Here is a 144,179-nt window from a genome sequence, read left to right as displayed (position 1 = left end):
TTGCGGGAAAGTTGCGGTGATGTGTTAAAATTGCAACGTCGCACTGAATTCGCGGGGAATCGTTGAATTTGCGTGAATTGGTGCGATCGCAACATCGCAACTTCCTGGAGGGTCTGTATAGCTACCAGTCCTCTGTTCAACACCACAGAGAATGAAGTGGTGGCTCTATAAAATAATGAGTCCAATGGACTTCTTTTGCAACATATTCTTCTAATCGATTAAGAACATCATTTATTAGTTAGAGGCTCAGCGGCAAAAGAAATCATGCAATCATAGGATCATAGAAAAAGATGGAAGAACGTAATCAATCCTTTATAGGCTACTGAGCCTAACAACACATACGGCTTAAGGTTCTACAGGCTTCTGTGGTGCTTTAAAGCTGTTGGTTACTCTATGGTTGGAGTTGTTCACGGTCACAGGTCTACAGAATAGCAATTATAAATGTAAGACTCAGTGATGCCCACTTCATTTCATGGGCATAAACCTGGTTGACTGTCAAAAAGCATAGAATATATTATGTGAGGATACCGACTATAAAAATCTCCATTCAAATTAAAATAGATCACACAGCATTTTAATCCTTCTTTTAAAAAAATTAATCTCAAACCACACAGAAACCAGAAACAGTTTCATTTCTGCAATGTGAACTTGAATGTACCCACTGTGGTGTTGTGATTTCACATTAGAACGCACGCTGGTTTGGCAAATGAAGGCCATGTGTCTGTACATAAGGAATATTTCTTCGACTGCACGCTGCGCTTTAGATTAAATACTTTATCTGGATCTAGAAATAGGCCGAGACAGTGACTAGAAGTCCTCCGAGGCTTGGGCCATTTTACACTGGCGCATCAATAATGCATGAGCTATCTGCACATCGACAGTAAGTGGAGCCTTTGCCCACATGTGCACTATGTGTGCTTTTAACACATCACACCACGCAAGGGGCTGCCCTCACTCCGACTTTAACCATTTCCAATATGGGAAACCAAACCACACACCTACACACACACCTACACACACGCACACGCACATACCCACACACACAACCACACACACACACCCACACACACACCCACACAACCACACACACACACACACACACACACACACACACACACACCTACACACACACCACAGATATTATTGGTTCTCATTGGGTTTTTGGTCTTGTTCTATTTCGGTGCGTTTTTTGGGACGGTTTGACCGAGTCACTGGTGGTTAATGGCTTTTGATGAGACGTGGTTGTGCTTTCCAGAAAGGCACTTGATGAATATTCATCGCGATAATCACTATGGCCGCCGGTGCTTATGGGAACGATCACAAGTGAGAGCCAATATAGCCGTTCATTTACAGGCACTCAGAACATGAGGGAGCAGATGCGGTCTGAAAGAGAGGGAGGGAGGGAGAGAGAGAGAGGTAGAGGGAGAGAAAAGGAGAGAAAGAGATTGAGAGAGATAAAGGGGGTCAGGGGGAGAGAGAGGGCAGTGAGCAAGAGAGAGAGAGGGAGAGAGAGAGAGAGAGGGAAAGACAGAGAGAGAGAGAGAGAGAGAGAGATAATGTGTTTGTGTGTGAGAGAGATATCATGAGTCTAAGCACAGCCTGTGAGAGAAGCCATTCTCTACCTTAATGGACAACAACAACAACCACGAAAGAACAATAAATATCAATACGGAGGTATGGCAGACACTGAGGTTTTTTTCTATATTGACGGCAGACACTCAACCATATTTACATCGATCCATTTGTTTGCACTGGGGCTGTTTGTGGTGCTATTTTATATACTATGTGGGCTCTAGTCGCATGGAGAGAAGGCTGTGCCAGACACCAAGTCCAAAAAAAACTATGAGCCAATCCATTCTCATCTGGGCACCCCAAAGGATCAATCGAGCCTCAGTCTCCCCATTAGGGAGGCCGCAGGGAGAGGGGGGGGGGGGGGGTGCAAACCAGAAGCTCTGCCTGAAAACCATCCATTCTCATGTTTCAATGCATGCCACTGCAGTACCTGAACGTGAGCAGTATCAATAACAACGTGAGTTTTTGTCAAACTAAACTCCATTATAGCCTTCAGTCTGTGATCCTCCTTCACCCCATGGACACTTGGATGTCTTTGCGGTAATTCAAGGTTTTTCTGTGCGTTAGGCACAATCATTTCTTCTCGGATGTCTTTTTTTAATCGAGTACTTGCAAAACACCAGTTGCTGGGTTAAGTGCATTCCATCGAGTGTGCTGAGAGCGGTGTGCAAGTCAAACAGAAATGAATCGAGGAAAGTGATGCTGTATCCGTTTCTCCCAAGTCTTAATGTGGTGCAGTCATGGGAGGGGGGGAAACACCCAAGTTCAGAGGGGCCTGACTAACTTGATGGGCCGTGAGGCGCTGAGTTTGATTTAGTGTAAGTAGTCTTTAATTGCACGGCGAGGGAGGATGAGGGGCAGTACTCAGCCATGCTGAGGCAGGGGAAAGTTAACGATGGAGAGAGAGAGAGAGAGAGAGAGAGAGAGAGAGAGAGGGAAAGAGAGAGAGAGGGAGAGAGAGAGAGAGAGAGGGAGAGAGGGAGAGAGAGAGAGAGGGAGAGAGAGAGAGAGAGCGAGGGAGAGAGGAAGAGAGAGAGAGAGAGAGAGAGAGAGAGGGAGGGAGTAAGACATGGTGTCCGGCGGGACTGACTAACGACTGTGATGAATCGTGGGGATGTCGGATAGCTTCTCCGTCACTGTCCCAATCCCATGTAATGCGTAAGCAAGATGGAGGGTCACCTTCAGCTTACTTGCACTTTCTTCGAAAGATAAAGTGAGACAAGACCATCATTAGCTCCAATGCACACAGGTCAGTGCGATAAAGGATTTGGCATCCTTCGGGAGAATCTCACCCAAGGACGAGAGATTAAAACCAGGGACGGTCCCGCTTAAGCATTTGAGTTGTGAGGAGAGTACAAATCCCACATAACATATTTCATTGTTTAAGCACCACCATTATTAGACAAACGTTCACATAGCTCTTTGTAATAAACAATAATTGAATGTACTATGTGCACAACATTGGATTTACTAAATATTTGATAAAGGTATAGCTGTAATAATGTAACCTTATTCCTTATTCATAATGGTTATACTTCAGAAGGAAAAAAACGAGCTCATGGACCAAACCATCCCCTTGAGTTCTCATTAAAGGTGTAATTAATTGACTGGTTTGCAAACAAAGCCTTGAACAAATAGAGTACAGCGTGCAGACGTTAAATGAACCATGTGGTCTCTTACCATCGCTGTTAACACACTGGACTTGGGGGAGCTGCATGCCTGGCCCACACTCCAAGTTGTCGGCCGGGATGCACTCCTCCAGCTTGAGTAGCTTCCAGTTGTAGCAGCTGGGGTCTTCGCAGGGAATGGCCTCCACCAGGTGTGGACAGCTGCCCATGCCGCCGGTGGGGTAGTTGGTGATCGCACGTTTCCTAAGCTTGAAACCTGCGAAAAAAATAGGATCGTTGTGTGAACGGACAACATCAGCGAGTAAACGCTGAAGGCTTTTTGGATGCATTCATTAAAGAGGTATAGCGGAATTTTTGTGTTAATCTAACAAGCTTACTGGGGAACAGCCAACAGACTTGCTCTGCAAACACCAACAAACATCACATCTGGCACTGATAAGAGGCAGCTAGCTTCTGCATTGAGCTATTTTGAATTTAAGTATTTTTGATACATTTGGCGAAGTCATTCTGTAAAAGTCATTCTGTTTCATAGATTTCGACATGACCCATCTCATCAAAATTAATTTGAGGATGAATACAAACTGTCTGCCCTAAAAATGCTCAAACCCTCCCTACTGTTGCTTTAAATATTTTAACAAACTGTTGCTCAACGCTCAGCGCGACACACTTCAGCCTTCTTCTGGAAGCACTTAAGTGTCCGTGTTACCTGAAGGAGATTCTTCAGGAGAAAAAAGAGTGCAGCGTTGAGTGTTAATTTTAAATAGATTGTGTAATAACAACGTTCCTTATCTGTTCAGTGACACTAATGATACACAACGTCTTTCCAGGGACCCGCCATCCCACACCTTCCTGTCACTGATTATTACCGAAGACAGAAATGTGAAATGTCCCCAGCAGCTTTCAGGTACACGACATGCAAATGTTTGAGACAAATTAAAGGGAAAAAAGGAGGGAATTACAAGACAGAATGAAAAAGCTGTCAAAGGCACGACTGTAATGACATGGCTATGCCTATATAAGTTCCAGTGACTCAAATGGCTACCTATTCAGCCACCTTTGTCTGAACATGCAATTACTAGCACAATATGTGAAAGAAAAATCAGCCTCAGCCAGTTAGCAGCGCACACAAAATTGAGTGCTCTCCCCGACCTGGCATTAACACAATCTACAGTCCAGCATGAACACGTCCTCCTCCTCCTGGCATTAACACAATCTACAGTCCAGCACGAACACCTCCTCCTCCTGCCATTAACACAATCTACAGTCCAGCATGAACACGTCCTCCTCCTCCTGGCATTAACACAATCTACAGTCCAGCATGAACACCTCCTCCTCCTCCTCCTCCTCCTGGCATTAACACAATCTACAGTCCAGCATGAACACCTCCTCCTCCTCCTCCTCCTCCTCCTGCCATTAACACAATCTACAGTCCAGCATGAACACCTCCTCCTCCTCCTGGCATTAACACAATCTACAGTCCAGCATGAACACCTCCTCCTCCTCCTCCTCCTCCTGCCATTAGCACAATTTACAGTCCAGCACGAACACCTCCTCCTCCTCCTCCTCCTCCTCCTGCCATTAGCACAGTCTACAGTCCAGCATGAACACCTCCTCCTCCAGCATGAAAACAGAAAGAGCCTCGGCGGGGGCCGTTTCTCACCTTTCTTTCCCTGTTGGTCGTTACAGTTCTCGAAGGTGCAGGGGCCCCAGGCTCCCCACGGCGACACTTCACACTCGATGGGGCAGGGGATGTGGCATTGCTGGGTGGTGTTTGGCACTGGGGCGGTGCAAAGCTGAGGGTCCACCGGCTGAGAGGCTGGGGGGAGGGGAGGGGGGGAGAAACGGACATGTTGGATGTTATCACAGTTTCCCTCATTCTAGCTGCTGTAGTGTGATGAGATAGCGGAGGTCTTTACGGCAGCGTCAGTGTCAGTGAAAAGCAAACATACATGAAGACGCATAAGCAGAATGAAGGAGAACTTGGTCCTAGACTGGTGCATATGGTATGAACTAACAAAAAAAAACAGGGCAAGATGTTAATTGTTTATTATTTATAGTGAATTGTTAGACACGCCAAAGCACGATCTTTCCACACAGATGTCAATAAGTACTGCAAGTCAGAGAGAAAATAGTCTTGTATTTGCTTCCTACATCTGATTTTTTGTCTTGTTTTTGTTTTTGAGAGATGCGATTCGCTCCAAACAAAGGCGTCAACAGAAACAAGGAGCTCTGTCTTGCAAGGGCGCTGTACATTTTTCATAGCTTTCCCGAGACTCTGAGCTCGGTAATGAACTACATTTAGAACTGAGGAGCACAGATATTTGCCTCTGAAAGGTGTCTCTCTTCCTCGGTGTCACTGCCAAGGTGTTCCAGCGATGAGTCTGCTGACGTGACGCTCGGATTCACATCAAACCAAATCACACCCTGCCACTTAAAAGACATCAGTGCCTATCGCAATGTGTGAGATCCCTGATGACTGCTCTCATGAGGTTTTTTTCTCGGAATATCTCTGCATATCTCTTTTTCTCTTTACCCCCCCCACCCCAACATGCACACACGTACAAATTTAGAAACATAAAAATGGCTGGTCCCTGTTGCCTGGTTTCTGTTGCCGTTCTTGTGTAAGCACGACAAAACAGCGTGAAGGAGATCTCTGGCTCCAAAGGGAGCGGAAGCAAGGCGCCTGATAGCGGAATAATTACAAGATTATCCGCAGTGTTCCTGACTGAATAGGGCCTAAACTCGTAGGTGAAACATTCAAGCTTCACTCGTGTCTGATCGGCAGTCAGATTTACTCACCAGTTTGCCGGTTTATATTGTTTATCTGCCAGATGGTACAGACCTCCTACTAAGAGAGTTTCTCCATCTAATTAAAACTTGTGAATGCCACACGCACACACACACACACTCTCTCTCTCTCTCTTTCTTTCTGTCTTACTCTCTCTCACACACACTCTCTCTCTCACACACACACACAGACACACACACACACACACACACACACACTCTCATTCTTTCTGTCTTGCTCTCTCTCACATACACTCTTTCTCTTTCTCTCTCATACACACACACACACCCTCTCATTATTTCTGTCTTTCTCTCTCTCACACACACTCTCTCTCTCTCACACAGACACACACTCGCACACACAAACACACACACACACACTCACACACTGAGATGGGAATATCCTATCTGCTTGACATTGTGAGTTACTTTCCCTCTGTTGTATATGAAAGGCCTGCAGCAGCCTCTTGTCCCCTTGTCAAAACAGAACGATGATGAAGACGGCTGACTGCGATAACACAATCACACTTTGGTATCGGCAAAATCAGTCGGGCTGATGTCTCTTTCACCGTCTATGGTGCATGGGGTGAGGCTCTCCGACACCCTGCTGTGACTTTAATACCCATTTCTTATATCTTCATTCAAGTAAACACACACACACACACTCACACATACACACACACTCTCATTCTGAGCTTTAATACCCAGCTCTTATATCTTCATTCAGCATTCAACACAACCGCTGCTGAACTGAACCAGCAGTTGCAGTACGCATATGAGGTCATGACGCGGGCTGCAGTTAATTGACCAATCAGAGAGGGGCAAGACACCAGACAGTGAACTAGCACAGCAAACAGATCACATGGCAGAGCAACGGAAGGTGCCGACACTGAACGGGATGCAATTAGTCCAAATTGCCGTAGGTAATCACCGGATTGCCAAAATGTACTCTGATGGCTGGGAAAAACATGTTGTGTTTACGGCATAATGATAATCACACACTTTGGTGGAAGCATACAAATAACAGACTAAAATGGCAAGTAGACATATTTTGTCCTGCAGGGGTGAATTTAGTGATTTTAATAATACCTCAAAATGCATTGGAAAGTGTTTTGGTTTCTCTCTGAGGGAAAAGTACTTTGCATTTAAAAGTCATTGGAGTGTCTTTGGGAATTAGTGAGACAAAAAAAAAAACACACCATCACCCTGCTGTCTTACTGCAACAACGCCTCAAAGAGCCGACACACATGTAATGAGCTCTCCATGGACAAACAATGGCAAACAAACACAAGCACCGCCCCAGTGCTGTATGTAAATCACTGGTATCCTTGGCATTTGAACAGATACTGCAGAAGAAGGTCATCCAGAAGAAGAGGCCACGGGAGCATTGAGCATTCATGACAATGACGCAAAAGAGGAGAAGAGATGAGAAGAGTCAAAAAGAGATGAAGGAGATGAGAACAGAAAAGAGACAAAGAGGCTAAGAGAGAAGAGAAGAGAAGAGAAGAAAAGAGAGAAGACGAGAGAAGGGAAGAGAAACATCTAGAAACGGTCTAGTATGTCACATTTATACTATTATTATTATTTATTCTGCTTACCTGTAATCTCATAGCTGATGGAGAGAAGAGGAGGAGCACTGGGCTTCTGGTTCCCTTGTGGCTGACCCTCTGCAAAAACAACACAATAAAGTGGATGCATGAATAAAGGGAAAGATCAGACAAACCACCAAGGAAAAGATAAAACCATCTCCAAAACTTTAAAGAACTTTAAAGAACTGCTGCAATAAGGGTCTTGGGGTTAAGCCAGCTGTCGGGCGAGAGAGGCAGCCTCTGGTCCCCTGTCGAAGGGGGGCTCTGACACACAAGGCTAGACATCCAGCCAACCACACACACATCCAGCCAACCACACACACAACTACACACATACACACACAACTACACACAGCTCTGGGGGAAAAAAGAAACAGTCTGCTACAATGTTAGCGGATGGCTATAGATCCCAAACAAACACACGCATCCACTCTCGCACACACACACACGCACGCAGACACACACACTTCTCACACTTGAGCAGGTATCTCTCCTGGGCAGCAGCCGCCCTTTGCAGTGACAGCAGCAGCAGTGGGCATGTTTATGCATCAGAGCGGCGGAGTTAGTGGATAGTCCCTCTGCTCTGCCACACACACACACACACACACACACACACACACACATACAACGCCCCTGTGTAAGTTAGTGGATAGTCCCTCTGCTCTGCCACAGTGGAGATTACCCCCTGATGAAATGAGAAGAATCCTGCATTCCACTGATAAGCGCAGACACACACACACACACACACAACGCCCCTGTGTAAGCGGAGGCCTTTAAACCGTGATTCTACACGGCTTGTTTTAAATTACTCATCCATCTTTACCTCCTATCGGCATTAATGTGTGTTTGACATGCGTGTTGAGAAAATCTCCTCAAAAGCAGGTCACTATGCCATGGGAAGCCAGCTGGCCTCTAGCAGGATCAATGGGTCAGGTGCATCCAGAGCAAAAGGCTGAGGTCAAAGACATAAAGACGTGTGTGTGCACAGGCATGTGTATGTGGGTGCATACATGTGTGTATTTACATGTGTGTGTGTATTTGCATGTGTGTGTGTATTTGCGTGTGTGTGTGTGTGTGTGTGTGTATTTGCATGTGTGTCCCAAGCTGTCTGTCCAGTAACTCTCTGCATGCATTTAATCCTGCCCGTGGATTAAGTCTCTCTGTTCTCTGCTCACAGTGATGTCTCAATAGAGAGTAGGCTGCACTTCATTTACATTTAAACAGCTTTGCCGTACATTCTAGGGCCTCCCCCAAACCCATGTATTTACGAGGCCGTCAGCATGGGAAATCTTCCTCCCCGCTCCTCCTCTTCCTCCCCGTTCCTCCTCTTCCTCCCTGTTCCTCCTCTACAGCTCTATTATCAGCTCCTACATCCACCTCGCCCCGCACTGACACAGACCCGCTGTGACAGGCCATTATTCCAAAGGGCGGAAAACACAGATTTCCTCCTTTTTCCCCCCGTCAAACCTGTCAGGTCAGAGCCCGCCAGGTGAAGTTTGGCTGATTGATGACCTACAAGCTGATCGGAAGTGAGTCACGGTGCTGATGGTTACCGGGTATGGTTACATCATTGGCATTGCTGTGTTGTGTGTGTCGTGTGTGTTGTGTTGCGTCGTGTGTGTTGTGTGTGTTGTGTTGTGTCGTGTGTGTCGTGTGTCTTGTGTGTGTTGTGTGTGTTGGGTGTGTTGTGTGTGTCGTGTGTTGTGTGTGTTGTGTGTGATGTATGCGTTGTGTGTGTTGGGTGTGTTGTGTGTCTTGTGTGCGTTGTGTGTGTCGTGCGTTGTGTGTGTTGGGTGTATGGTGTGTGTCGTGTGTTGTATGTGTTGCTCTACACAGGTGCGATCTACCCACCCCAGAGGGCTCTTCCTGTTTCCTGCATCAGATAAACTGGCTTTTACAGGTGGATGTAGAACCTAGCTGTGACATGCTTGTGTCACTTCACAAGTGCCTTTCTGTAGAACCTCTGGGCATCAACATCTAGCAACACCCTCTCAGAAGAAAACTAATTTGTGGAATTTAAATTAAAAAAAAAATCAATCTTCATGAATCTTTACCTTTGTCTTTATGAATCATTCATAATTTATAAAATTTGTAATTGTTCTGTGAGTGAGTACTGTATATTAAAAACACAGAGTAAACAGATCGGACGCATATAAACCATTAATAATGTGATGTATATGGGTACAGAAGAAAACTGGGCTTATTCCTTTCATTTACATGTAATTTTCTGATTTATTTGCTGATAAAAGTCTCTGATCTGAAGTGTAACTTCAGTTCAACTGTTCAGGTGAATAAGTGTACCTGGAGTAGAAAAAAAGGTTAAAATTAAATAAAAAATAAATAAAAAAGGTTTTCTAAAAATTGCTTGGAGTGGCAGAACCCAGCTGGTTTAGACAATAAAGGCTTAACTTGAATTAAAATGCCCAGATTTTTCTTTGTCTACTTCACCTTCAAAAGTAAATTACAAAAGCATCAAGGGTAAGTTGGAGCTAAAAGGAAACAATGATTTATGGAGTAATTCCTTGCAGAGAACCCAAGAAGAAACAGTGTGAGTGTATATCACTGTGAATCACAAGTACTGGAAATAGGGAAAGAGGACACATACTCACACACACACCCTCTCTCTCTCTCTCTCTCTCTCTCTCACACACACACACACACCCTCTCTCTCTCTCTCTCTCTCTCACACACACACACACACACACACCCTCTCTCTCTCTCACACACACACACACACACACACACACATACACACACCCTCTCTCTCTCTCACCGTCCGTTCTACAGACTGCCCTTTTACCTTTCACACTCCCCATCAGTTCTAAAGACTGCCCTTTAACATGGAAGTCACCTAATAAACACAGTTAACACAAGGTGCTGTAGAGCATGTAGAGGCTGGCAGGTCCCATTTTAACATCTGTATATGAATAATGCATGATACATGGAATACATTTGTCTTTTCATCGTCCGTGTTCTATCAGCAAAGGTCTCCTGTATTGAACTTAACATACAATACATTTGTGTCAACCGCAGTAGAAGACCTGCTTGAGATCCCATCACTATATGAGCAGCACAACCTCTGGAGGACATAAAGCTGATCCAGCCGCTGCGCTGTGTGGTGTGAGTATTTGAACATAGCACACAATACATTTGCTGTGTGGTGTGAGTATTTGAACATAGCAAACGATACATTTGCTGTGTGGTGTGAGTATTTACATCCTGCTGTGACCTTGCATTTCTCCCTGGCCAAATACCACATCCTGGTACAGACGACACTCGGATACTAGATGTAAGCTGAGTCTTCATAAAATTCTGACACTGGAAGTTCCTTTGCGGTTCCCTTTGAGGGAGGCCAGGCAAAAGCACAGTATCGTGACTCGGAGTGTAAACAGGCTACTGCGGAGGCGAGGGGGGATCTACCGCACCGAAGGGCATGAGACTCATTAGTCACTGGACCGTGCAGGGAGACGGCTGAAGAGGAAGAGGACGAGCAGTTCACTCCACAGGAGGGCTGGGGCACCTGATGACTGAACAGGCAGGTAGAGCACACAGACATACACACACACACACACAGATTCATACCCTCTCACTCTCTCTCTGTCTCTCTCTCTGACACACACACACTCAGGTAAAGCACACAGACACACAAGCACACATTCATACCCTCTCTCTCTGTCTCTGTCTCTCTCTGACACACACACACACATCCATACTCTATCACTCTCTGTCTCTCTCTGACACACACACACTCAGGTAAAGCACACAGACACACAAGCACACATTCATACCCTCTCTCTCTGTCTCTGTCTCTCTCTAACACACACACTCATAGTCTCACACACACACACAGACACATACCCTCTCACTCTCTCTGTCTCTCTCTGACACACACACACTCACAGTCACACACACACACCTTCCTACACTCACCTTCACACGCACACACACCCTTTCTCTCCCTCACACACACACAATCCTATGCTCACCTTCACACGCACACATACACACACTCAAACACATACTCACACACACATACACACACCCTCTTTCTCTCACACACACACACACACAGTGCTTTCGGGAAAAGAAGGTTGTCTGGTTCCTTGTTAAAAAGTGTCTTGAGATCTTAAGGATCAAATCTTTGTTTCCGGTACCTTCTTTGTTTTTGAGGTTGTTGAGGTAAGAGAGCAGCTCGGCGTTGGCCTGCACACAGAACGCTTCTCTGATCTGCAGGCCCCCCCCACACAGCCCCGTCTGGTTACCACGCCGACGGTCCTGTTGGCTGAGCAGCGCATCCACCCGGCAATCGCTCCACTCCGTGGTCCTCCAGCTGTACCTGTAAACAAGAGAGAAAGAGCGTAAAATCATGAGCAAGAGTGAAAAAGGTGGAGAGAGGAAACGCAGGTGACCCAGACAGAGAGAAAAAACGAGTGGGAGCCGTGACGTTCTGTTCTTCCAGCCTGCGACAAAAACAAAAGTACAAAGCACTGCACTCTGCACCAAATGAAATCTAGCAGTCAATTTGGCCTAATGCTGAGCCACATTAACCTAATTCAGCTTAGTTTCCCCAGTAAAAAGTTTCACCCAGAAAAAAAAAAAAATACTTTTGACAATGTAAAAAGGCTTTTCATCAAGCCTCTGAACTCTCACACTTCCTCCGCATTTCTGTGCTGCATTATTGATTAAAAGCCTCGAGCTTTTGAGTTTTTCTTTTTTTTTTATCTCTGAGAGGTAATGAAGAGAGCGGTACAGAGCAGTACAGGTTACCACGGCGAAGCAGCATCTGTTCACCCACTCTATAAATACTCGCAGAAGACAGCCCTCCATGTTCATTCAATTTACCTTCGAAGCAAAGAGGCTGTAATAGAAATGCCCCAGCCTCTAGAATGGATCACAAAGCAGGTGCTGGTTGGCTAATTGTAATGGCAATGTGCTTAAAGAAACCTGTCGCACTTGCCTTGTCAAAAGTTGTCCATCCTCACTTTACAAGAAGGGAGTCATTTCATTTCAGTTAAACACATCCACACCCAAAAAAAAACCTGCTGGAAATGCATGGAACATACGTGCCCAGCAATTGGAGAGTATCAAAAATGGTATACATTTTCATACGATCTGTACATCACTAAACTTCTCATTAGATTATTTAAAAAATGAAAGCATTTCATATGTGTTTTATGTTCCCGCATGCTTACAGGCAAACTGCACCCTTAGAGAAGCGGGAAGATGTGTCAAATGTGTGATATATGTATTCTTTCTTGATATTTTCCTAATCAATGCATTTCTTTCCAGATCAAATGGCAAGGTGGGATACATTACAAGCAGCTCACAGATGACAGGAAAACCATGGTGCTGGGGGAAAAAGAAACATGAAGATGAAATACACAGAGGTGAAAGAAAGAGGAGCAAGAAAAGGAGAAACAAGGGAAGAGCACGAAGGGAGATCAAAAGAGAACCTGGCAGGAGTGTGAGAAAAAGGAGATAAACAGAAGGAGAGGGAGAGAGAGCAGGAAAGATAGAGAGGAGAGCGAGAGGGAGAGAGAGAGAAGGAGAGGGAGAGAGAGCAGGAAAGAGAGAGAAGGAGATAAACAGAAGGAGGGGGAGAGAGAGCAGGACAGAGAGAGAGAGAGAGAAGGTGAGGGAGAGAGAGCAGGAGAGAGAGAGAAGGAGAGAGAGGGAGAGGGAGACAAGAGGAGATGCAAAACAGAGAAAAGCATGAGATTAGAAAGCAGACATGGTAAATACTGTACATAGCGTAGCATTAATGTATAGACGAAGTTATGAGACACACAAGTATGTATAATGTATATTAGCGCATTAATGTATAGACACACAGTTATGAGACGCACACAGGTCTTGGTAAGTTGGTAGGTTCTGCAAAGTGGAAGGCTGGTACACAACCGCCAGATTAATAAAGAGCCATCTGCGGGAGGGGTCTGTTTAGGACACGGCCGGGCCAAAGAACCCCACTCAGATCGGCTCCATGTGCCAGCGCTAGCATGCTGGCGCCGGTCCAACACATGCCCAGCCGACGCCTGGAGTCGGTACCCATATGCTGCCCAGCTTCATCCCCAGGCGGGCACCAGACACTCTCGACGAGGGTTAACGGCCTCTCAGGGCTACTGGGAAGCCCACAGGCAAAGTGAGCCACAGGGGCTATGATCACACACAGCACCAGAGAGAGAGAGGGAGGGAGGGAGAGGGGGGGAGAGAGAGAGACAGACAGAGAGAGAGAGAGAGAGGGAGAGCCTGCCATAACCTGAGAGACAGCCAGTAAGGCCACAGAATGCTAAACTAACTGTATGTTTATTGTTATTTTTGGAATGGTCTTTTGTTGATTATTTATTTATTTTTAATCAACTCAGTTCATTATATTTGTCCTTCTGTATGTGTATGTAATATGTATCTGTTGAATCAGCTTTGGCAATAGTGTTGAAAACATTCATGCTAATAAAGCTTCTTTGAATTGAATTGAATTTAATTGAGAGGGAGAGAGGGAGAGAGGGAGACAGCAGTAGAGAGAGGGGGGAGAGAGGGAGACAGCAGTACAGAGAGAGAGAGAGGGAGACAGCATTAGAGAGAGGGAGACAGCAGTACAGAGAGAGAGAGAGAGAGCGCAGTAGAAAGAAGGAGACAGCAGTACAGAGAGAGAGAGAGGGAGAGAGAGAGAGAGCGCAGTAGAGAGAGGGAGACAGCTGTACAGAGAGAGAGAGAGGGAGACAGCAGAAAAGAGAGAGAGACAGCAGTAGAGAGGGGGGAGAGAGGGAGACAGCAGTACAGAGAGAGAGAGAGGGAGACAGCATTAGAGAGAGGGAGACAGCAGTACAGAGAGAGAGAGAGAGAGAGAGAGAGAGAGAGAGAGAGCGCAGTAGAGAGAAGGAGACAGCAGTACAGAGAGAGAGAGGGAGACAGCAGAAAAGAGAGAGAGAGACAGCAGTAGAGAGGGGGGGAGAGAGGGAGACAGCAGTACAGAGAGAGAGAGAGGGAGACAGCAGAAAAGAGAGAGAGAGAGACAGCAGTAGAGAGAGAGAGGGAGAGGGAGAGAGGGAGACAGCAGTACAGAGAGAGAGGGAGAGACAGCAGTAGAGGGGGGGGGAAGGGAGAGAGCAGTAGAGAGAAGGAGAGAGAGAGAGAGAGTCCCCATCTACACGCTGAAATGCAGCTTGGCTTTGGAGTTTATAATTTATGTTAGTGAAGCCTGAGTGCCTTGCTATCAGGAGCAATCTGGTCCAGGCAAAGGCCAAAAGCAGAGAAAAGCACTACTATGGGTCTGATAGAGGTACACACACTACTAACAAACAATTAAGTATGTAGACTCAATTTTTCACTAAGGTCAGAGTTACACATGTAAAGTGTAGTAGAAAGTAGTAGAAAGACCTACCTCAAAAAATTACTGAAGTTTTTGCCTCACCAGGTACATTTGGAAGTATGGGAGGCTTTTTACTAATAATGACTACAATAATAAGTACATTACTAACAATGATAACCGGTAATCTTAGGAATTGTATGTATTCAGTGTGTGCAACACGTTCTTATCAAGCAACTTCACATGGCATTCAAATGCACTTGCAGTACTACTAGGCCTACAATTTCAGTTTCATAGTGTCACTGGCTCCTATTCTGATTATATTCACACGTCAGGTAACCTGATTGCATCATGCAGAAGGTATGCTCCGTAACAGACACACGGACAACCACTCTCTGACAATTACAGTAGCCTACAATTACATGCAATTTCAAAGACGGCAATGGCGGTAATTATTGTATCTAACAAACACAATAATTGTAGTAAGAAATATGTATTCATATTTGTGATATCTAAGTCTACTATGTGAAAACTTTTGGTAACGTTGAAAAAAATTACCAAAACAACTACAAAACGTTTACATTTCCTGAGGTATAAAGAAAGAATGGTCCAAGGCACGGTAATTACATGTTAAACTGGAGTCAACTGCCAAATTACAGTATAGCCCTATAAAGATGTAGAGTTTGGCAGAGAGTCAATAGTTTCCGGCGAGCTATGATACACTGCTAGCAACGGTGTTACAATTTAGTGTTGCTGATGTGTTAGCTAGTGATGTAGAGTACTGTTACATACAGTTCAATACTAAAGCCTATGCCCATGATTGCATTCTCAGTCGAATGTCTGCCAAATCTTGGCTTGTTTGTCATATTCTCTAGAGTGCTGTTTAATCAATGGACTGATATTTAGGCCTTTATTTGCTATCTAAATCCAATTTGCATCACAGGCTGATAATCAGCTGCAGCTAACTCAGCTACAGCGCAAACTGATTGGTGTAGTTGTTCTGTACCAATTCCTCTGATAATAATGTCATAGATGAATATTATGATATTAAAAATTGATGACGGCACACAGATTGTGATGTGGATTATACTGATGTCTCACTTTCTGCCCAAAATAGCCCTCTAGCCCCCTGACAACCTGGCTCTTGTCGTTTGTCTTATTTGTGCTGACTGGTGCTTACGTTGCGCAGGGGGGTAGGTCATCTCCCTGGGGTTCGCAGGGCTCCGTCTCCTCCAGCGAGGGGCATTCTGTTCCCCCGGTTACCGGGAACTGCTGCACCTGCCTGGAGCGTGAGCGGCTACCCTTGGGCATCCCCGGGTCTGCGCACGCCTTGGAGCAGGCTCCCCACTCCGCCCACTCGCTCACCGCGCAGTCCTTCTGCATCAGGCAGGTCTGGAAGGTGGGAGGCAGGGACCAGTGAGGACATGAGCTGCAAAAGAAATAAGTGCACAACAATAAGAAATGATTACCGTGAATATGGTGTCACATCGAGGACGTTTTAGTATAATTACATACAGTAGAGGTCACGCTGCTAAGTGATCACAGTCATCAACACTTAGGAGCAACAACACAGTACCTTCTTTGTTACCTTTAGAACCACAACAACCACTTTAGATACAGGAACATTAAATCTGCTGTCAACATTAATAAGCAGTCGTACAGTCACTATGGTAACTAGTGACATATATAACATCACAAGCTTGATTTGCCATGTCCCCTTTGATCCGTGGGCTGGGAGTCTGTCATTCCAACCTGGCAGCTCGAGAGTCTTTCTTTTACAATTGAGTGGTGATATGTGTTTTTTCTATTTTGCAGCTCTTACTACTGCGGTATTGTTGTAACAAGCAGAGAACTATTGTGGTGATGATGATCACTCCGTTTATAAATAGCAATTATCAGTTTTTGCTATGCACGTGAATTGCTGCTGTAACACTGACATTTGCATTTGGGTATAGTAATAATAATAATAATAAAGTACTTTATCTCTATATCTATCTTGGTAACATCGAGAACCACTGCCTCACACTGTGAAAGATAGAGACCACAGGGGGACCTACACTGTCATCCAAAAACGTGTGATAATATCCTGCTAATGATATTTCCTCTTCCAACATCACTTCCTGTGAAGCATACTACAGTTTATTACAGGAAGCAATCTAACAATTTGAGCTGATAATAGCCAGGGTCCCTTTTAAGTGCTTTAAATGGCCAGTAATTCTGTACTGGCAAAGGTGTGAAAATCGTTGCTTTTTTTTGCTCTTCTATCTTAAGTCGCTTTGTCTGAGTTGCAGTTTATCCCGAGGTGAGGCAGCTGACATGCTATTAGACTTAATTACACCCTGCCTGCCTCTCTCCTCTGCTTCATTTAGAAAGCTCTCATTTAAGCGCTACTACTGCACCTACCCCAGGCACAGGCAACTCTTCTTCCTAAGCAGCCAACTTCAAAGTAGTTATGACTTTTATCTCACTCTTCCCTCTGCAGATTTACCCCCCCTCCCCCTCCACACACACACACACACACAAATCAAAAAAGACATAAATAAGGCAAAAAAGAGAATACTTTGGTGCTACAGTGCGCTATTGTTGTGCTGGTGAACTTGTTTTGCATGAAACTAATTCCCATTGCACGACTTGACAGGCATGAAGGATTGCTGGAGTGGAGTGCAGGTTTAAGAGGATTCTCTTCTCTCACTGGGGGTAAGACATGTAAATAGAAACCTTAATGTTGCTATTTACCAAACGCTCCCAGAGAGTTATCTTCAATGTGCTGGATGTTTGTTATGGCTTGTGTTTTTTTTCCACTATTTGTCAAGTCATTTTTGTTTGGCTTATTTTGCTTGTATTGTTTCTCACAGTCCCTTAAGAAGCCAGTCAAGTTCTCCATGTATATATATATATATTTTTATTTATATATTTTATTTTCATTTTTGTGACAGAATGAGGACAAATCCTATCATTTGTGTTGAAATAAAAATTACATGTTTCTGGTACTCTGTAGAAAATCAGGTACCCCGTAAAAATGGGTATGATATATAAGCCATAAACAACATGAGACAAATAAAATAGTGTGGGGCAGTGGTGAACCATGAAATATTTTTTTGTCAGTATGTCCTTTTGAAAGTAGGCATAGTAGTAAGCATAATTACAGCAAATACATCTAGAAGATCTGAAATCTGAATTTTACTGTTTGAATGAATTCTTTATTTTTTCCTTTAGGCTTGCTATGTTCTAGTCTCCTTCCTCAGACAGTGGATGAGATAAAGCCAATGATTCACTCAAGATTGCTGTGTAAGATATTGCTTCAAAATGAATAGCGATCACACACTGAGATTAAACCGGAGAGCCTTGAGAAAATGGAGTGTGGCAAAGGGCATCAAACAAAATGGATTATGAACAGAGCGTGATGTTCTGAAGACTATTAGCAAAAGTCACCACGTTATCGCTTCAGAGAAAAGTTTGTTCCCCCCCTTTTTTTTTAATTGAAAAAAAGAACCCCAGCTATGAATATTTCAGAGGCAAAAGTAAACAAGTCAGAGATTAATATTTATGCTCCTGGGGGCATGGGAGCTGTTTTCACACTTCTTTTGTATCCCAGCCACTGCTGTGAAGCTGGCACCAGCTAAGAATGAATGAATAGTTTTAGTACATAATTGATAACATCTGAACCTACTGCTATGCAACACAAATGAACCTAATTTTACATCATGAGATTTGACCCCTGACTGGCATCCACCACACAGGCAAGTGTGGTATTGATTTGCACAGTGTTTATCAGCTGTTGCTGATTAATGAAGGGGAGCAGGAGTATCGAGTTTTTAAATTATGCTTTAACAATAAATACACCTACAGTGCAACCAAAAGGAATGAAAAAAGTGTGTTGATTTTTGTGGGGAAAATCACTTGTGTGGAAGAGAAAGGGTAACTATTAATTTCTCCTGTTGTCAGGAGACGTTGGAGTGGATATGACATTTTAGCAATTTGAACACTTTATTTGAAGGGTTATTATGAGCCCAGTTATAGATTCTTCTTTTGTATGTTGGAAGATTTAGTCTAGCGTGTATAATATGTGTTAAAGTGTGTCTCCGTGTTCCAGGTCAAGTCAAGCCAGCCATCACATCAGACGATTTTTATTCCTGAATGGTCTAAATATAATTTATTTACTTTTCATTACAATCATTTACTTTTGCCCAAAGCTAATTGCACTACTGGAAGGACAGTATTTTTGGCAGTATGTGTGCTCCTTGCTAAATCAAAAGTATGACCTTGTTGTTAGCACCTTGCCTCAGCTAAGCTACAGAAACCCAATTCACCTCTTCCTTTGAAATCCTCAACTTCAGATCATCACTTTAGATTTGTCACCAACGTTTGTTTTTTTCTTGATTGTATATCCTAGTGTCATGTGTTTTGTGTAGACTGCTAAATATCTTATGATATGATATGCCTTTTCAGGTAAAGCAATCAGTCAAATGCCAAGCATCATCACATAATAGTTTAGCCATAACTATTGCTTTGAAATGTCAATTCAGTGCCATTTACTTCACACATCATCTTTATATTGCTTGGCCTAAACTGCCACAAATCCTCGGGTGCTTTTTGAAATACCCTCCGTTGTTATGTACTTGTGTATGTGCTCTTGAAATTGCAATTACTTCACAACGTTTTTTTTTCTTCTTTTCCATAATGGCAGCCGCCGCAGCTAGAGTTCCATCCTTAATCACAGCGATGGTGTGCTGAACACAGCCCAATGTGACCAACAAGGGCAAGGTGACCCATGACCTTTGGCTGTCTTTGCAAGCATTCCACAGTGACACACAGGGGAATGGGAGCGGCGGATTAAGGGAGAGCGGTAGGAAGAAAGGAGAAAAACAGATGGGTGTCGTGGAGGAAGATTTTTTTCAGCTACATAATAAGACCTAACCACTAACGGTGAGTGTAACAACAAGAATAACAAAGAGACTCCTGCAAACCTGCATATTTACATATGTAAAATGGTAAGGCAGCATGTGTATGTGTGGGCACAGAGACAACTCAACATATGGTATGAGCAGTATGGCTATATCCTTAGGGGTTAGGAGTGGGTGCATCACTCAGCATAACCCAGCCCTGCCCTGCCAAATATACCTGCAATCTCAGTGGAACTTCATCCTCTACCCAACAAGCTGATCCATCATTGTGAATTTAGTCTATACTCTCAAACCATCCCCACTGATCCAATCTGAGGATCTGTGGAATGGCAGCACCCAGCTCTTAAGGTTTTTGTGTATGCCACCTAACGATAGCAAGATTGTCAACACCCATGTACATCTTACAGTCTGCTACATATGATGAGGAGACCTGCTTGGTAAATGGGAATCCATGCACACACACACACACACACACACACACACACACACACACATACACACACACACACACACTGCGAGAGGGTTTTAGTGCACTCCCCCTCACAGCTTAAGGTTGGAGATAGCCCTCAATTTGGGTGAACAACCCACACAAGCACACGAGTCACGCGTGAACAAGGCAAGAGCATGGGCTAGAATGAGATTGTTATACGCGTATACGAGTTATATATAACCCTCTGATCAATTAGAATGAGATAGATATATACGAGTTATATATAACCCTCTGATCAATTAGAATGAGATCGTTATATTTGCGTATACGAGTTATATATAACCCTATGATCAATTAGAATGAGATCGTTATATTTGCGTATACGAGACAATTAGTATGAACCCTTGAGATAGTTTGGAGAATGTTATTTTAAGGATACAGTGAAATCTGATTAAATAAAAGACATGCAACTCTACTACAGAAATGTGTCCTTCTATCCTACTACACAGCACAGTAAACAACAGCACTGCTTCTCATGTGGTCTGTCCTCCGTCTTCATACTTTGTCAATACAGACATCTCTTGTTTATTTTCTTCTGTGCAATTACTGTTTGTGCAATTCTACGTCTCGGGCTTTTGAAACACTAGCATAAACATTCCTTTTGTTTACTTTGTGGATTTTAGAGCAGACGAGAGACTCCGCAGCAGCAGCAGCACACTGTAAACCCTCTGTGGCTGGGCTTCGCACACTTTTCACTGGTTAAGATCAAGCCTGTGCTGTGCTGGGAAATCTGGCGCAGGTTAATATAGACTTGTCATCTCTACAGCGAAAGGTAGACATCAAAAGCAGGGGAGTGCTTCATCGCCGTGACAGCTCAGCAAAGAAACAGACACACAAAATAACCATCTTTTTCGGTCCTATCAGCTTGTGACAAGGAGAATGGATTGTGAGTGCCTTTGAAGAATGACTTTAAAAACATGATTAGCTGCGGTAACTGCACGTATTTTTAGGAGGCTGTTGAAAGCACAATAAGTGAAGGTACAATAAAGCTATAAAGGATCACAACTATCGCATTGATCAACCTCTGCAGAGCCCATTCCTCTTCCTGGAGATCTTCCTCCTTCCTGCAGCATGTTGTTACAGTCTGATCATAACACTCCTCGCTCAAGTAATGTGCTTATTTTCATGCTGCATAGGAGACATTGAGGGGTATCTGGATATTAGAGCCAAGTGGATTCATTTGCAACTGCTGTTTGATGCCCAAGACTGAACAATGTTGTACAATGTATAGCTATATATTATCATTTACCCTTGTCTTTAGTATGGCAATATCATGGCACTGTGATACCGAAGACATTTAATCAGATCCCCAGCAAGTGCTACTCACCTGAGGCCAACAGCGCTTCCATTCCTGTGTACGCAGATCACCTGGCGTGCCTGGTAGCCCACCTGGATGTCCCACAGGTCACTCTCCTGCCGGTTCATGCGGTTGCGGTTCCGTTTGCTCTTGATGAGTTCGCGGGTCTCTGGGTCCTTGACGGCGCCCGCCCCACCTCCCTTCCTCTCCTTCCTGTCTCCCTTCCTGCGTCGGGCCTGTCTGGTGGGCCGTGAGACGGGCAGGGAGCAATTGCTCCATCCGCCCATCCTGAGGCTAAAGACACTGTCCCGGCCCTCGCACGGGCCCGGCTTGCACGTCTGGAAGTCGGTGAGGTTGGGGCAGCCCGTGCCGCCGAACATCGGGGGCACCAGGACCCTGCGGACGCGGTTCTGGAGCCCCGTGCCGCAGGTCTTGGAGCACGAGGTCCACGGCATGAACTCCGAGACCACGCAGTCGCGCGGACAGGGGATAATGCACGCCTGCTCGAGCCGCGGCTTGGGCTCGAAGTATTCGCATATGGCGTTGTCGGCGGAAACCGACCCGGCCTTGAGGACGCAGCTCACCTCCCGCGTCTGGATGCCCTCCTCGCCCTCCAGGCACACGGCCGGCCGGGCGGCGCCAGTCCGGAGCGACACGGGCACGCACTGGTTCCACACGCCCAGCTTCCAGTCGTACAGGTCCTTGTGCCAGTCGCACACACGGAAGCAGTTCTGCTGGTTGGGGGGCCGCTCCAACTGGAGGCAGTTGGTGTGAAGCGTGGTCCAGCCGTCCACGTGGGCACACCACACCGCCCGGCTCTGGCTCCCTCCCGGGCCACACTCGCTGCCCATGCATCTGCCCCAGGGCCCTGCAGACACGCGCACAGAGGACCAGTCAGTCAAACATGTGAAGGAATGCATGAATAAAACATTACAATACTATACAATGCCATTCTATTGACGTAATTTCTTCATTTAATGTAGACTTCAGAAGTCAAATAGATAGACAGACAGATAGATAGATAGATAGAATACTTTACTGATACCCAAAGATAAATGGTTGAATGAAGACATACTGTATCATTTTGTCACATCTAAAAATGATAATGTTCCAGATGAACTGAATACTGAGGGAAGGGAGAGTGTTATCTTGTAATAAACCTTGCCAGTGCAGAGCAACTTCCAAGAGAATTTTAGATGGAATATTGATGTGGAATTATTATGCAAGTTTATGAGCTATATTGCTAGTAAATTCTGCATAAGTCAGAACTGCATCCAGAGTAAAACTCTGGTTTCCAACTAAATGTCATGTATGTATACATTCTCATACAGATCAGCAGACATTAATCAGAGATAACTGATAACCGATTGTTGAATGCTTCTTGTAATGTATTAATGTGTGTTAAATATTTCTGCAGGACTTAGCCACCATAGGAGGCTTCCCCCTCCCTTCCGTGTGAAATGCACCCACAAAGTAAGAGCCGGTACTAGCCGGTATGCCAATCTCTTTGGAGGTTCCATGATTTGGTAATACAGAGGTACCATGTTGCATCATCCACATTGCAGCTAAATATCAGCGTAGTCCCACAGACATTTTTCAAGTGAAATGTACAGCCAGATAGCTTTTACTCGAAAGACCACTTAGAGCAGATTGAATACATTAAAAGGAAGGAAATACTCAGTTAAAAGAAATATTAGGCCTTGTAAGAAATATTTGGCAGTGTATTTATGATCTTCCAAAATCAGGAGTGAATTTTACTTGAGGACGAGTAAATATTTTACTCTAGTCAGCAGTATACAGTTCATTAATCAACACAAAACAGCTGAGATTAAACTGAACCAGCAAATCACGATGCCTTCAAAAGAAGAAACATCGAGGCAATTTCCTGAAGAATATTACTCACAGTTGTACCCACAATACCTTAGGGAGTGGGGGGGTGGTGGTGCGGTCTAGGACTCCATTAAAATGACACAGAAGTGTATCACAGGCTGATTATGGGCAGCGGTTTACAGATCATTATGAAAAAAGCCAACCAAAGCGATAAAAACGTCAAGTGATGAACCGGCCAGCACAGCTATCTCGCATCTGCAGACGGGCAGAGATGGATCAATACAGATCCATGATGTCACAGTACTCAGCCTGGTGGTCTGGCCCTGGACACATCACATCGCATTCTCCCCGCCGAAGCTTTACGGCTGTAAAATTATGACGGCACTCCATCACATTTGTCACCGAAGCCCTGCTGTCCTGCTTCCTTCTCCTGCAGTCAGCATTTCGGGGCCGTGATGAATGTTGCCATCTTTTAACGGCGCCCCATAATATTGCCGGTGCTGTTAAGGGCCTTAAACAGCCTATCAGAACACGTCACGTTAAATAAGCTTGGGAGAAGATGGACATCTCTGGGCTCAAAGGCCCTGGCTCTGTTTCCCAAGGCTCGCCGGTTTCCGCTCTGTCACGGTTATTCACAGGCCAGTGCTAATCAGTGACAGCGGGACAGAGATACAGCAGAGAGAAAGTCATGAATGATAATTGGATGACATTGCCCCCACCCCTCCCCAACATCCCCCCCCCCCCCCCCCCCACATATCTCACTCCCCATCCCTTTGCCGGATGACCCCCTCCTTGCACTCCTGATCGATTTCATTGGAGCGTAGCCGCAGGCTGTGTGGCAGCAGGCTAACACAATACGGGTGTGGGCAGCGAGGCTTCCCTTTGGGTTACAGAACTTCATTATGTGAAAGGAAGACTCTCCGCTTCCCTTCAGCTCCGTGACGCAGCACCGCAAGGCCCCCACACAGGCTCCTGATTAGCCCGAGAGGTCGCCTTGTGTGTGTCACAACCCCCCAAACCCCCCTTCACCCCCGTTAGCAAATGAGTATCCGCACCCGTGGCCATCCGCGGCACGCACCAATGTCTGCCGAGTCTTCCTGCGTGTCTAACAGCTCGGCGCCCATGGCTGACGTGCTTCCTCAGGCACCCACACAACACAGAGAACATCAAAGGAGAGCTGAGACCAAGAGCTTTCACTATACACCACCCCCCCCCCTTCCATTTGTGCCTCTCAGATCCAAAGGCTGTCAGACCATCTGTTTTTCTGTTTTCTGTGTTCCTGTCTTTCCCAAACCAATAAATAAGACTGTGGATGTAATGGGTCTCAGAGAAAAAAGGCCCACGCTTTCCCTGAGAGAGAGAAAGAGAGAGAGAGAGAGAAGGAAAGGCATGGAGGGAAATAACCATGGGTTTCCTGGGGCTAATCTTCTCTGCAGCGAGTTGCATACACCGTCCTCACAAAATCGTTTCAGCGACAAACAATAGGATTTCTCTTTAAAGTCTCTCGCATCCCCTCTCTGTGTGTGAATCTCTGGATACTTGCCAGTGATTATTGTGCAAATGGAAACCGGTGGTGAGGGGGAAAATGAGGGTGGGGGGTGGGGGGTGAAAAGATGCTATGGCTTGATGCAAATGCAAGAGCCCCTGTCATAATATGCAATGGAACAGAAAAATGAAACTCCACAAAACAGTCCAGCCATAAGCCATTACCCCGGCTTGGATCTGAGCAGCATAATTTGTTTACTTTGGCACATCATCAATTTGCCATTAGCCAAGCCAACTAGCTCCAATAAAAAAAGGAACATTAAAAGAAAAACCTCAGCGCTCGGGAATGAAGGCCTCTGGAGTATAAAACACAGGTGGCATGTTTGGAGATGGAGAGCATTTCTCCCAGCATGTTTCCTACAGGGCTGTACTATACACACAAAAACTACAGCCAACCCACCTATCTGCAATAACAAGTCCACCAGATGCTGGTAATGGTCCTAGTTAGCGCCATCTCTCAGGGTCCCACTGGCTCGACTGATGTCGCTGTGGGCGGGCAGTGGTCATGAGCAGCTGTGGCGATGCTGGGCAGCAGATCCCTGTGCAGTCAGATGTGTGACAAGCGACAAGCCTGCTGTCTGATCTCTTGCCTCCCTCAGGCCTCATTTAATGAACAAGTGTCCGTCCGTTCGTGCCCCCGTCCCCCCCGTCCCCTGCACACTGCACCCCCTGGGCTCCTTACGCACCCGCAGACATGAGGGGTCACATATCGTGCGGGTCATACCAGGAGTGTCCGCTTCGCCGTTAGCCGCGTATTGATCAAGGTTCGAAACATGAGTGCTATTCCCTCTACCCCCACCCCACCTCCCGTGCACTCAGGAGCTGCAGGAGCTGGCAGCTGCCAAGGTTAAAGGTAATCCCGACTGACAAAGCACCGTGTTTTCTCGCCGTCTGACAGGTGCTTGAGGTGGGAGTAGATGGAGGAACGGTAGGCAGACAGAAAGAGGGGGAGAGAGAGAGAGAGAGGAAGAGAGAGGGAGAGAAGAGGGAGGGAGAGAAGAGGGAGCTGTCAGCTTCAGGGCTTGTAGAAAGGAAATAGGTGCTCTTTTTTTGATGCTGTTCCTACCGTCTGTGTCGGTACTCTCTCTCACTCGCGCTCTACTTCACAGAGGATAACCGCCTGGCCTGCCCGCCAGCCAGGGGGATTAGTCACGGAAATTAAAAAATGTGCAGGATGGAATATTCACTCAGTCACTGATAAAGAGACATTTATGTCGAGGCCTATGAGGGGAGTCCAACCTTGGAGACTTGGCTGTGTTTGCATGGCATTTCGCACACCTGTGCTTTTACAAACTGCCCAAAATGTCCCCCATGTCAGGAACTTTTACCTTGTGGGCACAAGATCTGTATGTTTGGTACAAATTGTCATAACATTTGCCCACAAGATATAGATGTGCACATATCAAACCATATTCCTACAAGCTAAAGATTTCAGGAGACTTCTGTGATGTTCATGGTCCTTTGGGACAAACAACATACAACATGATATTGTATGACATGTTTGACCAACTTAAGGTCATTTAGACATCAAGGTGGTAACTGTGGTCTCTAATAGGTATATCCTGGAAACAGAATAACAAAAAATAAAAAAGGAGATCATCTCTCACGCTTCCACGGCCTTTCCCTCGGAATCTTCAAAAACCAAACCCCCGTCCCTTTATGGTGACTTCTCTTTACTTCCAAATGATGTTCTCTATCTTCCCCATAAAAAAATTAGCTTCAGCCATTCTTTTAGTTTAGGGTTTAAGAATTCAGGGGGATGTATAAAGAGTGGAAGGGAGCCAGAGGCAAAACATGAAATTTATGGGGTGAGGTTTGAACTACTTAGGATTTCCTAATAAATAACTCACCATTCCAGGTCATCGTTGCCGTTAGCCATGTCTTTATGATCCAGAGTCGTTTAGCAAACTGTCTGTCTTGCACATCAGATTTGACCTAAATTTAACACTTTTCCCTCTTTTATGTCTTTTTAGGCCCTTGGGTTCAAAGAGTTTCATTTCATGATCTGCTCCAACCCAAAAAAAAACCTCTCCATTTGAGTTTAAGAGCCCCTTTAAACTACACATACATTTTTTTTAACCCTCAGAACTCATGATACAGACACCCCAAACTGGAAATTTGATTAAACATGTTAAATTTGATAAAACATTTTTAATTAAATCTACGACTTCATAAAAGCAAGTCGTACGTTCATGGGCGCATGACTAGTCTGCGTGTCAATCTTGTCAGCTAGTCATCATCCTGTCGTCCGTTCGTCTTTCTTTCTCTTCCAAGATCAGAAACTCTCGTTGTGAACACACTCAGTTGCCTTTTAAAAGATCACCAGCAACTCATCCCATTTCCACTCGCAGCTCTTGTTGTGTGAAAAGCCTTTGAAACGCTCGGTAGGTTTAGTGGGGCGGCATCAAATAGACAATCCGAGCTACAAAGATTTCATAACCATCCCCTGAAGGCGGTTACTTTAAGTGCTGCCGGCCTCAATACCCAACAACGCATAGCAATCAGACCAGCAGGACTACAATAGCCGTGCCAAGTGAACCAGCAGAATGAGGGGGAAACCACGCCTCAGTGGCTTACCAACACTTCAATAAGACCTGCCTTTCACGAGCAGCGCCGACAAACAAAACACACTGTTTGGCAATGTTGTCCAGATTGTCTTCCCTGCCATAAAACATTCATGCAACAACCAGATGTACCCAAATGTGTGTGTCTGGCGCACCGAAGACTAGGCTAGGCCAGGGGGCAACAGCAGGGCAGCCAATAGTCTATGAGTATAGACTGGGTGGGATTGAGTCTGGCCCACCGCTAAGAGTCTGTCCTGCACAGATCCCAGGCCATCTGTATTATTCATATAGGTGTGCAGACAGTAAAGTGACGAGGGAATTGGGCACATAGACCTCGAGGATTGCAGAGTGAGGGGAAACGATCAGCTCAGAGGGGGCTTCCTTCACACGCGACCCGGGAACGGAAGGCGAAGCAGCTCAACGAGAGCATACCACCACCGGCGAGATGCGGTCGACTCGACCCGTGTGTGAGCGTTAAATTATGAAACATCCATGTGTGCGAGATGTTTGCCTGTAACTCTTTCATTAGATTTAATAGCTGTTTACATGTCTAATGTTTAGGCAAAAAGGCGATGCATGCGACAACTTAATCTTTAATCGTTCTCCTAACGGTGTTGTCTGGAAGACAAGATGGTTGATAACCGTGCATGCTGGGAGATTGGTTAATTTATAAAATCCCTGTTGGTATAATGCTTCATAATATCACTTTCACAGAGGGTTTTTTAATCACAGTGGATGTTAAATATGCACCGTTGGTGTACCGTCATTTCTGCCACCGAGTTTAAAAAAAGAAATGTCAAGGAGGTGTAGGAAAAAATAAGACACTAAAAAAGAAATCCCAGCAGATCCACATCGCCTTCAAGGCATGGCAGTAAATATTAATGGCAGTGCCAGGGCGCAGCATATTGTTGACGGTGCCAATCGTACAAGGCACTTCAATGAAAGTTGCCCCTGAGGGGCTGGCTGGGGAGGTGTGGGGAGAAAAAAGAGGGCTTTCATCAGAGTGGCAGTTAGAGTGTGCCCAGCCTGCCCTTTAGATACAAATGCATTAGTCTGTGAGCTGAGGGGCAGGAGCTTTACTGGAGAGTGACCTGGGCTGGTAAACACACAGAAGCACTGCTGTAGGGTTTGGGTTTGTTTTTGTTTTGGGGGGGGGGGGGCAATGTGGGCCACCTGACTAATCACAGAGGCGCCCGCTCGCTCTGCCTGACGACACCGCAGGCGTAGATGGAGTGTACAGGTTGGGAATGACACTTGCCTGAATTCCATGTTTTTTCACAATCATGTTTTAATACCACATGTGCCTAGACATGGAGTAATTTGTCTCCGCTGCATGCAAACGATCCAGAGCTGAAATAGTAATCCCAGTGTCTTTCAGACTCATCCATCAGGATTTAATGCTTTTACAACAGTGAAAATATCACTTGCCCCTTTTTAATATTTTAAGATTTCATACACCATACATCAACACTGATTCCAGAAAGGTGAAACCCCCAAAAATGTCAAGATTCAAATATTCCATTGTAGGTCTTGCACTGAATGCTGATGAGTCGTTTCCAGATAAAGACCAATCCATCCACTTCTAATGCTGTCGGCACAGACCCCCAGCACGGTCACAGGTTGAAAACATGTAAGTCTTGAGCCACAAAGAGGTGGGGGGATGGGGTTGTGGAGGGTGGCCTTAGATCCAATAGAACGCTTTATTGAGATAAAGTGTACAATCACACAGCGAGATCTCCCACCCTCTCAAGCACCTGTGTCTAAGATTAGATTGCAGGCTGTGACAGGCCCTTCCCACGATGCATCAGTCTATAATTTAATAGAAGATTAATGCTGGCGTGAAGAACACGTTATAAAGGGAAGGTTTAATACCTTCCAGTGAAAGGGTTTATGTAGGTATCACAGAAACATCTAAGTAACAATGACCTCGCAATGGCAAAAAGTGCTTGACAAACCCACCTGACTTCCTATTCCACATATTATGCGATTTCACCTGATGATAATATGTCACCGTGGCTTTCACTGATCCAGTGAAATACTACATCTCTGATACTACTGATGCTACCCTCTATCTGACTGACCCTGATCCAGGGAAATACTACATCTCTGATGCTACTGATACAACCCTCTGTCTCAAGATGCTAGGGCTGCTTACCTGGTCAAAGGTTGCAGTAACATATGACTTTGGTATTCAGGTCTGAGACACAACTTTCATGTTAATATTGATAACACAAGCTAATGGCAAATCTCACTTTCTAGGACCGCCCCCCCCCCCCCCCCCCTGCCTACAATATGACATTGACAGGATTACAAAATAGGTTGACTCATACTTTTAAGATGGGGATTTTGTTTATGATCATGAATGATAATATATACGTTTTAAAACCAGACTCATTTATGCTGTGTGGAGCGACTTCTTTGAGACATTCGGGTCAAAGTTCAAGACTCTTGATCCCAGGAGAGAACTGCTACTTTGCCTCTGAGCACTTTACAGTGATCCTCTTAGGGAGAGAGCAGCTACACACGTCCAGTCTGACCGACAAACAGTTAGAGGCTTCAGATCGCTTGGCCTCGTAGGTTTTGTTCTACTTAATGTGTTATCATTTGTTGAATTTACATTTCAGATGACAAATCAATCAGCCTCTGAGATGTGTACCATGTCAATGGATTTGTTTTTATTTTTAAAAAAAATTAAAAGGAGGGAATACGTACATTTCATAATTATTTTGGTATGTGTAATGATCCTGTAATAGGTCTTCCTCTTGAGAACAGTGTGACTTTTGCTAGGTTGGTTTTGAAATGTACTTGAAACTCTCTGAGAATAATCCGTGTTGGATGCATCAAGGACTGATTAACTCAACAAAGTCACTGCGGCAGTCAGATAGCCACAGCCTAGGGGTGTGTGAGTGGTGTGCTGAGTGTGTACGAGTGTGTGTTGTGACGAGCAAACAAAGCTACAAGGACTCGGGTCATAGACGGCAGCGTTCTCCGTGGCCTGGTTAGTCAAAGGGCAGAAATGGACCCGGAGCAAGTCACTGTGACTAACCTTCTGTGCACAGAGAACATTCTAGGAAGACGCTCTGAGACACTGACATTTCAATTTCCTTTCATGTATAACGATGAAAAAAGTAAATGGAACAATTCCACCGCGCTCAAATTTGACTGTGACTATGGGGAGTGGAAGTCTTTTTTTTTTTTGTTCATGTCATCTGTCAGAGGAAATTCAATCATACCTGATTGTTCAAAAATGCTGAGAAGTGAAAATAATCTGTAAAGGGGGGATTTTTTTTATGAGCTCGTATTTCCCCAATCGCTCAAAAGGAGAGAGGGAGAGAGAGGGAGAGAGAGAGAGAGACAAAAAAAAGTGAAAAGCACTGTAGAGAGGATGGAGGATGGAAGTCTGCTTTTGGCATCAGCGCCTCTTGGAGACGGATGTAGGACAGGGGTGGGTAGGAGCTCCCTGCAGCCCTCTGTGGGCCTGTGAGGGATACTTAGGCAGCCGTCCAGAGAGAGACCCACAGGAAGAAAGTGGGAGATGTGGCAAACTAAGCCTCAGGCACAAATCACTGGACCACATACTTCCATATCAACACGTTCGCACAGCGCAGGCACAGGCACCATAACACACATGTACATGCGTTCTGTGCAGACAAACACTGATGCAACGAGATTTGGGTAAACTGCAATACAACATCCTAGCATCATATGGCCACATGATATGAGACTGGTGCTGATGATAGGATGGACTGGTGTGTTTTGGATGTGTTCTTGGTGAGATGAAGGTGGGGTGAGCGTGCAGTGCTTGTGTGTCGCAGGGTTCTGCACACAGATCTATCTCCCAGATACTGTGCCTCCGAAGGATATCCGCTGCTGACCAGTAGAGCTTGTCATTGATAATTGAACAGACTGGAGATATTGGCAACTAGTGAACCGTGCTGACATACTTCGGTAAGAAATTCAACAGAATTCTCAGCAATGGAAAGTAAAAATAAACCCACTTATTGAGCTGCTAATGTCTTTAATAACAAACATGTCTTTAATGACAAACATTTCATCTTTAACAACCATTTGTAAGTGCCCGCTGTGAATGCTGCTGAAATCTGTGTAGTGTCTCACAAAAACGTTTGCGGCTTAATAGGTGTACCAGCCAAATTCTTTTGGCCATTTCCAGGCTGCCTCTCAACGCCATGACACATCAAACGTCAAGTACAATATAATGCTGCTCAGAGAGGAACCCCATTAGCCTCAGCAGCTGTCATGTTCATCTTGTCTTGCCTAGTGGCCCATAACAGCAGTCAAAGCGACGTTCGAGATCACAACTGCACAGGCCTCACAAACACACAAGGCCTCACAAACACACAACATCAGGCTTTTGGTGATGGCATCAGCAGATGGTTGTCCAGAAGGTTTACTATTTGCCTGTCTAACCTTCCGAGGTTGTCCATAAAATATGTTTTTTTTTTTTATATTCATGCGTTATCACTCTCTTTGTAGTGTCACCCTCACACAAACGCACATAAATCTGATGTGATGCTTTGGCAGTGTCCTTTCCAAATCTGTGGTGACTAAATTGCTGAGGCAAACATGTACACAAGCTGAGAACAATGAGGCAATCAGCTCAATGTCAACTCTGAATAATTCGCCAGCAGAGTTCTTGCTCTCTGGGAGGGTAGGAAGCGGGGGGAAAAAAACACAGACATATAATTCCTTGACAGTTTAATCTCTGTGCATAAATGTAAAAGACAGTGCTTATAAAGTACCTTAACAACTCACTCTCCCGCGGATGGATAGGCAGTTGGAGATTATTTACATTAGCAGATGGAAAATACCAGCAGAGAGGAGAAATCTTTGAATAAGCAGCCGGCAAGCAATATTTTTTCCCCCTACCCGACTTCAGTCACCTCACCCATCACACCGACGCCAGGCCCGCTCCCCAGCAGTGGGGCTCAATTACAGAGTCTATCACCTAGACATGTAAAGCAAACAAAGTGAGCTCTCCGAGAACCGGGTGGGGAGCTAACGGAAATTAATCTGAAGCTCGGTAGCCTACTTGACGGAGAAAGGGGAAGGAAAGAAAGCACTTGAAAAAGGAAAATCATAACTCAGCCGACCCGAAATAACCCCGCAGGCAGAGAAGGAAGCGATAAGACTAGAGTGGGCTTTCGGTCTGCTTACTGACTGGCTGCCTGGCGGGGTTGGTTGGATGGGCGGTTGGCTGGGTTTGTGCACCCCTCCGGGGTCCTAAGCGCCTCTCTGCTAACGAGCAGATGGACTGATTAAAGTGCTCATGCATCGTCAGGTGGTTGGGGGACGGGTGAACAGAGATCTCGTGGCTTACCTACTGCGCTCACATGCTTTCCTACAGACCTCCACCCTAGTCTGCCCCGCCCTCCCACAGACCTCCACCCTAGTCCCCCCCCCCTTCTTTCTGTACATATTCATGGACATTCAGTCAAGTTTGTGCTTACTTAAGGATACATCTAGTCATTTTAGTATATGCACACACACAAATTCAGTTCTTTTAGTATACTCTCTTGCACACATCCAGTCATTTTAGTGCACAGTCATATAGACATCCAATGAGGTCATTAGGCCTACATATTTATGCAAACATCCAGTCAAGTTAGTACAAACCAATGCACATACTTAGACATGTATGTGTTTTATATGGTATATACCCTTAAGTGTATGATGTGTCTGCCTATGATTATGCTCTTTGATTCAGGCAATAACATTTCCGTTCATTAAATTGCCATTACATCAATTATTAAGGCAAGTATGAAAGACTTTCTTAATGTGCTGTAAAGTGTTCCGATCTACAGGTTGTGTTTTTTTTTTCTTATATTTAAAGTATTCATTAACATGATTAATTGATGCTTAATACACTATTTACGTATTTTGCCCCGAGAAAAGCCATAAATTGTTTATTTATTAAATTATACACAACAACCATGTTTTAAAGATCTAACCAATTAGTATAGTGTCAAAACATAATTTTGCTGTACGAAAGGCGTGCCTGAAAACAGGATTCCTTAAAAATGGTGGAAAGACATTGGTGTTCAACAACAATAACAAGGAAAGACAGAGTACACTCAAGCTTACTACGTCTGTGCCCGGTACCTACAGGATCACTCTGTCTGTGCCTGGCATCTACAGGATCATTTACTCTGTCTGTGCCTGGCATCTACAAGATCATTTACGTCTGTGCCCGGCATCTACAGGATCATTTACGTCTGTGCCCGGCATCTACAGGATCATTTACTCTGTCTGTGCCTGGCATCTACAAGATCATTTACGTCTGTGCCCGGTACCTACAAGATCATTTACGTCTGTGCCCGGCATCTACAGGATCATTTACGTCTGTGCCCGGCATCTACAGGACCATTTCCCTGGCCATATTCAGCCAGTCTGGGACGGTTGTAGTATCATCATATCCTAACTGGAGAGGGATGTCAAAACTAAAGACCTCCTCTGCAGCTCCACTGACCTGCGGTATCTGCAGTATAAATAATGAATGGTGCTGTAGGACACAGTGTCAGTAACTTAACCTGGGCCAGAACCAGTAGGAGTAGACAAAACATGGACTCTCCAGCTCTCCAGAAATAGCTTCAAAGTAAAACGGAGGAGGTGCATATTTAATGCGAACCCCAGTACATTTAGCGTAGATGCGATGGAGAAACGCTATCTTGTTGTCCCTCTTGGGGTTTCCCCCACAACCAATCGTCATATGCAATTTGACGCCTCTGTAATCTAACGCTGGCCTGCAACATTAAAGCTCTTACACTGATCTTACACGGTTTAATGAGCTTATTACATCGGTGAAAACCCCATTAAACAGTTGGTGATTACCTATGTGTCCACATATGTCCAGAGTGCTGGCGTGCCGGTGCACAGGCAGCCCCATGGTTTCATCAGATAGAGAGTGTGGGTGAACTAATGTGTCCTACAGTATGAGATAGAGATCAGATAGAGAGGGTGGATGAACTCATGTGTCCTACAGTATGATTCATTATTTATACTGCGCATACCGCAGGTCAGTGGAGCTGCAGAGGAGACCTTTAGGGTTTTTTTGACATCCCTCTCCAGTTAGGACACAGGAAGCTTGTGTACTTTGTCTTAGCTTATTTTTGTTGGATACCAATGTCTTTGCACCATTTTGAGGGATCCTGTTGTCTGGTATGCTTTTAATAATGATAATTGTCAGATTTTATTCGCACAAACGACACACACGTGCATATATAGTGGCGACACAGGACACACACACAGACGCAGGCCTGAGGTCGCTGTGAATTTACTCTCTGCATTTCTCCCATCCTGGACTGTCCTTCCTCCAGGACCCCCAGGAGCAGTGGGCAGCCTTTAGGCGCCCGGGGACCAAGTCAAGTGATCCGTCTTGGTCAGGGACGGACAGTTCAGTCTTCTGCATGTTTTTCTGTTGGGCATCTTAGTGGAGGAAACCCCTAGTGAACACAGGGAGAACATGCAAACTCCACACAGAAATGCCCGGGAAATAGCCCACATGAGCACTGGAGGCCTGGGGAGAACCTACCCTACTCGGGAATCGAACCCAGGACCTTCTTGCTGTGAGGCGGCAGTGCAAGCACCTGAGCCACCGTGCCACTATTTTTGCATTTTGCATTATGCACGCATTTTTGTGCAACAAAATTATGTTTTGACACTATGCTAACTAATAAGATCATGGTTGTTGTGTATAATTTAATAAATAAACCATTTAAGGGTTCTATCCAGGCAAAATATATAAATCATGTTTTAAGGGTAAATGAGTCATGAATGCTTTAAATGTAAGAAAAAAAACAATCTGTAGCTCAAAACACTTTACAGCTCATTAAGAAAATCTTTCATACATGCCTTAAGCCTCGCAGTGAAGGATTTATTGTCCCCCCCTTGTTCCTTCATTTTTCTAGAAACGGCACAGAAATTCTACCAGCCTTTACAAAAACCTCCACACCTGCCACATTATTTATTTATCCCAGGACTGCCGAGCCTCTCCAGCGTCGCTCTCCTGCGAGATGACAACGCTACAGCCCTGTGATCACAGCATGAGCGGGCGCAATAAAGGCTGCCATCTCCCATTTACATGGGGGCGAGATGAACGCACACACCTCTCTCTCCATCGGCCCCGCCTTTGATTTCAACACTCTACCAGAGAGAGAGAGCGAGAGAAAGAGGGAGGGAGGGAGAGAGAGAGAGCGAGAGAGAGGGGTAGGCGCTCTCTCTGCATTCCGGATCTTAGTGCGTATAATGGGCTTGTTTGTCTCACACAAAGCCCTTTTGGGCTGATTCCCTTATTTATGGATCAGAGCGGGCAGAAAACGGACTCCCCTGAATGCAGCTGGCCAGCAGCTGTCAGCACTGTTCATTTCATTCGCCGTGGCACCACCATGGCAACCACCACACCACCATGGCAACTTTTAAAATCAATTTCATCACTCCTTCACTGGTTTCAGTCATGAGGCCCCCCGCACAGCTGCAAAAACAACAGCCAGGTTTTTTTTTTTTTTTCATTATTGGACATCCGCAAGTGGATGAAAAGATGTCTGTTGATGTGTATGTCTCTGGTTTTTAGTTAGACGTTATGAAATGTGCTCTATGAATGCCATAAAACTAAACTGAACAAGGGATGAAACAAATGGAACTGAATCTGGTTCTCAGTGCAAGTTCTTGCCTTCTGTCAGTCAGAGGTGATGCAGTGCGGATAATCTGACATGACATACCGGCTGGGGGGGTTGTTGTGGGTGGGGAGGGACGGGGGGGTAAAAGTAGATCAATAATCCACAGCATCAGAAAATCGCTCTTATCTGGAGCAGCAGTAGTACACCTAACCCACTCAACAACCACCACAACATCTGGACCTTTCTGCCATTTTATATTTAATCACATCAAACCAGGACTGGAAGAGGAGAGGGGGAGGAAAGGGAGGGGTGGGGGAAAGAGAGAGAGAGAGACAGATACACAGAAAAAGCAAGAGAAATAGAAGGAGTGTCGAATCCATTTAATCTGGATTAGAGCACCAATCAGCAGAAGATGGCACCAGCGAATGACAGAGAGAGCAGAAGAGAGAGAGAGAGTGGAGACATGTCAGGTAAACAAGACGGTGATGACAGAGAGAGCAAGAGATCCAGTGGACTCAGACCACCTCCACCTGCATCAGTGGTGTGATGACCAGCCCCGGAGCTAACATTAGAGCGTACTGCATCTGAAATCTCTTGTGGACTGAGGGATCTGTTCAGTCCCCGTGGTCTGTTGTTCTCATAACTGCAAAATACCCAGCAGGTGTACATTGAAACCCATTCACTTGACTTTGCTTGAGTGAAGATTGCATGCTGCCCGAAACATTGATTTATTAAAAACCTGACAGAATAATAAAGAATGCGAGACTTCTCTTCTCTTCATTTAGAAAAACAAAACATGGATCGATAGGTAGGCAATGGGGATCATGTAAACATCATAATCTGAACATTCTCACTGCACTGTTGAGATACAATATGTCAGGTTTTTTTTTTGTGACAGAATCATATCATGGATACGAGTAACAAGGTGGTATGGTAACCAGGGACCATTAGAAAAGGTCATGCTGTGCTTCCAGACATGAATGTGCTTCCAGTGCTTTCAAGGCTCTAAAACATATTGCTTTGTTAGAAATAGTCTGTGAGAATCATTTCAGTCATCATTTTAACACTGACTTAATTGAAAACATTACATCTGCCTTACCAAGTAGCGCAATTATTGTAAAAAAAAAAACTCCATGACAGTGGACACAGGGTGCTTTTGTTGTGACATGTGACTGCTGGAGTAAGCCGAGGGAGGCAAACGACCTTGCAAGAGTGAGGATTAACATACTGTTAATAAGCTTGGGCCTAAATCCTGTTGAATGAGCACGCTGGCGAAATGGAGTCCCTAACGTTTGCCTTAACAGTGGGGACATTTGCACTCTGGGTTGCAATAAGAACTCAAGAGCTCAACTCATACAAGAAGCCAAGCAGGGTCAGTGTCGAGGTATGACAGCGTGATGAGGGGACATGCAAGAGGAGACACTGTGATGGAAACATGTGGAGTGCTTCCCTTTGTTTTTCATGTTGTTTTTTTATGACAAGTAACCATGGTGGTAACTTAGTATTCTTAGCTTGAGTGTGTGAGTGAGTGAGAGAGCGAGAGAGAGAGAGAGAGAGACCAGGACACACAACTTTAAGATGATTTTTTTATTTATTTCATATTTCATTCCAGATTGAATCAATTGAATTCAACAATAATACTCTCACACATTTTGGCCAATTGTATTTGACAGGGAGTTTAGCAGAGAAATGGGGCTAAGAGATGTTTTGAGGGGTACGCTGATGCTAAGAGCTGATGCAGGGGTACGCTTTTTTGCCCTAATCAATGCCACTTAATCTTTAATTAACTAAACAGTCAATATTTTGGTGGCAAGTCTCCTGAGTCGTCAAGCCTTTTTAAGAAATGGCCAAAGTCTGCCAAATCTTCATTTGGATGCCACCACTTATTGGCTCGGAATGAAATAATCCAGGAAAGTTTCCTTTTGAAAACAATGTTTTTCTCTGTTGTAAGTATATGCTCTGAAGGTAGAGCCTATTTAATCTGGGTCTTTACAGACGGAGGTACAGAGAGTCAGACAGGGTTATCTCCAAGGAAAGTTTGTTTGTGGCCAGGGCGCTCAGTCTGGGTCAGTTGAGTTAAATCCACAGAACATTGTTCAAAGACCACCCCAGCAGGTGGAGGATCAAAAAGACTCGCTGCTGAGCAGCACCATGTTCCCATAACAGATTTTCCCCAGGATCAGACGGTGGTCCGCACCCCGAGCTTCTGTCAAAATGGGGGGAGTACAGAAAAATTGGAGTAAAATCATAATGTAAGGAAGCTTAAGGCCATCTCTGGACTATGTCTGATGTGTGAATCAGGGATTTTTCCAAGGATTTGAATTCACACTGTGGATAAAGGTTAGGACTGGTCATTTCCTTGAATCACACACGTCTTGGATTCAAACCAGCTCATCACACAGAAATATCACACTTAATGGAAGAGGTGTAAACGGCAGACTCCTCTCTCTCTTCCTCCCATCCTCTCCTCCACATGCCTTCTACTATCCAATCTGTGATCATGTAAATACCAGCTGCCTGGTGTCTCTAGGCCACTGAAACACACATGCATACACCTACACACACACACACACACACACACATACACAGACACACACACATACACAGACACACACGCACGCAGGCAAAGCAGTCAGGCGTGACCATATAGTGGCAAGAAAACGGCTTTAATAATATTAATCCTCTGAAAATTGCCGTGGGCCAAGCAAAGATTTCATCAGGAGGCAGTCATCCCTAATGGAGAAGAGCCATCCGGACCGGGCAGCGGGGCCCGGCTCCCCTGCTGGGGGTTTTTGGACAGATTTAGATGTATTACCAGTGGGTGTTTTTGTACTACTGTGTTTTTCAAAGAGGAGCCTGTGCTGATGAGTGGCCAATGGCAGAGGGGGGGATGGGGGGGAGGATGGGTCCCAAACGCCAGGCTCTGCAGGGCCACACACATAGGGTTCACCAACACCAGGATCTTTAACTGACCTATATTCGACACAGAAGCTAATACCCTCTTTCTCTCTCTATCACTTGCACACATACAAACACACACACACACACACACACACACACACACAAATAAACAGACAGACACAGAGAGAGGGAGAGAGAGAGAAAGAGGAAAGTAGTCACTGACACACACACACACACACACACACACACACACACACACACACACACACACACGTGAGAGTGTGCACCTCCAGATGCACTCCAAACCTCCAGTGTTGTCATGGGAAAAGTGCATTGGCATGAACTCGCTCTCAATGGCTCTGTTTTCTTCTCAGCACTTCTCCCACATAATTAAACTGCTAACTGATTCAACAGGAATCAAAGCTGGTTTTGTGTGAAACGTACAACCTGAAGAGTGTATAGAGAGAGACTCCTCAAGCGCAAGACAGAAAAAGAGAAAAAGAGAGAGTAAGAGAGAAACGGAGGGAAAGGAAAGCTGACGAGCGAGGCTAACGCTTAACATAATACAGTCGTCACACCGCCGTTGCCATGGTGGCGGCTGTCACCATCGCAAAAGGGGTTTGTGCCATAACGGACAGCTGTGACAACGATGTAATCCAATCCCTTCTCCGCGAAAAAAAAGAGAGAGAGAGAACCCTCACAATCTTCATTACAGCTAGTGCCGTACCCAGAAACTGGAGTGCCACCGCTGCTGGGTTGAACTGTGTGGGATGCAATGGTGAGAGCAGTCAACCCACCCGTGTCAGATTAGGATGCGCTTATACCAATACAAAGAGAGGAGAGGGCTTTGCGTGCCTTATACTTGGCAACCTCTCCTCGTGAGAAAGAATAAGGAGGCAAAAGGTAGGACAGCCCACAAGCAGGCTGGAACTGAGGAGCTTGGCATGATGGAGCCCAGCTGCTTATGTAACTTTGGTGCAATATGCAGTATTCCCAGTTCTTCTTTTTCTTCCTTCTTCTTCTTGATACCAGTTGCTCCGCTGTAGCACGTTTGCATTGCTTTTTTTTTTGCTTTTTTTGCTCTGGCACACTTTCAATTACTGCATCTTGGTCAGTGGGTTGAAAGTTCCTCTGTACGCCACAACACTGACTGACCCAGTTCCTAACAGGTAAGCCTTAACTAGGCCATAATACAGCCTCTGCTAAAGAAGCCACATCTAAGAGGGAAATACCCCAGTGGGGATGGCAATGTAATCCAAAGAGCTTTGGAGGGGCGGGGGGATGGGGCACAATTACAGTGGGGGGCATGGGGGTTCTTCTCCAGGAAAAAATGAAAATAATGACACACACACATTTGCCAATTTGACATATACATATTCAAATACTTTAGGAGGACTATTTTAAAACTCGAAATCAGTTTTGTAGCCCAGTAATCTCCCACTTTCTATACAGGTAAACACTGTTTATTTGTTTAGAGATTTTTACAATTATTTGTGCTGTTTTGGGTATTGAAAATTACTCTCACTTATTCACTCAAGTCTAAACTAGCTTCTACACTGCGGCCACTTTAATTGAAAAAGAGCTCAATCTGGGCTGCTTCACCCAACAACTGCATGGGATAGAAACACAAAGGCTATGTGCACAATGCAAATGAATTTAGAGAACACAGATTATAAAGACACAGATGAAAGGAACCAACATGGCAATAGCTGTATTTCCAAACACAATGCATAGGAAGCAGATGAGACTGAGCCGACAACACCTTGCAGTGTCCCTTTGCCAAATAAAGCTCAGTCTGAGCAGTGGTAACTAAGTGGATATTTCCTAACTCATCAGCCTCCTTGCAAGACCCATCGTCACTACTAGCCTAAGGACATGTAACCTGTAACCACACTGACTAGAGAGGGGGCGGGGGGGCATTAGTAGCCAAGTGTCGGATTTTGTATCTCTTGCACCATCAACCTCCTGACTAAGGACAGGGCTTGGGCGCTCTGTTATTTATTTTTTTTAAATAATGACGAAATAAAAACTCAGCTCACTGCCTTTAGATTCTCGCAGCTCTCCTTTACCAACATTAAATAGGATGCTACAATCACAACTAGCTAGCATCTATATCAAAACTCATCAGAAATACGATCACAACTAGCTAGCATCTACATCAAAACTCATCAGAAATACAATCACAACTAGCTAGCATCTATATCAAAACTCATCAAAAAAAGAAAGAAAGGTCTTTGGGTAGTGCAGTTGATGTTACCAGTTTAGTGCAGTTGATGTTACCAGTTTAGTACAGTGGTTGTTACCAGTTTAGTACCAGCTGGTGTTACCAGTTTAGTGCCAGTTGATGTTACCATGGGAACCTAGGGAGATTGGCTGAGCATGTTTATTAGCTTGTTCTTTCTGATTTCTTCTCTCTGTTCTGTGAAAATGTTCTCCTGGGTTTAGCAATCAAGTAATTTCACAACATTGTGATGTAGTATTATATTGTTCTGGGATGAGATGAGATGGCTATAGGAAATGTGTTCTGTAAACTTGCAATTTAGGTAAACAAATATTATGATAATGGGTTCTGGGTATAAAAGATGGTTGATGATTCTGTTTTTATTTTCCATTGCCTGATGACATTGATCCAGCACCTGCAGGGCTGTTAATAAACCAAATGATTGTATACCGTTTGTTGAGATGTGGTTCAACTTTTCCACAACATTAGGCAATAACCAACAAGCATTATTATCATTGATCCAAAACGGATGATAGATTTAGAAGGGGGATGTTTTTTGTCCAATCTTTTTTATTTGTTTTGGGGGGGTGGTGGCATCCCCACATCCCACCTCAACTCAACTCAAGCCCTGGAAATATTTCTATCTGTTCAAACTGACAGAACACAAATGAACAGACATGATTGGCCCAAGCCCTCTACGGTGTGTCTTTATGCCTGTCATACTATTTCAGGAGTCATCAATCATGTCAGCAGCCAGTGTGAGTGTAGCTGCTCTTTTCAAACTATTCATACATTATTGAAGGCGGCTTAATATGAGTTCTACTTGCACTATCTACAAGCGAGGTAAACTATGACATCAAAGACCTCTGGGAGCGATGATGGGGGGGTGGTGGCTGAATTAATAAAGGCGAACGGCGAATGAAGTGTCATTTCTGTTGACAATCTGTCTGAGGCGTATGGTGAACTATAATTAGAAGTGCGAGCAGAAGGGGTTTTTTCCCACCTTGGAGAGAGGGAGGGATGGAGAGAAAGAGAGAGAGAGAGAGGGTGGGATGGAGAGAAGGAGAGAGAGAGAGAGGGAGCCCCTGAGGCTACTGCTTGGGGGATGGAGGTGTGAAGAGCAGGCTGTGAACCCCACTGTGGAGCTGGCGAGGGGGGGAGGCGAGGGGAGGGGAGGGGAGGTGGCGCTGCGGAGAGAAGCACTGGCTCAGCAGCCACTGCTAGACGCCTCAGTGAGAGAGGGGTCTGAATGGCACCGGTAAGACCGCCTGAAAACACGGGCTGGAAGGATAGAACTGCTGGGTGGATGGATGGATGGATGAATGATTGGATGGAATGATGGATGAAATTCAATAATGTTTGAAAAACAAGACATATCACCAGTGAGGGGGAAAGAGAGCAATATACAGAGAACAGTGAGACGAAGTCAGTGACGGAAGGAATAAGACAGATTGTGAGGCCTAAGTGTGAGGCCTACACAAGGAGAAGGACAGGGAATGTGGAGAGGGATGAGGGAGAGAGAAGGAGAGAAATAATCAGACAGGAAGAGGGAGAGAGAGGAAGAAGGTAATGGGAAAGACAGAAAGAAAGAGACAGAAACATGAAAAGGACGAAAATGCAGAGGCGGATACAGAGACAAAATGAGAGAGGGAAAATACAGGAAGAAAAAAAGAAATAGAAAAGAGGGGGGGGGTACAGGGTGTAGAGGGTAAAGACAAGGAGAGGGAGAGGGAAAGACAAGGAGAGGGAGAGCAGGGAGAGCAAGGAGAGGGAGAGACAAGGAGAGGGAGAGACAAGGAGAGGGAGAGACAATGAGAGGGAGAGCAGGGAGAGGGAAAGCAGGGATAGGGAGAGCAGGGAGAGCAAGGACAGCAGGGAGAGGGAGAGCAGGGAGAGCAAGGAGAGCAGGGAGAGGGAGAGCAGGGAGAGGGAGAGCAGGGAGAGCAAGAAGAGGGAGAGCAAGGAGAGCAAGAAGAGGGAGAGCAAGGAGAGGGAGAGCTGGGAGAGCAAGGAGAGCAGGGAAGGAAGAGCATGGACATAGAGACAAAGCAAGGATAACACAGGAAGAGAAAACAAAACATAAAAGGGAGGGGTTAGGAGAATAAAGAAAACTGAGAGAGAAAAGGATAGAGAAGAGCAAAGGAAAAAAACATGAGGCAGAGGCCTGAGAGGGACAGAGAGGAGAAAAGGGGAGAGAAAGGGAGAGAGAGATAAAGAAAGGGACAGAGAGATAAAGAAAGGAAGAGTGTGAGAAAGGGAGAGAGAGATAAAGAAAGGGAGAGTGTGAGAAAGGGAGAGTACAGAGAGGCTGGTCAGCCTTGCAAAGGTCTGCTCAACCCGTAGCCATCTGCCGAGGAACCCGTAATCCAGGGGACTGTCAGAAGTGATTAGCCGGCCGGTGAGAAACTGACAGTAAAGATTGTGCCACTACTGGGGAGGGGGTGGGGATGGAGGCAACCACACAAGCCACACGGCTGCCTGAGGAACAGTCGACAACATCAGCAACACCGTCCCCACCACATCCACACAGAAAGGCCACAGAGCAAAATTACCTTCCTTGGCTCCAATTAGGCTCATTAAAATGCTTCATCCCCGTGCTAACATCATGCAAGCTTTAAGCCATTAATACCCTACACATCATAGCCTCTATCAAACAGCCCTAGCTGGTGTGACAGACTAATTTGTTTCATAACAAGACCTGTGCAACGACACTCATAAAATAATAGTACCGTGCTGCAACGCACTTAACATGACGGTCATCCATAAACCATACAAATCACAGGCAGATCATGGGATCTCGTTTCACAACCCACTGCCCTCTTGGGTAAGCACAAGCAAACACACAGGCAGGCTTCTAATTATGGTGGCATCACAACATCTCTGAATGATCCTCAGGATAACAGGATGGTCTGTGCTGACACACACACCGTCTCTCTCTCTTCCTCTCTCTCTCTCTCTCTTCCTCTCTCTCTCTCTCTTCCTCTCTCTCTCTGTGTGTCGTACTGCAACTAACAGTGCTGCTGACACACACACACCGTCTCTCGCTCTTTCGCTCTCTCTCTCTCTGTGTGGTACTGCAACTAACAGTGCTGCTGACTAAATGTCACTGCTCTCACAAATGGAATCCATTTCTGCCTTGCCACTGAGAGAGAGAGAAACAGAGGGAGAGAGAGAGAGAAACAGAGAGAGAGAGAGAGAAACAGAGAGATAAAAAAAGAGAGAGAGAGAGAGAGAGAGAGAGAGAGAGAGAGAGAGAGAGAAAACGTGGGCCTACGCCAGAGATACCTTATTCTCCAGGGAAGCAATATGCCATTTAGAATGCCACAGAAAAGTCTGCCTGAAGTACAGCCTTTTTTCCCTCCTGCATTGGGGTACAGCCTGAATGAAAACAGCCACATACAGGTCCTTGAATAACATAGCATTTGCCACACAGATGACAGCCTCAGCATTGAGGCAAGCCTCCGCCTTTGAAAGTGACAACCGCTTTGCTTGGTATCATCAACCCATCGCTGAATGGGTGCTTAGAATAGGATGTAACACACAGATTAAGACTATTCAAACATGGATAACACGCTTTTGAAGAAGCAGGTGCTTTGGAGATTGTCTATTATACAAGCTACGTGAAAGGTAGTGTAGAAACTGCACCTTATCTGACCCCTGGTCTGAAAGACGCAGCCTTTTCAACCATAACCGCTTTCTTGTTTGACACACAGTGTCCCAACAGACAAGTAACTGATCCGCATATTCAAAGCACTCAAAGCTTATTGGAACCGAATGTACCTCAAATACCTCGCAATGTTAACGAAGGTGAAAAATAATTTGCGACTAATGATTCGGCGCCACTCCGAAATGGAGCGTGTTCTCCTTCGGCCCATGACCCCTCAACCAAGTTTCAAGAAAATCATCTCGGTAAGTTTTGTGTAAACAAACGGCGCCGAAAAGATAACCTCTGTGCCTGAAGTAATAACATGCACAAAGCAGCACACCCAGCGCCATGGATTCATTCATAATGATCATATGGTCTCCTCCTTGGGAATATGCTACAATATCATATAATGGGCAAATCCTCTTACGCTCTCTCTAAATAAAGTTTATAGATGAAGAATAATCTATAATCCGCACGGCTCCGCCACATGTGTAATAACTTGGTTTTAGTGTAAGCCCTGACCATTTAGATTAAACAAACCTCACAAGGCCACGACGACTGCTCTATTGACTTGGGGAAAGGGCATCTCGATAATGGGTTGTCCGTTTAAGCGTGCAGGCTCTCTGTAGGACCGATGCTTTGTGTAATGCACAGTCCCCCCGCTACTACCAAGGGAGGACCTTGTAAGACAGCATCATGCAAATTACACCCTACTGCCGTTCCTCAATATGAGAGCTCATAATGTTGGAATCATTGCCGTTTATGAGCCATTTGTCAAAAGGCGAATTTAGGGGGGAGCTCGTAATTCACTTTCATCCACGAGCCTGACAACATAATTTAGCACCGTGTTTTTTTTTTACATAAAGTCTGTTGGTATCTCCAGTAATGCACATCCGCAGAGGGCACGATGGAAACAGCGCTCTCATTTCCACACTCATCTCTCCCTCCTTGGAGCATGTCTCACAGTTACAGCCCGCTCCGGGGACCTAATGACTGAAGGTTTTTTTTTGTCTGTCTTTATGAGAGATGTAATGATCTGAAGTGTTGAAATGCATTAGCATTCCCACACAGACACTGGACTGTATCCAAGTCTTAGGTAAACAGCACTTCCGTTTCTCTCTACACTGACAGCTCCCATATGGAGAGCGCTCTCCATCCCTAGCAGAATACTATCTGCTAATGCTGGTTTCAAGGTAGAATAAGTTTAAGAACACAGACGGTCCATCCCTAGCAGAATACTATCTGCTAATGCTGGTTTCAAGGTAGAATAAGTTTGAGAACACAGACGGTGTACAGTTTTGCCAGTCTTTGCAAAGATGTAAATCATGCTAGAGTAACGATGATGTTATCGGGTAGTATTTCCCCACTTTTTTGGGAAAATCAGCACATATTTCATATTTACAGCAAGATTTCCCTCTAAATCCTGCTGTCACAGCATACAGGAGTCCATGCCTGCAAACGATGTCCAATAAAAAAAGCATCCCTCAGCTTGTTTTTTTGGAAAACACAGCCGGATGAAATCATGAGGACAAGTGAACTTGAAGAAATTTCGCTCATCATTATGCATGTCCTAAATATCAGGGTTTTTTTTACCGGTGGGGGTGGGGGGGATTGGAGCCGTCGACCAATAGCATTTCTGGGGCTCATTCGCCCCCAAGGTGCTATGAAAATGAGGGCTTTAAAGGGTCACAGAAAAATGAATCCTCAAACTCAATGTTGAAGACAACTTACTTAAGAGCCATGCCAGACCAGACCAATCGCACACAGCTCAATTTCAGCCTATGCATCTCAGGCATTAGGAACTTCCAGGATGTGGTTTTAAAATTCTGAAGCATGGTACACTGTTGTGTGTGTATGTTTTGTACTCGTGAGTTCCCACAATGCTTCTGCTTACTGGCCGTCAGACACATGGAGGTGCATCCGCCGGGCTTACGGCATGAACAACACAGGAGGTGTACAGTGGCTGACACCGCCTCTTCCTCAGAGAGCCGTTAAGAGTGATTAAGGGAACGTTCTGGAAGTCCTAATGAGGCTTATAAGGGGGAGGGTAAACATGAGGACTCTCTCAAGCCAGCGGAGCTAGAGATCATGCCACGTGGAGGGAAGAGTCAAGAGTCTCTCACAATTCCGATTGGAAAGGCTTGTGTGTGTGGGGGGCAGTACAAAAGGCCACAACCACTCAAACGTGAGCTGGTCAGGGGAGCCTCATACTCCTCCGCTCTGGTGTGCGCTGAGCAGAGAGAGCTATAAATGCCAATTAGCCAGAGACGCAGAGACGTTGAGAGTCCAATAACCAGATTTCTTCTCCAAAGTGCACGGGAACACAATGAGAACAAACTCTTATCTGATTGGGTCAATGGGGAGATTATGAGAAAAACTAACGGTGCCAAGTTCTATCGTTAGCCAGTGGTCAGAGTGCCAATACTGTTGCTGTTTCACTGTAATGTTTCTTCTCTGATTTTGTAACTGTGCACTTCTACGCCCAAGGAGTGCCCATGGTGCTGGTGGGCTGACGGAGGTCTCTCCTGCCTCTCCTGCCTCTCATGTTCTGATCTGCATGCAGAGGGAGGCTTGAGAGGGAGACAGGGGCACTAAGAGGAGAACGCTGGCCATGAGCAGTCATATTGACTTTACTTCCCGGTAATTACTCTGGTTTCTAAGGAGCAGACTCGCTGGCAGGATGCTGACGGTTCCCTTTCCCTGGCTCAGAGTGTCACCCGACTACAGGAAACTAATGAGGCGTGCAGAGAATGAAGCCGGAAAAGAATACAGTCCAGGTTGAGGGAGGAAGTGATTGTGTGTGCCTGTGTGTGTCTTTCAATGTGTGTGTTTGTGTTTGTGTGCCTATGTGTGTGTGTGTGTGTGTTTGTGTGCCCGTGTGTTCCTGCGTGTGTGTTTGCATTGCATTTGTAGTAGGAAATGCATGTTTGTTTGCGCAGGTGCATGTTTTTACATGCATGTGCGTTCTTCAAATGTGCAGTGCGGGTGACCCTCTTGTCCATAAAATATCGTTAACTGGTGCTATCCAGAGGCCCAAATGTAATAAGACCACTGGTCCCCTGAGCAGCCATGCCCCAGTATCAGCATGCCGAGAGGGCCTCAGCACCTAGTTTTGTCAATCAGAAAGTAATTATAAATACACACACAGCAAGTCAGCTCAATTTTCAGCCCCCGTGCCTTATCTGATGTCTGTTAAGAATTCAGTTTCAATCCAATTTAAAACAGAGCTCATTTAAAGTGATGGGAGCCGTCAACATTTGGTGTGACAGGGCCAATAAGTCTGCTTGTGTTTGTGATGACTATTGTGAGTCTCTGAGGAGAGAGAATTGCATAGGGTTCATCAGGGTCACTTGAGTGCCAGTAATTTATAATTACTATCGTGCACGTGTGGTTAGTACGTCATTTCCTGTTTATTTATCTCTGGAAAAATCTGTGTGTCTTTACAAGTTTTACAACTTTGTAACCCCCCCCATTTTTTCCTTCTGTGAGGTGCATTGTGTTACCTCCTAGTATGAAATGCGCCGTACAAATAAAGTTTCATTGATTGATTGATTGAGTGAAAGAGGTGGTTTATTTGCCTCTTCCATGTCACATTGATCTCGCGTCTTCTTCTTCAGAATCAAATATTTGGCTTCGCTTGCTTGAGTCAAGCGGAAACACTGAAAGGGACGTGCTGAGAGATCTACATGGAAGAGGGAAAGGGGCTCCACATGGAAGAGGGTCAGGGGCTCCAGCACGGGCTAGTGGTCAGACAGGGTCCGTGTGGTTCCTGATTGGAGCGCGAGAGCGGGGACATGACGAGTAGATAGAATTACGCCCGTCTTCTCCACGGACGATTCTAAAGGGGCAATTTAACATGCCACAAGATCTCACCCAGAGATCAGAGGCAGCCGAGATGCACTATGACACTTGAAACCCAGGGAGGACCCCACAAGGCAAAGCATGGGAGGCAGATCAACTTGCCTGCTCAGAACAGCATTCAGCCTCAATCACTTTGCTTAAACGCTCCCATCTGCGTGGGCTATTCTGCGCAGTGAGAACAGTGAGTACAACCCACACCTGCCAATCCCTGTCCTCCTTTGATGCACAGAGATGGCCTGATTAAATTGATTGCAACCTTTTCCAACATTTGTTCCATCCCTGAGGGTTAGTGTGCACCGCGACGGGGATGAAAAAAGCAATCGGAAACCCCCAGGTGATAAAGCACTTTCTTCTAGTTGCCTGATGACGATCAGAGATGTGTGGTGCCAGCATTTAACAGCTTCTACTCATCACCACCACTGTGTCCCTTATCACCGCCTTAAATAATCACACACACACACACACACACACACACACACACACACACACACACACACACACACATACACACACACACACACACACACACGCCCTTATCGTCTGCATTACATCCAGGAGCATGCCCTCTAGCTCTCTCTCTCTCTCTCTCTCTCTCTCTCTGTCCGCATGTAAATATCCTCTTCAAGGGGGAAATCACGAGCAAGGTGCATGTCATCACCCCTCAGACAGCAGTCCCGGCTGCATCTCCTTAGAGGCCAATAAAATGCGGTGCCAGTCTACATCCCCACAGGTTAGAGCACAGAGCCCCTGCCTCTGGTCTGATTCATTATGCATACGTCACATGTCATAACTGCCTCCTCCCTTCACCTCTGAGCTCTCCCCCCCCCCCCCCCCCTCTCTGTTTTCTCTCCTTCAGTTGTGCGTCAACAGTTACTGCATTTTATGAGTCCCTGAACTAACGGGGAGATATGGCTCCTATATGGAGTCTCGTGATGGATGTATCAATAGGCAAATCCTTTGGCTGTAGTGCCAGTGCTGAAGCACTGCAGCTGGTGGTGCTTTTGTCAAAGCACTTGACACACAAAATGTCCTCCATAAGAGTGAAACCCCACTTGGAAGAGAGAAAAAAAAAGCCTGCTCTTGATTAGACATATTTGAAATAACGCCCCCCAAAAAAGAAAGATAGCTTTGCTTGAGTCTCGTTAATAAATTAAAAAAAATGCAGAGTGCTTCGCTGCGAGGGGTTTTTCTTTCTTTTTTGATTTGTCTGCGTCGGAGGAGAAAAAGCATAATTACTGTGACCTACGGGGGGAAATATGTAGGTTAAGTTTGCCCAGCGATCCGTGTCTCTCTATCCCGCTCTACGGGATGTTTTCACAGTATAAATCCCAGCTCCTTTAATCTCCTTACTCAGCTACATCCTCTTTAAAAATTCACGAGCACAGAGGCAACGTTGCGACGCTTCAAGATCTGGACTGTCCGGTCGAGGGACCACACCAAACAGCGGGCGAGTCTCAATCTGCAGGGGTTGGACCATCCTGAACATGCCCAAAGTGCATGTAGTCCTAACAGTATCATCTGAGCCCATCATCTGAGCCCCATATACCTTTATGCACTGCCAGATAAAGCCTCTCTTTGTGCAGTCATACATAGTAAATGATGTGATTCAGCCATAAACCTTATTACACTGCTGTGATTTAGCCAACGTATCATTTCAGGGCCTCTCAGTGGCATTGATCTGCAACAATCAATAGGGAGACGTCAAAAAAATGACACCGCCGGCGGGGAAAATCAATATTAAACCACATTTTTCTCATAAAGTGCTCTCTCTTTCCCTGCTAACAAAAATGAAGTGTGTGTTCAATTAATACTTTCCAGGACTCCCATTTTCACGCAACTCCTTGACTTGACGCGCACATCGAGAAGAGGATGCCGGAACATCTGTTTATCTCCTCCCGTCGTCTGACTGAATTTGTCTCTGAATCGTTTATCTCTCTAGTGCCACCGACACACTTGAGATACTGATGTGAGAAGCTCTCCAGACATCAATTTTCAAAGCTTTTCAGTGGCAAAACTGACAGATAATACCCATGTAATATGCACTTATGCCTGCATCTCTGGCTAAAATTGCAAAAAACATCTTGTATGTTCACAGGGAAACGGGAATATGATTGACGTGGGTGTAGAACAAACCAATAAAGAAAAAAAGCAGTTCACTCAGGAAATGAAAAAAATATTCATCCACCCACACAATACACACAGAGAGAGGATATACAACACAATCAGAGAAGCTCAACAACTTAAACAGTAGACATGCCTGTTTATATTACAGAGGTGCATTACTGTATGGTAGCCTTCAGGTAAAATAAGTAACCTTGCGAGTGTCACGCATATTAGCCTACCTGTTTCCCAGAAGTACTGTGACTTGGGTTCCTCTGACGTCTGAGCGTGCACAGTCCAGATCTCCGAGAGCAGCAGGAGTATCCTCCACAGGCGGAGGCCAGGGCAGGGCCAGGTGCTGGCTGTCCTTCTACTTTTTCCCTCCAGCCCCATGGCTCCCATCAAAAAGCACGTAATTCCACAGACGACTGACAGAAAAATGGACCAAAAAACCAAAACAACAACAAGCCACAGCCACCGCAAAAAAAAAAAAAAGGGGGAGCCAAAGGGGAGGGGAAGCCAAAAAACTAAATAACAAAAACAAATCAGCACTTAGGTTCCACAGGAAAGAGGAAAGCAAAAAGAGTGTTGCTGGGGAGATGGGTCCTGACAGTTCCCTGTTTTGAAGGGCAGGGATGGGGTGACAGATTCCTCCTCTTCTCCCTCTTCTGTTTCTTCCTCTTCCTCCTCCTCCTCCTCCTCCGCGTGCTCTTCTGTACGCTGGCGGGAAGGGAAGGGAACGAGGGGGGAACGAGCTCCGGCTGTCACGGGGGAACAATGGAGAGAGAAAGAGCCTGGAGCAGCGTGCACCGCTACTGCTACTGCTGCTACTGCTGCCTTCTGACTGCGGCTAACGCAGCACCTCCCCTCCCTCCCTCCCTCCCTCTCTCTCTCTCTCTCTCTCTCTCTTACCTCCCTCTAAGTCTCTCCCTCTCTCTTTCTCTCTCTCTATCTCACTCTCCTCACTACTCTCTCCTGTGCTCTACCTCTATCTCTCCTGCCCTCACTTACTCCTTTGCTTTTTACTCTTTCTTTCTCCCCATCTTTCAGCACCTCCCCGTTACTTGCTCTCACTCTTTCGTCCGCTCTTACTCACTCACTCTCCCTCTCTCTCTACCTCAATGCATTCCCACTCGTCGTCTTTTTTGCTCCCTCCCTCCCTTCCACTCTCTCTCTCTTCTCTCCCTTCCTGTCTCTGTCTGTCTGTCTCTCTCTCTCTCTCTTTTCTCTCCCTCCCTCCCTGTCTCTCTCTCTCTCTTTTCTCTCCCTCCCTCCCTGTCTCTGTCTGTCTGTCTGTCTCTCCCTCCTTCCCTCCCTCTCTCTCTCTCCTCGTTACCCTCTGATGTGTAAGGATGGGGGCTCAAAGGACCGGCGGCAAGAGAGAGCCATCCGAAGACGGTGGCATGCAAAGATCCTCTGAGGGAGGGAGCGTCGGTGAGAGGGGGAGGGAGAGGGGGAGGGAGAGAGAGGGGGGGAGAGAGAGAGGGAGAGGGAGAGAGGGAGAGTGGGGAGAGGGAGCTTAGGGAGAAAAACAGCTAAGTGAGACAAGCAATATAGATGACAAATAGCAACTTCACTTGTGACTTATTGTGCAGGGCTGGTTTGGAGAGACTGAAGCCTCTGTGATTTACTCAGAGCTACTGTACAGAATCGTAAAAACAAATTGTCCAAGCTAAAGTAAACTTCAGTCTGTTGGAATGCGTCACTGTATCAAAGACTACATTTTAAAGAGATTTTTTTGAAGTCGGAAAGACTCAAAGGATTTGGAATAACTGATCACAAATGCAACCACAAAAGGAAAAACGATAAATCAACCGGAGGTTTTTCATAAATCAGCTGTGGACCACAGTATTTCACGAGCTTGTAAAAAGCCCACTGTCCTCTGGAGACTCGGCAGCATTCTGATTGGCTCACAAACATGCTTGAAAGAACAGGAAATGCATTGGCTGAAGGTCCAGCCAACTCAGCTTTGTTAACATTTCAGCTCTGCTGCTTAAACCTACTTAAACATGCTTGATCAATTCAATTCAACATTATTTATATAGTGCCAAAACAATAAACTTGTCTCAAGGCGCTTTACAGAGCTCAGGGCCTGCCTGCCCCCCACCCCTGATCATAACAATCGCATTCATTTCAAGCAATAGAAGATCATGAATAAAACAATACTGCACTAATAACTAGTGTTTTTTTAAAGAAATGATGACCCTCTGCCCTTTATTTTTGCAGCTTTTTTTTTATAAGGAATACTGTATACACAGTTAGCGTACCACAAGTAGGGTAAATTATTTACCGACGCCCTCGCTCAATTAAAGCCATGCAAAATTCATGCGGCTGTGTGCTTTTTATGAATGGTGTTTTGGTGGATTGTCTGTCAGCACGATGTGCACTGACTGGGGCCTGGGGGGGTTGGGGTGGGTGTGTGTGTGTGTGAGGGGTGTATGTGTGTGTGTGTGTGTGTGTGTGTGTGTGTGTGTGTGTGTGTGTGTGTGTGTGTGTGTGTCCCTCGGTCGGCTGCACCGCTGCAGCCACTGGCAGTGAGTGAACCCTTGACGAGCCGCTCCGCCCAAACAACCTGCCCCACTTAATGTTACAGGACATTTATCACCCGGGGGTCTATATCCCTTCCCCCGGTGGCGGGAAACACCCTTTGGAAAGGAGAAAAACAATAAAAAAAATAAACCTTCGTTTGACAATCCAGTGGAGCAAAGAGCTTTGATCCTTGAAATGCAGAGAGCAGAGTTTGTTGTTTTGTTTCGCAGGGTTTGTGTTCACAGGGCAGAGGATTTTTAGGAGGTTTTTGGTTGGTTGGTTGGTTGGTTGGTTGTTTTTTTAAAGGTTTTTTTCTCCCAAAACAGTTGCCTAGGAACCTGCAGAGGTTTCCTGGGAAGAAGACATCATTTGATTAAAGAAATAAAGACATCGGGCACCAACACTGTGCAGGTTAAGAGAACTAATGGAGGGAGGACGAACGTATAAAAATAGAGGAGAAGTTGAAGGAGGTGCAGCAGCAGTGGCGGCGGTAGGAGGAGGGGCCGGTTTAAATCCATATTCCCATCATGATACGCAGCACTGCATGGCGTAATCTCATGGGATTCTTGCTCGCACAAGTCCTTAACTGGGCCAGATAAACAGCTTGTTTGTTTGTCCCAGAGCAACCACATCCCAGTGGAGATGCCAAACAGCCGCCAACCAGCGCGGATATATTCAACTTCACCTCAATTCAGCCTCAAACCACAGGGGACCAAAACCAATGGAGATGATTCACTAGGATATTGATTCAAATTAGCCCCGCGCTTAAAAATGCACGGCTTCAAAGAAAAAGCTATCCTGGACACTCAGCAGGAAAATGAATACGCGAGTAATGGGTAGCATTGTGTTCAACCTCCTCTACACACGTTACATCACTGTGTTTGTCCGTGAAGGGGTGTCGTCCTGAATATTTCATGAAGTACAGTAAACTGATGGGTCAATAAAAAAAAAATTATATATAGTATATATATACTGTATATATTAAGCTATGAACCCCTCCTTTTTTTTGCCAAATCCCAAAAGTCGTGCCAAACCTTTAAGAATCTTTCACGCTATGTTGTTCTGTGGAAGGGGTTCATTCATGGGAGCTGTGTCTGCCACTTTTACTCTTTGACCCAGAGCTGCTGATATGTTCTGCTCCATTGATTAAAAAAAGTCTATAAGGGGACTGTAACCAAAGCCACCGCAATAATCTCATCCGCTCCACCACAACGCAAAAGCAACAGTCAAGTCACAATATCAAGACCTGTGATACTGATTTAGTCACTAGCCTAATATATCTTGGTCTCGTAGTTTCTTTGAATAAACGAGGTATAATAATTTAAAATCTGTAGTCTCATATAATTCATGTCATGGTATCTTTATGTTCTCTGAGACATGAGTATGTATGTCTCATGAGTATGTCTCATGAGTATGACTCATGACAGAGAGACAGAAATGCCTCATGGGACAGGAACACAGATACCAACGTTCAGTGTGCACTGAAATGTTTTCGCTCTTGCATCACAATTTATATTTTGCACGATTTTCTGTAGTGTCTGTCCATATTTTTCTAAGTTGTCTGAGCATAGAAAGATTTCTAGTCTCGAAACGATGTCATGCAGAGACGAGGGAGGGGCTGCAGCCTCGTCGTCTCTGCTGCTTCTTCTCCTCCCGTCTCTTAAAGGAATGTGGATGCCTGTCAGGCTCTGCTGGGGAAGATTAGTGTACCGTACACGAGTTAAGACGCTAAGGACAGTGACAGCAGTGCCAAAGTCAAACCAGGCTGGCAGTAGAGGACTCACCGCGGGCATGTCTCTCGTCTGTGACTCACCCAAAGAAGACGAGCAGGAAAAACCATGAACCCGCATGAACAATAATCATGATTCAATTGTCTGTCAAAGAAAAAAAAAACGCAAAATCCTCAACAGCATGGGTATTTACTTCAGTTGGTGCCTCGAAGTGATTCATGACGGCATTACGCAATACATGTTCAAACAAAAATGGGTCCGAGCAATTTGAAAGAAAAGAAAAATCACATTGCTTTCGCTCATTGTCATAGATGGCGTTAACTCAGGGTCATACTTTGAAATGGCAACAAAAGATTTTGTGTTGTTAATTTGGAGTCGACATATAAACTACCCACATTCTCCTAGTCCCATTCAGATGTGATGAAAGGGCACTTCTAAGAGTTCAGGCAGTAAGATCCTGTGTAACACATTAATATGAGAAATATATTAAGTATATATTAAGAAATATATTATTATGTATGGTAAGTACACCAATAAATCAAGTGTTTTGTCCATGTTGAGAAGGCCGTATTGCTCCCAGACCCTTCTAAAGCCACCCAGGCAAACTAATTACTTAAACAGATGATCCACAGGACAGTATGGTCAATAGTATCCCCTGCCACCATCAGTACTGAGCCTACAAACTCATCGCATACAATAAACCTCACAACCTGAAGTATGTCAAGAAATTCTGTCTAAACAAGGTACGTATGTACTAAGCAACGTAAGACCAACACAGTGTTTGTGATCCCAAGATGGCTTTCACAGACAGACAGTCTTTTCCAGTTCACTTCCACTCCAGCGAGTCTCAATGATCATGTGAGAGAAAGGTCATTGTGTCAGGGGCAAAGGGCAAAGGTCGGGGCTGGTGTGCGTGCCTGCTGCCTGATGGCTCAGGAGTGCAAGTGTTTTCCACGTGGTAGGCTAGTTGTAATGCCTCCGGCCGCACAGGGAGTGTGGGAGAGGCAGGAGAGGAACCGCAAGCTCGGAGGGATTAGCAGCTTACGCTATTCGGCCCAGACCAACCACTCTCCTCTGTGTCCTCGTGTGAAGTGACCGTGAGCAAAACCAATTAGGCTGATGAGAGGCGGGCGAGTGCAGCCTCGGACGAAGGAGTCGAGCCAGAGCCTCTGGTAGTCACCTCCCCCCTTCGTGAGAAGCTTCCTTTAATGAGCGACTGTGCTGGGCCTTCTCGGTGTCACCACAGTGGGGACCATAGAGGATTGGATTGGGTCTTGGGAAGCATCTGACTGCAGTCTGGACTGCTAAAGCGTTCAATTTACTGCAATCAAAACAGCTTAGTTTAAATTGGTTAAACTGCTCAGTACTTCCTCAAAGTTCATTTTTACGGGTGCTTACTTTGTTGGATGTGTTTGTAAACCCACAACTTACAGTATATATACGGTACATACATCACGGATGAATATCCACACTAATCTGCCATCTAGCTGCTGAAATGTCCCTTTTTGGCACAATGCCTTTTTCTTGTATGTTTAAAGCGCTTGGTGCCTATTTAATATTGACTAATCTAGACTACTTACTTATTTATTTGCATAACTGAAGACATGGTGTCAGAGTTAGGAGTTGAATCCATGCCAATCCATATGTCTGACAAAGCTGATAAATGTCTTTCTGGCCTGCTGCCTAGCCCCTGTTACCCTGTTGGTTAGCACACTCCATAAACACGTCCTCGGTCAACCATTCATTTCCCCCGAGAACACACGTGAAGCATACAGAAAGCAAGAGACCACATCTAAACTGAACTCTAGGTCGGTCTGTGCAGAAGCGTCTGTTACATGCATGTCCGAGGGCATGGCTGCCACTTTCTGCAGACCCACGGACCAATGAACCCGTGCCTTCATTAATCTGTAAGTCACTTTGGATATTACAGGTCTGCCAAATGAACGAATGCATATAATCTCATAGGAGTAAGGTCAGGTGTGCTCAATCAGTGCGGTGACTAATGGGGGTGAAGGGGAATCAGCGAAGGCTAATGGGGTGTCCTCTGCCGACTACTGAGGATAGAACCAATTAAATCCCTTTCTCTCATGCCACATTGCAGATGGGCCCTAAACGATGACTGGCATCTCAGTGGGTGGCCGATGCATTTGTTCCAGTACACAAAACTTTTTGAGTGCGTTTCGCTAAGTGATGTTGTGCTTTTATTTGTAATAAAGCACTCAACATCCATCTTCTAACCCAGAACAAAGATGCAGTAGCAAAACTAAGAGCAATGTTGTGTTTCATTTCACGATGCACCGTAATGTGATGCGAATGAACGGCATGTTCATTAGCAGAGGGAATCCCAAGATTTTTCCCCCTCCAAAGCGTTAATTGGGGGAGAATAACTAAGGTCCACACTTAATGTAGAGGTGTGAGGTTAAGATGGGGTGGGGGCGGGTGGGTCTGCATTTACACCGAGTGTCATGTTTTATATGGGTCAGCCGTTAAGACAAGCCCATCACCAAGGCCAAGATAGAACGAGGTCAAACTCCACTCTGTTTCTGGTGGCTCCTCTAGGATTAAGCCATTTTAAGTAGTTACACATGCCAATCCACTACTTGAGCAGAAGAAAACACACAAACATGCAAATAAGGCATCTGATGGAGCCCTGGCGCTAGTGCGCTGTGCCGCTGCCACAGGGGGATGGCGGCGGGATGCCATCATGGCAGATGAAAGCAACGACACTCCTTTTCACATTAACAGCAATCATGGAAGTGTCACCCGGATGATTGTCATCACAATCAATTATTGTCCCACTCACTGCACGCACAAACATAGAGATTGTCACACTGCCATGTCCATCATAATCCTCCTCATATATATAAAAATAGATCAGATGAGAGACTTTTTTTTAAATACTCTCAGGAACGACCAGCACTAGTGCATCTGTGAGCAGAATTACCTTTGACCTTTGCCGCAACACCTTTATTTTAGCGGGACGGATCCTTCAGCTATTGCACCTGTCAATCTGTGTCACCATGGGGACGGGCCCTGACCGCCCGTGACAGGCTGGCGTGTGAGCTGTTCATTAGTCTCTTGCTGCCGCTTGTCATGCGTGACAGAAGGAGGCTGGCAGACACGGCGGTGTCAAACTGTCTATATTCTCTGTGGCAGTGGCCTTTTGTTTTACACTAGTTATGTGACTGAGTATAATGCACTCTATCACACTATATAATAACACCATATAGTCTACACACTATATCTGAACTATATTGATAATGTACAGTGAAATAGTGATTAGAGAGAGAGATTATAACCACAGAAAACAGGAGGCTTTTTGCCGAATCTACTGTCTACAAGACCTTCATACATGAGTGCTAGCAAATAGCAACAGTCCAATAATTCAATTCAATTTTCACAGCAACATGAAAAAAAAAAAACACATCTGAGGTCTTGCTGGCTGGCTTACTGTATGAATCTTGCCCCCCAGCACTGCATGGTCAAAGGGAGCCTGTTTGGTTTGGTTAAGGCTTCAGAGAGTGTGGCCCTCCCAGGGGCACTCAGAGGAACAGGCACCTCGTCCTGACCCACCCACCCACCCACACCCACTCCCCAATCAGCTACTGGAGCCTAGGGGAGGGGGTAGAAGGATGGTGGTGGCTGCACTTCACACAGCCTGACCTACAACCAGCAGGCATGGGCTTTATTGCCCCCCCACCGCACCCCACCCCCCACACATATGTCCCTCTGCTGCGTTGCTCTCTGTCCGTTCGCAAATCACAGAGCAATTTGATAAATTGAAAAGGTTATTTAGGGGAGATTAGCATCGAGTGGCTGCAATTAAATCTGTCTGCCCTTCGCATCCTCTCCCGAGTGCCACACAGCTACATGGTACATGCCTGTGTGGGAGTGTTTGTGTATGACAATGAATGCCGAATTAAAAACAAATTCAAAAAGGTAAACATGGTTTGTAAATAACCCCTTAAACATACCCTAATGTCTACAGCAGATTCTCTGACATGAACTATTCTCAGCAAAAAGAGAGGAAGCGGGGGGGAAAAAAACAGAATTGAGAATGGAGCACTAATCCCACTGCAGCCTGACGGTCCAAAAACAAGATTAGTGGACCGCACTCCCAATGAGAAACGAGTAATTGACCTTGGATGAGTTCAGGCATCCAACGCCACCATTCAAAGCACTCAGAAACACTTCTCCAGGTTAGAACGTGAATGGACGTACTGCAAGGAACTTGAAGTACAATCAGGGAGCTGGTAACCTGGCATCCGACAGTGTTTACTGTGGTTACAGCCATATCCGGCCTTCCGTGCCCACCTTGTGTGCCTGTGCTCTCTCCCTGCAGTAGGTGAATTGGTGCACATGTGTGATGGAGTTGGTCCTCACAGGCAGGGGGATAAGAGTTCTGTTCTCCACTCTGGCTGGGGGCTCTCAGTTCCTCTCTGACGGAAATTTGGCTTTTGGTTTCTGTTTTGCTGATACCCCTGCTGCTCCACTTTAGCTCTCTTCCATTACACTAACGTTCTCTACAGTCTTTATTAATTCTTTAATAAATGTACGTATGAATTGCAACCTGCGTGTGGCCTGCCCTTCATGTTGCCAAGCTGCGAGCCAAGCGTGCTTAACACTGTCTACAGCCTTGATGGCCGTGTTACATCAACAGGGCACTGTATTGCAGAAAGTTTCCTCATGGCGTTATATAATCGTTTCCATTTCGTGTGGCACCATCACAAAATTCATATTAGGAGTTTAATCAGTCATTCAAAAAAAATCTCTTAAAAGCTTAGCACCACATTCAGCATCTCCTGGCTTTTGACAGTGATAGAAGGACACAGTTTCACACACATAGCTCGTGGCTGCGCTAATCAATATCACAGTCATACAGTCTTCTGCAAACATCACGCTAATGGCGAGTAAATCCACCTGAGGCTTCTCGCACCAACTTCACGTAGCTTATCCAGAGATAAAGACACCGCACAAACTCAAACTGATGTTACCTTTGACACGCAGGAAGCAGTCAAGGCAGCTGACCGTCATTGCAGGAACTTGTGACTTCTCATTGTGACTTCTCATTATCCCATGTTTTCTTCCGTCCCATCTGTAGGAAGGTGCATATTAACATGAACTATGAAGGGATATCAGTACAAGATATTGTTTGTTTAGATGCTAAAGTAGAGTATTGCATTAATGGGACATTTTTTGGTGTGTGGAAATAAACATTAAAAAAGAACAGTCAGTTGATGTGTGATGTCTCATCCCCACAGGAAATAAGTCATCGCCTGGAAGCGTGGCATGCTTTGGCACCTTATTTGGATGTCATATACTGCCATCAAGTGGATCCAAATGAGAAGTACTGGCATGAAAGCACACGTCAATCACCCTGCATGCCAGCAATTTTTTTTATGTTCATTTTTTACATTAATTTACTTGTATTTTAAGGGGGTTTTTTTCCTTCATTTTTTTAATGGGAATATACAGACTGACATCCTGGACTGTGTAATCCCCATGGGAAATACCCATTTTGAGTGTGACCATGTTTTCATTGACAACAAAGAGGTGTGGTTACCCAGAAAAACCAGACCTGCTTAAAACTGAGCCCATATGCTTGCCTAATCAGAGCATATATCTGCCATTTGACCGCGCTGACAAAGGTAAGGTTAATTCACAATCCTGCACATTCACTTGAAAACAGAATTGGTTTTAACATGTAAACTGTGTCTATCATTACCCCTTTTTATACCGGTATTTGCAAATTGTTACAATGTTTTCTTTATTAAGACCGAGAATATATTGACAAAAGTAACGAGGTTTTATTTCATAGATAGCATTGGTCACAAGACAAAAATGAGAACAGCTTAATTCTACATTGAGGTGGCAGGGACTAAGAGCGAGGGAAGGACAAATGTCCATATTAACATAAAGTCTTCCATATTACAGAGCACCACTCGAGTTCTGTGTTTAAAAGTCATACTGTGTTGTTTGAGATCATTATGGATGAGTTCATAACATTTTGTTCAGAGATTAAAAAGTGGTCAAAGCCTAAAGTTTAAAAAAAAAAGATTTTGAAAAAAGGATTGTGAAAAACTGCTGATTTTATTCAATTGTAGCCTTTGTATCATATTGAATCATCAAAAATACTGGTATTACTGGTATTATTTTAGTAGGTCAACCAACCAGATATTTTAAAATAACAAGAACATGTTGTCAGAAATCATCCTAACTTCATCATCTCTGGGTCGATTTTGCTTATATCCTGACAATAAACTGTCTGTTTAATAAACAGAGTCTGGTATAAAGACGAATTTGAAGATAACAAAACAGTTTAATTTTCCTTCACTAACTCAAAGGTTAAGTTAGAAAATCTTAAGCGTGATCAGATTTCTCAGCCAAACCGCAGGTATGAGAGCTAGCAGGTTTTTCCCTTCATCTCACGGCATGCGTGAACACACATGCCTTCCAGTGTGAGAAAAAAGGGCCTTGAGTTATTGTTCCTGTTCCTTGGAGTTTCCTTGGAAGGGTTTATCTTTTTTTCTTTGGAATACTTAAAATAACAAAGACCTTCTTCCTTGTGTATATATCACTCTTTAGCTGGGCATCATTTTTGATTTACCATGTAACTATAGTGACAGAAAATACAGTTTTTAGATTTGATATGCTTTAGAAATATACTCTATTGCCAGTACCTCAGGCCCTCATGCCTTTTCTTCACATCAGAGTAGTTTTGTGGCTGTCATTGCCATGACCAATTAATCATGTCTTTGTGTGGTATTTATGTATCCTCTGAGTCAAACTTTGCAACCCTGTGTTTAGGACTCTCCTTAATATGGCTGAGCCCATTCAGTGTCCTCAAGCGTTTACGTACTTTGACTTTGTCGTACTCATGCATCTACGTACTTTGCCTTTGTCGTACTCTCATCCCCCTTCTTCAGATGGCACACCATAACACCCAAACCCTGGCTGGAGGTTCCTTTGGGAAGGTGTACAGGGAGAAGTATAACGACAAATGGGCCGCCGTGAAGAGGGTTCCAATGGGGCTCATCCACAAGGAACAGCTGGAGAGAGAGTATAAAGTGTACTGGTGAGTTTGAGAGAGGGGCGCTCTGTTGAATGGTGAGGTGGAGTTAAGTTGTTAGTAGACGTATGTTGGTAATGAATGAACAAGTGTTGCTGGAGGCTAGAAATTAGCGAGTGTTCAGAGACAAATCTCCCAAGGGCAAATTAACATGACTTTAAACCCTTTACAAATTTACACTGGTGAAATGTACGATAAGGATGATGTTCTAAAGATAATTAAATAAGATTTAAGATAACTTACCTCCGAAAACTGATATTTACTTTTTGATGATTATTTTCTGTTATATCACAGTAATGCGCAGCATCCTAATGTGGTTGCAGTACTGGGTAAACCATGGCTGAAGGATGCCAAGTGGAACATTCCTCTGGAGTTCATTTCAGGGGAAGACCTGGAGACAACAATCTTTTGCTCTCAGAAGTCTAAAGTAAAGGTTTGTATACGAGCAAATTAAGTATTACTGTAGTGTTTGTCATTGTGCGATAAGTAAGTGATCTTTTCTTTGATTTTCTTTTCTTAGGCTACTGCCTAAGAAATGTCCTTAAATATTACTCAGACATTAATTAATCTAAATGTGTCCTACAGTTGGCTCCTACTGTCAGAGCGACCATTATCAGTGGCATGTGCGCAGGGCTGCATCATCTTCACAGTAAAGACATCGTGCACCAGGACATCAAACCTGATAACATCATGGTAAGAGTTGCACAATGCAGAGAGGAAAATTTCCAACCAAACTCTCATCCACTGAGAAATCATGGAATAATCTTTAACGCTGTATTTTTGCCCGTCAGCTTTATGCCTCGTTCTTCTACCTATGATTCTAGTCCCAGCTTGTATCAGTGCTGACTGACATTTCTACATTACACAAACTGATTGCTCAATGTCCTTCCTTTCCTCTCCTCCTATCCTGTTGCGTAATGTCACAGGTGGAACATGAAGCGAACCGCGCCGTCATCATAGATCTAGGACTAGCTAAGTTCTTCAGGGACGGAAAAACATCAGCTATAAACTTAGGCAACGAGGCCTACTCCGCTCCTGAGATCTTGAGACACATGGGTGTGCGGGACAAACGCTCAGACGTCTGGGCGATGGGCAAGGTCATCGCTGAGCTGTGTGCCAGGGTCAGACTACCCACTCATGCCGTTACACCCACCAAGATCCAGGAGACTCTGGCTGCCCACCCTTACAGTGTAGCAGTTTCCAAAATGGTGGACACCAATCCTGATGCCAGAGCCCGCATGGCTTTAGTGATGGCTGATATCAGGACAGCAGAGGCCAGGGTAAGGGAAGAGGCACGATCCGATCCTGGTCTTAGGGCTGGTGTGGGTCTTGCTGGCGGCGACAATAAAACAGGGTTACACCAGAGAGGGGGCTTGCCGGTACCCACGCCAGCAGAGGTAAAGAGAAGCCCATCGCCCGGAATGAGAAAGTTTCAGCCAGCTTCTCCACAGCTGAAAGAGGAGGTCAACCCTGGAATTGGAGCTCGTTTTGGGGGGAGAGCAGCAGCGGGACCACAGCCAAGAGCCCACCTACAAACACCTCATCCACATAACAGGTGGAGAGAGGAGAGGAAAGTGTCGCCCCCAGTAACAGTGATACATCGCAACCCTCCCAAACGCGAAGAGGAGATCAAGACACTGGTTCCGGCCAAGCCCCAGCTCGGTGATGGTGCAGTTACACAGCTTCTCCAGCAGAGGATGCCATTTCCTTGCCCTATTCCCAAAACAGGCAAAATCCAACACAGTCGTTATGAATACAATAGTGTCAGTGGTGGTGTTCTTGAAGTAAATGAAGTGGTGACTAAGGACGGGAAGATTACAAAATATGAAGGGTTTAAGGTTAACATGGAATAGTTGTTGCAAAGCTTGATGCTGGTGTATTATGCCTGAAGTACAAAAATGATGAGTGCTTGCTGTCAGTGAAAAAAATTTGCTGCAGGAAAATGTTTCTTTGCACGGGTACATAACACACAATGTGACAATAAAAATGTAATTTAAATTCACACAAATTTTTTTTTCACAATTTAAATTTTATTCGTGGTACTTTTCTTAGCTTCTTTCTTTATAATCTCATTTGTGAATGGTTTCTTATTTCTAAATGACCAACATATTTTTTTCAACAAAATGTAGCCATTTTACGTTTTAGTTTTTTTTTCCATATTTATAGTGTGTGTTTGGTTTGGTATAGTAGATTTGGTTACATAACTTACACAGGCTACTCAAGCATTCACGCTTTAAAAAATGACAGTTATCATGCAGTTTTACGCTATGATGTTAAATTCCTTGTGCTATTGGTTGGACTTCCCACAGCAGCCAATTCTCTCACTGTCTCATGTAAGTACTCATACCCAACAACCTATCCTAACCAATATAACAACTGCCCAACCATAGAACCAGAGCAGCAGGATACAACTGGGGTTTATCAAGCAGGCGCCTTCCTTCATCAGCGTTTTGTTGAAACAGGCCCACAGCACCTCCAGAAGGCTCAACAATGGTGTCTGGCGTCCCAGATCCACCCCTGCCATACTCATGATGGGTTGAGCCAACAACAGATACACCACAAGATACACCTCGAGAAGATTTCACATGTCTCCGTGTTAGTTTGAGTTAATTCACAACCCCAAGTAGTCTGTAAGCATCACAACCACTGGCTTGCTTTTTCAGCAGCCTCATACAACTCCTTTAAAGCATCTTAGAGTGACCGACCGTCCTCAAAAACCAAAATCCAACAGAAGTGTTGTAGTTGATTTAGCTACAACGCCACTAACACCTTTCTCCACTGGTCTTGTGTGTGCTTGCCGACCTTGTTCCCTTGCTTTCACTACAAGTTCCGCATACATTCAGAATACAACACCATGTCTGGTCTCATAGAAGTCACAACAACACACTCTGGAGCTAGAAGTTGTCTTCCGACATCAACCAATCTCCCACCCTTTGCCCCATTTGCCAGCACTTTTTGTCAATGCTGATCAAGTGCCAGTGCTACTCAAGGGCAGATATTAGGAAAAGGTCTTGTCTTTTTAAGATTTTTTGGGGGCTTTTAGCCTTTAATCAGACAGGATAGTGAAGGTAGACAGGAAATGAGCTGGAGAGAGATAGGGAGTGGGATTAGGAAATGACCGCGGGTCGGATTCGCGTCACAGCTCCCACAGGTTTTGTCTTTATTTACAAAAACACAGAAGATCCAGATCCAGATCCAGATGAGAACAGAAGGTGGGGAAAATCCCCAAAACACAGAAGATCCAAAAAAGAACAAAAAATATCTCTTGGACAAAACGGGGCACATAAGCCAGGTGAATTCAAACTCCAGACTGAGCCAAAAAATGTTTGGAAAAAATGAGGAACTAACATTTGATGAATTTGTATGTCTGTATGTGTTTGTCTTCGTGGTTACCTTGTATTATGCAAAAAAAAATCCAGCAATGAAGCTGTTTCTCCCAGATCCTTGGATGGAGAACATAAGGTGTGCCACATAAAAATGTTCCATGGTCACCTCAAACCCCTAAGAAGGGAATGAGGCAGAACTAAAAACTAAAAAAGATTTCTCAACAGCTTCATAGAAGAAGGCAAGGGCAGTGGAGGCCTTGTTAGTATTGGCAATACCAAGGTACATTATCTATGAAAATAATACAGAACCCCATCATACCCTAAACCACACACACATTTTCTAAGTTTGATTTAGGTAAATATTATGACATTAACTTTTAACAACATTCCTTAGCTGCAAACAATTAACAAATAACTAGTCTTTAAATACTTGTTATGCTACTGTTACAGAGCCTTCATCGAATGATTAAAACTACCTTTCTAGATAAGCCATCAATTCCTCCCAAAATCTCAATATTGTACCTTAATTGTGACTGAGATTAAAAAAAAATAGAGGTGATCATCCATCACCTTACTTAGCACAACTCCTGCAGTAAGTTTCTATTTGGTTTGTGTTCATATACATCAGCAATCTGGCTCCTGTGTGCCACACAACTCAACTCTGACATTCTTGACACAATCCTTGCAGTGTCACCTCCTCTGCCACAGCGCACAATGTCCCTGTGCCCACTGCAGTCCCTGTGCCCACTGCAATCCCTGTGCCCACTGCAATCCCTGTACCCACTGCAATCCCTGTACCCACTGCAATCCCTGTACCCACTGCAGTCCCTGTGCCCACTGCAGTCCCAGCATCATTCGGTACTCAGCATGTGGGTTGCTGGGGTGGATGTCAAGATCATTATTAGTCAAGTCACTGTACAAGGTCCCTTACAGAGAAACCCCAATCATTCATCTCAGCAGCGCACACCTAGAATCCCCTACAGGCTTGGCAATGCACTTCACAGATAAACCCATATTAAGAAGCTCGGACACATATTCCTTGTATATTATATAACTCTGGGGCAACCCAATATTTCCATTCTCTAGGGCACTAAACTTCATTTTTAACATTGTTACATTAGCAAGCTTTTATCAGTGCCAACTGGACTGTTTCTGCATGCTTTTAAGATTGCTAGTTTTAGACCAAACGCCATAATACTTCATCAACCAGGATCAATTTAGCTAGCAAAGTCTTGTTACAGAGGAGTAAAACCATTGGATACCATCAAGCCTTACCCAAGTTACTATTGGCTACAAACTAAATGTTTCTGAAAATACACCTACAAATAAGAAAAAAATGTAATAGGATTTAAGCATGAAGGAGTGTACCTTCGAGTTGCACATCCTAATTTCTTTCAACTGCTAATACACCAGTTAAACTGCTAATACACCAGTTACAATGTGCAGTTCTCCAAACTAACAAGGTAGCGTTACCTATTTGGCGAACTATTGCAAGGATTGAGGGGATCGGACTAACGTCAAAGGCAATAAATTGCCTGACTGAGGTGAGCCCTTACAACGTCTGTGGGAGAGCATTCAAAGGCACCAAAAAAAGGCTGTAGTTGCTTTACTAATGCTATAAGTTAACCACTGTATTTTGATATACGGCCCAAGCTACTATAATCTGGCGAAACTCATCAGGAAATTCGGAAAAGTTTTGCACATCTTTACTCTTGGTGCTTAGCAAAGTAACTAAACTGTTTGCCGTTAGCATACGTCCATGTTCGTTAGTTCGCGAGCATGCAAACATGTAATCAATTATACAGTAGGCTACAGGGTATTATCAGTATGTTACACCTGTCACAATCCCACAATAAAATTCGTACATACACATTTGCGTTTGGTGTCATGTTTTTGGGGATATGAGTAACTAGCCTTCATTCAGACGTGGTCTCTGGTTCAAGTAGGCTACAAAATAGTACCTTGATTTTGCACTTTTTATTGAAGGATTCTATTAAGGTTCCTGATTTATGCGTGACATATGCTATGCCTCTTTGATATGAACCATTTTTTAATGCCATAATACTAAAGATGCTTCATAATCATCTAAATCTTACTTTCTACTCAACAGCTGTATAATTCTCAAATTATTTGATATGTATAATGAAAGCCTTCCGTCGGGCTCAGTGTTATCAGTAGGCCTACTGTTGTGATGGACAGCGCTGTCCACGAAATAAGTGGTAAAAGTACGAGGAGTAAACAGACTTACAGCTACACTCCATGGATGATGAAGGATGAGAGAGAACTGCTGTATCCGGGATAAACCTTTGTATTCCCTTGTGAAGAAACTCGCTGCCCTGAAATGTGCTTACAAAGCTTGTCCAACAGATGTCAGGCTACGCTCCTCAAAATATGCGAACTGCACACCTTTTTTGCGATCTCCAAACAAAGCAGTCAGTTAATGAACCACTGAGTTTATCAGAACACTAATATCTCAAATACCCCTGAAGTACAACAATGCAATGTGAATCCTATCTATTTCACGCTTTAGTAGTGTCCAGAATAGCCTATATGACTGACAGGACATGCTTGCTACCTTTACATGACATTAGCCATTAACACTAGTTAGCCAGTAGGCTACTGCGGTACTGTGATTTTTATTATTCTTTTTATGCTTTTATTTCCTATATTTTACTGTTTTTATGCCTTAATGTCTCATGCTTTTATTTTCTATAATTTACTGTTTTTATGATCATGCACTGACCTTTTGCTTTTATTTATGTGAAGCACATTGTATTGTCATTGTGTATTTATGTATGTGAAGCACATTGTTGTGTATTTATGTGAAGCACATTGAATTATGAATTGTGATATATAAATAAAATTGCCTTGCCTTGCGGTCCCAAGAACCGTTCAATTCGAAAGGACCGATTGTAGGCTATTCTATGCTGAGTTGAAGCACAGTCCAGCACATTACTCTAGCATATTCTGAAAACAATGTTGCGAAACATGATCTATAATGTTTATTTATATATATATTATGGCACTCTGAGATTCTTCTGAATGAAGAGTGCGTTACAAATCAAATTAATTATTATTATTATTATTATTATTATATATTAGGCCTACAAAGGAATGGGCACAATGACGTAGCCAAATTAAGCATCAATACCGACCCAGGCAATATGTAATAATCTATTGTGACGTCATGCTCAGTGTCTTTCAAAAAGTGTGTACAATCACAAAACAGTACAGTGAAGAGTTTGAGAGCCGGAGTGTCCTCTGAAGTATTTGGTATATTATTGTTTTCGTTCAGAATGGGATGTTGCTGCAGCAAACAGGTAGTTTTATTTATATAATTATGGTTTATTGATTTTATTATATAGGCTACACATTTACGATTATATTCACAAATTACACTGATTTTTACTGATGTATTAATTTCACTGAGTTACTACTCACTTGGATAGTAAATGGTTACATTTCTATTAACGAATTATTATATAATTTATTTATTTTCTAGGATGATGATGTGGATGACAAAATGTCTGTGCCGCTTCAACCCGAACCTGTGGCGTCCCCTTCCGTTTCCTCTACCTCTCCCCATTTTAAAGCCCTAACCCGCAGCTCCTCCGGCCCTGTCTTCTCCCCCTCATTCACCCTTTCCCCCCTTAGTCTCCCCACCACTCTTTCTCAGTCCTCTCCCAACTTACCCTCCTTGTGTAGCCCCCTCCTGTCCCATATCACACCCACAGAATACCCCACGGCTGATTCTCCCCAGCCTCCAGCTCATGGTGAGTCTTGCCTTCTTGAGCCAGCCAATGCATGGTGACTGTGTTCTGAACCCGTAATGCTGGATATTACCTGTCATTCTCCAGTCACGTCTTTCTCTTTGTGATCCCCTGGTGCACAACCTCCTGCTCTCTTTCCCCAGATACTCCTTTGCCTCCCACCCTGAGTGAGTCTGGTGGCAATGGGCTTGTCTGTACACCGTTCCCTGTGAACATTCAGTCACTTGGGTAAGGTTAGCTTAGCTTTATACCTAATCAACACTTGGAGTTGAATTTATATAGGATCAACACCCATAACACCTGGACACAATGTATCATGATGTATCCCACAATCATATAAAACAGAACCCAACTCGGCATGGGGTGAAACTGTACACCCCATAAGCATCGCACTGAAGTGCAAAAATCTTGCCTGTAAATCTTAGAAAAGTATATTTTCAACATGAACGGTTTCTTGTTTTAGTAACATAGGTCCATTCCTATGTCCATTACAGGTTTCCCAACAATGGCAACACCTGCTATGTGAATGCCATCTTGCAGGGTCTCCTAGGCCTAAACTCTTTCAGCGGTGACATCATGGCCCAAATGCACTGCTGGAAGAGTCACTCCTCCGCTTCTCTTTTGAGGTAACGAGAAGCACCTCTGAGCTATTTAAATCACCATCAGTGTGATACCTGAAAAGGATGTAGGTCCAAAGCTTTGTCTTTGTCAGCGTTAAATATGGGTTCCTTCGGTTTCCCTCTAAATCGCAGTCTTTTAATCTGTAGGAATATGGCAGACCTACAACTGTCAAGGCAGAACACCAGGAGTGCCAAGAAAAAGGGGCAGATCCTTAATAAAATACAGAAGTGTATTTCCACCATCTGCCCCAATTTCAGTGGGGACTATCAGCAGGTAAGACACACTGAGATCTTATAACAGTGGCTATTAAGACACTCACAAACTGGAACCTGAGGTTAACAAAACTCTTTTGTGCTTAAAATTTTTTTTTTGCTCACTTTCACAAGACTTTAGCCTAAATGTTCACTCCAAGATCTTGTCTGCATGTTGCTTTGTCTGATGTCCACCTCAGGACGCCCACGAATTCCTGGTGTTCTGCCTTCTCCAAATAAAAGTAGAGTGGGAAGCCTTCAGTCCGCTGGGGCAGTCGCTCAGGTGCCCTGTGGCCAGCCTGGAATTCCAGCTCCTCTCTGTGCGCACCTGCCACAGGTAAGACCTTCCACACAGTGAATGACTGTCCACATCCAATGTTTAAAATCTAGAGACTTACAGAACCTACAAAGCATTTTTTAAGTAGAAAAGAGTGACATGTGTTTTTGTCCCATTGAAGTTGTGGACAAAGTGTGCGGTCAAGGCAGGACTACAACCACCTCTCCATCCCAGCATCCCGCCAAGGCACACTGACAGACAGCCTGGACCACTTTTTCAAGGTTTCAGATGCGCAAAAACAAAACAGTGCCAGTGATTGAAAGCATTGAAACCTACAGTTGTCAAGTGGATGTGTAGTCACTGCTGTGCTTTTTCCTTCCCTTAGACCACGGAGCTGGAGTGTGTCTGCAGCTTCTGCTCAGGGAAGCAAGCATCAATGGAGCTACGCTTCTTCTCCCTGCCACGGTATGTGCTGGCACTTCGACTAGTGCGTAACTTGCAATTACAGAAGTTACATTCCTGCACTTCTTTTTCTTTTTTCTTTCATTTTGTTATATTTCTTATGTAAAGTAGTTTTTATTGTTACACCAGGTTCTATTGCTCGTAGCTTGACTATTCTCTCCCTTGTACGTCGCTTTGGACAAAAGCGTCTGCTAAATGACCAAATGTAAATATAAATGTAAATGTAAATGTAAATGTAAATGTGCTATGTGCCACAGAGGTGAATTAAGAAATGTACAGTTCAATAATCCACTGTTTTAAACTTACTTGTCCTTCTCACTTTATGCCCACCACCTCATTTGCAGGGTTCTCGTGCTTCATCTAAACAGGTTCACTGATAGCAGGTCTCTTCAGAAAAGCGAAATCGAGATCCCTGTGGAGCTCAGCCTCTCTTGCCATCAGAGAGGAAGGTCCTTGGGGCAGCTTATGGGGTAGGCATGCGCCATTACTACACAAGGCATAACACAGGGCTACTACATGCACAGAATTATGGGTAAACTCACCACACCCGGAACACAAACATAGGACCCCTGCACGCTAGATTATATTTTGTTAAATCCATATGTATGAACCATTCACCTTATCTTTGACTTGGATGGAAGTAAAAATGTATGTGGACCAAATCGACCACAACTAAACCAATTAAAATAATAATAATTTTTTTTTTTTTTTTTTTTTCAATCTCTAGCATTCCCAGTACATCACCCGAGCCACTGGACACCCAAGAGCAGCCAGATGTCACCCTGCTTCCTGACTATCTTGGGGTTGACGACAGTATGGAGATGCCATTTTACACCCCTCCAACATCTCCTCCAGCTATCAGCCATGGTAAAGGGGAGCTACAGAGCCACACTCACATCAGCATAAACATACAGGAACGATCAAACTAATTCTAGTCTTAGATAATGTCTGCATGGGTGTACTGAGCAACTCTAAGTATGAGGTAGAGGTCATGCAAGGTCTGAGTTCACCTTTCTCTCTCATGTTTGTTCTCTGCCCATCAGCCTTGAGTGTCAGTGGAGAGAGTGCAGGAGAGTCAGATAGGGTGGCTTCTCATCTGGTGAGGAATGAGATACTGTAGATAAGAAAAGAGAAAAGGAGTGAAAAACACATGCAACGCTGAACACCTTATCTTCATAGCTTTAAAAAAAAAAATGAAATGGAACAGAAACATTTATTTGATTTGGTTTTCCACAGACTGAAACCAGCAGCACAACATACAGCTTGACATGTGTGGTATCACACCTGGGTGAACACATGGATAGTGGTAAGTAAACATGGCCAACATAAAAACTGATTTCATACGATGTCTTTATTCACTGAAGTCCAAAATTCCCTTTTCCTTAATGCTGGTATTTGTGAGAGTGATCAATGTACTTCTGTTCAGGTCACTACATCTGTGATGTCGTGGAGGGGGACGGTAGCAATTGGCTGTGCTTCAACGACAGTCAAGTTTCAAGGAGGTCAAAAGATGAAATAGTGCAGAAAAGGGCAAGCACAGCCTACTTACTCTTCTATGTGGAGAGGTATGTCACTACTCTACATCCTGGGTATTTGGGTGAGAAACAAAAATGTGCTTTCCTGATTACAAGACGTCCTTCTTTTGTACACAGTGATGCAGGAGAGGGAGATAAAGGAGTCGGTTGAATGGTGTGGCGTGGCGTGGTGAGTAGATTGGAGTGTGCTGTTAACAGCAAGGCTGTGGTTTGCCAGGCCAATCACAAACCATGGTCCTTCTGAACTGTGTTGTTGAACTGGGTGGACATGTATTGTTCTTTTGAGATTCTTTTGAACTTTATTTACAAGATTGAACTAAGAGAACTGAAGTTAGCCTTCCCAGCTAGTTTTACAGCCTCTTTGAGTAGAGAAGCTAGGAATCTCTTCTGTGGTTACTTAAACTCAGCTATTTCATTGCGGTGATGAACATATAGAATCCAACCAATCCAGGTTTTCTCTGTCTCTCCTAAAGGAGACTGCCACCTCATGGTCTCCTGAACATTGCCCCATGACGTCATGGAAGAAGTCAACTGCTGGGCAAGCCACCCTTTCGTTGGTGACTACACCCTGTTCTACTGAGGTAATGACGTCCACCTCTGAATTATTCACACTAAGGTCACTCATGACATGTTGTTTGAAAGGGATGTGACTCCAGAGCTGTTTAGTATGTCAACAGTTAGAGGCCTTTCTACTAATAAACTTATAGATCACTCATTCTTTGCCCTGTCTGTAGGAGCCTGAACATCAACCAGAAACATCAGTTCAGAGGCACACAGCTGCAGCCAGGAGGTACATTTCCACCAGGTGTCTAGTGATTTAAAAATAGTAATTTACATTTTGGGCAAATCACCGTTATCCAAAAGTACCATAGTGGTTAGCAGAGCTATTTTTCCCACAGGCTACAAGAGGTGACATGTTTCGTTTTCTCTGTCTAGGATGCCGTGAACAGATGGATTGCAAGCATCTGTCCATCAGTTATCCATGACGGTGATCCATGCGGGAAGATGGCCTGGCTCACATCCTCAATTCTCACAGACACTTGTATTAAAAAAAGATATGAGCACCATCAACCATTAAAGTAATGAAGAATTCAATACCTCTCAAATTTGTCATCTGTGTCAGACAGCCAATCTGTGTTTGCAACTGCAACACCCCTTATCTGAGACATCAAAATGCATTTTACCTTTTGATGATTTGGTTTTGAGATTTACATATATATTAATATATTTATTTCTTAAAAGTGATTATCTTACCATGATTTAAATTAAGCTTTTCTGGGTAGGGCTGAGAAATAGCCAGTATGAGCATTGACTGATAACTACCCTGATGGTGTTGATGATGGCCTGGTGTTGAGACTGAAGTGGAAGAGATTTTAAATGCTTTTTCTTCAGTATTTTATCTCTGTCCATCTCTGTCCATTAATTGATAACTTATCAAACCGAGAATCACTTTGACCGTTAACTTAGGCCATGAAGCTTGCCCTGCCACTGCTGGTCATCCTAATGGAGGCTGTGTTGAATGACATAGCATTGTAACCACAGTAAAGCTATGCAGTCGATAGCCACTAGATGGAACTATGTGTATTGGTTGACATAAGTCAAAGTACTTTGTATGTGTATTAAGTGCATTAAGAAGGAACAGCACCTTAAAAATCCATTAAAACAACTGAAAGCTAGTGTAAGAACCTAAAAATAGAATGTCTGTGCTCAGTTTGCTTGCACTTTGTTTGAGCTCCACCAGCAGCATTTTGAATGAGCTGTTGCTGATTACCTGAGACCCATATCTGCACCTGATTCATTTGTGGGAGCAATTTTTGACCATTTTTTAACAAGCACCACGACTATCATCAGTTACTGAAAAGAATTGGTTACAAAGATATCAAAGAAAGTTTTATAATAGTTCCACTAAGGCCTAGGGTGGTTGGAGGCCACCAATGAAAGGTCAGGAGATAAGACCAGTGATGTATAATAAAAATGTGGATTAGATAGATTAGCCTAATTGTTTAGACTATGCTCCACTTTCAATTGCTAATTTAAATATGAACATAGAAAGTTTAAAGCACACTGGGTTCCTGGGACTATGAGCTAGTTCTAGCATCATGGCTTCTGAAGTAAAACCCCACACTTATCCAATCACTGTGGTCTCACAGTTCTATCAAGACGAGATTTTGGGTGGGGTGGGTTGATGTGGTGGGTAGAGTCTTGGTAGTTTCGGGATGAGACCAACTGCAAAGAAATGAAACAGCTTGGCAACCGTGCTGGCTAGCTTTTCCAGTTTCTCTGGGAAACCCAACGGTGTATGACTGAAGATGTGGGAGAACGATGGTGGAGTGAGAGTGAGACTTTACCTTGTGTACATCAACAGGCCAAAGTGTGTAATCTGATTTTTCCCCAGTTACCAACTTTCAACGCCGACCTGGCGTGATATTGACGTGAGCTGCATAGAAGTCAACTGACTTTTTCAATGCTAGCGTGAGACAACACATGAGAACGTGTCCAGAGCTGCCAACTCACACGGTTTCGCCGTGTGACACACGCTTTTGCATGTTTTCACACGCACTCACGCCACACATCCAATTTCTCACGCCAAAAAAAAAAAAAATCTGATTTTGGGCCGAGGCGCGTTCGTTCCTTTTCAAACTCGAGCGCATCTGTAACCCTATTCGCTGCATATACATCTTATTTACCCCATGAAGTCCCGAAGTTAGTGACAGAAGAAGAGTTACAAAGAGAGACAAACGCGGTAGAAACTCGGGAAGAGAATACATCGCGGTGAATGTAAACTCAGCTGTTATCTGCAGGGATCTAATACTAGTTTTGTAAATGTCTGTCATAGATGGTGAAATTCGTACGCAAGCTATGTTCCAAATGTATGGTTCCAGCAGCTCTGCAAGGCCATGAGTGTAGTGTTTGGCTATTATTATGATCATACACTGTGATATGTGATAGATAAAATGTGATATTTAGCCTTGTACCTAGCCTTTTGCCATTTCATGAGTAGAAACCTAAGGTTTGTGGTAGTCCTTCCAACAGTGAGCTTCTGGTTGGATGTCTTGCCCTATGTGTCATGCTGATATTGCTGCATCAGTATGTTAAACCATTTATGTTAACCTGATATGCTGTATCTGTACAGGGAAAAAGTTGAACATTGGGTTCACAACCAGGGCTAAACTTGACAGACATCTTGATGAGGGTGACATCACACCACGGCAGGTGGATTCATTCCATGAAGCTGTGTTGATTTTCCTAACAAGTGCTGTTGGCCATGCACTTAAGAAGCTGCCAATGGAAGAGCCACGGATCAAACACGCAGAATTTGTAGATGTGCGGCAGAGGGCTGAAAGTGGCATTGAAGGTGTCCTGTACTTTGTTGAAAGGTTCGTTTTTTTCTTTAATTATTGTCTATTATCTTAGCTAAAATGCTTATGATGAGGTGTGTTCACTCCTAAACTGCACATGAGTTATTCTTATATGGCTTTTCCTCAAAGATGTGTATGAACTGCTGCTGGTTGATGACAATATACCTATAACTTAACAACCTGTAACTCTACTTTCATAAATAGGTTTCCCCATCTCCTCCTATACCATGGGCCAGAGGAGCATGACCACCTGGGTGAGGAGTTTCTGAATTATCAGACCATGCCAACAACCTCCCTTCAGGACGAAACTGAGATGGAAAGATTCTGGGCTGGAATGGCAACACGGAAACATAAGGTATACATTTTTTTTGGTCTTTCTTTTTAGCAGGTGTGGCTTGGCTACATATGTTGCTTTTATTGATGCATGCATATATTGTGTCATACATGATGCAAACTATGCATGTTGTATCTGAACTTTGTTACAGTATACTTACAGTATTAATCAAAACAAAATATGGTATGGTTTTCCATTTTGTTCTTGGTTCATTTTCCATAGGTGACAAGAGCCAAAGAATTTGAGAGGCTTGCTGCTGTCGCCAAGCTGGTCCTGGTGTTGCCCCATTCTAATGCAGATGCTGAGAGGGTGTTTTCAGTTGTGGGACTGAACAAAACTAAGACCAGAAATAGCCTGGCATTGGATGGCACCCTGTCCTCAATAATGGCCATAAAGATGGCCGACCTGGAGCCCTGTTTCAGATGGGAGCCCCCCTTAGAGGTCATCAAGGCCTCCAAGAAGGCCACAGGCCAGTACAACCTTGCCCACAGATCTTAGAAAATGACTAACCAGCTTCTGATCTGCATCTGATACCTCATTTTTAGTTATTTTTGTCATGTGTTGATCCATTGTATTGCTTAAAAAGGCTACTGTTTAAGCACTTTATTTGTTGCACTTTTTTGTTTGATGGAACGTGTGGTGGGAGGCTTTGAATAATGAAAAATATTTCTCCCTAACTAATCTTGTGTAATTTTTTGCTGAACATAAGTCATTAAGTGCTCTTAAGAATACAATTATTAACAATCTAGGTTGGGTTTCAGTTAAGAATTAGTTGAATACCATTGTAATCAAAATGTCAAGCAACCTACCTTGGTCAAATTTTAAACACAGGTCTATTAATTAGGCTATATTGTGGTCTAGAAGGCCCCACAAGTCATGATCAGATGAACATGAATCAGAATAAGTTTAGGTATTGCACATCTTTAGCATACCACCCAAAAATCCACTAGAATGCAGGAAATAACATCTACTTAAACCAAAATTTCCTGGGGGTGGACCTTCAGCTATGTCTTTGCTTCACAGAATGTAACCAATGTTGTCCATCTCCAGTAGGCCGCCCCTATCAACGAGTTTGGGCCCCACAAACCACCAGAATGCAGGGCACAACATGGGTACAACGCCAAATTAATTCCAATTCCCTGATATTTGAGCCACCAACGTGTGTGGCTGCGTGCGCCACAAAATTTTGGTCACCCCGACAGAATCTCACTCCAAGGTTTTTTGAAAAGTTGGCAGCTCTGCGTGTCTCACATCAAAAGCGTGCGAGTAGGCAACCCTGGCCAAATTTGTTGTCAATGCTAGCCTGTTTCCGACACAGTGCCTGCAGTAATGATGTGCCCTCATGAATAGCTGTTTGCGTATTTCATCTGGCAGATTTAAGCACACACACGCAGAGGGTAATGTCACTGACAAAATTGACCCGTCATCACAGTGATAAGGGCTGTTCACCATAAATATAGATATCAGTCGCTGTATTAAAATCACGTTCTTCTTCAAACTCAAGAGGTTCGGAACCCTATCATGAAATGTGTATGAAAGTGTGTGGGGGTCGTTATCAACCGTCTGTTTGCAGCTGTGAGGAAGTAGGCTACTATAGTATAATTCACAAAGCACCTGTTGTACGTGCAAACCTCACCTAACAAGACTATACGTGAACTTAAAACAATGACATTGAGGTTTGAAATACAAAAAACAAACAAAAAATTTTGTGCAATTTTACCTCATAGACCAAACCACTCAAAAGGGCTTTCCACACATCACACTAATAAACAAGGCACTGGTTGATTATTTGTTTTATTAATCATTATTATAAGGCAACTCTGGACAGTGCAGACTTTGACAAGAAGACAAAAAATAAACAAAAAATGAGAAGTTGCATACATTTTTAGCACTGTTCCCTGTTGTAGCAGTCTTTCTGTATGCAAAGTATTGGTGAAGCTAGAACACCTCAGCACCCAACAAATCTGAAATCAGTCCTCTGAGCCATGTGTTGATTTACCTCAGTCACATGATCTCCACTCCTGACCTTCTTAGGCCATAGTTCCAGTTTCCCGCTCATCCTTCGGGCCAATGAGCAAAGCATAGTCATGCCACCAAAGGTAAACCTGCAGGGCATCACCTGCAACAATCTATGAACTTTTTTTATACAAATATGATACAATTCACCTTTGACAAAATGTCCACATTCTTTTTTTTTTTTTTTTTAAAGGAGGAAAACATGCCCAAGAAGAAAGGACAGGATATTAGGTAGCAAGTGCCGCATCCCTCTAAAATAGCTTTGATCTAGTTTAATTTATTTCATTATTGAAGAGACACAAACGGACCACCACCACTGCTCAATTTCCATACTATAAACAGCAGCATGTGAAACCCCCATAAACTGTAAAAATATACACACATACAAGAGGCACTCCCTCACACACACTCACACACACTCATCTCTCTTCTACCAAGGCATTATATAGTTTCATTTCATGGTCCAACAATTTGAGCATTAGTTGAGAAGCTGCCCGCCAGACCGCCATCTTTGGTTTCAGTAGTCTGGGCTGTCTGCTAAGACACAGACTTTTGTATGCAGTACATGTAAATGACATAAACAAACAAACAAACGAACAAAAACTAACACTCCAGCTGGAGGAGATTAAGGGCCAAAAGGTCGCTTGAGAAGAGGCAGGGGCATGAAGAACACACAAGAGTTAAGACAAAGAAAGTGGATAACCCTGAAGGCTCGTGTCCTCTACACCCCAAAGCCCTATGCTACACAAGCACTGCTGAATGTGCTACCGCCTGCTCTTCACAGTGCCAAGACCATTTCACAAAGTCACTGCCATCTCAGTTGACTAGATAATCGTGGTGACTAAATCCGAGACTAAAAACTGCCATTACGGATGCTGGCCTCACACTTATCCAGATAAACAAGTCATCCTGCTTTGTGAAATGGCCCCTTGATCTTAACCCAAACTGATCCTTGGGTGACTTACTTCTTTATTCCTTTTTAATGCTCAAACCATTCATTTTCCCCCTCTTTCTGAACAGGATTTAGTGATTTTTTTCCCATTCAGTCATGGCTACAATATGTAAGAGAACTCCCCATAGTGACTAATGAACTGTACTCTCTATGCTAAACAAGACGTCACCCATGAGTTCACCTTTGTGGCTTCATATCAGATATATACGATAGCTAGTTACTTGGGTTCGATTAGGGTATGCCCATCTATCAGGTCCAAACGGGCCTCGAGTTACTGCAATTGAAATGTGCACTTGAAACATCACAAGGGCACGACAGTGGTGAGGGCGCAATCAACATTTGACTATCCAAAGCATGACCACACTCATCTTGCATAAAGCACTGTGCAGCCCTTAGGGCTGGGATCAAGGAAACAGAGATCAAAATGGGAAGAATATCAAATCAGCACCTGATATGACATGAAATGTAAATAGCCATCACCCCCCCCTTCTAGGAAAACAAGAAAAAACTTTAACCACTGTAAATATTGAATACGCAAATACATACATACGCATGCTCACAAACACACACCCACACTGTTTTAAGCACACAGAGGACAAGACCAAGATGATGCTTTTGCAATTATGCTAAGTGTTTGGTCCACATGGCTCGATGTGAAGATAACATGAAATGGGGAGACCACACAGAGTTAAGATTAAAGAAAAAGGTAATTTATTAACTGCTTAAATGAAAATACTCACAAAAAGTCAGTAAATGGGCGGCAAGAGAAAGTAAAGCTCAATGTAGTGCAGATCAGCATAGTGTATGTGTAGTGGTAAAATGGCAAAAGAGGGAGCTGTGGAACAAAGGTCTTGCAGCCGTGGGTAAGCAAAGAAGAGCCGACCCCATATCAGGAACTCCTTTTAAATGTCCCGCCAATCATCTGCCATCTAGCCACCTTTGCCAGACAAGACGGCTCCCCCTGTAGACCGGAGGGAGAGGGACAGCCCAAAGTCATAGTACAACCAAGGTTTTAGTGAGACAGAACCAGCAAGGCCAAGCCGGGCATGACATAAGGCACCAGGTTAAAACAAAGTCCAAATTTGTCTCCTTGCGGACATGACCCACTTGTCACTTGTTTTAGTAACATAGGTCCATTCCTGTGTCCATTACAGGTTTCCCAACAATGGCAACACCTGCTATGTGAACACCACCTTGCAGGGTCTCCTAGGCCTAAACTCAGCAGTGACATCATGGCCTAAATGCACTGCTGGGAGAGTGACTCTTCCGCATCGCTTTTGAGGTAATGAGAAGCACCTCTGAGCTATTTAAATCACCATCAGTGTGATACCTGAAAGGGATGTAGGTCCAAAGCTTTCCCTTTGTCAGTGTTAAATATGGGTTCCCTCAGTTTCCCTCTAAATCGCAGTCTTTTAATCTGTAGGAATATGGCAGACCTACAACTGTCAAGGCAGAACACCAGGAGCGCCAAGAAAAAGGGGCAGATCCTTAATAAAATACAGAAGTGTATTTCCACCATCTGCCCCAATTTCAGTGGGGACTATCAGCAGGTAAGACACACTGAGATCTGTTATAACAGTGGCTATTAGGACACACTGAGATCTGTTATAACAGTGGCTATTAAGACACTGACAAACTGGAACCTGAGGTGTACTAAACTCTTTTGTGCTTAAAAAAAATTTGCTCACTTCCACAAGACTTTAGCTTAAATGTTCACTCCAAGATCCTGTCTGCATGTTGCTTTGTCTGATGTCCACCTCAGGACGACCACAAATTCCTCGTGTTCTGCCTTCTCCAAATAAAAGTGCCCTGTAGCCCAATCTGGAATTCCAGCTCCTCTCTGTGCACACCTGCCGCAGGTAAGACCTTCCACACAATGAATGACTGTCCACATCCAATGTCTAAAATCTAGAGACTTGCAGAACCTACAAGGCATTTTTTAAGTACAAGAGTGTGGCGTGTGTTTTTGTCACATTGAAGTTGTGGACAAAGTGTGCGGTCAAGGGAAGACTACAACCACCTCTCCATCCCAAACAAACAGGGTGATGATTGGGAACAGGTGAGGGAAAAAACAGGAAGTTGCAGAGGGCAGGTGGGGGCAGAGTTTCAGGACAAAGACAGAAAACACATGGCCTGACAAAACAAACACAAGAAGTACATGACAAAATAAACAAACAGGGGAAAGCACATGTCGGTAACAAGGAAACACAAAACAAAGACAGAGCAGGATCCTGACAGAGCCATACTCACATCAGAATAAACATACAGGAACAATCAAACAAATTATAGTCTTAGATAATGTCTGCCTCGTCAGCCGTGAGCAAGATGGATGCAAAGACCAGCTTGTTCATCCGCAAATGGCTAGGGCTCCCAAGGGGCCACTTATCGGCCAGCCTGTATGGAAAGAACACACTTCAGCTTCCCCTGAAATCTACCATAGGTTACAGTCAGGAGAAGGCAAGGCTGGTGATGGAGCTGAGGGACTCTACAGATGAGACAGTGAGGGACATGGAAGCCCGGGTGTTGACTGGGAGGAAGTGGAGGGCCGAGGAGGAGGTGCAGAAGGCAGTGGGCAGGCTACAGCACCAGGAGATGGTGGGCAGAGTCCAGACGGGTGCGCTGGCCTTGGGTGGGGAGATCCGCCTATTCTGTGGTCCAGAGCTAGCAGGAAGGAGAGGAAGGATCTTGTTGTCTCGGAGGTGACAAAGATGGCAGAGGAAGAGTACAGGGTCAAGGCAGTGGCGCAGGGGCGGCAGGGACGCTGGACCACGTGGGAGGGGGTTGCGGGTCGGGTGGTGAGCTGGGCAGACTTCTGGAAACTGCCACAGGCTCGACTCAGTTTCCTCATCAGGGCAACCTACGACACTCTGCCCTCCCCCCGAACCCTCCAACAATGGCTGGGCACGAAGCAGGCCTGTGACCTCTGTGGGACCATCAATGCTTCCCTACAACACACTGTCAGGATGCAAGACCGCACTATCCCAGGGCAGGTATGGATGGCGGCACGAGGGACTGTGCCAGATGTGGTGCTGTGGGCCAAGATGGAGAGATCTGCGCTGCTTGTGGAGCTGACGTGCCATGGGAGGAGGGGATGGAGGGAGCCCACGAAAGCAAGAGGGCAAAGTACTCTGACCTGGTTGCGGAGTGCAGGGAGAGTGGTTGGAGTACACGACTCTTTCCAGTGGAGGTTGGCACGAGGGGGTTTGTGGGAAGCTCAATGACTCGCCTACTTAAAGAGCTAGGGCTGAGGGGCAAGGAGCTACACAAAGCCACCAGAGAGCTGTCTGAGGAAGCAGAGAAGGCAAGTTTTTGGCTTTGGTTAAGGAGGCGGGACAAGGCATGGGGAGCGAGCAACTCCTGAGAAAGGCTAGCTGCGGGGGGTGACTGGGAGTCCCTGTTCACTGCCCCGCCACCAGGAGATGTTCCGGGATAAGGGGCGAAACATCTGTGAAATCTGTGAATATCAAGCTGCTTGGAGATGTTCTTATAGCCTTTACCTTTAACATGCTTGTCTATAATTTTCTTTCTAATCTCCTGAGACAACTCTCTCCTTGGCTTTCTGTGGTCCATGTTCAGCATGGTACACACCATGATACCAAACAGCACAGTGACTACTTTTCACCCTTTAAATAAAAATAAGCAGACTGACTGATTACAGGTTTGAAGACACCTGTAATGCTAATTAGAGGACACACTTTAGTTTAACATGTCCCTATGGTCAAATCATTTTCAATCTTTTCTAGGGGTACCATCATTTTTGTCCAGGCCAGTTTCATTATTATTATTTTTTATTATTATTCTGTTGAACCACAATTAAAAAGCAATGTCTGATTTTCATTAGTTAATTTTCAGTACATTTTTATTTATTATTACTTTTGTCAGTTTCAAGTTATTTCAGTGACTATTGCGGGTTTTTCTTTCTTTAATGGAAGGGTACCAACAATTTTGTCCACGTCTGTATGTGGAGAGGTATATCACTACTCTACATCCTGGGTATTTGGGTGAGAAACAAAAATGTGCTTTCCTGATTACGAGACGTCCTTCTTTTGTACACAGTAGTGTTGCAGTAGAGGGAGATAAAGGAGTCGGCTGAATGGCGTGGTGAGTAGATTGGAGTGTGCTGTTAACTGGGTGAACATGTATTGCTCCTTTGAGATTCTTTTGAACTTTAGTTACAAGATTGAACTGCGAGAACTGAAGTTACCCTTTCCAGCTAGTTTCACAGCCTCTTTGAGTAGAGAGGCTAGGAATCTCTGCTGTGGTTACTTACACTCATTAGCTATTTCATTGCGGTGATGAACATATAGAATCCAACCAATCCAGGTTTTCTCTGTGTCTCTCCTGAAGGAGAGACTGGGGATTTTGTTTTATGACTGCCGCCCCATGGTCTCCTGAACATTGCCCCATGACGTCATGGAAGAAGTCGACTGCTGGGCAAGCCACCCTTTCGTTGGTGACTACACCCTGTTCTACTGAGGTAATGACGTCCACCTCTGAATTACTCACACTAAGGTCACTCATGACATGTTGTTTGAAAGGGATGTGACTCCAGAGCTGTTTAGTATGTCAACAGTTAGAGGCCTTTCTACTAATAAACTTATAGATCACTCATTCTTTGCCCTGTCTGTAGGAGCCTGAACATCAACCAGAAACATCAGTTCAGAGGCACACAGCTGCAGCCAGGAGGTACATTTCCACCAGGTGTCTAGTGATTTAGTCATTTACATTTTGGGCAAATCACCGTTATCCAAAAGTACCATAGTGGTTAGCAGAGCTATTTTTCCCACAGGCTACAAGAGGTGACATGTTTCGTTTTCTCTGTCTAGGATGCCGTGAACAGATGGATTGCAAGCATCTGTTCATCAGTTATACATTTACATTTACATTTAGTCATTTAGCAGACGCTTTTGTCCAAAGCGACGTACAAGGGAGAGAATATTCAAGCTACGAGCAATAGAACCTGGTGTAACAATAAATAAATACTACTTTACATAAGAAATATAACAAAATGAAATAAAAAAGAAAGAAAGAAGTGCAGAAATGTAACTGCTGTAATTGCAAGTTACGCACTAGTCGAAGTGCCAGTTAGGACAGGAAGTGCTCTCTGAAGAGTTGGGTCTTCAAGAGCTTCTTAAAGGTAGAGAGGGACGCCCCTGCTCTGGTAGTGCTGGGTAGTTCATTCCACCAACGTGGAACTACAAATGAGAATAGTCTGGACTGCCGTACTTGCACAGACGGCACTGCCAAACGACGCTCACTAGAAGAGCGCAGCATCCTGGGTGTAACATTTGCCCTTACAAGAGCATTTAGGTAGGTGGGAGCAGAACCATCAAGCACTCTGTAGGCAAGCATAAGTGACTTGAACTTAATGCGAGCAGCTACAGGCAGCCAGTGGAGGTCAATAAGAAGCGGGGTGACGTGTGCCCTCTTCGGTTGGTTGAACACCAGACGCGCCGCCGCGTTCTGGATCATTTGTAGTGGTTTCACCACGCAAGCCGGCAGGCCCGTTAGGAGGGCGTTGCAGTAATCAAGGCGGGAATTCACCAAGGTTTGCACCAGCAGCTGGGTGGCATACTGGGTTAGGTACGGCCTGATTTTGCGGATGTTGAATAGCGCAAAGCGGCAGGACCTAGAGACAGAGGCAATGTGGTCCGTGAAAGTCAGTCGGTCATCAATAATGACCCCGAGGTTTCTTGCTGTTTTGGATGGAACAAGAGACAAGGAGTCAATATTGATGCTGATGTTGTGGTGGATGGCCTGTTTGGCTGGAAAGACCATCAGTTCCGTTTTGGCCAGGTTCAGCTGAAGGTGGTGGTTTTTCATCCATGTGGATATATCAGCAAGACAGTCCGAGATCCGCGCCGAGACAGTGGTGTCCTCAGGAGGGAAAGACAGAAACAGTTGAGTATCATCGGCATAGCAATGATAGGAAAAACCATGCGAGCGGATGATAGGGCCCAGCGAAGTGGTGTAAATGGCAAAGAGAAGTGGTCCCATCACCGAGCCTTGGGGCACCCCTGTGGTTATCCAGTTATCCATGACGGTGATCCATGCTGGAAGATAGCCTGGCTCACATCATCAATGCTCACAGACACTTAAAAATATGAGCACTATCAACCATTAAATATAATGAAGAATTCAATACCTCTCAAATTTGTCATCGGTGTCAGACAGCCAATTTGTGTTTGCAACTGCAACACCTCTTATCTGAGACATCAAAATGCATCATTTTAGCTTTCGATGACAAGTGACTATAATGCAATGCTTTTGGATTTGGTTTTGAGATTTACATATACATTTATTTCTTAAAAGTGATTATCCTACCATGATTTAAATTAAGCTTTTCTGGGTAGGGCTGAGAAATAGCCAGTGTGAGCATTGACTGATAACTACCCTGATGATGTTATTGATGGCCTGGTGTTGTCTAACCCTAGACTGAAGTGGAAGAGATTTTAAATGCTTTTTCTTCAGTATTTTATCTCTGTCCACTTTGAATTAATTGATAACTAATCAAACCGAGAATCACTTTGACCGTTAACTTAGGCCAGGAAGCTTGCCCTGCCCTTGCTGGTCAACCTAATGGAGGCTGTGTTGAATGACATAGCTATACTGTGGTTACAATGCTATGCTGTCGATAGCCACTAGATGAAACTATGTGTATTGGTTGACATTGTGTATTAAGTGCATTAAGAAGGAACAGCACTTTAAAAATCAAAAAGAAAAACTGAAAGCTATTGTATTTCTGTGCTCAGTTTGCTTGAACTTTGTTAAGCTCAAGCAGCAGCATCTTGAATGAGGTGTTGCTGATGACCTGAGACTCATATCTGCACCTGATTCATTTGTGGGAGCAATTTTTTACCATTTGAACAAGCCCCACGACTCGAGAGAGCACGCTTCACAGAAACATACAGTTCACTGGATGTAGTCATTAGGACAGTGTATGCGGATATTAAAATAACTTATTTGAACTAATTATGAAATAAGAACTACTAGTGGTGTTACATGATAATTCATATACAACTTCATCAGCAAAATTGGCAACAGTGGTGACACCTTTGAGCTCAGTACAAAGGTATTCAATACGAAGGAAAATCACCCAGTGTTATCTACTTGAATTGTAAAGTATATTTAAACAGAGCCACTCAACCAAATCTCCTGTCGACCTGTTACTTTTACCTGTGTTTCAGTTACACCATACAATCCACTTGTTTTGGAAGTATACATCAGGTACTGGAAATAATTTGTAACAAAGACATCAAAGAAAGTTTTATAGGCCTAGGGTGGTTGGAGGTCACCAATGAAAGGTCTGGAGATAAGACCAGTGATGTATAATAAAAATGTAGATTAGATAGATAAGCCTCATTGTTTAGTCTTATGCTCCGCTTAAATATAAACATAGAAAGTTTAAAGCACACTGGGTTCCTGGGACTATTAGTTAGTTCTAGGATCATGGCTTCTGAAGGAAAACCCCACACTTATCAAATCACCGTAGCCTCACAGTTCTATCAAGACGACGAGATTGGGGACGGGGTGGGTTGATGTGGTGGGTAGAGTCTTGGTAGTTTCGGTATGAGACCAACGGCAAAGAAGTGAAACAGCTTGGCAACCGTGCTGGCTAGCTTCTCCAGTTTCTCTAAGAAATCCAACGGTGTTTGACTGAATGTGTGGGAGAACGATGGTGGAGTGAGAATGAGACATTACCTGGTGTGCATCAACAGGCCAAAGTGTGTCATCTGATTTTCAGAATCAGAATCAGAATCAGGTTTTATTGGCCAAGTAAGTTTGCACAAACAAGGAATTTGACTTGGTAAAGTGGCTCTCAGTGTGCTTACACAAAATATACATTACACGACAATACAAAACAAACAGTGCAACGGTCTAAGAAGTTTAAGAAAATATATACAAGGCGGAATGGCTATATACAGTAGCTGTGAAATGTTACACAACAATAGTGCAAAGAAGAAGTTACCAACTGTCAAGGCCAACCTGGCGTGAAAATCGGGTCAGCCCCAGTTCTAGAGAACACGCCTCACTGTTGTGTGCAACCTTATAATTACAGTTCTGAGCTGACTGTCCAAAAAAGAGTGGAACCCTGAGATAAGCCAGGGCTCTGCTGACTTATCGTTACTAAGGCAACCAAAACATGGGAGCAATGACATCCTTTCTGCTCACTTTTACACTCTAAATTCCTGCACAATTAGAACAGTAATATATTCAGTATACCTTACTTCACAGAAACATATAGTTCACTGGATGTAGTCATTAGGACAGTCTATGCGGATATTAAAATAACTTATTTGAACTAATTATGAAAAAAAAGAACTACTAGTGGTGTTACATGATAATTCATTTACAAATTCATCAGCAAAATTGTGAGGCCTGTTCACAGTCAGGGGTAATAACTGGTTGTACCTTTGAGCTCAGTACAAAGGTATTCACGAAGGGAAATCACCCAGTGTTATCTAATTGAATTGTAAAGTATATTTAAACAGAACCACTCAACCAAATCTCCTGTCTGTCTGTTACTTTTACCTGTGTTTCAGTACAAAATAAAATAATAATAACAATTAAGACCTTTGTCAGGTTTTTAATGGCACACACGACACACTGAAACACACACACGTGCATATATGGAGGCGACACAGGACACACACACACGCAGGTAGGCCTGAGGTCGCGGTGAATTTATTTTCTGCTTTTTCCCATCCTGGACCGTCCTTCCTCAAGGACCCCCCAGGAGCAGTGGCCAGCTTTGCAGCGCCCGGGGACCAAGTGAAGTGAACTGTCCATCTTTGGTCAGGGATGGACATGAGTTCTGTTATTTTGCATGTTTTTACTGTTGGGGTTCTTAGTGGAGGAAACCCCTTGTGAACACGGGGAGAACATGCAAACCTGAGCACTGTGCACTCTGGGGAGGACCTGCCCCCCAGAGCCAACAGCGCCCCATGCGGGAATCGAACCCATGACCTTCTTGCTGTGAGGCAGCAGTGCAAGCAGTGCAAGCAACTGAGCCACCGTGCCTCTCAAAGCATACAATCCACTTGTTTTTGTAAGGATACATCAGTTACTGAAAATAATTTGCTACAAAGACATCAAAGAAAGTTTTATAATAGCTCCACTGAGGCCTAGGGTGGTTGGAGGTCACCAATGAAAGGTCAGGAGATAAGACCAGTGATGTACAATACAAATGTAGATTAGACACATAAAGAAAGTCTCACATCAAAAGCGTGTGAGTAGGCAACCCTGGCTTGTCAATGCTAGCCTGTTTCCGACACAGTGCCTGCAGTAATGATGTGCCCTCATAAATAGCTGTTTGCGTATTTCATCTGGCAGATTTAAGCACACACACGCAGAGGTAATATTACTGACAAAATTGACCCGTCATCACAGTGATAAGGGCTGTTTTATTTTGACCATAAATATAGATATCAGTCGCTGTATGAAAATCACTTTCTTCTTCAAACTCAAGAGGTTCGGAACCCTATCATGACACCGCTAGTCCTACACTGAGTTAAGCTATAGGCTGGGAATGGCAGACTACCGGAACCCTCAGCTGCGGAATTCCCAAATTCCTGTTCAGGCAAGCCTGCGTGATCGGAAATGTGTTTGAAAAGTGTGTGGGGTGGTTATCAACCGTCTGTTTGCAGCTGTGAAGTACTGTAGTATAATTCACAAAGCACCTGTTGTACGTGCAAATCTCACCTAACAAGACTATAACTGAACTTATAACAATGACATTCTTTCTCAGACAGTGTTCAACATAGAGGTCCTACTTTGAAATACAAAGGGCTTTCCACACATCACACTAATAAACAAGGCACTGGTTGATTATTTGTTTTATTAATCATTATTATAAGGCAACTCTGGACAGTGCAGACTTTGACAAGAAGACAAAAAATAAACAAAAAATGAGAAGTTGCATTTTCCTGCATACATTTTTAGCACTGTTCCCCTACAACCTCTCTTTCGGTGAGGCTCAACAGATCACAGACAGACTGACTGCTACTAATGCAACTCAATGAGCACCTATTGAGATGCTGGACAACTGCAAAATTCTGTTTTCACACACTACAAATGGCCAAGAGTATGTTAGGATATAAATTGTGGTTGATGCATCCGATCCCCCAAAAGTGCTTAAAAACTGCAGTCTATATTCATAAGAAACAATGTCGCATCCAGCCATGTCCTGCATAGTTTGGCCCTTCTTTTCCATCAGATATATACATAGTAAGCAGTCTTTCTGTATGCAAAGTATGGGTGAAGCTAGAACACCTCAGCACCCAACCAATCTGAAATCAGTCCTCTGAGTCGTGTGTTGATTTACCTCAGGTCACATGATCTCCACTCCCGACCTTCTTAGGCCATAGTTCCAGTTTCCCGCTCATCCTTCGGGCCAATGAGCAAAGCATAGTCATGCCACCAGAGGTAAACCTGCAGGGCATCACCTGCAACAATCTATGAACTTTTTTTATACAAATATGATACAATTCACCTTTGACAAAATGTCCACATTCTTTTTCTTTTCTTTTTTTTTTAAAGGAGGAAAACAGGCCCAAGAAGAAAGGACAGGATATTAGGTACATAGCAAGGGCCACATCCCTCTAAAATAGCTTTGATCTAGTTTCTTTTATGAAGAGACATAAACGGACCACCACCACTGCTCAATTTCCATACTGTAAACAGCAGCATGTGAAACCCCTATAAACTGTAAAAATATACACACATACAAGAGGCACTCCCTCACACACACTCACACACACTCATCTCTCTTCTACCAAGGCATTATATAGTTTCATTTCATGGTCCAACAATTTGAGCATTAGTTGAGAAGCTGCCCGCCAGACCGCCATCTTTGGTTTCAGCCCAGTAGTCTGGGCTGTCTGCTAAGACACAGACTTTTGTATGCAGAACATGTAAATGTCATAAACAAACAAACGAACAAAAACTAACACGTCCAGCTGGAGGAGATTAAGGGCCAAAGGTCGCTTGAGAAGAGGCAGGGGTTTGAAGAACACACAAGAGTTAAGACAAAGAAAGTGGATAACCCTGAACGCCTGTCTCCTCTACACCTTAAAGCCCTATGCTACACAAGCACTGCTGAATGTGCTACCGGCTGCTCTTCACAGTGCCAAGACCATTTCACAAAGTCCCTGCCATCTCAGTTGACTAGATAATCGTGGTGACTATATCCAAGACTAAAAGGTGCCACTTATCCAGATAAACAAGTCATCCTGCTTTGTGAAATGGCCCCTTGATCTTAACCTAAACTGATCCTTGGGTGACTTACTTCTTTATTCCTTTTTAATGCTCAAACCATTCATTTTCCCCCTCTTTCTGAACAGGATTTAGTGATTTTCTTTCCATTCAGTCATGGCTACAATATGTAAGACAACTCCCCATAGTGACTAATGAACTGTACTCTCTATGCTAAACAAGACGTCACCCATGAGTTCACCTTTGTGGCTTCATATCAGATATATACGATAACTAGCTACCTGGGTTCGATTAGGGTATGCCCATCTATCAGGTCCAAACGGGCCTCGAGTTACTGCAATTGAAATGTGCACTTGAAACATCACAAGGGCACGACAGTGGTCAGGGCGCAATCAACATTTGACTATCCAAAGCATGACCACACTCATCTTGCATAAAGCACTGTGCAGCCCTTAGGGCTGGGATCAAGGAAACAGAGATCAAAATGGGAAGAATAACAAATCAGCACCTGATATGACATGAAATGTAAATAGCCATCCCCCCCCTTCTAGGAAAACTTCCAGGATATCTATGACAGGTTAACCACTGTAAATATCAAGTCTGATATGAATGTAAGGGAAGGGTATAAGGATACGGTGAGTGAAACTAAAACCTGGCTAACACACCCCCACATGGCCTGTTCCTAGCAGTATCCGGTTTTTAACCTCCCTTAAGGGACTGGTGATGCAGCCTTCTGCAAACCTTATCTCAACAGGGTTTAATTGGTTTTATGTAAACATTCTTTCACTGAAGCAAATATGTACATACGCATGCTCACAAACAAACACCCACCCACAGACACACAAGCACACTGTTTTAAGCACACAGAGGACAAGACCAAGATGATACTTTTGCAATTATGCTAAGGCAACAGGTTAAAACCAAGTCCAAATTTGTCTCCTTGCGGACATGACACAGGTCCCATCTCTTGTTGTCACCGCAAATACAACAAACAAAGGTCAAGTGTCATGTGCAGGGAGAGTCCTGGGGGGGGGGGGGAGAAAACAATGATGTTGTTGTAAATCACACGCAGAGAGATACATTCAACGGTCTAATCTTTCCCACCACTGCCTTCCTCTAGAGAGAGAATATGTGCCCCAGAAAAAAAAAAAAAAAAAAAACCCAAACCAAATTGGTTTCACACAGGAAAATCCCCCACCCACACCCCCACACCACAGAGCAGTGTTTCTGTTCTTCTCACAGGAAGAGGCTAACGTAAGGGTGGGTGAACAAGGCAATAGCGTGAAAGAGCTTGGTCCTATAATGGCACTGCCAGTGCGTCCTGAATGGTGGGAGGCAATGGATGGTGGGAGCCATTTTGTCTTAGAGGGAAAAGGCAGGGGGGGTCTGAGAGGACCCCCCGTCTTCCTCTCTACCCAACACTACCACCAACCACGCTCCTGCTGCTACTCCCCACACACACACACACACACACACACACACACACACACACACACACACACACACACACACACACACACACACACACACACACACACACACACACACACACACACACACACACACACACACACACACGGAATCCTCAGTGGTCTGGTGTTTTCTTGCCCGCTGCGTTTGCCTGCTTTTCTTTTTTGGTGGAGGAGGACGTAGGGATGCGGGCGTCAGCTGGGGCAGCACTTTTGGGGGTTGGGTGAAGGCCCTCTTCCGTCCCGATGTTAACAGTGATGTTAGTGTACAGCTGCCTGTACTCGCGAGAGATGAGCTCGTAGTCCAGCGAGTTCATGCCGTCCAGTTTCCAGGTCTGCCGCGTCTTGGCCAGCATGTTAAACCTGCAGAGAAGGGAGAGGGAGGAGAGGGAAGGATGAAATATTGAAGACAGAGACAGAAATAAAGAGAAAAAGAATGGAAGACAGACATAAGAGGTGGACAGATTCACACAGGTATATAAGACAAAGAGATGGTAAAATACAGAGAGAAAGAAAGAGAGATTAAGAAAGACAGAACTGCTGAGTATGTCCCACTGAGTAACTTTTTACTGAACTGAAATTCAACGCGCGTGTAGCTGAACCTCACCCACACTGGCCAGACCACAAGCTTGTGCTATGAGTCACAAGAAAACACCCGGAAAGCCCCGGAACCTCACCTCTCTGGGTTCCGCTCGTTCCCCGTGTCCAGCTTGTGTTTGATCATTTTGTAGCGTCCTATGTTCACCGACGGACGCGAGATCGACATACCTCCCAGAGACACTCTGAATAAGAGAGAGGGAGCGGGGAAGAAGAGAAGATCAAGGAAAACAGAAGCGACTGACTCAGGGAACAGCCTGAGAGTACAGACACGCTTTGAAAGGGACTCTCTGTGAAACTTCAAATGGGAGTTCAAAGCGGATGCCATAGGCAGAGGGTAAATTAAAAATGAGGACATGGACGAAATTATCTTACAAAGATTTGAAAATAAAGATATATTTTTGGAGAGGACCCATCAGAGTTGTGTCCATTGTTTAGCCCTGACAGGTAGGTCATGTTATAATAATTATTATTATTCCTTTTACTAAAAGAAATTATATCTCAATATAATATATGACTGAAGGTTATCTTTATCAGGAAAAATCAGATCATCAAGCTTCTTCTGCAGTTTGGGCATGTGAAGTGCCTTCACATGGCGCACCAACACAAAGAAACTGACAACTGTACAGACAAGCCCTACATTTCCCAGCAAGCTCTACTGGGTGGGAGGAGCAGTCTCAGCACCTATGCATGCTCTATATGCAAGCTCTACTGGGTGGGAGGAGCAGTCTCAGCACCTATGCATGCTCTATATGCAAGCTCTACTGGGTGGGAGGAGCAGTCTCAGCACCTATGCATGCTCTATATGCAAGCTCTACTGGGTGGGAGGAGCAGTCTCAGCACCTATGCATGGATCCCTTTCATGGGGCGGCCATGAAACTAGACAGAAGGTCATGAAAACACCCCCCGACACATAGTGTGATCTATAGCTAAGTCTACCAGCATAACATTCCCAGAAGACCCTGTGCTTGTTTGGTGGCACATGACCTTGAGCACGGGGGCCAGGGCTGGGGTGTGTTGATGTAGATGCTGCTAAACCCGACCCCCTCCCCTCACTCACCTGATTCCAATGTCGTCGTCCTCGCCGCCCCAGCCCCAGTAGTTGTTGGGGAAACCGTTCATCCTCAGGTACTGCAAAGGGGTCAGGGCCGAGACGCCTCCGAAATACATCTTATATGGCAGCCTGCCAAGAGCACAGAGACACGGAGACAAGAGAACGTTAATTAAGTATGGACAGAGACACGAGTACGCTAATTAAGTATGGACAGATATGAGGAGACAAGAGAACGCTAATTAAGTATGGACAGATATGAGGAGACAAGAGAGCGCTAATTAAGTATGGACAGATATGAGGACAGGGTGAGAGGAGAAAGGGGGGGGACAGAATATGATGGAAAAGAAAGAGTGTGAGAGAGAAAGAAAGAAACAGTGAGAAATAAGAGACAGAAGAATAATAGCTTAATACACAGAAACACACAAAGGGACCTGCTAGGTGATGAAGTGTGAGTGATTAATCCCAATCAAACAAAAGACTTAAAAGGAGGCCTTCACCTTTTCCAGGACTAATAATTGTTTCTTAAACACACACGCCTGAATAGACCATGACGCAAGCCCACCTGCCTTTATCTTATTCACCCAATGTGCACATGCCGGAATCCGTTTCTTATCTACTGTGACTTACTCACGGACAAGACCAAGTGCATATGTGGGACTTGTCCTGTTTAAACAAGATGGCTCCATATTGGTTTTCCGGGTGAAGAATAAATACGGTCGGTTGAATGAGAAACAGTAATAAAAGTACAACTTCATGAAAGGTCTTCATGTCGAGATCAGAAAAGAGCCGACCTGAGAAATCGTTAAGCTAAATTGAAAAAGGACTTTGAGGAAAATGTATGAAATTGTTTGTAATTCCTGCACTCCTGCCATCCAAAGGGCCATGTCGCAGCGGTCTAGTGGGAACCGTGGTGAGGGAATGTGCCCGGCAAAAACTACTTCTCCCACAGCTCCCTGTAGCGATAAGCGCCCTCTCACATTCAACCAGTCTAAACACGCTCATGGCTTACTGGGCAGTGACCAAACATGAATCAGACTCGGGACACAAAGGCCATGCTCAGATTACACGGCTTAATGTGCGATTCCCATTTCCAGCTCAGATCCAATCTTTCCGCCTGGACGGCCCAAATGGGTGGTGGTAAGTGACCCACATCAATGGGGCCCAGAGACAGCTTGCATGGGCAGTGGAAGTCACATGCATGAGACACATGTGCCATCAACAGCAACATCAACAAAGCTGGTGAAAGGGAAAATTCACAGGACAGGTATCCATGTCCATCTATCCATACTCAATATACATCTATACATAGGAATGGTCCCCATATAACTGAGTGTGTGAATAGATAAATGAATAGATCAAACACAATTTGAAAAAAAAAAAACGTTGTCCCATGTTGGCAAAAAAAGGACCCTGGGCCCCGTTGCAATCTGAACACAGTCTAATGCCCTGTGAGGACTGGATGTCAGGCAGGTGGACAGACAAACATACACAGACTAACACACAAACGAGAAGCCTAAAAAGACACACTGACTTGTAGCCGAATTTGTCCATGGCTATAGCGGCGTGCTTCGGGACAGTTTCGCAGGTGTAGGAGTTGCGGTCGTCCTCGGGGATGAGGTCCACGTCATGGAAGAACAGGCAGTCCCAGTCCTCCTCGCGCATGGCTTCCCGGAAGCCCACATTCATCAGCTTTGCCCGATTAAAGGTGTAGTTCCCAGCCTATTCACACACAGACATGAAGCCCACATTCATCAGCTTTGCCCGATTAAAGGCGTAGTTTCCAGCCTATTCACACACAGAGACATGGGTGCACATGCCATACATAAAAACACATTAGGGATGCACCGATACCACTTTTTTACAAACCGATACGAGTATGAGTATTTTTATTCGTGTACTTGCCGATACCGAGTACCGATACCGATACTTCTTAGATTTGGTCTCCATGAAAGTGCAATTAATTTGGAGGCAGATTTTATTTTATCCTCTGCAGATTATGTCAAGCCTATAGTACAAAATTAACAGAAGGCTATCCCAAGCCAAAAATAAACAGAGCTTTCTGGTTTTAACACACAAAAAAAGCCTTCAAACAGATAATATCATCACATGAGACAAAATGCAAATATAACCAGATAAAGGCAATTCAATTTGCTGCATAGTTAACAACACAGTCTGCTTAACAAAAAGTGAACAGAACTATTACTGGATTAGCACAAGAGCACATTTCAGTTACAAAAGGATCAGAAGAATCTCCTGCTCAAGTACACAAACAATCACTTAACCTATGTGGCACAGTCTTTCTCTCTACCTCTCTCTCTGTGTGTGCGTGCGCGTTTTTTTCTTTTGCAAGACGTCAGTTAAGATTGGTTGCTTCGGTCTTGCGCCACTAGCATCAGTGAACTCTGTGTACTTAGCACTATGGTGTGTCTTCAGATGTTTAATCAAATTGCTTGTGTTAAACAAAGTACTTTCCTTCCCGCCCCTCCACACCGTAGCAGTGCAGATCTTACACTGTGCCTTACTCCTGTCGTCGTCATTTATCTTAAAATGAGCCCAAATTGCCGTTAAGGCAGCTCAACGGAATTGCTAATCGCTAACGAGATGCTAGCAGCTAAATTTAGCGAAACCTGTATACTGAAATACTTTGACACTATGACAAACTTTCCTAACACAGTCAAACATCAAGCAAATGCAACACAAGACGGCAAATAAGCTACTTACTAGTCTGGCAGAGAGTGGTAGGACAGGTAGGACAATAAATCACATTTTGTGTCAGCATAGCCCGGCCAGTTTGATGCAGTGAAATACTGATGAGTGGTATCGGTGCTTGGTATCGGCAATTCAAAACGAGTACGAGTACGAGTATTTTAACGAAGTATCGGCACCGATATCGGTATCGGTGCATCCCTAAAACACATCCATACATCAATTTATGCACACACACACACACACACACACACACACACACACACACGGAATCCTCAGTGGTCTGGTGTTTTCTTGCCCGCTGCGTTTGCCTGCTTTTCTTTTTTGGTGGAGGAGGACGTAGGGATGCGGGCGTCAGCTGGGGCAGCACTTTTGTATTTTCAAGCACACGCGTATTTTCAACTTGTGAATGTCAACCTATTACTGTCATACAAACACTTACTTAAATAGTAAATAACGGTGTTTGATCACAGATTAGTGATCACAAATGTGTATAAAAGGCTAAATTTGATCACATACTAGTACATTTGCAGACCTACATACTAATTCCATGCAATATTCCTGTAAATCCAAGTGAGCTCAGATGTAGTCAGTACTTGGGGCTAAAAAGCCTGAGGATTAGCTCTAATCCCAGCGAGGCTGATGAGAGGTAGGAGCCCCTGAGAGTTGAGACATGAAATAAAGGCAAGGGTTTTGTCCCCGCTGTAATCCTGTGTTATCAGTGTGTGTGTGTGTGTGTGTGTGTCCAAAGATCCTGGGCCTTTGATAGCTGTTTTCTGACGTTAAAACCCAACCCTTACATGTGGGGTAGGTATGTTATATCTCTCAACATAAGTTTGGGTTGGGATTTTGTGTTTGCCTTGTCTAAACAATACCTTGCTAACGTCATGCACCTTGGTACACAATGCGGACGCTAACGGAACATGCCAGAGAGAAGGCAAGTTATCAGAAGTCTCAGGGAACTCAACCAATGGAGAGCACTACTGTTATAATAAAAGAATAAAAGCAGAAAAAGAAGTACCGTATAGCACAGGATTCCATAGGGTTAGTGGGAGAACAATACAAGAATAACAGTATATAAGTGGCGTATAGCACAGGATTCCATAGGGTTAGTGGGAGAACAATACAAGAATAACAGTATATAAGTGGCGTATAGCACAGGATTCCATAGGGTTAGTGGGAGAACAATACAAGAATAACAGTATATAAGTACCGTATAGCACAGGATTCCATAGGGTTAGTGGGAGAACAATACAAGAATAACAGTACATAAGTACCGTATAGCACAGGATTCCATAGGTTAGTGGGAGAACAATACAAGAATAACAGTATGGGAACACAACTGGCACGCATCATGTGTCTGTATGCTGCAGTTGCCATGACTAATACCAGGGGGTGCTGTTGAGTCGATTTTGAAGCACCGTTGAGGCTCACAGTACAGGCTCACAGTACTGACTTGCAGCACTGATTTCCTCATCACTATTTAATCACTGCAGCATGGTTCTGAAGCGAGCTGCGACACGGCACTCGGCTGATAAGCTAAATGCGCTTGCCTACAGCGAGCGGCGATCACTGACATATCAGTAATTGTATACATTGGAGGGCTTTATGAAAAAGCACAGCGCAGAAATCAAGATTCCGAGATGGCCCTCCTGCTGATATGAGCGTGGGGGAGAGTTGGGGGGGGGTGTTAGCGGAGGTGTGCGACACTCTCTCTCTCACCTGGTGGATGATGTAAATGCCGTAATCGAGCTGTTGCCTCTGCAGGAAAGGGTGCACATGGTAGAGGAAGAACTTCAAGTGGTGTTCCCGGTTTCTGTGGGGGATGATTATGGCGGTGCGATGCTTGGCCTCACAGTCTGGGGGGCGATACCGACCTCCCCGCGTAACAAGTGGGTTCTTCCGCTCGACTCCAGACAGGGTCAAGCCCGAGGGGAAGGTGACGCGGATTGGTCCGCCTGGGCAGACAGAACCAGGAGAGGAGAGAAAAAGAAAAAAACAACATCATCATTAGGCATAGCACAAGCTTGAAATAACCCAAGTTTGCCTTAAGGGAATGGTAGCACATTAAGGCTGCATGATGTAATGTGAAGCAACTTGTAGAACTACTGCTGGCTGCTTGCAGAAAGGCACAGCTCAGGATACAATTATTCTAAAATAGAACCAAGGAAGGCTACTAGACTGACTAAAAGAGAAGATATGGACATTTCCTGTAAAAGCAAACACAGAACCGGATCTAGGGGAGAAGAGCAGGGACCTCTCTTGTGTAAACACTCATTCGTTAGAAACGCTATTTGATGACAGATGGCATTCTAACCTCTGAAGTCACTTTAAAAAGGGCAATCATTAGTCCCTTCTCTACAACACCCTCCTTTAACCAACTGTGTGCGTAAGGTACCGCGTTCTGTACACTTCACTCTATTGGCACAGAGAAACCTAGGCAACAGGAAAAGGGAGTTCCAGGAATGGGGAGAGGGAGCCATGTTTGGCGATCTAAGATAACACAAGGGCCGGGACAAACACGGAAAATCAAAGACACAAGAACACCAGGGTGGGAAAGAAACGACAACAGTGAGAGTTTAAGATCTGAGAGGATAGGAGTGGACACCCTGACCTGGGTTACAGAGAGGGCCCAAACATAAGGGTGTGACGTTGAGTTGAACTCACCAATGAGGGGAGACTTTCTGGGGCAGTAGGGAAGGTCCTCTCTGGCTGCACTCCGGGCCGGGGCTGAGAGGTTGGCGTACACGTCCCCTCCGCTGGTGCCGTTGTGCCCGTGTGGGGGAGACGCGGTGTGCTCTGTCTTCCGGAAGATTCGGAAGAAGTACGACACCCTCCGCTGGTTGCCCTCCCGCGACAGCAGCGCCATGACGACCAGCTGCACGGCCAGTAACATCACCAGGTAGCGCCATTTGGACTGTAGCGTGACCATGGCAACCGCCTGCAGGGATCGATTGGGTACGATGCCGCGCTTGGCTCGTTATTTCTTTTTTTTTTTTTAAGAGTCTGTGTGTGTGAGGAGGAGGTTGGAGTGACTCTGCAATGAAAGAACGAGGCACTCGCTCTACGGTGGTCTCATTCCTCTGAGGGAAGCTTCATGTCCACTTAAAACAAAAAAAAGTCCAGACGGTGGAAAAGAACCCCCCCCAAAAAAAAACTCCCTAGTTATTTAAAAAAAAAATATGTATATATAAAATCAACTGCTAACTGCACTGGCAGATGGTATGTATCCTGCTGTCAAGAGGGGGGGGGGGGGGATTGCAAGAGAATGTAAACTCTTTGAATAGGGACAGAGTTAAGGTCGAGGCCTTGGAATGTAAACCTTTTGGGTTAGAAAAGAAAAGAATTGACAGCAGATCCAAAAGGCACTTGGGGGGGGGGCGGGGGGGGGGCTGTGATAAGAAGTTAAGAAATGTTGACTCTGTAGGATTCCAGTTGCTGTGGAAGGTGCCGTTTCTGTTTCTGTTAGGCTCTGGGTGTGTTAGTGTTGCAGCGGAGCAGGCTCAAGCTTCCACCTGACGCAAGTCTTTCACCTCCGTTCCAGTTTCATCCTGAGGCCTGGCTGATTATCTGTCACAAACCCTCTGAGGAGACTCGGTGCATTTCACGAAGACGAGAGTCTTTTCCTGGGCATCGTCCATGTTAAAGCCACATCTCTCCACGGCCAGGAGTTGTGGTAACTCAGCTGTCTACTCTTGGCCGCTGTCCAAGAGTCTAGCTGAAGTAACTGTGTGTGAGAGAGTGTGTGTGTGTGTGTGTTTTGAACATGTGTGTGAAGGAAAAGAAAGACCTGGAAAAAAGGAGGAGAGGTACTATCCAATACCCACAGCTATTGTTCAATGCTGTCGCCGTCTAAGTGTAGGGTCCACTAAACCAGACGGACGAGGTCGGGGACAGAGTCATGGGTTTCCCGTCTAGAAGAGAAAAAAAAAAAAGGAATAGGAAGGTTAAGGCTAGTTGCTCAATCGGACAGGTGGAGTACAGAAAACAGAAAACCTATTCCCATTCCTGTTTACCCAAACACAAAGATTTAAAGATGCAGTGTGTAGTTGTTAGTGGCATCTATTAGTGGAAATGGAAAATAGTATTCATAACTATGTTTTCATTAGTGTATAATTACCTGTAACTATGAATCGTTGCGTTTTCGTTAGCTTAGAGCCCTTTGTATCTACATAGGGAGTGGGTCCTCTTCCATGTTGCACCACCATGTTTCTAACCTCACCACTAGATGCCACTAAAGACTACACTTTGTACCTTTAAAGCAACATTACACAACAATTTGCCACTTTCTGAGGTATGTTTTTTATGAGCAACTACTTTTGGCATCATCTTCAAATGAATTTTGATGGATAGGGCTGCAACAATATCCGCATTACTGCCATACCGCGGTACTAAGAGGCGAACAGCTGTGTTGAGCCGGTCACCGGCAATAGCGTCCTAACAGCTTTTTTTCCCGCCTTGTCTGAGAGTGCAGCCATCCGGATGTAGCTTGGTCTGTGGTCTACAAGCATCCATTTGGAAAAGGATGACGTCCACAGCAGCACACACGTCATAGTAACCTTCTGGTTGACTGACCACAAATTTGCTTGGAAAACACAAATTTAAATATGTACTGCATTCTAATAAATGTGAGATGTAACATTTAACTTTAAGTGGCTGTTTCGTTCGTGTTTGCATCCAATTTACATCTACTACACATCATAGCAACGTTAACAGACAAGCCATGCAGAAGTAGTCTTTTTTAACTATGCATCATCATCACCACCCACCACCACCCATTCAGATGAGCAGTCTTATCTGAAGGGCGTTCCCCCATAATCTCCTGACAGCCAGCGGTAACAGCTTGTGTTTGTTTTCATCCCTGCCTGAGTGCCACAACTCAAGTGCTTGGGTAGGATCAAGTCTGGAAGCGGGCGGTGGTAGAGGGGGGGGGGTTTCAACATGGCCACCTTCCCAGACTCAAGAACCCACTGGCCATGACTGGAGGAACGCAATCGACCAACCCAGAGGGGGCTCTCTCTCTTTCTCTCTCTCTCTACTCTCACTCTGGGCTTTTGCTGTGCTGCTGTTGCAGACTGTTGCCTAGCTGTGAGGCCCTCCTCTGGTTCCCATCGCCCCTCTCTGCAGCTCTCCCCACACAACCCCTACTCACCCCCCCCAATCCCCCCCCCCCTCCACATGATCAACCACTACTCGCACCCCCCTCCACATGATCGGCCGTGCCGTGTCGGAAGAGGCCAAGGATCCAGTGCATCTGTGCTTACGAATCAATTAGTGCTCATTAAAGCTGCCATACTCAGACCCGCTAATCCTAATCCTACGAGCAGCGCTGGGATTGGAAGTTTACATGATAGAGAGACAGAGAGAATGCATAGAGAGGCACTACAGGATGTGGAGAAATGGTGTGAGTGACGGCAAAAGCTAGAGTGAGCTAGTGTGTGTGTGTGTGTGTGTGTGTGTGTGTGTGTGTGCGTGCTAGTGTGTGTCTGTGTGTGTGAGAATGGGAAAACAGTGAAATGAAGTGCATATTTAAAAGCATCACTGTACATCTGTGAACCCATTTGAGCATTTCTGCCTTATCCCCTAGTCAATCCAACACATACTAACAGGAAACTGGTTCATTAAGCACAGCTCATTAAGATGGAGATGAAGAGAGAGAGAGAGAGAGAGAGAGAAGAGAAGAGAAGAGAAGAGAGATAAAAACAGAAAGATAAAAACAGAAAGATGAAGTTGGAGAGACAGAACAGCAGACATGGGAAAGAAAGGGAGGAAAAAGTGCACAAGAAAAAAAAAAAAAGGCAGAAAAAAAAAGGCCAGAAAGGGCAGGAGAGTGATCAAGGACAACGGGAGAAGAGAGCGAGAGAGAGAGAGAGACAGACAGACAGACAAACAGATAAAGCTGGCAGGAAAAATTGAGGGAGAGACAGACAGAGAAAAGGGAGGGAGGGAGGGGAAGGGGAGGGGAGGAAAGCATGCTGGGAAAAAGCCAGAGCTAATGACTCCTTTTTGTGGTTGGAAATGAGAGCAGATGGAGGGCTGACCCTTTAGAGCCGTCGCTCGCTCTCTCCTTCCTCTCCTCCCTCTCTCCTTCAGAGCTGTCGCTCCCTCTCTTCTTCCTTTCCTCCCTCTCTCCTTCCTCCAATAAAAGACCACTTATGTGCACCGAAAGACAGCCCTTGCTACACTTGAACATAGTGTGTGTGAGGGAGTGGAGGGATGTGGGGGTTGACACAACTTAAGAGTCACACACACACACACACACACACACTTCACTATCCATCAGTTAGGTAAATAATAACAACAACACATAACAATAAAGGCTTTATAGGCAAGTCTCGCCACTTGGCAGCCATACAGACACTAAAAGCACATCAAAATCATGCGATTCCGAGTTTAAATCTGGCATTAACAGCATGTTCAGGTGAGGCATCAGTTATGCCATTTCCAACAACATGGTTGGCTCTTTATAATACAGGGTAGGACATCCAATTGCTTATAGGCCATGTTTTGCATTACAGATTTCCCCCTCTGTAGACCAACCTAAAGCACCTGGAGAACCAGAGATCCTGAAGCTCGAGTTACAACACTGTTTCATAAGGCATCTTTTTTTCAGCGCGCGCCAGTGTGTGTGTGTGTGTGGTGTGTGTGTGACTGAACGCTGCTGCAATGAAAAGCTGCTCCAACAAAAGGCAAAACAGAACGGAAAGCAAAAGGAGGAGAGAGGTGGTGGAGGGGAGGAAAGAAATATGTTGCTGCTGATGCTGTTCTCTCTTTCTCAGTCTATTCACTTCTCTCTCTTTTCTCTTAATCCCCACATTTTTTCCTCCCCTCTCTTTTCTTCTGTCCCCCCCCTCTGCATCTCATCACCATCCGTCCCTCTACCTCTCTCTCATTTCTGGGCACAGTCAGAATTCAAAGCAGCAGCACAGGCATGACTAACGCTGGTCGTCTTGCCAAGACAAATATCTGCGCCGCTGTCCCCTCCTTCCTCCCTCCTCGTCCTCCTCCTTCTCTGCACTCACCACAGGCTGCAAGGCCTTTGTCAGAGAGCACATGCTATAAATGGGACAGCCTCCACTGCCTGGGGTCATTAATATTACACACACACACACACACACACACACACACACACACACACACACACACACACACACACACACACACACACACACACACACACACACACACACACACACACACACACACACACACACACACACACACACACACACACACACACACACACAAACTGTGTGGAGAGTGTGTTGGGACAGAAGACTTGGCATGATAGAAGGACAAAAGAAAAGACTGCTAGCCAAATGGCTCGGTCATATTTATAGATCTTTATCTGGCAAGCGCCTGCGGGCCTGCATGTTGGATGTAAGAGATATAATAAGAGCTTTACCTGATAGATAAATAAATAAATAAATAATAATAATTTTTTTTTTTTTAAATCACAACTCCCTGCCACAGGCCGCCCAGGCTCAAATCCCCACCCGCCCTGCATGGTGGGCCTCAGGACCAACAACCGGACCTCGGTGGGCCAAAAAAGTAGGCAGGACAGAGGTGGGCTATGTGGGGCAAGGTTGAGCTGCAAAAGCCTCATTACACCACCCATATACACAGACAGCCCAGGAGGAGAGCAGACTGGCTGGCCTTCATGTGAAGGAGAAAAAGGAGACGAGGCAGGCTGGACATCAACAGTTGATAAACGACCGGCCTGCGTTTGGGTAAACAGGAAAGACAGATCCAGCAGCACGCACAGAAACATTCAGCATTTCGAAGTAATGTGTATCAGAAAAGGGGGGAGAGAGAGGGAAACGCAGACTTAAGAGTTGGAGGTCTTACGAAACACTGCGGAAGGCATGCAGGGAGGGGGATGGGAGGTGGGGGTTGGTGAAGAGAAATGTGGAATATTTGAAAACATCTGGAAAGCGTCGCTGAGATTTCTGAAGCAGGGGGGAGAAGAGAGATGGTAGGTCCTGAGGTGTGGGGGCAAAGAACGATGAACATAAAGCCAAAGGGAAGAGAGGCTGAAACAACCAGACAGAAAGAGAGAGAAAGAGACCAAAGAGAGAGAGAGAGAAACAAAGATAGAGACAGAGACCAGAGAGAGAGAGAGAGACCAAAGAGAGAGAAGCAAAGAGGAAGCAGGAGACAAGCTGCTGTAGAAGAGACTGAACACAGCCTGGTGGTTCTGAACTGTGCCAGGGGGGGGTAAACTCGAGGGCAGTAAGCAAGAACCGCTCGAGCCCCCCCCCCGCCCACGGCCAACCCTTACCACCGTGACTGACCTCGTCTGGGTCATGTGTCAAAGGCACATCTGTCAGCCTAAGCATCTCCCGGACTTTGCCATCTCCGCAAATCCACTTATACACATCTCCATACTGCAGTGCAGCGAGCACATGCGAGGGGAATGCACCACAACGGAATCACATGGCACAGCAAAAAAGGAGGAAGGAAAGGAATGAATGGGGTGTGAGTGTGTGAGCCAAAGCCACGCAGGCACGGTGAGAAGCGTCTGTTAAGCCCCTGCAGGTCTGCACTCAGGACCGCCAGAGGCTCTAGCGACAAGGGACAAGTCCGAGCCCGCCGCCAGCACAAGAAGCTTTCGCAACTTTCACTGGGGCTGAAATCCTCTAAGAGATCCGCTTATGGTGTCGCAAAGCATCTTGCACTAACCCTACAGCCAGACACCAAATGGGACTCGTGTATATATATTTGTATTTCTTCCTTTAAGAGGAAAGACTCGATCACAGCCATCTGGTGCTTAAATGTTAAACTTAAAGTGGTTAAATGCAGTAAGTCCAAATATTTCACAGCTCCATCTGTTTCTGTTACTCAAAGCAGTCTTTGGAGGATTTCTGCGCAGAAGAGTTCTGAAAATCTTGTCAGTGTCACTCTGCTGATGAGCTCACTAAGGACACAAACGCTCTCTCAGTTTCCATAGACTGAGTGGCATGCAGCCTAACTCAGAGACGTGCATTCAAAACCAATGTGGTTTACAGCATGTTCTATTCCACTGTGGTCAATTATTCCAGGCTGTTAGCCTAAGTATTTCCTCTTCTTCTTCTGTCATACTCACCCCCCCCCCCCCCATTGATGTTCACACAGTGCATCTCAGTCAGTCAGTCATTAGCTTAAATATCACTCTTCCGCAATTCTGGCCAGTGAAACATTCTGTGAAAGTTCTCAAGGTGACCGCACACAAAAGGTATAAGATAGGGAATCACCTCTACAGTCAAGCATGACCATGAATAAAGGCACTGGCATTGCAGAGTGGAAAGACCAAGTGAACCAATAGATTCAGAAACATCAATAGGCTGTGTTCAGACACATAACACTCCACACCATCTCAAGAGCAAAATATTCAAGTTGCATCAACTTGTATATGGATACATCCCAAATGCTCACAGGCAGAGTAGAGTGATTCAACTTGTGACGGTAGCAGTGACAGACTGAAGAGGTAATCTCACCTGACAGCGTTCGAGAAGTGCAGACACGCAGAAATCCCCTTTTCATTTCCACATGTCATCTGTGATAGAAATGACATGGAGTCAGCATGGCCAGAGCCTCAGGCCCTTTGTGGTGAACCTGTAGGCCTCTGTTTCTACACACAAAGAGTGAATTCGGGCGGCACTGTTTACTATCCAACGACCGCTCAAAACATTCTCTCGTTTACGGAGAGATAAAAGCTTTACAGAGGGCTAATGTAAATGTAGAGCCCCACACCCATGTGGCACAGGGCTGCATCCTGGAATCTAGTCGGGTGTGGAGTTGACCTCTGTAGCCAGCTTACGTTTGAAGTACTTTCTACTAACAGGTTTTGACAAATTGTTGTCTACGCAGGTTCAGTGAACATGAAACCGACTGGAGGGCACGCCTTGCACAGCGGACTTCTAAACTGAGGATTTCATAACCACATCTGAGGGAAAAACAAGTGCTCCCTCACCCTTAATGGCTTTTTCTCTGACATTGGCTCTTGTGTGTATGTAGCCTGAGAAACACATGAGAAATGCAAATACTTTCCATTTAAAAATAACAAACAAACACGGCACCACCGGGAGTCAGCCTCACCATGGAAACGCACCAGCTGCTTTAGATCCCATGGGGGTTGGCGCTAGGGGTGGTTTTAGTTCTCATGACTTCCCATTAAAACAAACCTCCCTCCCCCCTTTCTGAAAATTGGGAGTGCAAAGAATGTCCTAACTTGCTACCCTCACCGGCGTGGGGTTAAGGTTTCTGTTCATTGTATTGCTAATGTCTATATTTAATGTTGATGTTACACCTCCTTTTTCTGGCAATGTTGTTCCTGTCTTGCATTGCAACCTGGAGTCATACACTGCCACCATGGCCACAAGCAATGCTTGGCTACGTATCCAAGCAGTAGGGTCCAGAGGGAGAAGGGGGGGCGGAGAGTGCAACAAACAAGATGTCAAACATACATGTACATCGACAAACACGAGCAAACAACATTGCTCATGAGGGATTGAAACGGACCTAAAACACAGCGCAAAGGCACAGGCACGACGTGTTAAGCAAGGACACAGGCGGCCTTCAGGCTCCTATCGCACACACCCAGGCAGAACTCGCTAAACTGAGGTAATCAGTCACACACTCATTTACATTCCCAGCTCAAACAAACAAATACAAAAAAGTAATTGCTGAATGATAGAACTTTGATTTTTAGGGGTCTCAAACAAATCATAATAATTCATTTCATTCAACTTAGCACAAGAAATGGGCAACCTGGAGCAAGGCCCTAGTCTAGCCTGTGGAAACGTTTGGACTTTATGTCTCTATTTTGGTTCCACAGATCCAGGTATGACATCCAGCCCACCTATGTGTACTTTTCACTCTAATTTTGTTGACCGTGGGAGCACCTTTCATCAAGCTTGGAAGATCAGGTTTCCTTCTTTCAGCCAAACACCTGAATCCTTCAAGATTTTTGCCTTGGTTACAGCTTATTAAGAGTGCCAATACAATCCAATCCTTTTGTCCACAAGAGCTTGATTTCATCAAGCCATAGAATTAATTTAAGTGAGGTTGCCTACATTTCCTCATCAGCTTGATTAATCCAATTCACCCACAGAAAGATGGATTGGAGGACCCAACTGCATTACACGTTCCTTGGTATTTATTAGAAAAGAAGGTAAAGACATTAATCAGGAATATCAAAGTCACACTCAACAAGAAAGTTCATGTTCACTTACTCAACCCTAGCTACCCCTACCCTGGCAACACCAGCACTGCCTGAACCAATAAATAAATAAATAAGCATGTTTAAAAATTAAACCCATGAGTTGAAGCACCTGTTAGTCAAAGGGGAGATATTTAGTTTGAAGCATCTGTTCAGAGGGAATACGCTTGTCTTAGCTACTGTGCCTGCTGTGTGGATACAGTGGTTGAATGTGATATCCAAAAGGGACCTCATTAGATGTTTTGTGTCGCGGTGCAACGGATTTTTTTTGCACGGTACTGAAAACAACTCACAGCAGACTATATGGGCCTACTGGTACAAGATCAGGGTAGGCTTCACAGGGTTACTGTACAAGACCACATCACAATTACCGTTATAATAGTGCCCTCAACCCAAGTGTTTCACATTGCTTGTAGCATACCAAACAAAAAACGAGGGCTCGTTGCTATGTTCAAATACAGGGAAGTCAGCACTCTGACATTCACTAAGAATTTAGCATAGGTTGCTGTATGGATGCGGTTAGGAGACAAATCTGACCACCTGTTATTGAACAGTGCACACCTTGGTCAATCACCAACTGACGACTATGGAGAACCTGTAGACAGATTGAAGTGCGATTTACGAGTAAAGACCCCCAGGATTTGTCAAATGCAAAGTTTTTTCAACAACTATTCAGTCATTCCATGAATTTTCTTGGCTTATCTAGTCAGTGAAAACGTACCTTCGTTGCTGAGTGAGGATATAGATATTTGTTTTATCATCATTATTATTATTATTATTATTATGTAGCTAACCATCGTTACATTTTGGACACATGTGATATAACGTTACCCTACGCCCCAACATGGTCTAGATAGAGGAGGTTCTCAACGACAAAATATCGCTTTCGTAAGCAAAACTAAGTTACTTAAATTAATGTGGGTACTCCAGACCACAAACAAAAAATTGTCTCTACGCTAACGTAAAACTAACAAACCTTAGTCATTCCAAAGTTCACCTCAGCTACCAGCAAACATTAACGATCCATCATTATTAACACAATAGCATACAATTGCTTGATGTTAATATGATGTGGTCAAGAAATTCTTTTCACGTTAGTTGTAAAACTTTCGTTTATTTCGAGCATGTTTTCGGCAGACAGTGCTAGTTGGAAACTAGACTCACATTGATCTCAAACAAAAACCAAAGGACAAGAAATAGCTAGCCAACGCTAGGATATGGCAACTAACGTTAACGTTATGATCATAGATGTGTAGCCTAGCGAGCTAGCGGAGTTCAAGTCGTTCCAGCCCGCGATGAGAACAAGCTAGGGATATAAAACTATGGCAGCAAGCTCACTGAAGACAAAATTAGCCATTTTATTTTCCCGATCAATACAAAAATTGGCCTCCCTGACCTCACCACTTACCCGATGATAGTCGTCCTCCTAAGTACCGTGGGTACTCCTCAGCACAGTTACCGCTACAGCTCCTACTACTACTGGAGTTGAAAGGCGCAGCTCCACCACTTGAGCACAGGAAGTGATGTATGATACTTCTTGTGTGCGATCCTGGACCCTCGGGAGGGTGGTTACTTCAGATCCTTCACTTGAAAGTCCCCCGCCAGTTAAACAAACCACTAAGCACTTTCCTACTAACACCTTTTAATCTTGAGTTGCGCTGTCTGTTTGGAGGCACTTTTTTGTTATTACCATCTGAACTCACTGTTCATTTATTACACTGTTAACAGCACAGTTCCTTTACCATCTCTAGCTTGACTAATTTTTTACACAGTGATTGGTCTAAATTTTTTTTTAAATAGGTCTACAACAAAAATTAAATCTCTTCTGAGTGTTTTAACATTCAGCAAATGTTGTAATTGTGTTATCGCTACTGGTTTACGCCAGAAACTGACAGCTGGCGAGCAACAAAAAAAAGATCTATTCTAGAATGTTGATCATGATCCTCAGTTTAAAGTCAACTGTAAAAAGTAATTCCAATTATTCAACCACATTCATTCACTAAATCTAGAAATCTATCTCTTCTCCCCGTTACTTTACGACTGGAAATGTGTTAACGCTACTATCTCAGATGCCGCAGTATTTATCATAGTAGGTTGGCTCTGCTTAAGACTGCAAAATTTTGAGGAAATCTTAATAGGTTGCTAGATAGCATATCAGGTGCTAACCTGGGCTTACCAGATGTCACAGGAGTTCCCCCAGTTCCAGCAGTGGCAGCTTCAACCCAAATTTGATGCAGTGGTTGCAGCTCTCTGGCAAACTATCTGCCCTAATCATAAAGGCACATACAACCTGGACCTGTCCTGTATATCTTCAAATAGACCTGAGGTTTACGATGTAGCCACCCATTCCATTTACACAAACTACTTTGACTCTGTCACTGAACGTCTGCCAAGCAACACATCAGAAAAGAGGTAGGTTAAGGCACAACAGAGCAGTGCTTTTTTTTTTTTTTGTTTAAGCCAAGTGTTCTGAATTGACTTTATACTAATTGTTTGATGAAATCATTTAGGTTGGCATACCAGAATTTACCTATCTGGCACTCGGGTTATTTCTTTGTTATAATGATTCACGAATGTTTCTGGTGTGCATGATTTCTAATGTGCATCAACAAACTTGCTAACATAATTCCAATATAGCTCAACATCACGATCTAGCCTATTTGATGCAGTTAAACAAAAGAATGCTGGAAGAATAGGCATTACATTAAACACTGTCAGTGAAGTTGCAATAGGCCGTTCTCCCTACTGGATTGTGTGCAGTAAAATCTCTACTTCCCCCTTCTGGTTTAAGACAGTACTGCAACCTGAGACTGAACTGCTTTGACTCATGGGCAGACTCCGAGATGGAGAGGGTGAGAATGAGGAACAGGAGACAGCCCCACCGTGGCATGCGAATCAGCGGACCATACCTATCTGGACTCACTCAGTATGGGCCCTCAAGACCTATGTCCACAAAACAGTACCTATATCACATGTATGGCTATAACTGCAGATGACAGTGCCTCTTAATGATCGAAAACGGAACCGAATGCATCGTTTTCTTTCCTTGCCTTCCATGCAAAATTAAACCAGTGAAGTGAATTTAAATTTGAAACCATTTGTGCAGGCAGCCACTGGTCTCCATGTCCTTATATTAAATATTAAAGCTCAGCAAGAGACACATTTGCTCTTTTCTTTCCTTGTCATTTTTGTTAAAGAATCTGCTCACTCATCTGAGCACGAGTTGCACATATCTGGTGGAAGCTTAAGTAGCTTTGGTAAAATTATATTCTGTCCAATGTAAAGGTTCAAAATAAATGCAGGGGCATTTTATGGAAAACGTCTTTTTAATTGACATAGTTGTACAGTTATATCATTGCAGGACATAAATGTACTGACTCTCTGGCCATTCAGCTTGACACATAAGATTCCGTAGTGTGTGTGTGTGTCTGTGTGTGTGTGTGTGTGTGTGAGCGAGCGAGAGTGTGTGTGTTTGTTTGAGAGCGAGAGAGGGCAGGCCTCTCTTTGTATTCAAAGTTGAAATAACAGACCCAATGCCAGAAGTAAACCTTGAGAAGTTCAATTCCTACAATGAGAGGTCATAAACAGCTTTGAGTCAGTAAAATCCACACTATATGTGTATGCACAAAAATAAAAGAAAAAAGAAACTCAAAAAGTGTCGATCCAATATGCAACGGTAGGGTAGCATCACTACTTGTAAAACTCGTGCTCCTGCTCATCCTTCTTGATGACCGTTTTGTACGCTTTCTCAAAGTCCTTGGCCAGGACAATGTATCTGTTCTCACGTACGGCTAGCATGCCAGCCTAAGGGGGAGAGGAAAGAGTGAAGTGGTGAGGACCAACAAGTCAAGTACATCCGCGACACTGAATAAATGTAAACATCAGCCACAGTCTTACCTCCTGGGTGATGGAATTGATATCTGCACCGGAGATCTTGTCTGGTCGAGCCACATCTTTTGAAGTTAGTTAAGGAAAAACCAAAGAGGGTGGGGGGGGGGGGGGGGGGGGGGGGGCATTTTCCAACTCAAAAGCCCATACAGTGCAGAAAGGAAAAGTTTAGAAGTTTCAGATGAGACAATGAAGTGGAGTTCCCTTCCTCAAAAGGACACCACCAGGAAGGTTTATGGACCATCATTGAAAATATCTGCATGGTGTAACACTTTGAAAGTGTTATTCTGCAGTGACATGGGAGTTTTGGTATTAGTCATTAGCCTGAGGACAAGAAATGGTGTTAATGGCACACTTGTGCATTACAAGAGCTGAACAAATGTAGACCATTCATAAAGAAATAAACCATCTCAATAGACATTCAAAGCACAAATGCTCAGTTCAAGAAATATACTCCCTGATAATAAAAGCGGCCAGAGACACACACACACAGGCACAGTGTTAAGGATACAGTCCTCCAGATCCACCTCCTCAGAGAGGTTCATCTTGCTTGTGATGGTGGAGAAGATCAGACGCTTCTGACGCCTGTCTGGGAGGGGAAACTCGATCTTCCTGTCCAGACGACCTGGACGCAGCAGGGCAGGATCCAGAGTGTCTGCTCTGTTAGTGGCCATGATGACCTGGATGCCAGGGACAGGACCACAAGGACAAAAAAAATGAGTAATAGTATAAATTACGGGCATGACATGTTATATGGGCCTTAGCTTCACTATCAGATTAATGTCTGTACTGTGAAAAGCACCACAGTATCAAAAAGGACAGAGAGGTGCAGCCTGCAGCAGATGCACTCCATCTCCATCAAACAGTCCTATCGCTCCTTGCATCAGGTCTTTGACTTGACTTTTCTTGTATGCCATGTTATGGGGTTGCCGATGACCATAATATGTACCAGCTTAATATCTATACTGCTACTCATTAGCAGCAGCAGCAAACAGAGAGACAGCCGAGCTGCCTCCCTCACTGAGGCAGTGTACAGCGTTGCGAATGCATTTAGCTGAGCGTCCACATTCTGCAAGTACACTGTACGTTAAGTGGGTGTACTACTGGGTAACCTGCCCATTGCGATCTTGATGGTAAGTGGTGAGCACCAATATACACAATCATTCTGTGTTACATAAACATAAATTTGTATTAATGTACACACATCTGCATTTACACCCCCCCCCCCCCCCCCCCCAAAACACACACACACTCAACTCACCTTCACATTGACGTTCTGGTCAAAACCGTCCATCTGATTAAGCAGCTCCAGCAGAATACGCTGCACCTCCCTGTCAGCTAAGGTAGGAGCAGAGGTCAGACATCAGGCCAGACAATCCCAACACAACGTACACATGAAAGCAGACTAATCTGATTTGTGAGCAAAAGCACAAAAGATGAATGCTCAATCCCTCACTGAAGTAATAATGCTCTTACATTCAAAGCTACAAGATTTAGTGTTCAGCTCAACACGTCCAATCAGTGAGGAAGCTTATCTTTGAGTCCATTTAGTCGCTGAGAAAATTCAGTCTCCGGTAGATAGCTTAATGAGTGAAGTTGTGGAATAGCACAACTGTGAGCAAAAGAATAAGTCCATTAACGAGTAATTAGCTGAACAAAAGGTCAGCACAAGTGGCATCTTGCTTTGAGAAGACTCAAGAGGCTTGCAGTGTCAGCACATAAAATCACTGGTAGCCAGCCTGACTCTACTGATAGAAACATGCTGCCCTCTTGTGGTGCAAATCTAAATCTCAGGTATATTTATATTTTGTGAATATTTATTTACATATATAAAATATGCATAAAATATACATAATAAATAATTTTGTAACATTATAACACTTCTTGTGTCTTTAAAGGGCAGACATTTTGACCGGAGACACAATTGTATCGTATTGTCACCTCTGTAACAATTCCCACCCCTACTACCTGACGAGAGTTGAGTCTGAAGACAACTGGTTGAAATTGTGGACTTTGCTGAAATTGCTGGAAACAACTGCTGGGAATCCCTTTTTTGGTTTCTTCCTCTTAACATTTTTAGAAATACATATTGAACCATTCCCTATTATAGCAGCTTTTAGAGTTCTTCCACAGGAACTTGGCATTAGTAGCTCAAGTAAACAAACTTTTAGCCAGATGGTTTGTACAAATTCAGTGGAACAAAGTTCCCACCCCTCTTTAAACATTGGATCAATGATCTTAAACATCATCTGGCATTAGAACAAATTGGCTACTCTAAACATGCTCTGAAATTCCAGCCTCTGGCAACCTCTGCTTACATTAACACAAAAGATGGACTTCATCATGTCCCACGTCTTTTTTTAGTCTACATTATCTATGTGTGTGTGCATATATATATATTAGTGCCAATGGTGTCGTTTTGTGTGTAGGCGGTTGCTGTTTTTATGCTTGTACAAACTGTACAAGTAATTCATAAATAATAATACAATCAAATTAACAAGGTTAGTTAGACCTACATTTAGCCAAACACTTTCAATTCTCCTACTAGCCCTGAATTCAGGAGACATTTGGAATAGTTAAGAATTTTCAAATGCTTTTAATGCAGAAATGTTGCTCCCACCCCCATTTAGTTCACCATGGTTGTCTCTAGATCTCCAGAGCTCTATCTGTCTGTCAAAGAATTTGGGCTGCCATTCTTACCGCCAGTCTGAGCATCAAAGCGCTTAGTGGCAATGGCGTCGATCTCGTCAATGAAAATAATGGCGGGGGCGTTCTCTTTGGCCAGTCGGAAGACATCACGCACCATGCGAGGACCCTCCCCCAGGTACTTCTGGACAAACTCTGAGCCCACCACACGGATGAACGCCGCTGGAAGAGAAACAAAAACAGCTGGGTGTGACTGAGAGGATCCAGTTTTGACAGCGGTGCCCTATGTCTATACTGTTAAAGCCACGCAAAGAAATGAGTTGCAGACAGCAAGACTTAAAAATCGTAATGATAGCATAATACTTAAATGAGTACCATAAGTTACCATACTTTTATACGCAAAAACTGCTTTAATTATCACAGCTTCCTTCCAACAGGATGAAGCTTGAGTAATGTGTATATTACATGGGCAGGTAAACTGTGAAGGTAGCTGCTGGTTACCTGTAGTGTGGTGAGCCACAGCCTTGGCAAGCATAGTCTTCCCACAGCCAGGGGGACCATACATCAGCACTCCTCTGGGAGGATCAATACCAATCTTAACAGGAAGAGACCAGAAAAAACATCAGAACAGGAGTCCAGGAAACACAACAGAACAGGAGTCCAGAAAACACATCAGAACAGGAGTCCAGAAAACACATCAGAACAGGAGTCCAGAAAACACATCAGAACAGGAGTACACAGCCTCGTAAGCACGCTGCATTATATGACTAATGTTTTCCACAGAATGTTCATTTTATTAAGAATAAAAGTCTAGCTTCTAATGTTTCAGCAGCTTTCAGGCATGAAAACGGGTCAGGGGTGAAAAAGGTGAGAAGGATATTACCCCTCTAGGGGGGTCCGGGGGCATGCTCCCCCGTAATATTCCATATTTTAAAGCATCAATCTGATGCATTTTGAGATGCTTTTTTTGCCAACCTGGGGAGAGCTGGAGAAACTTAACTTCAGCCATGAGTCAAAAATGATTATGGCCTCCTTACTAAGTATTATGCACTGATGTCACTGGGTCTAACATACAGTATATGAGGCACAATGTGGTAAGGGCACCACAAATGGCTTAATGCATAACCAAGAGATGGTGGACATGCTGTAACTTAACTTGTCTACTCTTCCATCATGATTGACAGACAATACAATGTTATGTAATTCAGATTTTAATTAGGGCTGTCAATAGATTAAAAAAAAAAATCGTAATTAATCTCACATTTTGAAATTCATTAATCTAGATTAATCGCGATTAAAAGTTTGTTTGACTTCTAAAGACTAAATCTTATAAATTAACGAGTAATCACTTTCAGACAGCGTGTATTTTAGGCACTGTTGTTTAATTGTATTTTTTTTTAACACAAAACTACACGCAGAACTGTGTTTTCAAAGAGGCTCAGGCCTATAACTCATACCTATAAAGTGCCAGCCAGGTACAGACTGTGTGCCGCGCAGGGTAGATGTTAACTTGTTAGTTCAGACACGCCCCCTAGCGGGAGCATCGGCGCAACCGGGCTGATAACATCTTAATTACGTGCATGTAGCCACAAAAATAAAAAACATTTTACCATAAACAGACTTTTTTTCTGAAAAAGCACTAAAACTGCCACAGGCACACGTAATATCAAATGCCTGTGTTCAACAGTTCATTAGAAACGACCAAAAGAAAAACGTGGTGTGCCCCCTGCTGTGCCCCACCCCCTGACGCCTCCTCAAACTAATCGTCCATTTAAACATGCTATCTTTGCCAAAATGTCTTGTTATCTGCCATGAAAAAATCGTTATCTATCCAAACAACTAAATGATGACACTGAATAGTTTACCTGAGGATATTATTGTGGTTTATTTATGTACTCACATCACAGCACAAAACATGCCTCCATTTCCCATATCATATGATCTCAATCTTCTCGAGCTCCTCGTGGCCATGACAAATATATTTTTTTTTAAAACATACCTGAATAATCAAAGCCATATATCTCTTCTACGAAACTGTGTAGTTTTTATTGGCCACAGTACATTTTATTCCTTGTTCTACCATAATTTTCATGTCTAGTGCCCACAAACCAACCACTTCCTGTAACAGATGACCGCATTCAAAATGCCTGTTTCTCCAATCCAGTTACTACAAACTGATTGACACATATTCTATCCAATAGTACTCATTCTCATGTTTACAATGGTATGCCCATTGCCTGTCTTTGAATAATATTACGGTGTGATTGGTCCACGCGTAACCGAAGGTTCTCTGGTGTGCTTTCCATGCGCCAGAGAAGTAATTCCGAGCACAGGCTTTGCGCATTCAACACAACACGTGGAGTTCGCCCATGGACACAATTGGAACAGCTGGATTGTGTCCTAGACATGACATGTAAGTATCTATATCTGCATTTATGTTTTCAGACACGCATAATACTATTAGTATGCACTTTGGTATGTTCTCACAATATTGGCTTGCCTATGTATTTGTCTGGCAAATTAGCCAGCCTGCTAGCATGCTCGCTAAAGTTAGCTACATGGTATTTTTGCTGTGTTGTGTGCTCGTAATGTAAACTATGCAAATACATATCTGTATGGATGGTTTCACACACGCATAATACTATTGGTATGCATTTTTGTACGTTTCCAAATTATTGGCTTGCCTATGTATTTGTCTGGCAAATTAGCAAGCCTGCTAGCAAGTTCGCTAACGTTGGCTACATGCTATTTTTGCTGTGTTGTGTCCTGATGTAAACTATACATGTCTGCATGTATTCGTTGACACACGCATAATACTATTAGCATACATTTTGGTATGTATGGCATGTTATATTTCTCCTGTTGTGTACTCTCTATGTCTGCATCTTTCTTGTTTTTAGTTGCATATTGTGTTTGGTTATTTTACAATGTCTTTATTTTTTTTGCTGGATTGCTGAGTTGTTTTTGTAACATTTGCCAATTGATTTATTTTTTCCAGAGAGATGTCCCTGCAGGAGATGCATCTGTCCGCTCCCCACTCATTTCATCTCATCTGAACAGATCTCATCTCATCTTATCCCTCCACACCCACACCCCACTACACCACCACACACCTCCACACACCACTACACCACCTCCACACACCTCCACACCACCGCCACACGCCTCCACACACCACTACAACACCTCCACACGCCTCCACACCCCACTACACCACCTCCACACACCACTACAACACCTCCACACACCACTACAACACCTCCACACACCACTACAACACCTCCACACACCACTACAACACCTCCACACACCACTACACCACCTCCACACACCACTACACCACCTCCACACACCCCACTACAACACCTCCACACGCCTCCACACCCCACCACACACCTCCACACACCACTACACCACCTCCACACGCCTCCACACCACCTCCACACACCACTACACCACCTCCACACACCACTACACACCTCCACACACCACTACACCACCTCCACTACACACCTCCACACACCCCTACACCACCTCCACACCCCACTACACCACCTCCACACCCCACTACACCACCTCCACAGACCACTACACACCTCCACACCCCACTACACCACCTCCACACCCCACTACAACACCTCCACACACCACTACACCACCTCCACAGACCACTACACCACCTCCACACCTCCACACACCACTACACCACCTCCACACACCACTACACCCCACTACACCACCTCCACACACCACTACACACCTCCACACACCCCTACACCACCTCCACACCCCACTACACCACCTCCACACCTCCACACACCACTACACCACCTCCACACCACCTCCACAAAACATACATGATGTACTTTTGAGTACAAAACCACGAAACATACATGATGTACTTTTATATGGATCTGGATAGGTTTTTGGGTATATTTTGGAGAGGCTATAGACCATCATATGTGTTGTCACAATAAATTACAATATATTACACTGAAATTAATTCAGAATGGTTTGCTGTAGTACAGAAAGCAAGAAAAAAGTATGAATTCTTGATGTACAGTGACAGGTACTGGATTTTGTATTTGGTGAGGTTGGAGAGGTTATGAGACACTTGGAGACGTCTAAAGGTACCATATGGAAACTGATGTGTAACACTTGTAAACTTTTGTCTATCTGCTTCAAATTTTTTACACACACTGTCAAGATGTTGTTGCATCAGGAAATGTAAATGTTAGTTTCCTATGACATTCAAAACCCAGTTCTACACTGAAACATAAAAAAACACTAGGTGTTTTATGTTTTTTTCTGACAAAAATGTTGGTTTTGCTGCTCTGAAATGTAAACTAAAATGACATAATAAAACACTTTAACTGATTGCATTTGATGGGCCAAGTGTCTTCTTTAATTTAAGCCATGAATGGTTATTATGCAATGTTTAGAACCATAGATATTCAAGTTTTAAATGGGACAGTGCAATATAGGCGGAAATTGTCAAAAATACCCTTCTGAATTAACAGGTTAAAATGGAAGTAGCCTAGCAGCTGCCAACATAATACGGGCACTATCAGTGCCTAAAGTGGTCAGTTTGCCACTTATCTCCCATCTGTTTGAGACGTCGATGAATTCCTCTGCACAGTCCTCCGCTGTATGTCGCGCCTGTTTTTTTTTTTACTTCCAATGCAAAAGATCTCAATTTCCATACATTGTCAATAAAATGAGCTGTGACAACCAGGTAATTGTCATTGCTGACTGACGTCCAGTTGTCACCAGTAAGGGCGACGCTGGCAGCTTGTTCGAGGAGCTGAATTTGTCGTGCTCTCTCGCAGTCATACAAGGAATGTATGCAAGACACAATGGTGCCCCTCGACGGTAAATCGTAAGAATTGTCCCCTGAAGCAATTCGGAACACCTCAGTCAGCCCACCGTCCTCAACTATGTTGATGGGCCGACAGTCACCGGCAACCTAAACTGCGTAAGCGTTGGTAACCTTTTCACGGACTGGTCTAGTTATTTTCCTAGAGAAGTCGTGGAGTGTGGGTTGGTGACCATCTAACCTGGGACTGCTTTCTGTCGGGTGCTTTGTATTAGGTGATAACTTAAAGACGAGCTGCTTCTGTGATAGCTAAATTCAGCTTGACAAATGCTACATACAACTTTAGTTTTGTCGATTGTTCCGTAATTTTTACAAATTTTTACTCTCCATCTTCAACTGCCGTCTCGGTCTCTCCTATTCCTGACTGCAGGCACGCGGCGGTTTCGTGTCGAAGTAAACAAAGTTGCGTTAACTGCCTTAAAATATTTTATCGCATTAATCTCGGCCACAATAATCTCATAGATTAACGCGTTAACTTTGACAGCCCTAATTTGAATACATTTTATTGGCAAAGATAACAATTTACATTACAGTTCGTAATACTCTCAGAACCAGATCATTTTTTCTTCTTTGCCTGAACCACCAGTGTCTCTATGGCCCGCTTTCGCTGTTTTGCCACGTCTCAGCCTCGCCCTTTTCTCTTCTTCAGCAGGCGTGCTTTCAGCTTCTGATGGTAGTCTGCACTGGTGATGCAAGGCCCTTCTCGTTAATATTTCCATGCACTCGCGCTCCCTTTTGGCACGCGCACCTGTTCGCAGTTCACTGAATATGAATATGAATCCCCCCCCCCCCCCCCAAAAAACATTTCTCATCGAATCTACACGATTCACGTAGGTCACCTATTTTGGTTTCAAAACGGCGAATTTCGCCGAAAGGTGAGGGATTTTCATGTCTGAGCTTTACATGTATCAGCTAACCTATTCAGAGCGAATAGTGCATATTATTCTCTTGCATTAACAGGATGATCATTATACATCTTAAAACCCTGAACAGATATGACAGCATAAAACATAGGACACACCTAAATAAAATAGCACACACAGGCACGCATCCTGGCCAATACCTGTTTGTAGAGTTCAAAATGTGTTAGGGGCAGCTCCACTGCCTCCCTCACTTCTTGCTTCTGGATGTCCATGCCTCCAATGTCTGCATACATCACATCAGGTTTCTGGTCTGCGGGGCACCGGGAAGAAAGAGACAGATATGAGAGCAAAATGGTGAAATACACAGCAACAAAAGAACTGCACTTCATTTATAGATGAGGTTTGTTATGAGTAGGCTGCATGTCAAACATAGGAGGTCCTCTGAACGTTCAGGTGGCCTATTGGCGGCCGGTGCTTACCAGAAGTGAGCATCATGATGCTGCTGTCTGCCTCAGGGGGCAGCACGTCCACAAGGGCATTGCTGTGCTTGTGAAGTGCCACTGAGGCATTGGGCTTCAGCAGCTCACGGTCTATGGTGCTGAGGATACGCACATAGTAGTTGGAGCCTGCAAGGACAGTGCAAATCAGTATAGAAATCAGTACCAGCAGTAGAAAGTTTTGTGTGTGTGTGTGTGCGCACGCATAATGACTAGAAGCTTCCCAATGCAGTGTCAAAGCATGTGCCAGAGTCCTTTCGTAAGGATTGTTGAGTTTAGTATTATCTGTAAAAGGCAATCCAAAGCCTATGCTTACAGATTCTATTAGAATGACCTATGGAGTGGCATTACGACTACGGAGTAACACGCCAAAGTCTCTCGCAATGTCTCAACACCTGTTCTTGCATCTATGTGGTGGGATGAATGCGGAGACGTATACAAGTAGCACACAAAAACACCTACCTGTAGTGGAACCCACAATAGCAGTGTTCTGGTCCACAGCCTCAAGGAACTGTCCAATGACAAGGGGGATGCTCTGGATCCTTTTCACCTCCTCTTGGGCATGAAGAAACTCCTTCTTAAGGTTCTTCTGTTCATCTTTAATGTATTCTTCCTGCACCTCCAGAAACTCCAACTCTTGCTGCAATTTCTAAACAACAACAAAAGAGAGAGAGAGAGATACAACTAGTCAAATGAAAGTTGTAAGTTGATACTTATCATTTGTCAATGTAAAAATATTGCTTATGAGTATCTGAACTTTTGACTGTTTGCAAACAAGATGCTTTACCCCCTAGAAATTCAAACAGTGACCAAAAGTATCTTTTTACTCTACCACCACTTTATAACAGACTGGTTATAACGTATTAACGCGTGTTCAAATCAGCATTCATTCAACTTTTCATCACACACTTTTAAAAACATTTAATATAAAATTATAACTGTCCACTCGTACTTCTTATCAATGTCATTACCTATTGGTGTGTCATCTAGAAACAACCCTGCAATTTTTATTAAAATAAATTGTGGTTCAGATCAATAACTAGATTGAAGTGAATTTAAACAAGACGACTTTTCACTTACACTAAAGCCTCCATATTTCAAGTACACAATTACGCCCTACACCTTTGATTTAAATAAGTTTCAAACCTTGTATCTGCTGTAGAGGTCTTCCAGGTCTTCTGGTTCTGGGGCCAGGAAGGAGAGGCCCGTCTGGGGCCTTGAGCTAATCATGCCAGTAATGTCGTCCTAAAAATGCAACACAGCAAACGTTTTATATCAAACTAACGTTAACCATAACGGCAGGACCGCTTAATGTTTCCTTAACTGCCGCAGAGTGAGCAACTCGTATAGAAAGAAACGCTTTTAGAAAACAACGTAAACCGACGTTACACTACTTCTGATCAAGTAACGTTAACGTTAGCTCAGAGCATATACCCATCAGGTTAAGTTATCTCCTGGGTTTAAACCAGTAGCTAGTGCGTCAACAAAAACAAGCCAGATAATCTGACATGCCATTGTTTTAGGAATTCAATTACATTTTCATGAACGTTAGTTTACTGATGTTAACGCAAGAGATAACTACGGTCAGAGGAGCTATACACTGGCTAACCTTGTGTCCAACACAATGTAATTCAGCAACTTTAGCCGCAAACAACACTTCGACATTATATAAATGTACATATTGCTGCAAGACAACCCGTTTGAGAAAACAAATCAAGTTAGAAATATACTACTACAAGCTAACATGAACTGAGAATGAATTCTTACCGCTATGCGCCGACATTAATTGAGACACTATTGTTGACAGGCTACAAAGCTAGCTGTTAGCTAAGAACCTAGCAAGCTAGCTCCGGGTGACATTAATTGGTTTGCTTTGACTCATCTAATAGGTAGCAACGTTACCACTGATTAAACAGCAACGTTAACTTTAACTCCCTAACCCAACTAAACAACCGATACTATATGTTAAATAAATCCACCAATTGGATTAGAAATGACACAAACGCCTGGATTATTTCTCCAAAATTACCTTACCGACTAACAAGAGGACTGCATGACAGAGCATTTGTAGAAACTAGCGTTAGCTAAACTAGCTGGTTTTACCATTAACGTTATATCATCGTGAATGAATAGGCATCTTTTTACTGAAAGCGTTAAGTTAACATATTTTGTTTCACAAACACGTATGATAAAGATTTAGACGTGATAATATTACAGATTGGCTGCCTTGAGGACACAAATAAGAACATCACGAAAGATTACGATGAATTACCTGCGGTTTCTCAACTATAACACCACCGTCCTCCATGTTGAATTTTGTCACAGTTGACGTGATGACGTTGTGTTCTACGCAAACACGTTTCATTAACGTCAATATGAGCAATTGTGTCTGGGTAATGAAGTTGTCAGAAAATGTGTTTGAAGGGGAATTTGTGGGCCTAGCAAAACCATATAATCGCTGTAATGTAGGCCTGGTTTCTTTTTTGTTTTGAATGCTGTGCAATGGTATTCTTAAACTACCCCACTGTCACAGATGGCACTACGTTAGTCCCCTCTAGCAGACAGGAGGGAAAAACACTGTCTTTTATTTGTTTATAAAGCCTTAGTGGAAAAACTGCCTAATCAAGTCATGTCGTGTCATAACACACGGTCAGCCTCATTTCCCTTGAAATCCCCCTTATCAAAACTAATATTGGTAAAATAGCTTTTAAGCTCTTTGCTTCCCATAAATGGAACACTGTTCAAAAGGACTTGAAACTAACCCAGTATTTGTCTGTCAACCAATTTAAGAGCCTTTTAGATGCTAAGGATGTGCCTCAGTGCTGTTGTTTTAAATAATTCTCTGATTAGATTTTTTTACTTTATGTTATTTTTTTTATACTTAATTTCTGAGTTGTATAATGCATTTTGTTTATTTATTTTGTCTGTTTTGTTTGGTTATGGCTTGTTTATTTATTGTTCATCTGTAGATAGATAGATAAATACTTTATTAATCCCGTGGGGAAATTCTGGTATCTGGTATCTGTATTATGTACCTTCAATCAGGGCATTGCTGCAAAAGAGCCCTGTGCTCAGTCAATTCTCCCTGAATAAATAATGGTGATGATGATGATGTTACACCTATGTGCCTGTGTCAAAGCATACTTGCAAACTTCAACCACAATACGGAAATGCAGTAGCGCTTGAAACATCCTCAGTTTTAACCGTTTCTGTGAAATTTCAGCGCTGTTTTCTTCCATTTTAAGGCTCTGTCATAGAAGAACATTTTTATTCAACATGTCTTTGCAATAAATCGTTTTATAAACAGGCATTGTGTAATAATTGGTGCAGAAACTGAAATCCTAGTTACCCCAAGTCACAAAATAGTTTTAAGGACCCTTATGATTACACAATTACAGCCTGTCAATCAGTTGTTTCCCCATCTTTTTAGTTCAAATTTGATCTCTTCCAACACCAATTTGTGTTTTAAGGCATTAACACATAAGTTGTGTGTCGTACCTGTAGTTTCTTGCAGACACAGTAATTTTTATTATGATGATTCATATTCATTTCTCTCCCTCTCATTCCAACAGCTCTTCACATTGTTTTGGGGTTTTGCCTGGTCTACTTTCAGCACCTCAGGTATGGAAACAACATGGATTTGAGTTTGTCCTATAATCAAATGCAGTTGATCTATATAAAGATATTTGTCCCATGTGAGTAAAATGTAAATGTTCTACTCCAGCAGCCACCCACACAGTTTCTGCTCTGTATCTGTTGTCTCTCACCAGTTTGGCAGTGGAACTGCATCCGGCTATGGCCTATCCGGTAGGCTATAAACAGTGCAACTACTGGTGGTGTGGTTAGCAGTGTTCAACAGTCAGCAGTGTTAGCTAGTAAAATCACTTTAAAAGCTGGGTTCAACAAACGTCACTTGAAGAGGATCCAGAGCATCTGCCTTGTCGTTGGACCGTTCCTTGAGGCTGTGGACCAGAACACTGCTATTGTGGGTTCCACTACAGGTAGGTGTTTTTGTGTGCTACTTGTATACGTCACTGCGTTCATCCCACCACATAGATGCAAGAACAGGTGTTGTGACATTGTGAGAGACTTTGGCTTGTTACTCCGTAGTCTTAATGCCACTCCATAGGTCATTCTAATAGAAACCACAGTTTCTGGTGTCTTTTAATGAAAGATTTTAATCAATAGTCCACTCTAAAACACACGCACACACACACTCATGGCTGCTTGAAGAGGAAAAAGAACACTGCACTATGTTCTTCACCCTGTAAGCAAACAATGAAAGCTTGAGTTTTGGAATGTTCTCCTGTGACAAATTGTACAGAAGTCTGGAGAGGGATGAGCTGTACAGGTTTTAGCCTTTTTTATAGTTACATTCTTATAGTAGACATTCCCAAATCTGGCTCCCCTATACAAAATATATCTCACAATTATTTTGCCTTTGTTCATTTTGCAGTTTGTTAATACAATGTATTTCCACAATTAACATGTTGAAAATCAAATCAGTTTTGTGTCTTTATCATATGCCCGCAGTTCAGTTACTATTTGCGCTTGGCCGGATGATTATGGCTACAGCCTGTGTGTGCGGTAGCGTGTGTGTTCATGTTTGCAAATACATAAAGAAAATACACACACCATAACAGATGGACATAATAAGCTAAGCAAATGTTGATTTCATATAATTCTCTAACATTGAATTAGTGGATCATTGATTTAATTTGCCACCAAAAAAACAAAAAACTAAACACGACCTAATTATGCAGTCTAGAAATCAGTCTCTCTCTCTCTCCCCCTCTCTCTCTCTATATATATATATATCATCTGTATGTAGAACATGTGAAATGTCGTTTACATAGATTGGTGAATTGAAGTGCAAGCCAAGAGAAAAACAACAGGCCGCACCAAACAAGAGGGTGGCCCTCAAGATAGGTAGTGTAAAACCAAGGGGAACTAAATGTTTTTCTCTAACATTGATATAACACATTAGTAATAAACACCAATGAAACAATAAAATAAAGATGGCACTGTATGAAAAATAAGGCATACGTAGATAAATAAACTTCTGGCAAAGAACATAAAGTATCACAGTATTAAATCTAGAAACCTACGTTTTAAGCTATCTAAAAAGTTAAAAACTAAGTACTAAACTATCAGAAAATTAAGCAGCTGGTAAATGGCAAAAGTCTACTGCCAATTATACAGCCTCTTATAGCTTTAGGTGTGTATTATTGCACTCAAATCTGTGGAATGAAAAGCACAGCAACACTAAACCATTTATGGCTTGATGAAAAATGCTGGTGCAAGGTGAAATTAATTAAAAAACACCCACTTTTAATTATCCCACAATAAAACAAAGTAGGGTGTGAAATATGAAGACTTTGAAAATACTCAGGAAGTATTATATAGCAATACACTGTAGGCTATAGGCTACACTGTAATGTCACAGTGGTAAAGCTGGGATGTGTGGTTAAGCTTCAGCCCATTAACCTGCCCATGGTGTTTTTTTCGTTCAGCAGACATTAGTTAATTTCCCTCTTCCTTTTCGGCATTAGGAGAGAACCAACACACTTGTTGTGTGTGTGTGTGTGTGTGTGTGTGTGTGTGTAGGTGTGTGTGTGTGTGTATGTCCACACACACACACACACACACACACAATACACCCACATACATACAACACACAATAGAATGCATGCAAAAGAAAATGGTAGGCTGGTTGGACAAGAGGCATAGGACTTACATGGGAAATTGAGCATATTTCCTCATATTCACGCATGTTCAAAATGTAATGGCAAACAGCATCTGCAATGAAATCTATCTGCCTGTACACACAAATCTCTTTTAAACTCCAACGCTAACAATGCTCAGGAAAACCATGCCACAGACAAGAGGCAGGACCAAACTGAAAACACAATGCATGGTGGCGTGTTAGAAGAGTTGCATTAGTGTAGGGGTCAAGTTTCCATGCCAGTATCTGCAGTATAGTACATTTATATAAGGTGTATGTATTTGATTTAGGATGGCAGTATTTTCCGCAGTAAAACTATCGAGCTATTAAACTGGACTAGCTGTACTAAACTGATACTGTTGTTGTTATTGTAACATTTGATAGTATTTAGACTCAACACTTTAGGATTTATGTGTTATATCTTTGAATAAATAATTAAACTTAAATTCCATGGTGTTTCAAGATAGTGACCAAGCTGAAGACCATTCATTGACCAAACTGATAAATTGGTTTTGTGTAATTGTCTGCAATCCAACAAATACTCCCCCTAGTGGAAATTCATTAGACAAGTAATTGCATTATGGCTTATTGGTAAACCAAAGTGAAACTGGAGTTGTTACTGGTAATGTTGACAGAGAACGGATTTATGCAATTCTGTCTCTCTTTACCCCCTGCACACACACACACACATACACAAACACACACGCACACACATTGTTCAAGTAAGATGAATACTGAAAAAAATATATATTATTAATGACACATTAAGTAAACATCGTTACAAGAAATGTATAGTAATTGTAACATCTATACATCTATACAAAAAGGCTTTTAGAACTCTTCCCTGACAACCAATTCTTTCCCTGAGGGCATTAAGTCAGCATATTTAAACAGACACATGACATGACAGCACATAATGACAGATTCAACTATTATTCTTACAACACTCCGACAGATACTTTGACCTTTAGGATGACCTTTATGATGGAATCCCATCAGTAAACATCATCTTATACAAATGCTTCAATGGAGGCCTAGCTTAGATAATGTCATCTTTCATATACTTCAAACGACAGGTGTAAAATGTTTTTTTTTTGTAGAACAAACTAATTACTACGTCGAAATTTTTGTAAATAGACCTATGTTCAGAGTTATTCAGAGACCAGCCTGCTATCATCAAATAAGTTAAAGAGACGCATAAGGTCCAGTACAGTATGCATTACTGACTCTGAAGTTGGGAATGTTAGCGAAGGCACTATTCTCATAGGCCAATATCCATGATTTTGTTTTAAATAACAGTAACAGGTAACAGGTTAAAAGAGACATGCTGGGGATTCCGTCAAATAATACTAGCCTACTTACTATTATTTCTGAATGCTGGTCATTTTGTTTGTTTGTTTGTTATGCAATTTACATTGGGTACATTTGTCCCTTTAATGTCAACATTTGGTGTAGCTTCCATTGACCTGTGTCTACAGAGGAATTAATATGGATACGTTTTGGCAATGGGTGTGAATGTGTGTGTGTGTGTGTGTGTGTGTGTGTGTATGCGTGTGTTAGAGAGTGTGTGTGGATGGATGGCTATTGATCTTACTGAGATCAAACTGCTGATTAACTATAGGGCCTACTGCAACAATCCCAGTTAGCTTTGCTGGTCAGAGGGTAAGATTTTTGCTTTACAGCTTCTGCTTCCCTCATAGTAATCGTCAGCTCTATTTGCAACCAGATCAAATTAATTTGTTGACCTCAATTATGAGACAAATTGCCAATTAATAAAACGACCTTTGTAGCAGGCCTATTAATTCCGGTGTATAATTTTATTACACATCAATTTCTAACGCGAGACGTTCCGTAATGTATAGGTGGGCCATAGTTCTACTGTATCGACGTAACCATAACAACTGGCAACTCTACACCCATCTAGCTCCCCCTCCATCCCGCTACCGCAATGCATCACTCTCCTCTCCTCCCTCCCTCCTTCCTCTCCCCATCCCAAAGGTTGATTAGCACAGCATCCCTTCTGCACACCATTCCGTTTCGCCGACGCATCACTTTTTTTCAAGCTGCGTTCGTCCGTCACATGTCAAAGGACGCGCTTACACCTTCTAGAAGATTTTGTCTGTCGGAGGTGAACTGCTGCTCCTGCTCATCCTGTGCGCCTTTGTTTTTGATAGGCCAGTATTTTCTGACAACCGTATCGCAGCGCTCTGGGGGGGGTTTGGCAGAGTGACTAACGGAATGATTTGACTGTCCTATCGGGAGGTTATAGCCCAGTCGACGGCAGTTCCGGGCGAGAATCGGATGTGATTACGAAGAAAATGCAAAATTATGGTATGGAGAGCATTCGGTAGCGGGATGTGGTCCTCTCAGTGACCAAGATAATGTGACCGGTAAGGGGTAGACAAACGGTATTGAAGTCTCTGTATGTTTGGTAACTCATCGTATCGACGATTATCACCATCTGATACCAACAGAACTTAGCACACTGTTTTTTTTTTTAAATAGCAGCTCCGACCCTAAGCATCGCTTGTATATAAAGCATATTTTTTTATACTCGCGGATGCGTCGTCACACCCAACTTTCATAATCGGTAAAGCACTGGGGTTGTGTCTCATAAAATTGTTAACACCGGCTTTTAAATACATTGGATATGTACGCTTGTGTGCTGTCGGTGAGACGACACTGTGTTGTGTAAGTAAGCGTGGCTGTTGACATCTGTCCTCATCAGTCGTGAATACCGGAGCTTGAAGGGTTCTATTTAGCATCAAATAGCTATAGCGCATATGGTACCTCGCTGTATGTCCCCCGGCCGTCATAAATGTGGATGAAAAGCGGAAATTCACACTTGGATGGGCAACTGGCCAAACACGATTCTATGAGGGACAGGTATACTGTAGCTGGGACCTAACACCAGTAGATTAGTTGGCACATTTATATTTGTATATATCATTAGACAGTGCACGAGATACATTGTTGTTAATATTGGCATGTGTTGCATGCATCAGATTCGTTTAAAAAAAAAAACAGAGAATGTTCTCTGATGTAGGTATGTAGTTTAACTGTGTACATGGAATAGACTACAGAGCAATATAAGCAGAAAGCAGCAATAAAGATTACTGCATGTGAATGGTAATGCACATACAATGCCAAAGACATCAGAACAGTTTCATGCTTCCATTTGTCACTACTTTCACTCACTGTGAATTTCTTAGTTGCTCAAAGGTCAGACACACTATCAAACGCTTCAGATAGAGATATACATTCATGCCTAAGACATCTAAAACCTAGCCCATCTCTGAACATCAAACATTTTTGTCTTCCACACTTTGCACAAATTTCATAAGTCATTTACAGCAGTATGTGTTTTATTTTTACTAGTCTTCCTAAAATTGATGTGCTACATTATTGCGAACGTCAGTAGTGAGGCCTTTGGAAAAGGACTTTGAAAACAGCGCAAACTTGTATATTTTTCAAAGCAAAACGGACAAACTGTGGACTAACTTTGACTGGGAAGACGCTGGCCATCACACGTGTCTGTGATTATAAATAGATGAACAAAGGCTTTGAAAACAGAGTGCCTGAAACCTGAGGCTTCTGGGCTCGCCGCTCCTTTTTTTTATGTTCCCTGAGCAATCAGATACCAGAGGACCTAGAGGCACACAGACCGCTGAGTGCAGGACGACCAGAACCAAGAACTGAACCAGGCTCGCGCGAGAGCTGTGACGAGACCCTGCGTTTGGACTAGACCTGGAACTAAGAACTGACTTGACCTTAGTGAGCAGTCTCATCCCACAACACAGACTGGGGAGGAAGAGCACAAGGAGGAGGAGGAGGAGGAGGAGGAAGAGACACACCCTCTGAGTGTCCCCCCACCACCTCAACTCCTTCTTCCGTCGCTCAAGGGTCGAGTAGTGATCCAGTTGTCTCCTGTTCTGGTCTCTGTTGTTATTTGTCCTTAGCACGTTGTTTTGGGGTCGGAGGCGACGGAGAGGCTTTCTTCGCTGACCACCTGCTCAGATCCACATCTCCTCCCTACCAGGGGGTTTGTGAGCACAAGACAAGTGTGTGTGTGTGTGTGTGTGTGTGTGTGTGTGTGTGTGTGTGTGTGTGTGTGTGAGAGAGAGAGGGAGACAGTGTGTGAGTGTGCGTGTGCGTGAGAGAGGAGAGAGAGACACTTCTTCTCCAAAATGATGTCTGCACTGCGGATTCTGCTGGTCCCCTTCGCTCTCTGTACTTTGCTTGGTGAGTAGGCTGACTTTATTAGCGCTGTTATGGCATGCATGGACCACTACTCTCTCTCTCTCTCTCTCTCTCTCTTTCTCTCTCTCTCTCTCTCTCTCTCTCTCTCTCTCTCTCTCTCTCGCTCTCTCTCTAAATCTGTTTCTCCAAAACCACACTGTCTGTTTGTGTTATTGTCTGGGGTTATGAGAGTAAGAAGGACGTGGGTAAAGCCTGAAATTGTCTTAGTGGAACTGAGTTGAAGTATGCTTTTGGTGATGAACATGTCTTCTCTGAAGTGTGTATGTGTGTGTGTTGGGGGTGGGGGGGAGGGGTCATTTAGATATATGCTTTGAAGGATGAATCATTCATCATTCATTTATGTTAATCATCAGGATCAGATTCATATTTACAAGTTTGTGTTGCTGTTAGCCTCCATTCATGCTGTTTTGTGTGTGTATGTGTGTGTATGTGTGAACGTGTGTGTGTGTGTGTGTGTGTGTGTGTGTGTGTGTGTGTGTGAATGTGTGTGTGTGAATGTGTGTGTGTGTGTGTGTGTGTGAATGTGTGTGTGTAAGTGTGTGTAAGTGTCGCCCCCTAAAAGCCTAAACCAGATACTTGTTCGGAGCATGTAATGAGGTTGAACCACGTGGTGTTGGTAAGATGGAGGCCACAGATGACTGTGCCATCAGCGGTGTGAGTGAAGCCAGTACACCATACGATGCGAGCTGTCACTCTTAGCGTACCCCATGATTCCTATGTCTGCCGTCATGCTACAAATATGCCACTGACAGCTTGTTGTCAGCATGTGTGAAAGCAACACTGGCAAATGTGTGAGTACCAACACCAAACACTGTATGTGCTCTCATTCAGGCACAATAATTAGTAGAACACAATTAAAATCACAATCACGAAAAAAAAGCTCTTCAAGTTTGCCATTGTCAAGAGGTGAAAGATACCCACTTACATGCGCGGTGATGTTACCCTGGTCCTTGCCGGGAGGGTTGGAATTAGGGAAGGGATGGGAACTAAACTCTGCTTGTTTACATGACAATTTGGTCCGGAATGTCTGGGAGAAGGCCTGACTCCGGAACCCCCAAAAAGACATGCTGTGAATCCACTAAGTTGTGAGAACACTATGTTGTGAGAACACTAAGTTGTAGGGCTGTTTTTGTCGTGGGCCCAGACCCCTGAGGGGATGAACCTGCGTTTGTTGCTGATGCAGGTAGTTTATGTATCAGCGGTGTCAACAAAGGCTGAGATGAGATGAGATGAGATGAGATGAGATGAGATGAGATGAGATGAGAACACACAATAGAGGGTGGAGGACACCTCACATGGGGGAGGATCTCTGTCGCCCTCCTCATATATCCTCCTTATGCACATTGAAAGGGTTGGCTCCAAGCCAAACCCCAGAGGGACCAACTAGCGCAATGGAAATTCTCTGCTTACATCAACCAGGTTGGGCAAAAGCAGACGGGCAAAAGGCTGAAACAGGGCGAGTTGGGCGAGAGTGGAAAGAGAAGGGCTAAATCCGTTACACAACGGCAGCAGTTGTGTAACCCTTTTTGGATAAAAACACTCATTCCGTGCAAGCTTGTGTTTTCAGAATGAAAAGCGTTGGACTCGGACACAGGCAGTCATGGGGGCCACTCACCCAGGCCAGATAAGAGGGAATGACTGGGTAAGCAGGGCACAGACAGCAGGAGGATGACAAGCGACGAGAGCCGCTGGATGGGTTTATACCAGTCCTCCATTGGTGTGTCTCATATCGCCTGCTTTTCACCTGTCCTCCGTGTAACTAAATTGTGAGCTCAATTGATTGTGAGGCGACCACTGGCTGTCCCTGGCCTGAGATTAGCCAATGGCGACAAGCGACACATTCAACTTGATGGATGAAAACCTTGAAGATGTCACCTGTTACCAAGGCGAATCAGTCACCAGCAGCACTAACAGATGGAATTGGACAAATACGTTTAGGTGAGACAGAGAGGGATATTTATTTTGCCTTTAATCATCGTCCCTATAAGCTCTCCCTCTCCCCTGAGAACCGTACTTCACTTTTCAATGGCTACTGACTAACAAACGTATATCAAGCAGGAGTTTTTCGGTGGCGGCCAGATAATCTCTGAGCTCTCAGGCCTCTCTTACCCTACCCTCTCCTCCCCCCACCAAGGTCAAATGGCCGGCAGCCATTCACAGGGATGTTTGCTGTTGTGGTTGGGGAGGTGTGTTGCACAAAAGGGCCCCTGACAGATGGGACCCGTCCGCGTGGACTAATGCGGCATTGGCCTGATGACAATACTGGACCTGGAGGGGGAGAGTCACGGGCAGCACCAGCCGACAGATGCCAATGAATGGGAGAGAGACCTGGGGTTTTAAAACTACTTATCCTTAGTGAGGTTGTTGATTTTCATTTGGATCAGATTATTTCTTGCTCTCTCAACACAACCGCTGTCTTGTTTTGTTTTTCATCCAGTTGATGATGTTAGTTGTTCTCTCCTCTTTGAAAAAGAATTTATCAGGTTTTTGCTCATGTCAGTGCCATTGCCTTGTCTGTTATTTGCTCATTCGTGTCGCTCAGTGTGACTGATCAATCAGTGTGTGAGCGTGTGTGAGCGTGTGTGAGGTGAGACTGCGGGGCTGCTCGGGGTCTCCTGATGAGGTCGTCTCAGTGTGGCTCTGTCCACAGTCAGGGATCCCCACAGTGCTTATGTCATGGGTGCCTCACGCACAAGCTCTCTGTGAGCTGCGTGGTAAAACCTCCTGAAGGGCTCCTGTTCATCCCCACCCACACACACACACACATGCACACGCACACAAACACACACACAGACAGTCAAACACACACACACACACACACACACACACGCACGCACGCACGCACGCACACACAGACAGTCTCACACACACACACAGACAATCTCACACACACACACAGTCTCTCTCTCTCTCTCTCTCTCGATTTCTTTTAAGCATACAGTTACATCCTACACAGACATGTGTCTCTTAACCACAGACATGTATCTCATGACCACAGACATGTATCTCATGAATACAGACATGTGTGTCTTATGGTGGTGAAACTAGTCTGTGAGCATGTTCATTCATTCATGTGTGTGTGTGTGTGTCTCTGTGTGGGTTTCATTGTGTGTGTGGTGTGGGCGTTCTAGTATCTTTTGAGAAGATATATGGCAGTTGGTTGTGTAACTGACAGCTTGTGCTGCTCAGCATTTTGGAGGCAGCCTCGTGGCCAGAGGATGGGAAGGGGGGGGTGGGAGAGGATGGGAATAGGACCTGGCAGAGAGTTAGATGTTAGATGACCACTAGACTGTAGGAAAGAGAGAGAGAGAGAGTCCTTTATAATTTTGCATAGACAGCTCTTCTCTCAGTAGTTCATATCGGAGACAGTGAGTACAGCGAATAAAGAGCAGAGGGTCGAGAGAAGCGGTCTGTGCCATCTATTTGACCTGGAGAGAAATGATCTGGAAAACAAGAGGGTTTTGGAGAGAGTCCTGAGCCTCCACCATCAGGGGGCATTGCTGTACCTTTGGAACAGTTTTATCTTTAAATCATTTTTTACTGTTGCTCGTGCCTTCAAAGGTGAAGTTTGAGGTTAAGTTATTTGGCAGATGCCTTTATCCAAAAAGACTTAAAAATACATGGAGAAAGAAGAAGAAAGGTCTGTGAAAATTGTCCCAGACTCAGAGGGTAGACGTGTTCATGAATTATTAAAGTGCAGAGCATGTGAAGATGAGGAGAGAGAGAGAGAGAGAGAGAGAGCGAGAGAGAGAGTGAGAGAGAGATAAATAAAGAGATGAGAGGGAGGAAGTAGGAGAGGAAGAAGGGCTTGAGACAGGCAGACACAATAAGAGCAAAGGAGACTGAGCTCCTAATTGATTTTTATTTTATTCGTATTTTTTGCCGTTGGACATCTACCTGCAGTGTGCCCTCTGCTGCACGGACGCAGTGTGAATCATGTTCTGGTATTCCCGTTGTGTAACACCACAAGATGTCTGAAGACATGTGCGTCTGCTGCAGACTGGGATTGTCTGAGCATTTTTAAAGAGGCAGACAGATAGAACAGGGAGGTCGGGGGGGCAGGATAAATCAGTAGGGATAGATAAATCTAATTTGAATATAATCTGATAAAACATTCGGGATCTGTCGACAGAGGCGCTCGTGCAGATGTGAAAGAGAAAAGGGAAGAAAGGGATGCATTCTTCCCTCCATTCTCTCGAATTTCCATCTCTGAAATAGATGTAGTGTTCAGTGCCCCTGAGGTGGCGTCCTCTGCTCGCCATCAGTCCCCAGACCAGTGTGTGTCTCCTCACACAGTGTCCTTATTGAAGACGGGGATGTTGTCGATGATGATCATGAGCAGAGAAAGAAAGACACACATTGTGCTCCTATGGGAAAACAGCCCATCAAGAGCCCCTGTGTCCCGGGAAATGTCATAGTTGCTTGGCATTTTCCCTGGATACAAGTCTCTGTACATCTGTCACGTGAATGGAAAAGGTTGGCCAAGGGACCCCGACAAGCCCCTGCTGTTACGCTATGTTTTATGTTTTCTCTCTCTCTAGCCCTCTGGTGATCTTTGCACACCTTTGATCCAGCCTGTGTTTCCATTTCCATCTCCATTTAATCATTTACCGGGCGCTTTTGTCTAAAGCGACGTACAAGGTGTTTCCACTGAGAAAATGGAGAATTGTTGTCAGGCAGGTTCCTTCGTAAACCCAGGCAGCCTAGTTCAAGGGAGCAGCAGATTAGTGAAGCTCTTTTTTAGGCAGGCAGACAGACAGACAGCCCTGGCAGGCAGGCAGACAGACAGACAGACAGCCCTGGCAGGCAGGCAGACAGACAGTCAGCTGGCCCGGAGGCCGCTTTTTGTTGCTAAAGCCTGTGGGTGCACAAACCGATGGCGTGGATTAAAGATTCTCCCTGACTCATAATCTTTTTTTTTTTTTTCCGGGCAGATGTGTTGTGTAACGTAATCTGTGTGCGAGCACACGCATTAGAGGATGACTTTGATATTGCGAGTGGTTGGTTACCCTGAGAGACAAGGAGCTCATGTGGGCCTCAGGGCTGTCATGGATTGGGATGCCGTATTCTGTCATCTCATGATATGTCCACTTTCTCTGTCTCTCCATCTTTCCCTCACCCTGTTTTTTTTTTCACACGCCTGCCTTTAACCAGCAGCTCTGTCCTCTGCACTGTTTCTTCCCCACTTCCTTTCCCCTCTGTGCTGTCAGTGTCGCTGTGCAGTGTTCTCTCTCTCTCTCTCTCTCTCTCTCTCATGCACCTGTGCCCCTGTGCTCTGTTCTGGTGTACTGTATGTCATGAAAGAACTGTGCTCTCTCCCAAGTTTATAGATTTGTCTGCTCCTCTCTGTCATCTTAATTCGTGCAGTTTGACTCCCTCTTTTTCCTGCTTCTTGTGAGTGGAAGAAGCGTATGTGATAGTTCTGTTTATAACTCTTTCCTCTCTTCTTTTCGCTCTCTTTCTGCCCCCCCCCCTTCTTTGTCTCCGTTTACAGTACATCAGACAGCATTTACTAATTTCTCTCTTTCCCTAAATGCTTTCACAACTATGGCTGTGTGACTGTTACTCAGAACTGTGTTAATCCGCCCTCTCTTTCTCCCTCTCTTTCTCGCTCTCTTTTTTCCTGCTTGCCTCTTTTCTTCTTCTCCTTTTCCTCCCTGCCTCATAAGTACTGCTGCATACCCAACTGCACCCCCCCCTCCCAAGAACTCCTTTCTTTCTTCCAGCTGTGAAGAAAATAAACAGTGGATTTTTCCAGAATGTTCTGATGAAAAAAAAAGAGCAATATCAAATCAGTTTGCTGTTTCGTAATCCAGTTCAATGTAACGAGACGGCGAGGATGGTGTCAGCATGTGATTGTGTATGACTAGCGCTTCCACTGTGTGCGTACATAAAAAGATATGCTGAGACTGCAGCAGTCATAGTTGGAAATAGCCCAGGATCATTGGTTGACGTCAGGCAGGAGGACCTGTAGCATAGTGTTACTGTTAAATATGTACATTTACAGCGATGCAGATGCTTCAGTCGAACTACAGGGGGTGCGGTGTGAGAGACACTAGGAAGGACAGGTGTGTTTCTCTGCCGATGTGTGTGTCTTGATGGCATATATAGACCCATGCTTCTATATATGATACTGGATAATTGACATTCGTCCGACTGCAAGAGATTGTGAATAAAGCAGCTGCCGGCAGTTTATTTCCCCTCATACGGAAAGGTGTTTTCGGGCCTCTGTGACAGGCTAAATAATTAGCGGTGATTCAAAATAACCATTACTGTGTTGTTGACACGTAGCACAGTTGATTAGGAACTAAAATTAGACATCACCTTCCGAAAATGAGTGGAAATAAACTATGCAAAACAAAAAATTCTTGATATGAGCTACAACAACAACAACAATAACAACAAAAAAACAGCATGCAGATGTGAGCGATGGGAACGTGCACGCAAATGAGCAGCTGAAGACTGATGTTTGAAGTTTTCGTCTTGTCTCATGCCCCATTGCTAACATTGTACATATGGAGTGCTTGCAGCAGCTACAAATTAAAACTGTTCCAGGCAGACAGACCTTAACGCCAGTCATTTATGTACATAAACAAAACAACACCATCGATAGGTGGCTATAACCCGGCTAAGTCAGAGCACATTACCTGTAATGTTTAAGGACTAGTTTTTCTATATTGGGATCCAGACTAGTCTTGGACTTAAACTTTTGACTTAAAAGAAGAAATGGGCTGTGTCACGCTTTAGTCCAGAACTAGTCCAGAGCCCCATTCCAGGAGACTGGGCCCTTCTCTGTGAAACGGATTTAGGGTGCTGATTGCGGGTCATGACCTCTGACCTCTGGGCCCATGGTCTGTCCTCAGCCCATCTTAGCCATGCGGCCTGCGTGGAGGTGAACTCGGACACGGAGGCGGTGGCTGGCCGGGGGTTCAAGCTGGGCTGCATCTCCTGCAAGATGAGAGGCGAGGTGCAGGCCACGGCCACCGTGGACTGGTACTTCAAGGCCAAGGGGGAGATCAATTTCACCCACGTGAGTATGGTCCCTCTTTGTCTCATTCAGACCTGAAGCTCGGCCAAGTGAAGTGGTTGTTGTGTCTGCGCATTTGTGTTTACTCACAATGTTATGAACGTCTGTATAGATGTATTTTTGAATATGCCGATCCATGAACTATTCTCTGCCATGGGTGGTCTTTTTGCACTGCACTTGGGGTGGGGGTGGGGGGGGGGGATTACTCAGCATATTTGATGTATTGAAGGAAGTGCTACAAACCACATGGAAACCACATCCTCCATTATGCCTATAATCTATGGGTCTACAAGAGTCTCTGAGCTGACATCTGAGTGTTTAATGTTCAGTATGCTAGTCCATTAGGCTGCCATTGTCCTCTCTCAGTCTGCAGTGGAGTTAGAGCTATACATCTCTCACAAAAGAGCAGACGCTTGCATTTTTCATGCTGAGTTGCTTTTTCTCTGCATTGGCTGTTGGCAGCAAACCCTCATCGTGCTGAGTGTAGTCCATTAACAAGAGACCTTGGCCTCAGCTCAGCATTAAGTCAAAGGGAACCACCACCTCAAGGTTTACTGACAGATTTGCTATTTGAAGGATGTCATCTAGCTTAGGCCAGTGGCTGAAGCCGAAATGTGTTACGCATGTGACAACGGAAGGTATGTGACGATATTTCCACATAGCCAGCGGGGTATTTCAAGACTAGGAGATTTGACTTTCCTGAAATTCTATATCTTCCTCAAGTCCCAAAATGCTTCAACAGTGTTGATGGAATCACATTATGAAATCAGAGATTAGATACCAAACGTGTTTACTTACGTACATGGTATGGTGAGTGCACATTGCTGTGTGCATGCTTGTGTGTGAACCTTTTGCTTGGGTACAGCACAACATTGTGTAACCTGTTACTACTCAAGGGAATGTCAAGGACAGAGTGTATGTAGACAGGGGTTTAACCTTTGACCTTTTTTGTCTATTCTGAGTTCAGTGAGGGCCTGGCAGGGTCACAGGGTGTGCTGATTTGCAATGAAACTGCGACCTGGTTGCCTTTGCATCAAGGGTCATGTGTGTTGACAACTGTGAATGTTTTTCCCATCCAAACTTTTTTTCTTTCGGGACTATTGCTGACAATAAAACAATAGAATAAGAATTAGTTACAACTGTGAAGTAATTCTTCTACAAACATAATCTAACTTTGGGGTGTGAGAGAGAATATTAATGATAATAGTCTTTCCAAGTCTGGCTTAGGTGGTGGTCCTCAATTAGCAATTATATGGCCCTACCTCCAGTCAACCTGTAATAGCAAAAAGTGACTTGTGTAGCAAAAGATCCCTTAGCTCTGTCAGCTCATACTGGCTAGCTGGTTCCATGGAGGTACCCTATCAGTTTTGTCCCCTCAACATTTGCTGAGTTGAAGGTGGCTACAATATAAATCCTTCCCCATTAACATGACATATGGCTTTTTTACTCATTCTCTCACAAGGCTATAATATTGAATATTGTGTTAAAGGTAATTGAGAAAACCAGTCATAAAACTGTGTCGGGTGTGGAATCCAAATCTTACATCCTAAGATGTTTCCTCTGCTGCCTTCCGTAGATCTACACCTACGATGACCCTGCCAACCCGACTGACATCCGCGACGATCGCTTCTTTGATCGCCTGGACTGGAACGGCAGCAAGAACACGTTAGACGTGCAGGACGGTTCCATCTACATCCTCAACGTCACCTTCAACGACACAGGCACCTACCGCTGTTTCTTCAACCGCGTACTCTCCTTCCCCAACTACGAGTTCCACACCAACATCACCAAGTCTGTCGAGATGAAGGTGGTGCCCAGGGGTGAGTGGCAGCGGAGTGTGACAGGAGTGTTAGAGCGGAGTGTGACAGGAGTGTGACAGGCGATAAGAGGTGGAAGTAACATTCGAGATTTTGGTCTTGGTGGTGTCATAGAGTCATGGGGTGCGGTAGGGTTTTAATCTCCAATTCACAAAAAGAGAGGTACAACTTCCAGAGTTGTTGTTGTTCCAGAGTCCAAAAAGCTTTTATTCATATATAAAACATTTATTCCTGCATGCTCTAAGCATATTTTTCTAGAAGTCAGTCGGATAGGATATACAGTATACCACACATGCAAGAGAAAATTAGGGTAGTATAGATATTCACTTTGGACAAAAGCATCTATAACAATAATATAACCATACCCATATCACTGTATACCAACATATACTATATAGTTAGGGGGGGGGGGGGGTCTGGTAACTCCAGGTTAGGTATTTGGTAGCAGGATTACCACACAGATGTAAACCATTAAGTCAGTGCAGTGCAGGCACTGTTTAATGTGTTACTTTATCCGTCTGGTCCCACAGATTAAAAATTAAACAACAGGCTAACACAGGATATGGCCTTTGGGTGTGTTGTAAAATAGACAGACTAGACTGTGCTTGGATAATAGGAGGCTCTGTGATGTCAGGTAACAAGAAACGCAAGCGCTACACTTTCATCCTGCCCCTCTGACTTGAGTGAGCTAACTGCACACATAATGGCCCCATTAAACTATCTGATTAAAGATGTCCAAAAAAACAAGGTTGTATTTTTAGCCTTTGTATTTACTTGAGAGGGAATAGTTGTGTTTTAAATAGCATACTCCTGTGGTCAGTTTGGTGTATTACAAGTGATTAGCAAATTCAGCAGTTTGAACTGAACTGAGTAGATAATAGCTTTGTGGAAAGTGCCGTTCTGGCATCGAGCCGTTCTGCCATTCTTCCATTTTGAAGTTGAGTGCATTTCCTTGCACAATATCCACTTACCTCCCCGTTGACCCCACACACCCGTGACTCTGTAACTTCTCCCCCCTCCAGCCACCCGAAGCATCGCCTCCATCTTCTCGGAGATAATGATGTACGTATCGATCATCGGCCTACAGGTGTGGCTGGTGGTTGAGATGGTGTACTGTTACCGCAAGATAGCGGCAGCCGGAGAGGAGGCTTTGAGAGAGAGCGCGTAAGTACACCAACTGCCTCTTTTAGCCCCCGCTCCACCCATGTGTGCTCCACCCGCGGTGTATGGCCAAGAGATGGAGGGAGTGTCTCTGTGAGGCTCTGCTCCGTCATCTTCTTGGAGAGACTACAAGACAAGCGACTGAGCTTGGAGCTTCTCTATTCTTTTCTTTTTTTCTTGCTTAAAGTGTTGCTCTAAGGTTGACATCCCTGTCTTCTTCATCCCTGTCTTCTTGCTTAATGCATGCATTCTTCCCTCTGTCTCTCGTGCCAGCCTGTGTTTCCGTCTCTCGTGCCAGACTGTGTTTCTGTCCTTCAAAAATTACTCTGCTGTGCCTTCCTGCCTAATTTTTCTGCTTTTCTCAACTCTTTATCTCTCTCTCTCTCTCTCTCTCCCTCATCTTTACACCCTGTCTATTCTTTCGTTTTCCCTTCTCTCTCTCAGGGCGGAGTACTTAGCCATAGCCTCAGAGAGTAAAGATAACTGTGCAGGTGTTCAAGTGGAAGAATAACACAGGTAGGTCTGTCTTCTAGCTGCTAACGGAACACCGAACAGGCCACCTGTCCAATCTCACTTCTCTGCTTTTTCTCACTGCCTTCTTCCCCTTCCTGTGGCGTGTCCAGCTGGCCCCTGAAACACATCTGAAATATTCTCAGAATTTGGTCACTGCTGTGATTAATAATGCATTGGTGGAGAAATAACGTAAAATCAAGGGACATTTAGTGAAAGATATTTTATGTAATTTTCATCTCATTTTTATTTCTGTATTACAAGTCTGTATCTCATCATTTCAGGACCAAAAAAGTCTCCATACATCAGGCCTAACGCTCCAATCCCCACTTCTCCACCCTAAGCAGTCTCAGCATTGGGCCAGCTCTTATATTCAACACCATTCATCTCTTCACACAGCACCCACTTAGACAGAAGACCCATCCAAGAGTGCTTCATGTCATTAAGACGTCTGGACCTCACAGTAGCATTAACACTTTCTCCCTCCCATTTGACGTGTCAGAACGACGTAGTTCAGTTTTCACTTATAGATAAGTATAGATAAGGAAGTAACAATGTATAGTACATGGTGAGGAATTCGATTCCAATGAATTGATGATCTTGGGCATTTTTAAGCTAAAGTGAAATGGCATTTTAATGTCTATGTGAAAGACAATACCTACAAAAGCAAATGTTATGAAGTTGTAAATATGCACTGTTGTATGGCATCACTTATTGACACCCTGGTTATACATACTCTACATCAGTGTATTTCAAAGGTATCTCTACTGATTTTTACCAGAGATCTGTTTAATGAAGAATATCAGCTTCTGAAATGATATGAATTTAGATCAAATATACTTGATATAGATGCATAGTATATCGTATATATACAGGCAAAAACGTGCATTTATAACAGAGGTGGTGCAACTGAAAGGCCAAGCTTTCTGTCATGGGGCACTAAACACCTCATACGAGTCTCAGAAGTGAACTGGAGCATAAACATGCAGCCGGTACAGTATTGCATTGTAACAACAGCTGGCTGTGATTGGATTACTGGCGAGAGAGAAAATAGAGCTTCCTTCTGACAGCATGCATGTTTTTATGCGGTGACGGTTACTGAAAAGTTATACATCCCTATTTTTTTAACCATCACAAAGCACATCATTGCCGTATAGGCACAAGCGCACACCACAGTTGTACATTTCTCCAGTCCCCCACGCGTAGCCATAACTCTCGCCTCTGTAAATATATACATATAGGTTATTACTTACTCTCTGATGCAATGGAATTGTACGGATGACCCTAGTGGTCAGTTTTGATAAGGTTTTATCTTTTTACTAAAACGCTTCACTAACTCACAGACATAGCCTAGACTCTAACATTCAGTACAGGTGGCCCACATATGAACTTAGCATGCATTTTGAGATTTTGAACATTGTAGCTATTTTCTCTAAAGACCGCATCCACTGACAATTTCTCATATGTAGGCTTTCTTAAGAATCAAGAACTACGTTGAGGAAGCAGATGTTAGGGGCCTGATATAGATGGACAGGCATACTCACGCCATGGCAGGTGTTGCTGCTGATGAAATGTGTCTCTGTTTATGCCAAAGTTATGAGAAAGGGATTAGGGATGTCCATTTTCTATGTGAGGGGTAGCCTATCACATTTTAAAGTCTGTTTTGTATTCCCTGAAAATGTCTCTGCCTTGATCCCTATAGTTAAAGATAGAAATATTAAGATTGTTTTTTTTTTTTATACATTTTTTTCCTCTTTCGACTAAGGGCTGCATGACAGTTTTCCATTATTCGCTTTGGTGGGCAATCCTCCAAAGCTCGGGATGCAATGTTGAAATTGTCTCACGTGTGCCTCGTGTGGAAATTTTTTCAAACCTCCGACAAAATTGAGTAGGCTGTATAGACTAAATGCAGAGGGGCCAAGTTGGTTTCAGTGAAAGGGAAAGCAAACAGAAAAAGGCAAAATGGTGAAGGCTACTGCGTGTTATCAAGGTCACTTATTAAGCCTGTGAGATTTATTAGTCTCTCCCCACGCTCCCTTTACCAACCCTCAGGCAGTGAGTGCCCCATCTTGCCTGCAGGAGGAAGCATAACACTGCCAGACCAACTGCCATTCATTATGTGTGACGCGTATTATGGAGGTGACGACAAACATTCCCAAAAGTACGGCCGCTGGTTTTGTTACCTTTAGGATATTGCCCCTTGTGATACTACTGGCTAGAGCATTTATACTGCATGACTATGGAAACTTAAAAATAACTGATGGTGCGGTCTTTAGTGGTTTGTTTCCTCTTAGCTAATAAAATGAGAACCAGGTTTGCTTGTTGCTTTTCGGGTGAATGTTTCCAACTATCTGAATGCATTTGTCAGTTAAAATGATTCAGTGTGTCACTTAACATTTCCACTAAGAAAGGTATTAACAACTTAAGTTCCCACCACATCCGGTCACTAATGATATATTTGTTGCATATCAGAGCTCTTGTCTGGTATGACCCCTTTGCGTACTCCTCGGAGTTAGCTGAATTGTCATTACTGAGTTCATGTGTAAAAGCGGGCAGCTAGGCCACTCAGACATGATCCTTTTCCTGTCTGCCGTGACTGAATGTCCACTGTTGCACCACTCCCACCAAGACAGCATACACTGTTCACATAAAACAGTTTGAGGGCAAAAGCTATAAAAAAACAGTATGCATTTCATGTGTATGTGAAAATGTTGCTTGCCAAACAAAAGTATGAAAAGGATATGATTAAGTATAATAAAAAATGTCATGAAAAACATGTGTCTTGTGTTCTGTGCCACAAAGTTCTGTGTTGTGTTACCTTTGGGTAAATGGCACACATTCTAATGGTTCTCACTACAAATACCATAACAAGCTGGTGTATTTGGAACTAATTTAATTAAGATTTAATGGTTGAAATAGGTTTCCATTACATATTTGTATTGGTGTCCATTGAAAAGTGAACTTTTATCCACTAGGTACAGTGCATTCAGGAAGTATTCAGACCTCTTCACTTTTTTTATGTTGCTTCCTTATGCTATAATTGTTTAAATTAATTTGTACCCCCTCATCAATCAATACCCCATAATGACAACTCAAAAACAGCATTTTAGAAGTTTTTTGCAGATTTATTCAAATGGCAAAACGGAAAGATCACCTTGACATAAGTATTTTGACCCTTTGCTATGACACTTGAAATATAGCTCAGGTGCCTCCCATTGCTCTTGGTCATCTTTGAGCTGATTCTACCATGACTGGAGTGCACTTGGCCTCAGATTGGGCCGAAGGTTCACCTTCCAACAGGACAACGACCCTAAGCACACAGCCAAGACAATGCAGGAGTGGCTTAGGGGTCAACTCTGTGAAATTCCTTGAACCCAATCTCTGGAGACCTGAAAATGGCTGTCCACCAACGCTCCCTACCCACCCTGAACCACGTGAGGGGTCTCCAAATCCAGGTGTGCAAAGCTTGTCTCACACCCAAGAAAACTCGAGGCTGTAATCGCTGCCAAAAGCGCTTCAACTAAATACAGAGTAAAGGGTCTGAATACCTATGTCAATGTGTCATTT

At 44.1% G+C, this 144,179-nt stretch overlaps 4 protein-coding genes and 1 long non-coding RNA gene across 8 annotated transcripts in view; 2 read left to right on the top strand and 3 right to left on the bottom strand.

Annotated features, from left to right (window-relative positions):
* LOC105891773 (thrombospondin type-1 domain-containing protein 7A) overlaps nt 1-51,780 on the bottom strand; it is a 105,752-nt gene extending 53,972 nt beyond the window's left edge. The window contains exons 1-7 of one of the 2 annotated variants that reach the window (XM_031575635.2): nt 51,114-51,780; nt 21,601-22,438; nt 16,060-16,308; nt 11,731-11,912; nt 7,586-7,654; nt 4,861-5,016; nt 3,253-3,456 (exon numbers count right to left, since the gene is read on the bottom strand). In XM_031575635.2, the coding sequence (XP_031431495.1) occupies nt 3,253-3,456; nt 4,861-5,016; nt 7,586-7,654; nt 11,731-11,912; nt 16,060-16,308; nt 21,601-22,438; nt 51,114-51,273 (1,858 nt within the window). In that variant the 5' untranslated portion in view covers nt 51,274-51,780. The remainder of the gene's footprint in view (nt 1-3,252; nt 3,457-4,860; nt 5,017-7,585; nt 7,655-11,730; nt 11,913-16,059; nt 16,309-21,600; nt 22,439-51,113) is intronic. The other variant, XM_031575636.2, reaches the window with a different exon arrangement.
* A 38,616-nt stretch (nt 51,781-90,396) lies between these two features.
* si:dkey-199f5.8 (beta-1,4-galactosyltransferase 3) lies at nt 90,397-108,881 on the bottom strand. Of its 2 annotated transcripts, none has more exons than XM_031575697.2 (8): nt 108,751-108,881; nt 98,810-100,056; nt 97,865-98,100; nt 94,968-95,155; nt 93,443-93,565; nt 92,463-92,567; nt 91,895-92,148; nt 90,397-91,798 (listed from the first exon to the last, which is right to left on the bottom strand). In XM_031575697.2, exons 2-7 carry the CDS (start codon nt 99,072-99,074, stop codon nt 91,902-91,904), a joined length of 1,164 nt encoding a protein of 387 aa, XP_031431557.1. In that variant the 5' UTR covers nt 99,075-100,056; nt 108,751-108,881; the 3' UTR covers nt 90,397-91,798; nt 91,895-91,901. The 2 variants fall into 2 exon arrangements, with proteins under 2 accessions (XP_031431557.1, XP_031431558.1); XM_031575698.2 differs by lacking the exon at nt 90,397-91,798 and adding an exon at nt 105,619-105,677 and having other exon boundaries at nt 91,825-92,148.
* Nucleotides 108,882-108,897: 16 nt separating this feature from the next.
* Nucleotides 108,898-110,800, top strand: LOC116222295. Its single transcript, XR_004164575.2, has 2 exons — nt 108,898-109,754; nt 110,134-110,800. It is a non-coding gene; the product is annotated as an uncharacterized LOC116222295 (long non-coding RNA).
* Nucleotides 110,650-122,492, bottom strand: psmc4 (proteasome 26S subunit, ATPase 4). Of its 2 annotated transcripts, none has more exons than XM_012818124.2 (11): nt 122,385-122,492; nt 121,259-121,357; nt 120,575-120,761; nt 120,095-120,241; nt 119,816-119,925; nt 114,378-114,471; nt 113,931-114,098; nt 112,492-112,568; nt 111,742-111,910; nt 111,240-111,295; nt 110,650-111,146 (listed from the first exon to the last, which is right to left on the bottom strand). In XM_012818124.2, exons 1-11 carry the CDS (start codon nt 122,475-122,477, stop codon nt 111,033-111,035), a joined length of 1,314 nt encoding a protein of 437 aa, XP_012673578.2. In that variant the 5' UTR covers nt 122,478-122,492; the 3' UTR covers nt 110,650-111,032. The 2 variants fall into 2 exon arrangements, with proteins under 2 accessions (XP_012673578.2, XP_031431556.1); XM_031575696.2 differs by lacking the exon at nt 122,385-122,492 and adding an exon at nt 121,880-122,343.
* A 5,266-nt stretch (nt 122,493-127,758) lies between these two features.
* Nucleotides 127,759-141,699, top strand: scn1ba (sodium channel, voltage-gated, type I, beta a). The gene is made up of 6 exons (XM_031576068.2): nt 127,759-130,079; nt 136,961-137,127; nt 138,701-138,944; nt 139,964-140,105; nt 140,547-140,618; nt 140,897-141,699. The coding sequence occupies exons 1-5, from the start codon at nt 130,025-130,027 to the stop codon at nt 140,611-140,613; spliced, it is 675 nt and encodes a 224-aa protein (XP_031431928.1). The 5' UTR covers nt 127,759-130,024; the 3' UTR covers nt 140,614-140,618; nt 140,897-141,699.
* Nucleotides 141,700-144,179: the final 2,480 nt, after the last annotated feature.

Source organism: Clupea harengus, chromosome 11 (assembly GCF_900700415.2).
Source record: "Clupea harengus chromosome 11, Ch_v2.0.2, whole genome shotgun sequence".
Lineage (NCBI taxonomy): Eukaryota > Metazoa > Chordata > Actinopteri > Clupeiformes > Clupeidae > Clupea > Clupea harengus.
Note: the sequence above shows the minus strand (reverse complement) of the source record. Positions and strands in the feature narration are given on the sequence as shown.

What these genes read in the sequence shown, in the direction of transcription:
- si:dkey-199f5.8 (XM_031575697.2), bottom strand. Translation starts at nt 99,074, where the DNA reads ATGGTCACGCTACAGTCCAAATGGCGCTACCTGGTGATGTTACTGGCC. An exon ending in CAGAAAGTCTCCCCTCATTG is followed by an intron (nt 98,101 to 98,809) that starts GTGAGTTCAACT and finishes CTGTCTGCCCAG; the next exon opens with GCGGACCAATCCGCGTCACC. An exon ending in GCATTTACATCATCCACCAG is followed by an intron (nt 95,156 to 97,864) that starts GTGAGAGAGAGA and finishes GTGTGTGAATAG; the next exon opens with GCTGGGAACTACACCTTTAA.
- psmc4 (XM_012818124.2), bottom strand. Translation starts at nt 122,477, where the DNA reads ATGAAACGTGTTTGCGTAGAACACAACGTCATCACGTCAACTGTGACA. An exon ending in CTTTGATGCTCAGACTGGCG is followed by an intron (nt 112,569 to 113,930) that starts GTAAGAATGGCA and finishes CTCCTACCTTAG; the next exon opens with CTGACAGGGAGGTGCAGCGT. An exon ending in GGAGGTGGATCTGGAGGACT is followed by an intron (nt 111,296 to 111,741) that starts GTATCCTTAACA and finishes TAACTTCAAAAG; the next exon opens with ATGTGGCTCGACCAGACAAG.
- scn1ba (XM_031576068.2), top strand. Translation starts at nt 130,025, where the DNA reads ATGATGTCTGCACTGCGGATTCTGCTGGTCCCCTTCGCTCTCTGTACT. An exon ending in CGCTCTCTGTACTTTGCTTG is followed by an intron (nt 130,080 to 136,960) that starts GTGAGTAGGCTG and finishes GTCTGTCCTCAG; the next exon opens with CCCATCTTAGCCATGCGGCC. An exon ending in GAGGCTTTGAGAGAGAGCGC is followed by an intron (nt 140,106 to 140,546) that starts GTAAGTACACCA and finishes TCTCTCTCTCAG; the next exon opens with GGCGGAGTACTTAGCCATAG.